Below are 144,179 nucleotides of genomic sequence, written 5' to 3'. Positions count from 1 at the left end.
GAAACTGCTTCCTGCTGTTTGGTTACTCTATATCTACAGGATGCAAGAACAGGATGGCACCAGGAAAAAAAAAAACAAACAGCAACCTTCATCACCACTATCTTCTCCTAAGAGTGACAACCTGCAACACCCTGACTATAAGCAAGCTGTAGGAACGTAAAAAGGTAGTGTGGGCAAGGGATGAGGCTGTTTTCAAGAAAGAAAACCTTGAGCTGTTCCTATAAATGAGCTGGGGGAAGACTATAGATGCTTGCAAAAATAAGTCCCTTGAGCGTTATGATCTGAAGAAATTAAAGTGAGAGCTGAATATTTCACAGAAGGAATTAACTGATTTCAAAGACTTCCTGGAAAACAAATCTCATTCCATGATGGCGTTGCTTACTGGAAAGCAACAGCAACCACCCAGCCATGCAAAAAAAGCTAAGTTGCATTACTCACTGTTGGAAACAGCAAGACAGACCAGCAGGATGGCCTATGTTCTGTGGAAGAACTTCTCCAAAAAAAGAAAAGTCAAAAAAAATTTTGGCCAGCTTGAAACTTGCTAGCCATTCTCAGCTAACTGGATAGGCAGCTACACCAACCAGAAAATACCAGTTGTTCAGCATTTCTCTGCCCCATGTGTAATGCACAGATTCCCAGAGGGTCAAGAACAGACCTGTGCCATGGCAGAAGAGCCCAATTCCTTAAATGCAGTTCTTTTTCTATAAGTTGCCTTGCAAGATTATTTCAGGCAATTCAATACTACAGTTCAAATGAATGGTTTTGGAGGCAGACAAAATAGGAGAGGTTCTTTTTTGAAACCTCCTGCTCTTTGTTAGTGCTGCAAAACATCTTGCCAGAAGAGAGGACTGTTCCCCAGGTCCTTTCAAAGGCATCTGTCCAAGGCGGGAGAGGGAAAGAGGAGGCTCTCTCCAAACTGGCAGGGGACAAACAAGCTTTTACCCTGGGTAGATTCAGATTCAGTACAGATACTAAAGATTAACTGGCAGCAGACCAATTCATTGCTGCATATAGGGCTTGGATTTGCAGATGAAGAGAGACCATAACACTTAAAGAAAATATTTTGCCATGAAGCATATTTGCATTGGAACTATGAATTGAAAGCAGCCAGTACTGAAGAAGATGAAAGCGAATCATTGGAAGAAAATAACTATGGAAACATTAATATCCTTTTGTGAAAAGCAATAAAAGTGAGCACCCTATGAAATGGGCTACGAAAGGATCTTTCAATGTGCTTCTGTAGCAAGATTTTCTGAAGTGCGAGGAAGCTTTGCACTTGCCTTCCCAAAGTCTGTATTTCTTCATATAATCTGAGTTCACTATCAGAAAAAAGCCTCAGCTGCTCTTCAATCATCTATGCACCTACTATGTTTTCTTTCCTTACTCATCATGGTCTTTTTCTTCCCGTTTACTTAATACACAGGAAATTGTGCTAAATAATCCCTGTCGCTTGAAACTGGCTTATTGTTGCAAGACAACTACCATTCTGTACTTCTAAAACAGACTAATTTCTTTGGTTCTCCCTGTGTGTTTATTTAAGTGAAACTTTTAAAGTCTTGTAGTGAATTATGATAAACACACAGACATCTAAGTACAATACTTTAATTCTTGGTGGGATTTTGTTAGCAGATTAAAGCCTCCTGTTCTTAGAGGATTGCATGAAATCCTCCCACCATCACCAAATAATCACTGAGCAGGATTTTTGGTCTCCAGCTTCTACCTTGAAGAAAAGCAGGTACTTCATGATCATGGTAGCCACTGCAAAAAGAGCTCCAACAAGCAGAAGGAGCAAAGGAGCCAAAACTGCCTTGTTATTATCTAAGACTCACAGAAAAACAAAATGGCTGTTAAACGAGAAGGTTGGAGAAGGAAGGAATGAACCATTAGCCTAGTTTTCCTGAACACTGAATAACTACTGTTAGCACTCTGAAAAAGAAGGTCTTCAGTACCTGTAAAGTGCTTGCCCGGTTATCTGCTCAAAAAGGACTGGCACTGCAGCAGCCAATCTGGATGCAATTCTCTCTTTCAGTTTATTGCTCAAATAGAAATCTCAAAGTAGGCAAACTGGTGGTGATGCCAACTCTCTCCTGCAACCACAGCCATCCCCTTACTTCATGTGACTGTCCCCCCGTCTCCCTCTCTGAGGCTTTCCTCTGGAGAAGAGCTGAGATGTGTCTGATCAAGCCCCAGGGAGACACAGCCCATTCCCCTAAAAGACCCCCAAGAGAGGGTTTTCCCAGGGATGTGAGCCATGCCTGTGAAAGCACATGAACTTCACTATCTAGACCTACAGATGTTGGAGCACCTGTGGGTCTTTGTTACTTACACAACAAAATCTATAGCTGGGAAGTCTCCTGAACTTAATATGGGTCTGGCATGTTTTGCAGTTGGTTTGTTTCTGGTCATCCATTTTGCAGCCACCAAGTGGTATTCGGTCCCCTGCAGGCAGCTGCTCAGTTGCTACATTAGGCTGTTGCTCTACAAACAGATGTCCAGTGAGAGGAGATGGGAATAAAAACATGCCAGAAAGTCACCTTCCCTCCTGTCTTTCCATTCTCCTCCAGAGGCACAGCAGAAGCACATAAAGCAGAGCAGGGCTGACCAGTGAGCACAGCAATGTCCGCAGTGTTACACCAGCTCAAGGTTTAGCAGTACTCAGAGCTCTGCAAAGCATTAGACAATCAGTACCCTGAAAGCCTGCCTAAGTAGACAGCAGAAAATAAGTATTATTATTTTCATTGCAGTGACGGTAAATGGAGCCTCAGAGAGTGTAAATGACCAGCCCATGGACAGATAAGTGGTATCTTGAAAAGCTCGCACATAAATCCAAACCATCGGCTTATGAGTCTAACACCTTAATAACAAGGCTATTCTTCTTCAGTTCTTTCAAGAGTTTGTCCCTGAGAGCTGGTGTAGAAGAACTGTAAACATTTTCTTCCATTTTTCCAGAGTGTCCCTCACTGTTCCAATCTGCTGCAGAGAGGCTACAGTCAACAGACTATCATAAGGGCTTGCAGATACGTATTTCAATGTAAACTTAAAGAAAGATCCAGGCTTTCCAGATGATGAGAAAACAGAAGTTTCAACTGTCCAAATATCAGTGACTAGAACACTAAGTCATCTTAGGTAGAACACAGCTATGTCAACAGTCAGGACAGAGCAACATAATTAAGAAAATGGTGCACTGCATGGTCATCCAACCATGACCTGGAGCTCTGAGCTGAAGAGCAAGAACTCCGCTTATCACAAATTTTACTCAACTTAATCTTTTAACTGGCTACACAGTGGTTTTGTATGGATCTTTTCTATGTTGTATCTATATAAATATATTTGCATACCTAAAGCTTTTCTCCCCAATTTGTAGATGTTTAAGATCAAAAAGCTGAAAATGTAGTCAAACCATTTCACTGTAAGTACTTATCAAAAGTAAATAAATCAGAAGGATCATGGAGATGCATTTGGCAACAAGTAGGAGGAAATCATGCAGAATTTTGCTTGAAAGAGTGTAATCATACTGAAGAGCAAGTTCAGACTAGTTTGGAGATACAGTAACAAGGAGCCCACGTTCACCTTGATTTATGCTGAACAAGAAGGCAGTGAGTGATTTCTCATTTTTAGTGAAAGTGCCAAGTTTCCTACCCTAACTGATCACAGCAGAAATTTCACAGCGCAACTACTTAATGCAGAGACACAGAGACAAGAATGCTACAGGGGCGTCCAGACATCACGTAACCCCCCGTGTTCTGAGGGCTCATTCTGCCCTGACTGCGGTGGAAGAGGCCAGACTGGAGAGGGACAGTGGTTCAAAGTGGTTTGAACCACAGCTACAAATGATAGAGAGTAATAACGCTAACGCATGGCTACAATCCTCTGCCTACGCGGTCCTCTCGGGGAGGAAGAAGAGGGGACGGTGCAGGAGACATCCGAGTAGCGTGCGGAGGGGTTTCTCACCGCCCTGAACGCAGCCCCGCGCTCGCAGGCTGCAGGTGTCATCTCTGTCAAAATTCCCCTTCCCTCCGTTCCTCTCCTTTCACTATTTCATTACTATTGATCCGGTAAGGCCTGGAGACAGAGCAGGTAAGGAAGAGGAGTGTCCTGGGCTGATTGCCAGCCGGTGGCAGGCTTCATCTCTGATCCTGGTGGTCCCTCTAGAGGTAAAAAAAGCAATGCTGTTTCCAAATCTATTTATTCCTAGACATCCCTGCCGAGCTGGCAAACTAGAATAGGAGCGCGAGTTCTGAGACACTAGCACGTATCCAAGCAGGTCTCAGGCTGAGCTTCGTCTACTACAAATTACAGGGTTGTAGTACACATCCAGTTGCACCAACTTAACATACCCATCAGCTGAGCATAGGCTCCGGTGCTACACTCAGCTCTGCCTCATTTCCAGCTCCTTAAACCCCAAGGCCGAAGACTTCAATATGCAAAGTAAGAATGCTTATACTTGACAGGTTTCTCTTTCTTTTTTTTCCATACATTTTCATCCCTTTCTCCCCCAGTATTCATGTCTTCCTTTTCAGGCACTGAAGGGAAAACTAAAAACACTTAAATGAGGATGGTTACATGAATAAACAAAACTGGATGTTATTAATGTTGATTGATTTTTATTTTTTTTTATATCATCCAACTTAAGTTTAATTACACCCAGGAAAGATATCCAACTGCTACTAATGAAAAAAAATATATACATACATATATATATGGAACATTGGATCTTCTGCTTCTTTCTCACAGTGATTACGTATTGATCACAACAAGCTCCTCAAGAGGAGATAGCAACAAAAGCTCTTTGTCTGATTGCTCTGCTGCTAATTGGCACCATTTCACAGTACGCATACCCAATTTCACACACACATACACACACAAATACGTATGCCTTCTGCTCTGCAGACATGCACAGTCAAGGGAGCTCTAAGCCACCGGCTTGTCACTTACTGTGTCGTGGTTTAACCCCAGCCAGAAGCTAAGCACTATGCAGCCACTCACTCACTTCCCCTGGTGGGATGGGGGTGAGAATCAGAAGAGTAAAAGTGAGAAAACTCATGGGTGGAGATAAAGACAGTCTAATAGGGAAAGCAAAAGCCGTACATGCAAGCAAAGCAAAACAACAAATTCATTCAGTACTTCCCATGGGCAGGCAGGTGTTCAGCCATCTCCAGGACAGCAGGGCTCCATCGTGCGTAACAGTTACTTGGGAAGACAAACACCATCACTCCAAATGTCTGCTCCTTCCTCCTTCTTCAAGCTTTATATTGCTGAGCATGGTGTCATATGGTCTGGAATATCCCTCTGGTCAGTTGGGGTCAGCTGTCCCCGCTGTGTCCCCTCCCAACTCCTTGTGCCCCCCAGCCTCCTCGCTGGTGGGGTGGGGTGAGGAGCAGAAAAGCCCTTGGCTCTGGGTAAGCACTGCTCAGCAGTAACTGAAACATCCCTGTGTTACCAACACCGTTTCCAGCACAGATCCAAAACATAGCCCCATACCCAGCTACTATGAAGAAAATTAACTCTGCCCCAGCCAAAACCAGCACATACTGTTACCAGTTGAACTGTGTGGTTCAAATCAGCAGGGCACCCAGGGAAGTTGCAAAGGATTTTGCCATTGTGTTTCAGGGGAACTGAGCTGGATCCATGGGGAAGAGCACAGAAAAAAATGTACACGTACAAACCTGGAAGGCAGAGCTGACACAAGCCTGAGAGCAGTGCCTTGCATTGTGCTTCCTGCGGCTGTGGCAGTCCACGTGGGAGTGCAGCTACTTAGTCACAGGCTGCATCACTCTAAACCTGAATCATTGGTATCAGCACTGGTTTCTCACCACGGCCCTTCACTAGATCCCAGTCAATCTAGGCAACACAGGAGACTTTCCAGAATAAGTGTGCTGGAGCCAACAGAGGTTTACAGTGATACCAGCCTTCTCAAGCGAAGACATGATTCATTACCTAGCAAAATCAAATATTTGTGCACATAGCTTAAGTGTTAAAAATAAGCCTCTTTATCTACCCTGCCAGCTTTCCCTGGGTTAGTATGGTGGCTGCCTGCACTTTGCCTGGAATGCAGATACAAGTTTTCTGTGGCAGCCCCACGGCCTTGGGTCTGACAATGGGCTCACCCACCTCCAGAGGAGTCTCCCTGACCCGTGACCATTAAAAGCTTTAATGTGACCAAGATGTTAGTCTCCAGAGCATCCCACAACCTCTCCACTTACATGCTGGCAGTTCTTACACAGTCATTCCTGCCAGACTAGACATGATTCAGTGATCCTCATCCAGCCTATTCAATTATTTGGGGAGAGGCCAAACCACTGAGACCAAGAGTCAGCAATTTTTAATTTAGTAGGTATCTGAGTCACACACTATTTTCAAAACAACAGCAACAAAAAAGAACTGAAATTTCTAAGTGCTAATACTGAATATGGTACCAGTTCTCCCTGGTCTCAGGCAGCTGCCTCAACTTTCCACCTTGGTTTAATTTATCTAGCAGTTGAAGATGATAATTTGTCAATAAGGAAAAAAGATGTCTTTAAAATGCTTGGAGATGAAAACTGCTCTGGGTATTCTGGCTAGTATTGGATATAAGAATAATAGCAATGAACATATATTCTTGCCTTCCTTCAATTTGCTTTGAAGAATCCCAAACAAACAAGACCTCAAAATAATCCTGACAACTTGTAGAAGGTATGTTCAGTAAAGTATTCCTGGCTTCCACAGATTAAAAGATGCACACAGGATACAATTTCAACACATGCGAAGGAGTATCAAGATTACAGATGGCTAATGCATCTACTAGATAAATTTAAAAAAAACAGAAAATTCCCCAGCATCCTTTAGCTGAAGTGACTAATCACAACGGCACGCTCAAGATGTCCATGAATGTCAGGAAGGTTCTGTAGCTAGAATGACACAAGATTCAAGAATCTACACATTCACTCATATATGAAGATGATCCTGAATCTAAGGCACTGTAATGCATTCTCAGAGTTGAAATTGCTTTCAATTTGGGAATACTTAATCTATTCCATTTCTTTGAAAATAGTACTGTGTATATTGTAACCCTGTTTCATGTGATGTACTTCAAAATACTTTGCACACAAGCAAACCTGATAGGCTTCCTCAAGCAACTGCCCCATTATGTTTTTGTCCACAGCACATAGAAGGTACCTGGCTTTTCTTTTACACTGGGGCAAGCAGTTTCAAATCACATTGTATTGTCAAGAGCCTACACAGACTGTTATTGCAAATTACTTATTATCTGTCATAACTTTCTACTCAGCAACTCCAAGCTGAGCCTTGGATCTTAAATGCCTAAGAAGCATACAAAATTTTGTCTTCAATTTGTGGGCATGTGGCAGTCAACATGAAATTGCTGTGAAGCAAAACCTGCCTGCTTTTGCTGCTCTCCCCTTATTCTCATTACAAAATTACTCTAAGACTGAGTGACTTTCGTTTCTGAATGTAACATCTTCATTTATTTGAAACTATTACATGCACATGTTCATTTACCCAGATATTTTTACTAACAATAATCAATGCATTCTTTTAACATATGTGAACATGGCTAGACTTTGAGATAGAATATAATTCTAGATATACACCTCAAAAGGTTCTGTTAGTAGGAATAAACCTGTAGCAGTGGGTAAAGAGAGTTAGGAAGAGGGCTTGGGGTTTGTTTGTTGTTTTTAATTAATTGTTTCCTTCTTCTGTTTAAACCAAGACATCCTGTGAATGCTACTGAAAAAGCATCGTCAGTAGATACTACTACTGGAGAATTAGAAGGCAAGTAGCAGTACTAGATATGACAGCTCTATAAACAGAAACATTATCAGGAAAAGGGCCATGGCAAGTTAAGCAAATTTCAGCCCAGTGTCTCCATCATTCTCAGCCAGGGTTTCACAAGCAGAAATCACAACAGTTCTCACAGCAGGCCATATCTATGCTCTTCCTAAATACTGGTCCTCAAAGTAGCCAGGAGCATGGCGTCCTCCTAAATCCATCTGCTTCATATTGCAAAAAGCCTGCAGGCAGTTAGTGTGACGGTGTTTGGGAACATACCGAGAATGTAAGATGCACTAAAGTCATGCTAAGCCATAAGCCACACTGAGTCAAGCAGCATCCTTTGGGCTTCCAAAGAGCTTCTATTCCGACGTCAAGTGGGGCAGGCTCAGTGACTGTTCAGGCAATTAGTATAGTCTCTAGACCCTCCACATAGCATGTATACATAACCATTCAGTCTTCTGCTTCTGAAGGAATTTATTTTCCTCAATCACATCATTAATATCCCAGGTAAATAGGTTCTGTGAGATAGAGTGCTACTCACTCAGATCACAGCTATTCCTACAGCTGGAAACAGGAATGGTACCAGAACTGTTTCTGGTGCACGTGGCACTGAAAGTAATAAATTATTCAGTAATTCAGTACAGATTTTGACAACTTAAAACCAATAATTTCTCAGTATCAAAACTCCAACTGACTTCAGTGGGAACAGAACCAAACTGTTGTGGTAACTAGCATCAGATTTAAAAGCCTGGATTATGGGGAGCCCTCAATTAAAACTTGGTGACGATATGCTTATGATATGTTTAAATTATGTTAATACAGCCTTTGAATGTTTTATTAATTCCACAGAACAACCTGGCTGTTTCCCAAGCGGGTTGGAAGCAGGTCAAAGTTAAGCAATGCTTCCAGGGCGGGCCCCTGACAGACATGGGTAATTACCCCAGAATCTTACTCCTGACAACTCTTTCTAAATGACTTGAAAAATAAGCTACATTACACCACATTTTCCAAATTGACATTTTCTCTCCGTATCAGGCTCGTAGTTAAGTAGTTTAGGTGTTCATGAGAAAATCCTTGTTGGAATTATGCCATTTATTCCTCTATTTCAGGAAGAAGATAAAAATAGGAAGGCAGGACAAATGCTGTGTTCTTCTGCAATACTGCTCAGCTCATTTAGCTGCTCCTCATGATGCAGTTAAATAAAACAGCAATGATTCCATGACACTATAATCTCGATACACTTATACAGTTTTATCTTGCAAATAATCCAAATTTGAAGAGTTGAAAACAGATGCATGCCCTGTCACATATATATGCATGTGTATATATACACATATAACTTCCCCTACATCCATGTATCCACTTTCCCTGCTTCATGATCCATGGAGTATTACAGATCCATGGAGATTTCTCTGATATGTTGCTGGCTTGCTCCCTCATTTTCTCTGCCTGAAGTATGTCTTAAGTGAAAAGTACATTGCTATTATTAAATTTTACATCATGACTGAAGTTTCATGGGAAACGCAAAATTCCAGTCAAAGGGGATGGGGACAGTGAAATAATGTTTCTCCTGTCATGAGAAGGATGTTGTAGCTATACTGGAGAGCTCTGCCAATTCACTTTGTGATCTACAACCTCAGAATATTTCACTGCTTTCCCTCATTTAACTGCAGACCATTAATCAGCCAAAAATGTATATTTCAGCTCTGGGAGGTACTCACAAAACACAAGAGAAAGGCCATGAAATAATATTCAGTATGATCTAATCTGAACTTAGAAGTAAAAAAGAGTAAATTGTTTCATTATTTCTCCTGTGTTTTTACTCTGAATTCAGTCAATCTGTATTACAGCTCCACAAAGTTGAGCAAGAAGGATGTCACTCAATCTTTTTAAGATAATTTCAGCTTTCAGTCTCTTCCACTGATGGTAAAAAAAAAAAAAAAAAAAAAAAAAAAAGAAAGCCTTCATTGTCTTTTTGTTTCCAGTAACTACATTAACGGTTACTCCATCTTATGTACTCTTTAAGACAAAGCCTGCCACCTGATCTCATGTTACTCATTTGATTTCAATTGAAGCATCTAGACAAGTTAGATTTGCAGGATTATTTGCATCGAGTGATTGCATGGCATGACTGTCACTCGGTTACTTGGGCCACAGCTAACTTGCTCACAGAACAAGGAAGTGAAACTCAGAAACACAGAGGACACAAACCGTCTTACCCATAGGTAAGACCAGGCTTCCATAGGCACTAGTACCAGATGTATGTGCTGTTGGATCAACGAGCAGTAGAAATTGATCTGTACCAGATCCATGCAGAACATATTTTGATGTGATTAAAATAGTAAGAGTATAAACTACAGAGCTTATACTGGCTTTATAATTTTATGTGAGCTTTATGTTGGCTGTCAGAGGACAGGTGATTCCTGTTCTTGTATAAAGTACCTGCAGCACTAAGAGACAATTGTTGATATAACCAGCACAAGCATAACCCAATTAAATGTTTTAAACAAAGCTGAACTATCAAAGAAACTTTATGCCAGATCAAAGCTTTGGGTCATGCAGCAACACATTTTTAAGCCACTTGTAGGAGTCCCAAAGTTGAACTTAATATTTTGTTAAACCACAAGCCAAATTGCTTCCAGCATCAGTGGCTCTGTGTCTGCAGCATTATACCTCTGATTTTCATAAGAAAATTAATAATTTAAATGTAAGTAAAATGTGGTGTGGTTTTGTTGGGTTTTTTTTAGATCATCACCATGGAAATGCTTATCTGAAATCTTTAATAAACATGGTCAGGCAGTAAAACCTAACTGTTGGAAAAAAGTCAGTCTAATCTGACTTTTTTTTTTTCTCCATATTTAGCCCCTGTGGTCTAACACACATGTTGATCTAGCAATGAAAACCTGATGTTGTTTGAAAAGCCAACTTTTCTATGGTGACCCCAACCAAACATATCAGTGTTTGAGCACTGGTCTGAACATTAGTCTCTGAGGACTTATCAGTTCATGGTGACTCCTATTAATCACCTGCTTCTGCTCTTCAACTCCATCCCACTGTATGCCCCCCTCCCTGATCAATCACCTGCAGACCATAGTCACCCCAACATTACTAAGATGCATTTCCCTTCACCTTCTGCAGTCTAGAGCTCTTGCTCCTCTCCAGTGCCACATAGACACAAAAAAAGTCTTGAGCATGTAAACACACAGACGCATGCAACAGGTTAACGTTAAATGGGACTGTTTATGTTCATAAAACTTTTAAAAGAGGATCAGAACTCAGTTCAATTTAATTCTTGTGGTTATTTATAAAAAACAACCAGGAACCAACGATAACACCACTTAGCTTTTATAGCTAAGTAACACAGTAAATTGCAAACTGCAGATGATAAACTCAAAAGAATTCTACAAGCATTTTCAATCAAAGAATAAATTACAAAATGTAACAAACTTCCACAAAACAAACACCCAGCAGGATCAATCAAATTATTTCTTACAAGCAATACCTACCCTAATCACAGTCACATACTAAGCAAAGCAATGACTCAAGCACAAAGACTTACTTTTGCCATCTGTTTTGAAATTGTTGGACCACCACTTAAGAAAAACACAAGCTGGCATTTCTTAAGACTTAGGCTATTAGTGAGAGGAGAAACATGAAGTGCTAGTTTGTTTTCTTGCCAAAGACCATCTTGTACAAATTTAAAATATGGTAATGTATGAGTGTTTCACAGATACTGTTTATTTACCATATTGATATTTCTAATTTCAGACCGAGATTTATATTGTTTTTTCATATGCACAGTTTCTTACCCAAAACGCTAAGCAAACATGACTCCATTTTCCCAACAGCTCAAAAGAGATGGTTCTTACACATTATCCTCAAGGTAATCCCAAATGGGACAGGAAAACAAACATAGGACTTTATTAGAAATTGTGCACATGATCACAGCAACACAATGTGGAAAGCCACTAAATAGAGCCCTGTCTCAGGTGCATGCTGACACTTGAGAGCACTTTTTCTCCAAGTCTGAGGTTGGTTAAGGTGCAGAATGAGCAATGTCTCACCAGTTCCTCTTGTCTCTTACAGAGGGATGGTGATGTAGATTGCCCTTTTCTTCCTAGAGCAGAACCTATCTTCATACTGTCTCTTTTCTTGTTGTTAGAGAAACAGCCAGTGCTGGTTAATTTAGACAAAAAAAATACTTACCACTGAACCCTTCCTCCCATGAGGCGCTAACTACCTGTTTAGGACTCAGCTTTTATGCAAGTCTGCATATGTGTTCATCAAACAGTCCAAAACAGAGACCTTAACACGAAATGGGGCTCACTGTTTCAGATGGGAGTACCACTGGCAATGAGCTGTGAAACCAAATAGTTTGTGTTCATTTTACTCTTCCATCCGGATATCCTTTCAACTGGATTGTTCATTTAACACACTTTTTAAACCAGTCATCACAGTGCTTTTAATGATATCCAAATGGAAGTATGTTTCTGTGTTTTTAATAATGAAGTGACTGTAATGAGTCACAATGCAATGAATGAAAATAAAGAGTACTGACTCATGTCTATTAAAACATGTCTCAACTAGATACGTTGTGACTAGATAATTATGCACTGAATAGCATAAGAAGGTATTAGGAAACAGAAGTGAAGGGTCTGTCCATGAGGCTTGAGAAAGGTACATCCATACACTAACCAGATATGATATAGTTAATCAGCTCCTTCAACATATGACCACGTGCCTGGCAGTAAAATGTGTCCCGAACATAAAAATCTCAAATTCTTTCCGCATAGTGAGACACAAAGATTACATTAGGAGCCCCTGCGCTCTATCAGACGTGGAATCGGCCACATCCGTCAGACACTGTTGCAGAACCAGGTTGCAGATCTCATTGTGATCTATGATGAGATTAGGATACAATATTCCTACATACTGCAACACCAGACCACAAGCTCATCACTACCGACACAACCGAACAAGGTGCAGCACTTCTAAATTACGGACCAAGGAGCACAGTACTTGAAACAACTCCTAAACCCTGGAGGGTTTGGCAGGATTTACCCCAGCCCCAAGTCTGCTGAAATTTATCATTCTTCACTTCTATATTTTTGCCTTGTGGACACAGAGTAAACCATGCAGCGACCCTCGCAAACATCCTGGAAGAGAGTGCAACATAGACCAGCCCGTGCTACAGGGAAGCTGAGGTCTCCCGCAGTAGCAAGGTGAACATGAGCCAACAGTACGCCCTGGCACTGAAGAAGGCGAACAGCATCTGGCCTGCATTAACAGGACCATAGCAAGTAAATCAAAAGAAGTGATTATTACCCTCTACTTAGCACTCATTGGACCACATCTAGAATACTGCATCCAGCGTTGGGACCCCCTCCCAGTACAACAAAGACATTGAGTAACTGGAGCAAACTCATCAGCTGGCCACCAAGATGACTGGGGACTGCAGCACTTGCCCTTTGAAGAGAGAGTCTGAGTGATCTGGGCTTGTTCAGCCCAGAGACAGCTTCAGAAGGACCTAATAGCACCCTTCCCTTACCTAAAAGGAAGTACAGTGCTCTACACATCCCTGCCTTACCCCTGTGCATGTAAATCAGAACAGGTTCGAAACAAGCTCAGTAAGTCCTCCGAACAAACAGAGGATAGGAATAGTTACTTTCAGTAGTAGCAGTTGGATTTTCATTAGCAAAAACTGGAAGTATGAAGTCTTCCACTTGCACCTGGCTACAGAGCTGAAAACCTACTAGTCAAGTACTCCAGCAAGCATCGCAAATACCAAGTCTGCCTGTGGATGTGAGCCCACAGCTGCATGCAGCTGTCCTCCTTGGCAACCACTAGCAGACAAAAGCATCAACTTTGTGGTACTTTGCCTGGGCTGGCTCCTAATTTGGCAGCCCTGGCTATTATATTTAAAAAAAAAAAAAAAGAAAGAAAAGAAAAATCTTCTTTGTTGGACCTTAAGTTTGAAATGAAAAGGAACAGGCCACTTTGCCCCACTTAGATTCTGTGGACAAAACTAAAATCAGAACATGTTTGAGAGGAACAACAACGTATCACAAACTACTCTATGCCTCCATCCCTGAGCTAACTACACGACAAATAACCTTTCCTAAATTCCAGTCAAATGAGCTGAAGCCTTCCAAGCAGGAAGTATATATGCTTTAGATGCAAAATTCCTCCAGTCTTTTCAGTTACTGACAAAGTTATTTCCTAAACTGAGAGTGGGACGTACAGAAAAGAAGAACCTCTCAGTACAAATTATATCCACCAACACTCTTCCACTTACATGACCATTTCCTTCATCCAATACTTTATCAAAAACATATACATTTATCCTAATGCCACATAAAATATTCATGGGCACACATTTTTATTATATCTTCCCAGAGGATGGGAAAACACTTAAAGCCAAGTTGTTTACTAAAATGCTTTGTGAAAAGCATGTATCGTTCAGGCCAGAGCATTCTCAGATGCTTTCTCTCTTAATAGCCATATTAACAACTAAAGTCAACAGTTCCAAAGGATATTTACCAGCTAAGTTCAAATCTAATAATCACATTTTAGTAGCTCTTCTGGAAATCCAAATCCCCAGACAACTTTGAAAATCTTACCCACAGAGTACCTTTAACATTCAATACAGGCATTTACAAATACAACCCTGGAGTACTTTCAGTAGGAGACCATCCTCACTAATGCTTATAAAGTGTTAGGACTCTTTTTTTACCAACATGCCACATTTCATCTGCCACCATGCTGCAAAAGAGGTCTGTGAGCGGTTACAGTCCTGTCTTTAGAGTGATTCATTCCCTTTAATTAAATGCCTTTGAAATATTACTGCTACAAATGTCATCAGATGAGCCTTTGTTTGAAAATGAGATCAACAAGTACAGTAACAAAAGCAGAGCTAACTTTCTCAACCCTTAGAAACACAGGAACTAAGTTTGAACTTTTTTTTTTTTTTCCAAATAATGCTCGGTTCTACAAAACTAAGATTCTTTTACATTATAACTCCAAAAATGCAGTCCTTCAAAAATGCCTTTTACAGAATTACTGTCTCTTTATTCAGCTGAGAACAACCAAGGAGCATCAAAACAAAAGCAAGAACCAATAAACAAAACAACATTTAACATGGTAATTGAGCTGTTATTTAAACATTTCTCTCAGTGCAATGTCACCCCAGAATTCAGTTTCTGTCCTGGACCCTGCTTATGTAGCTGGAGTGACTGATTCATCTAATTCTGCCAGTCAAGACAAATCCGAACTTCAAAGATGTATCTTATGACAATAGGCACAGAAGTAAAACAATGTGTCAGTCTTCAGGAACTGTTGTACTCTGTGGTCAACACACCATTAACACTAACACAATATACCAGAAACTGTATAGGAGGAGGAAAACGTTTCTAATGTAGAGAGATGGTGGTTCTCAAGATCAGAGTATTTGCTGTACTTGGCAATTACCTACAAGTTCTTCATTTGTATTTTAAAAGCCACATGTCTTTTTTCACAGGCCAAGAAGAACCACCAAAATATTAGGGGAGAAAAAAGCAGCTTAAACATATAAATACATGCATCAACTCCTGAGATACAGATCTAGCCTCCCAGTAACTACAAAGAGAAGTCAGCTCACCCACCATGCCTGAAACTGTGTTAGGACTATAACCTGTGAATTACAGGTCCATAAATTGTAAGACTTCAGCAGCATCCTTTTTAGAAGGTTCCACAAAAATGTTACAAGCATTTTAGTCCAGATTTCACAGGTTACATTCCAGCCTGTTTTGGATGTAGTTCAGGGTCATAATTTTTCTTGGGGAGTTCCAAGAATAACGGTGTTTCTTGCTACCTGGCACCTTCTCAAAGCACAGACAGCAGCTCTCACAGCCAATCTCATTTCCCCCTTGAGACACATGTATTTGCCTAGGTGATTCATGGTCATTCACAGAAATGGGTCATACCCATTTCAAAATGGTTTCATAACATTTAGTTCTGCTTTCTTTCTCTCAGGTTCTGTATACTACACATAAGTGGAAAACTTCGCACTTCCAGTTTCTTGCTAATGCAAACCTAACTACTGCCACTGAAAGCAATCTTTATTATCTTCTGCTTATTCTGAGGACTTACCAAGCTTGTTTTGATTCTGTCCTGACTTTCACACGGGGAATACCTAAAGCACTATACACAGCCTTGACCATCAAAAGTAGATAAAATCTGCACTGGTTTAAAAAAAAAAATACCACTGGTTATTACTTTTAGGACTGATCATAAAACATGCAAAGAAGCTGTATTAACCTATTCTCATTACAGTTGTGCCACTCCCACTACCATTTAAATCCCTAAACCGTGATCTTGCAAACTCGACTCTGAAAGCAACCAGCCTCAGTTTGGAGCCTCCAAGACTGTTCTCAATTCTTCCAGTCAGGGCTAAGATGTTAGCTGAGATGTATGCTTCCTGCAGAGAACAACGTGGCTGTACAGAAGTGCTTCATCTTTTTCAATAGGATGATTTTCTGGATGTCTCCAAGATCAGAAAAATGCATGCCAGGAGCAATCATGCCCTTGGGCAGGATGATGAGGCTCTTTCCAAACCTATCTTTTGATTGCATGAAAAGCAGATACACATGTAACTGTTCACAAGATCAACAACTCAATTAAAATAGGTTGTAATGGGTGCAAAGCAACTTGGGAAAAGGCAAACAAAGAAGCATTACAGGGATCTGAAACAGGCAGTGCCACAGCTAGGACATCTTTGTGGTGTGGAAGCAACTATGACATCATTGTTTTTTCTCGGTTATTACATATAAATGAAACAGCTCTCAGAGTATATAGCTTTATCGGGATGATGTTTCCTATCCAAGTCAAACACATCTGAGAAATAAGCCAGCAAGTATCTACCCACTCAACCCCCCACCCCCCACTTAACAGTTCAGCAACAGACTAATCCACGTGGTGGTTAAAAAAAGCTCTAGGGGAGGCAGCAACGCTAATAGTAACTTCTCCCAATACGTGAAAGTAGAAACATCACTTTCCTGTTTGGGCCCATTGTAACAAGTTTTTAGCATGTTGGTGTTTATTAGCTTTCTCCTCTTCAAGCAGGCAACACATTTTTGAAGGCCATAAAGGTGTTGTGAATTACAATGTCACTATTGGGTATCTGCTTTTGAGTCTGATCTTACCCTTGAAATAAAAAATTTGGTATTACCTTTCTTCAAGAATAAATAATTTTAAAACAGTGTATCTCCAACTATCAAAATTAGCTTGAGCATGCACTTGCCTATAGAACAATGTATAGAAATGAGACAAAAGGCCGTCATCAGAACAACAAAATGCTGCTTTGTCAATAGACCCTAGATCTCGATCTCAATAAAGTATTTTCTCAATTACATATGCGTGCACAAAAAATACTACCATTTTTCCAGTTGTTTTTTTCTTCAGAAAACTACGTAGCATTATATAAAGAAATCTGTCATAAATGAGATCTGCCCAAGAAACATGTCCTCAAAAACAAGGGCTTCCATCTATGAGCACACCTCAGATGAAACGGACCACTGCAGTCCATAAGACTACGCATTACAGTTAGACATGCATGTTTAGAGGCACAGGCTTTTACAGCCATGGCTACAGAGTCATTAAACTGGTTATGTCGAGAAGCTGGTTTCCATTTTAATTAAAAAAAAAAAAATCATGTCTGAACATGGGTAGGAATGAAAAAATTAAATATACTCCCTCGACATAAATTGCACCCAAAGCATGTCTTCTTCATCGCTTTGCATTGCTTGTTGTACTAGGTTTTACATTCTCATTAGTTAGTTGTTTGGAGATTCAAAGATGTAAACCACTATAAAGCACCAAGTATTATTTTGTAAGTTCTCTGTAGCAGGGTATTACCAACAAGTGGAAAAGCATCTAGAAAAAGGCCTTCTGAATACAAAACAGGTGCACAGCACCTACTGCTAAACCAGAAGCACAAGTGGGAGCTCCTTTCAGTAATCCTCTGTCGGGATGCAGAGGCCCCTGCACCCAGGTGAGCAGCACAGGCTACTCGAAAGGAGGATGCATGCTATTCCAAACCTTCTCCCTGGAATTTAACTAGCAGCGAACAAGAGCTCCCCCACAAAACAAATCAAATACTTGAGCCTCGTAGCTTTTGTAGCCCAAAAGGTGTATGTCCTGCAGAGCCGAAGGGAAAACGTGTCCGAAGTGGAGGAGAGCCAAACCACACAGCTCCTGACACAACCACTCCGCCTGTTAAAAACCTCGCGCACGGCTGAGCCAAAAAGCGAAAGAGCCGGGGGGGGGGGAGGGAGAAGAGGAAAAAAAAGAAAGGGAAAAGGCGCAATCAGACGCTCAGGAGGGTAAGCGCCACCACGCCCTGGCCGGGGAGAGCCCCGTTAACCCGGCTCTCCCGAGACACCCGGCGGGAAGGCCCCACGGCCCCCGCAGCCCCCGGTAAGGGCTGCACCACGCCCGGGGTCCCCGCGAAAGGCCGAGGCTGAGGCGCCGAGGCTGAGGCCGGGACCCCGCTTCCAGCGGCGCTTCCGCGCGAGGCGGCGCCCGCCCCCGCCCCCTCCCCCTCCCGCCGCAGCGGCGCTCCGCCCCCTCCTCCGCCCCGGGCCTTTATCGGGGCGGCTACGGCAGCTCCGCGGGCCCAAAGCCCGAAGCCCAAAGCTCAGCGGCGTGCCCCGAGAGCGCCGCGCCCTGATTGGCGCCCGGCGGGCGGGCCGCGCTGTAAGGCGGCCGGCGATTGGCGGGCGGGGGGCCGCGTGCGGGCGCTGCCTGGCTTTGTACACACGCCGGCCCCGCTCGGCCCTTTAACAATGGGCGAGGCGGGCGGCGCCGCGTGATGGCGGGGGAGCCCTCGGGACGCCGCGCCGCGCTCAGGTGCCCCGGGCCAGGCCCCGCCGCGGCCGCCAGCCGCGCCGCTGCGTAGGGTGAGTGGCGGCTTGGGAGGGGGGAGCGCCGCCGGCCCTCGTCGGGGCGCGATCGCCCTCCCCCCCGGGGGCCGCGGCCGCCGGGCTCCTCCGCGCTCCCCGCTCGCCCGGCCGCGTCCCCCGCGGCGGGAGGGGGCGGCTTAACGAGCCTCACTTGTGCCCCGCATGGCGGCCAGCTGGGCCGGGGGGCCGGGGGGGGCCCCGCGGCGCGGGCGGCAGCTGATCGCGTTTAACCGGGGGCGAGCGAGGAGGGGGCGACGGTGGCGCTGCCCGTCCCGTCCCGCCCCGCCCGCGCTCAGCCAGCGCCGCTTCCTCCCCTCTGCCCAGGCCCCGGCTGCCGCGCCGCGCCGCCCCGCCGATGGAGCTGGAGGCGCAGTGGTGGACAGGACAGCTGGCTGCCGACATCCACCAAGCGCTTCGCTACAAGGTAGCCCGGCGGGTCGGTCTGCGGGGGGGGGGGGGCGGCGGGAAGCCCCGGGGGGAGGATGACGGAGGGAGGGAGGGAGGGGGGGTGGGGAGGCCGCTGCCGGCCCCGCGCCGCGGGGGGGAGCGGAGGGCTGGCGGCCCCGGCGCCTTTGTGAGGGCTCCCGCAGCCGGAGCCGGCCGGCCGCAGGGGGAGGCGGCGCGGCGGCTTGAAGCGGGCTGGAAAGCGCCTGGGAGGCGGCCGCCGCCGCTGGGCGGGCTCGGCCCGGCGGGGTGTCGGTGGAGCGCGGCTTTCCGAACCTCGGAAGGCTCGGTGTCTTCCCCTCACTCGGTCACTGCTCGGGCTGCTTGTCCTCGGTCTTGACAGTTTGTCTGGGTGAGCAGACCGCTCTCTCTCCGCGCTTTAGGAAGGCAAAGGGGTCACGGTGCGCTTGGTTCTTCTCTGGGTGTCTGTGTGCGCGCAAGCGGGTCCAGGTTTAAACTCTGCAGAAAGCATTGCGATGCTGTTGTCGCAGAGAAAACCAGCCCCCAAACCACCCAGCCAAACGCTAGGTGCAGAAAGAATAGTAGAGGGTCTAGGCAATGCTGCTTTGAAGTTGCTTTGACTAAGTCGAAGTTGCTCTTTGGGGCCGCGTTCATAATAAAGTAATCGGAATAAATCAGTTTACAGTGACTGAACCTACTAAAAATGTACTTTTGCTGCCTGATAGTGCTTGATGAGTGGATTACCTTTCTTGAAGGTGTGATCGCTAAAGTAACTTCTTTTTTTGGCACGGGCAGGGGGGAAACACAAGAGAAGGAGAGGATAATTTATTTACTACCAAAGTTACCATTACTAAGTTAGTGTTGTGAAAGATGAATTCTAAAGCTTAGGAGGTCGGGTAGGGGGGGGTTGTTGGTTTGTTTGCATTTCTTTTTCCACTTCAGTAGCATGTTTCAGAACTTTCAGTTGACCCTAAAACTTTGAAAGTTTTGGGAAACTCCATTCCAACTTGATGTTATCGTACTCAAAATCCTACTTACACACAGTAAGAAGCTGCACAATCTAACTTCTAAATTTATCCATGACAACAGAAGACAGCACTGCTGTTCTGCTGTGTACAAGAGGAGGTACTAGCTACTAGGCAGGAGCCTGGGGAGCGTTCTTTCTACTAGTCCAAATTTTGTATTCAAAACAGATCATGCCACAGATTTTTCTCATCTGTGGTGTTGGTAGGGCTTTTGTTTTGTGGGGTCCGTCCCCGTCCCGTCCCCCCCGCCAAATCTTGAGACTGCGTGAGGTTTATGTATGCGTAACTAAATGCCTGAGAGCACACTGTAATCAGTGTCAGTGCAACATCAATCAGATCAGATTAAGTCAGGGTTTAAACATATGCATGCAGCAAATGTTGACACAACGCACACCCCATTCCCCTTCCTAAGGTTGCTACCTTCAGCTGGCTGTTAGCACCCTTCTGAAGGCACCTGCCAGAGATCTTGGCACCACTGGAACATGCAAACACTTCAGTACAAAGTCTGATTGCTCAGATTGAGCTGTAGCAGGAGGGAGTTGAGTTAAGCTATTGGACTTTGCATTGAAGCAGCTGAGGAGTACTCACACACTCTTGCTGTTTCCCTGCTGGGAGGTACAGACTTTGCAGTAGAGGTAATACAACAGAAATGGTAAAAGCTAGCTAAAGTCACTCTAGCCGATTGCCCAATTGAAGGATGTTAAATTTTAAATTATTATACTAACGTTGTGCAGAACCAAATTATTTCTTAGTTTTTCTGTAATACAACAAATAGATTTTGTTCAGTGAAAAGGGATGCTGAAATGATGGGAACAGAAGGAAGAGGGGAGAAATCCTTCAAAAATTCCAAGATAAATTTGAGAGTATCAGCTATAGTAATCTGATACCAATTCAAACTAAATGATGGTTTTAATAAAATTACATGCTGCTGTCCATCTAGGAGCTGAAGCTGCCCTCCTACAAAGGCCAATCTCCCCAGTTACATCTGAGAAGATACTTTGCAGATCTGATTGCCATTGTGAGCAATCGGTTCAGACTCTGTCCTGCTGCACGACATCTAGCTGTGTATCTGTTGGACCTCTTTATGGATCGTTATGACATATCTATACAGCAGCTGCATGTGGTTGCTCTTTCCTGTTTACTTTTAGCAAGTAAGTATGTAGCACCAAACTTTAACTAGAGCAATATAGGTTCTACTGCCAAATACAAGGCGTGTCTTGATGGGATATAGCAGATAGGGGAAACAAAGAGGTTATAAAAGACAGGCAGATTAGTGTGTATCAGTTTGGCCCAGTTGGTAGAGCCTTTCTTTAGACTCTTGTTTTGACTTCTGTTGGCACCTGATGGAACTGAGGGGAGAAAAAACAAACTGCAATTAAAAACTAATGTTTATGCTGGGAAACAAATTATTCTAAAGTGAACTTTCAGAGCTGTATTGTAGGAATAGAAAGACTGTCTTTCTGAGGACATCTCAAAATAGGTACATCCAGTGCTGGAAATGAGAAATTTGCATACCTCTGATAAAGGAAGAAATGAAATAAACCATATGTAGAGTGCACTGCACCCTGCTGATGGTGCTGTGCGGTTCTGCAATACTTCAGATTTCATAAATTGCAATGTACTTCAAGCAAACTGAGGCTAACATAAATCCTGTATCATCACGTACGAAATGTAATGCTGGTAAAACACATCGGTGAAGGCACAGCAGTCTGAAGACAGGAGTAATTACAAACGCTCATTATGAACAGTGCTGCTTATGTTGACCTTGGCTAGATTCTTGTGGTGTGTATCCATCTTTCGATATTTGTGGACCCCTTTTAGATGTCCCCAAAGAAATATGGATGTAGTTTGCTGGGATACCTGCTGGCACTTGTTCTTAAACCAAAAGATTTAGAGAAACAGGTCAGTTTCTGTGGATCTGTTTCTCTGAATCTATTTTCATTTTCTCAAATAAGGTATATCACATTGTAGCTCTAGGTCCTCTTCTCAAGAAAACCAGAGCGCTGAGGTTTTGGCTATTTTTGGTATACTGCTTCCTTTCATTGAATCCCCTGTCTCCACCAATACAGCTATTCAGCAGAACAGTTAAACAAGAAAAGGGTTATTTCAGGTTCTTCTGGGGGTAAATTTTGACTGGCTGCCACCAGCCAGCAGTCTTCTCTTGGCAAAGGATGAGGTGCTGAGTATGAAAACCTTGCCTCAGAAACCAGTGTAATCCATTTAGGAAAATGGATTGGCTTTGAACTAATGCCAGATTTTCAAATTAAATTAATGTTCTGAAGAGAATTATAATTTTTTTAGTTGTTTTTTTTTTTTTTTTAAATCACCTCTGCTATCTTTCCTTACAAGCTGCAAGTAGAGCTCCGAAAGCCTGGTGTACTTGCTCTTGTGAGAAGCAGTGTATGAATTGGTTCAGAAAGCACAAACCAAAATGCTATTTTAAACTTTTGCCCTGTGTGGCTTAAACAAGCAGTTTAATCAGTGGCGTAATAAGTTGAACAAGTCACACTGTGATATATCTGATAAGGTTATAGCAGCAATAAGAGGAAATTATGTGACTCCTGAAGCTTTTATTTCTGTAACGACTAGAGTATGGGAAACAAAAACTAACAGACTGGGAGTGGTGTTGGATTAAGTCCTGCATGAGTACCTCCACTGTTGGAAAAAAAGGCAAATGTTCAGTACTGCAAAACTCTCTAAAAGTGTGCATTTACAACATATTGTGTAGCACTGACTAGAGAGTGTAAGATGGAAAGAATTTGCAATGAAATTGAAATAGCACAACCATATGGCAAACTATGGAAATGTGACACTTGTTTCTCTTATTAATGGGTTTTCTACATACACAATCTTTTTTCAGGCTAAAAACACAGGCCAGACAAGTTGAAGTCCAAGGAAAGCTGAAGCTACTAGCAGCATTAAAAGTTGAAGCAGTATATACGGCAGTGTGTGTTTTCAGATGCACAATGTTGAAATCCACTTGTTTGAACTGCTGTGGCAGCTTACCAGCTATCAAATCTAAAACCGTACCTACCGTAACAGGCATTAAAAGCAGCCATGTTGGCTAGAGCTCTAGCTATAGTCTACAGAGTTTTAGAAACAAAAAGGGTGTGTGGGGGCAAGAGGGTGATTAAAGCCAAATGCTGTGGTGTTTTGTATGCCAAGTCACATCACAGTGGTATTTCAATGATGATGGGGAGACATTATACAATAATCTGGTGACAAAAACTTGCATATACAGGACCAGTGATGTCCTAATACAGCTTCTGCTCTTGGTAACCAGCTTCTCTGTGCCCGGGCAGGAAAACCAAAAGGAAACATGGCACTGCACAATATCCTACACGGTGTTTGACATTATCTGCTGAAATTTAGCCCTTTATAGTACATACCCCTTTTTGTCTCTGATGGTATCTTCCATTTGAGCTTTGCATCTGCAGGAAAGTCTCGAGCTTGTTTGACATAGTAGAATTGAAATATGACCAACACAAACATTAGATACAATCTGTTTTATAGTTCACTTGTGCTGAACCTTTTTTTCCCTCCTCTTTCTGTTCACCTGAAGGTAAATTTGAAGAAAAGGAAGACAGTGTTCCCAAACTTGAACAGTTGAACAGCTTGGGTTGTATGACTAACATGAATTTGGTACTAACAAAACAGAATTTGCTTCATATGGAATTGTTGTTGCTAGAAACATTTCAGTGGAATTTGTGCCTCCCAACTGCTGCTCATTTCATCGACTATTATCTTTCTATTGCTGTCCATGAGACTGATCTTCATGATGGCTGGCCAATGGTTTGCTTAGAGAAGACTAAGTTATATATGGCAAAATATGCTGATTACTTTCTGGAAGTATCACTGCAAGGTGAGTCACATATTTCAGGTAATGAGTACTTTGTTGTCTTGACAGACAATGTCCAACTGAAATGAATCTTTTTCTTATTTCTTCTTTCTAGATCATGCATTTTTAAATTATGCCCCTTCTTTAGTTGCTACTGCATGTGTAGCTTCATCAAGGATTATCTTGCGTCTCTCACCAACATGGCCTACCCGACTGCATCATCTTACTGCATACTCCTGGGATTTCCTAGCACCATGTATTGAGCGACTACTAATGTAAGTTAGCAGCAGCAGCTTTTTTTAAAGCCCATTTCTGCATCTGTTGGTATGCTTAATTGCTGTTAGCAGTGAAAGTAAATTTCTTTTTGAATTTCCATTTTTCTATTCTAAAAATACCTAGGTATTAGGTAATGTTAGGTAGTAACTGTTTTGTTCATTCCAAAAAAAAGAAAGCATTATCAGATGTAACCTCTTTCCTGTTCCTTCAACAAACAAACCTCAGCCTTGCGTTTCTACTGAACATCTTCTGGTTAAATAGCTTATTCCCAATCTCTGTAGTCAGCTTAGAGAGCAAGAGATAGTGAAGAGTATCAAAGGCATAGGAGCTCCTACTTACTCTGAAGACTGTATGCCTTGGAAGTTCAAGGGATGCTCCAAACAGATTATGGATCAAACATGCAGACTGTTTGAGTGGCCAACTTTGGGGGGAAGGAAATAACCAGGAGGTTGTATCTGTTTTTGCTGTATCCATTTTTGCACTACAGTGGAGAGATACAGCTGACACGAGATAAAAATGCCAACAAATGCCACGTGAACCTCTACTGCCATGGGATGTTACACAAGCAGTTCTTTTATTCTGAACCTTAAGATCAAAACCTATGCCCACCTTAACCTCTTTCCTCCTACAGAAGTTTGCTCTTGCCCAGATCTAACTGCAGTTGTGCTGTGCAGAAGCACGGAAACAGCTGTATCTGGAAGAATGACATCTTGACATCTTCCTTATAAGTGTGACATTATTACCCCTGATGGCCTCTCTTGGCTTCACTAACGTGTGTAATGAAAGGAGTAGTACCTAAAGCATGCAAATGCTGTTGCAAAAGTGTTTTCACTATTGCTTTGGAAAACTGGTGGGGGCGGGACACATGACACGAAGCCTTTCAGTCATCTTTGCAGTGCACCATAAAAAGTTAGCAATCTTTGAAGAAAAACTGGTGAGGGCTTGAACCCCAACTGTCTTAAAGAGATCTGCCCTGTATAGGCAGTACCAAAAAACTTGGATGATTTTTAGCCCTGACTGAAGTGTGTAGGTGGCACCTGCTTAACCTCAGCATATGAGCAAGAAAAAGAGTATGTCTAAATACATTTCAGACAGGTGTAAATCAAAGGGAATTCAGGTGAGCTAAAGTCTCTAATTTAAGTAGTGGGTAGGATAGAAAAAAGGTGAGATGAAAAAAAAAAAAATGCATTTCCACTCCCCAGAACAGGGTCCAATATCAATATACATATGATCTTCAAGTACTGTAATGTAGATCTTTAAATCCCCTCTGATATCATGTCTTTAAAAACCCTATACTCTGTTACCCAATTTAAATGAGGTAGCAGCAGCAAGTAAGTTTAAATTTCAGGTTCTGGTAATCTGGCACTTTATTGCAGTATACTAGCAGACTTTATTGCACTGGTAATTTTAGATACTGCTGTATTATTTGTATTGTACTTGGCTTTTATCTGCATTTGGTATTGCTATGCAATGAAGTGAAATGTTGAAAAGAAACAGTATCCTAAAGAAACAAATTTTAAAACCTTAGATGATTTTAAAAGGTAGGCTAAAACTCTTTTTTTTTTTTTTTTTTAAAAAAAAAGCTTTGGAAGCTTTCAGGTAATTGCACCAATTTTTAGAGTGCTCTTAAAAGTTAACCCAAAAGTTTAAATTATTTCAACATCTATTTTCATGTACTCTATATCTTCATGTACTCTGTCTATCTTGTTTTTAGTGCGCATGATAATGATGTGAAGGAAGCAAACAAGCAAAAAGGACAACATACTCAGTCTGCCCAGCATACTGTATTTCAGACCCCAGCTCCAACTCCCCAGCAGGCTAATGCTCAACAGCACATACCACAGTATCTCCAAGCCCATCAATCTTCATTACAGTATCACCATCAGACATCACAGCAGCAAAACTGTCAACAGATATTATCATCTAATCATACAGCATCTTACCCACCTCAGACTTGCCCTGCTGCCTTACAGTCTAGTGTTCAGGCTCGAGGCCATGTACAGACTGGTGCTGCAATGTCACTAGCTGTTCCGCTAGAAGTGAAGCCATGTGTAAGTGTCTCCTACAACCGGAGTTACCAAGTGAATGGACGATATTCCTGTATTACTCCCTGCTTTGAGAGGTGATAAGTACAAAATCGTTTTGTGCTTGCTTGTTTGGGGTGGGAAGTTGTGTTGAGGGGATTTGTTTTGTTTTTTTGTTAAACCTCAAATAAGTTTGAGGGCAACAAACTGAATAAAGAAAGTGTCTTTCCAGAAAAAAGCAACTGGATTGGCAACCAGTACCATAGCTCAAATACAGACTGCAAAAAATAAGCACACAGAACACCCTTTAAAAAGAATGTGTATACCTGGGGGGTAATAGGTTCTTAATCTGGTACTCAGAATACTTTGTGCTTCTAACGCACATCTTTGAAATACTAGTCGAAAGAAAAATAGCTGTGGACTAACTACAGACTTACCTTTCAATGAAGGAGATATGCAGTATTATTTTGAAGACATTTATGTCATACCACCATACAGTATTAACACTTATTTTAAATTTACTGAAACTTAAGAATCCATTGAATGCCAGACTTCTCCAGATACATGGGGACCACAGGAAGAAACAAATCGCAGCTGGCTAACTCCATACTCTTGCCCCTTTTTCAGCACTTGTGTTGGATATTTGCTTTAGGCTAAGGCATTTGAGTTAACTGGTATTTTGGCTAGTTTCTATGTTTTGTACCTCACAGGATAGACACTATGTTTTTACTTCTTTTCTCCTTCCTATCTTTTTTTATGTTTAAAGTAACTCTTTCATACTAACTCAGGGAAATTTCTACTCATTACTCTGTGCTGCTGGTTTGTACACTTAATTGGGTATAACTTGAGGGAGGAAGGTAGAAAAGGAAGAGACTATAGCAAGTGGAGTGGCTTTTCTTCAGGGCATCCATATGCAGAGTACCAAAGGGATATGCTGGTGTTCACAGAATGTAGATGTGAACTACTGCCCAGCACTGTGGTATGCAGTAACTGAGGAAAAGAGAAAGTTTCAGCTTTCAGAACTTGTACTGTACCAGAACTACTACAGTGGCTGCGATTCCTCTGTGTACACACACGAACACACATATATTAAACAACAGAAAGCATCCTCCAGTTGTACTGACAGTATCACTCATACAAAAAGTACAGTTAAATGCTTACAGAAATCCAGTTCTGTCAGGCTTATAGTGGAGGGAAATTCTCAGGTAATAGTGGGGCAACTTTTTCTTCTACTGTTTGGGTATTCCAGAAGAAAATGCAGAGATTTACTCTTCTAAATGGGTGGATCAAAAATATATTGCAGAGTGAACTGCTTTATCACAATTAAGGTGCTAATTACATAACTTTATGGAATTACACTATCTCCTGTGGAGTGGATAATCTGAGGGTAGAAAGTTTCACTCATCCAGCTCTTGGATGAAAATGGTGGTAGAGATATTAAGGGAGGTTGTTTGTGTTGTTTTTTTTTTTAATACAATATACCTGACTTTCTCCTGTGGTAGAATATGGGAGGAAGAGGTATGGATGACAGGATTCTTACTACTTTAAAATATCTCTATAGTATGTGAGCTTAAGGCTTTTTTTGTTTATTTGTTCTTTTGCCACCTTCTCCTGTCTTAGTGGCAGCACTTAAAATTGTATACCATCTAATGACGCTGAAGTATTGTGAATCTTACAGAGACTGTTTTGAAAGCAGGGGCAATTAAGATATAGTATCAATATTAAGGTGAAGGCTTTATCATAGGAGAGGGGACCTTACCATAATATTCAGAATGGAGGGAGGACAGCTGTGCTCATTCTTTTTGGGGCTGAATGATAACGTGCTACAAAAACCTATTTATTGTTGAGGAGAAGAAATCCTGTTTCTCTTGTTTTGGTTTTTCTTCATAAATCCCAAATTTTTTTTGTGGGCTTTTGTAGCATACATGTGCAAGTCAAGAGGGGTAGGAGCATAAATGAAAGAGACAACCCTCTCTGCTTTATGCTAGAGAATTGGGCATAATGCAGTCAACTCTTAAGTGCAAGTTCGTTTGTTGTGGGGTTTTTTTTCCTCTCCTCTCTTTATCTCTTAATGAATATTTCCCCATGTCTGAGAGCCGTGTTAAGTAGAGACTTTCCACCTCATAAGATGCCATGCTTTTTATTCAGCATTGTTACTCATTTAGGAGGGAAGTGGACTTCTTTCTGCTGGTTTCATTTTGTTGCAATGCTCTATCCAAGTCCTCAGTGCTCTAACTACCTCTGATGCTATGAATGTACAGTCTTGTAATAGACCATGACTTGAAATAACAGCAGATGCCTGTAGCATTTTTTTCTGTAAAATCTTTAAATCAGCTAACTTGTCATCTTTATTTGTGACACAGCAGTATAGGCTCTTCTTTTTTGGGGTATTAGTAAATTTATCCAATAGGCGTTTGATATATAAAAATTTAACTAATACTTAACACTGGAATTATAATGGGCGGGGGGCTTATTCAGTTAGTTAATACTGCAAATTTACATTTAATAGGGTATTTTTTTTCACAATTTTAAGACATTAGATCAACTGTAAAAAGATCCACTACATGCTGTTTGTTTTTAATTTATTACTTAGTCTGAGTTTTTTCTGACACTACAGCTGCATAATGACTACAGAGAAAATGTACACTGAACAGTTTCAATATATTATTTAAAAGGGCTTTACCAGTGTACATTAAAAATACACTGTTCTTACTATTAGAACCAAAATGTGTTTTTTATGGCATAAATGAGAATGGTGCTCCTAAATGCAAAATGTCCAAACCAATGGAATCTTTGTGAGTGCTATGCATTCAACTTATTTTTAAAAATAAAACTAGTTTTGCGTAAGAAGGCTCCAGTGTGTATTATGCTTGGGGGTGGGGTGTTAAATATGTAAACTGACCCTAATCTGTCTTACATTGTCCCTGTGTATGGGCTGAAGATGTAAGGACTTTCTTCTTTCTCCCCACCCTTTCTGTGACACTATAATAAGCTTCAGGAACACTCTGACTTTACAATTAAAGAAAAAAAAAAAAAAGGAAGGAAATCATGCAGGAAGGTGCTTTAAAACTAATTGCACCCACAGCAAATGCTGAACATTGTACACTTCAACAATGTATCTAGTGCACAGCTGTAACAAAGAAATCAAGAACAAAAGAACTGTAGTAGTTCAAGAGCAGGGGTTGAATTCATTGTGTTCTCATTTAGAAAAGCAATACTGGTCATCTCATACTTACAATACTACAGCTCATTTAGGAGAAGATGTGGCAATAGCCTTTTGTCAAGAGGTTATTTACAATAGCTGTGAAGGCTCAATTATGCCAAAGGCAGCAAAAAAATCATGTGATGCATCCTAGCAGAAATATTTTTGGATGCTTACAATTTCTGATGACTGCTCCTTACTAAAGAAATTCTAGTTCTTCCTAATAATGTGCACATTTTACATTTGTAACAAGGCTAGATGATTATGGCTAAAGCTTCAAAAATTAAGTAGGTTACATAGAATTTAATTCCTCTGAAGTTAGAAAATGAAATTTTGATGTCTCTGTTAGCTTGCACCCATCCATTTAGGAATAAACCCTTCTAGAGGGCCTAGAGACAAGAGCAAGCTCTACTCTGTCCCACTAAGGAACAAGGGCAGTGCTCCAGGATGATGGTGGCATGCATATTACATGGATACTTTGATCTGGAAAGTTTTGTCCTCACCCTTAGGGCAGGAAAAGTCAAGTCTGTCTAGACTGTCTCCTTGAAATCTCAAATTTTTTTTACTGTAATTACAAAATAAGAACTACTGATGATCTTTAGGAGTCTCATAACAACTACAAGGACTGCCAGCTACTTTTCAATATTTCAGTAAGAAGTCTCGATTTCAGATTTTAAATTGCAAGACTGAAGCTTTCTGTGTTTGTACATAACAAGAAAAGCTTTATCTCTGCTTCCCATGACCCAGGTTCACTATCTACATTAAATGTGAGGATATTTATATTCTTCCAGCATTGCAAATTTAGCTTAAAAGATGAAATTTCAAGTTAACATTTCAATGACTGGCCCATCACCAGAAGATTTTTTGCAACTCTAATAGTGCTAAGAGACTTTTATTCCTGTGACCATTCAGTATGTAGAGCTAATAAATTATTAAAGGAGGATGCTACATTACTTTTTGGCTTATATATTCTTGAGTAGCTAAGGCCGTATCTGACTGAACAGAAGTGCCCAGTTAGTCTTATTTTATTACAAGGGTGTCAACAGCAATTTTTTAAAACACCAAGTAGCACTAACAAAATATACAGTTACTTTTAGTCCCCATAACAATGATATTTTAGATATTATGGCACAAGCACGTACATTTGTGAAGTTTACATTATACATTTTGCTCTTTCCCTGTAAAGTTATAGAAATTTATTACATAACATTTAATAAACAAGACATGCATTCTGACAAAGAAAAGCATTTGCTACTAAAGACTCAAAAACCCCCCACCTTATAACTGAATACTTAAAGGTAACTATATAGAAGGTAGCTCCAGGTTTTAAAAATTCTCAGTGCATCCAAGGGCTGTGGGCTTCTGCTGCCAGTCCTACCAAGAAAAGAAGGGAGACTTAATGAAGGCTTACAGGTGTTACAACTGTAAACCTGAGATTTAGTATACAATGTTCATATTCATCAGCACAAGTCAGTTAAATTATTATACCTATTAGCTGGGATATGCATGCTTAAACTGTTTAGTAATACAACTTGCTTTTCTCTGAACATTTGAATTTACTGTCCTGAAAGAGCCAGATAAAAGACCACTTCCATAGAAAAACCTATTAAAGCTCTCAAAGTATGCTTTTTCCATCCTCTATGCATCATTTAAACGACCACTCTAAGGCTATATATTCTGTAGGAATTTTTTCACACTAATCAGTTGTTAATACCAGGAGATTTACAGCCATTAGAATACCAATTTATAGTTTATTCCACAGATAACATATAGTTAGAATCTTCCTATAACATTAACACACTGGCTTATTTCTTGTGGTACTAAAAAGATGTGTCTCGGTCTTGCTACATTTTGCAACCAAAAGCTTCACTTCCTACTTTTCATTCCTTAGCTACATGATTGTTGTAAGGACCCTTCCAACTGAAATATTCTAGTCTCTTATCTTATTCCATGAGAGATAAGTAACAGTAACTTTGTTTTCAAACATAATTTAACTAAAGGATACTTACTCATGATTGATCAGAGAAACTAAGGAGACCCACAAAAAGAAAATATTATTTGGATATGAATGAAAATACACACCAAGAAAAAATTATTTGCTGGGAATTTCTGAAAAATGAGTGCCAGTTTGATATACAGCTTCAATTACTAACTGCAAATGCATGCATGGCATCTGGATAAGGTATGAGATAGCTGGGGGGGGGGGGGGGGTAGTATTACAGCTGTAACTGCAACTTGGAAGGATTAAGAGAAAGAAAAATTGTGTCTTTATCAATAACCACTCTGCAGTTAAGACCTTCTACTATATAAAAGAAGCTTTACTATATGTGCAATGCTTGTAGTTTAAATGAAGTTTTAAAATTACATTTTATGGACTCAATCGTTTACCTGGTAACCAAGCTCTTACTTGGCAAGAATTCTTTTCTCCTTAAACACCTTTTTCTATGCATCTTCAGGTATCTAGGTATCTTTATCATATTTAAGAAAACAAAGATAGAGATGTAAAGCGTTACTTAGAAATTTTCAGAAAATGAAAACAATTAAATAGAAGTTACTGAAAACTATTGTATGTGTATGGGCACATTGGCACAGATACGCTATGGATGTTCCAATACTCGAGCCCATCAGACTGGGTACTTTTAAGACTTACCCTCCTTTCAGTTTGACCTACAGATTTATTAATGGGAATTCACAGCAGAAAAGAAGGGCAGATTCACAATCTGCCTGTTTCAGCACAACGTTGTGAAAGATTTTGCAAAATGGTGTTCTGCTTTACCCTTTTCTACAGAGGTCAACTATATGCACATTTACATTCCAACCACCTATCAGCTATGTTACATAGAGAAGAGTTTTCTAGTTGTTTTTTGTTTTTAAAACACTGACAACAGTAATGTTTTGCCAAGCTCTGCAGTACATTTAGATGCATAGATTTTGCAGGAGGGTAAATGGCACTCCAGATGGCATCACTGCAGAGCTCCAGAGATGGAGAAATTCTTCTGAAATGCCACCAAGACTGAGTTTCCAGGGAAAGTGCCTGTATTTTGGAGAGCAGTTCTATGCTTCTGGCCTTGCATCATATCTCAGTGTTTGTATCTTATCTTAGTGCTTGTCCACTGTGGCGCAATAAGGACAATCTCCAAGGATTTGGATATTCCATACTCTTCTAGCAGAGATTATGAATACCTAGAAGGCTATCTTCATTGACAGATGGAGTGGCTGTGTAGCCATGCATCCAAAAGACTGTTGAATGACAGATGTGAAAATAGGATAAGATCCTACTGGAGAACAGGTTCTTTACTAGTAGAAAAGTTCCTATCGGCCTTCTATACCCAGGTTCAGATTATGTGCTCTAAAGGGATCCTCCCTCAATACAGAGATGGTTCTAAGCCTGTTTTGAAAATTACTTGTAAAGTCTCCTAAGACTTAGGAGAACGAGTTGATAAAAAGTTAGCAAGCATGCAGCACTACACCTGGGAGATACCACAAAGGCTAAGATACATCAAGAACTTTTCCTACTTCCTCAATCAACTAGACTGTGAAAACACAAAAGTAGCTTGGAAGCACTTCCATCACCACTTTCTCTTGGAGAATGCTGCCCGTTTTGTTTGTTTCCATAAGCCATTCCCTGTTTATATTTATGTTAGTACATGCACTGTTTTATATTTCACAGGAAACCATTCTATCTCCCTGCTGATTTAACTCCACATTCTTACATTCTCCCTGTTGACAAAGCAGTTAACATTCGGGGGAGGATAAAAATGTATCGAACTGCTTGTAACATATCATACAGCCCCATTAAGAGATTCCAAAAGAATTTTTCCAGAGTTAGTACAAATGCCATTTTTTCTCCTGTATCACCACAAAACAGGTATCAGCATTGATGTACTCTTCCAGCAGAAAAGAAAGTTAAAAGGCTATTTAGCTTTCTTACATATTTGCAGTAAGACTATAAAACATAGATTTAAAGCAGCACTTTCTTCTGCAACCTTTTACAAATTGTTCTCTTTCCTTTGAAAAAGGTGCAGGACAACTCTGAATAGATCAAAGTCTTTCATATGTCAAAAGAATAATGCTGTCTTATAAATACTGTATGTTGAAAAAATGGGATTAAATGCATCAACTTTCATTAGTATTTAATTTTACCTCGCATACCATTGCAGTGACTGCACTGACAAACTGAAAAAATTGCTATTGCTTAAAGAAGAATCTAGTAGGAGCAAACAGCAGAGAGGTGCAAAATAATAGGACAGATGGGCTAAAATTGGTGTTCTTATTCATCTCTCCATTATTTAAAAAACACCAAAACAAACACAAGGAACATTTAGTGGAACTGAAAGGCAATGTATTTAAATACAAAATTAACTACAACGAATTATCACAGCTTTCAATGAGGGCAAGAGCTTAGCAGGATTTTCAAGAGATTAAGCATTTACGTAGCTAATGAAATCATTCAGGATTTAAGCCAAATACTAATGGAGCTAAGGAAGAAATATCTGTTAATGCAAGTTAGTCAATAAGTATCTATGACAGGATTTCTTGCACCTTCCACTTAGTGGATGTGACTAAATGTAGAAAGCAGAGGACCTTCCTAGACTTGATACAGTAAAGCAGTTACTTTTCAATAAAATTCTATGGTATAATAGATGTATATTTGATTCTGCTAAGCATTTCATATGCTGTATGCTTTTCTTAGGCACAGAAGTAAAAATGTGGAAACATTTATTGCATTGAAGATTTGCTTCTAAAACAGACATTCCCAAAAGCACCCATGCTTTTTTCCCAAATACACAGAAAACATTTACACAAGAGTACTGCATGTTGTTCTTACTTCCTACAGCCAAACTGATGGAATACTATATGCAAAAGTATAAGGAATAAACTGTTTACCAGAAATTCTGTCCCCTCTCTGTAATACTGTTTCTCTCCTAGATACAAAAACTTTGTGTGTTTTTAAGAGAATTCCTTTCTTCCTCTGCCCCACACTTCCTCTAGAGGTCTTTGAGGAAACAGTTGCCAGGGTTTGCATAATTCAGCTTGAAAACTCTCCTGGAACTGATTATTATATGCTTATTTCCATACACAGGTTTGACTATCACAGGAAATCATATAGTCTGTATTTAGCTAGCAATTAAAGATTTTACTTTTTTCCTCTCTGTAAATCAAATAATTATTCTGCAAGGATTTAAATGAACTTAAAGCAGATTGTTTCAGTAATCTCCCACCTCATTTACATTATTTATGATGCAATTTTTACTTCTGATGTCTTCTAAATATTATTTCATCCAGTGTGTTTGATCCATAAAGTATTAAAGATACAAGTCAAGAAAAAAGGAACTACAAAAATTAAAATATATGTAAATTGAGTATGCATGTAATAAATAGTAGTGAATGAATGACAATCGTCATTATTTAAAACACATCTATAGGAATTATGATAAAAATTACACTCTACTGGATTACCTTCCATAGCCACTAACCAGCAAGTTATCAATTACAGTGTTAAATTGTGAGTCAAAGACTAATTTCACAAATTCTGGGGTTTTTTTACTGGATGCTAAAAAATAAACTCATACTTACTTAAGATAAACATCCAATTGCTCTTGTGGCAGATTCAGCACCTTTAATACAGTTCATTACTAAAACTCTTCTTCCTTCACTGTTAAAACCACAAGTTATTATTTCTTCTGTTTGGAAATTATGTTTTACATTTCTTTTAAAAATACATGCTCTTTGAAGAACTGTTTATTTTTAGTATCCCTTAAATTAGAAGATACAAATTACTTTGATTTGTAACTTCAAAGACTGACTACAGAGGAAAATCATGTAGGTAAATAATATTGTGTGCTCCAAGGCATTAATCCATCCTATTTTGCAATTCTTAATGAATAAACATACCTACTAAACTGATATTCAATTTAAATCATTTTCAACTATTTTCAGTGGATGATAGTTGAGGTTTGATTGTTGCAACAAGAGTTAAAAATTGTATTATGATTACAATTCTGTCCATCACACACTTCTGTAGGAAATAAATGTCTTATTCAAGGTGTATCCAAGTAAAACTTGTGGTATAGTCACATGAAATGCACTACAATTATGTATTTTTGCTCACAGGCCTGTATTACAAAAAAAAAATCACTTTAATACAGTATAAGACATGGTATTTAAGGTATTAAATCCATTTAATTCAAGGAAATACTGGTTTATCTCTTCCTCAAAGGATTCTACTCACTAAGTTCTGGAAAAGGACACCAACCTTGAAGAGAAGTAGTGGACTTCTCCCAGGAGGATACATCCTGTGACAAATTCTCTGGGGAAATAGTCTTTTGCTAGTCTTCTAGTCTCAGAGAATTGGAAGAGAAATCTTGGAATGATGCACTTAAACATTAAAATCTAAGGAACTAAAATGACATTGCCTTAATAGTGTTAGGTTTATGGTTGGATTCAATCTTAAGGGTCTTTTCCAACCTACATGATTCTATGATTCTGTTCTTTGATGTCAAGACCTCCAGTATTCTGCAATTCACTTTCCATGGACCTATTCAAATTTAAAAAGGTAATTTAAACAAGAAGAATCTGTAAAATAGCCAATTAAAAATTTTATTGCAAACACAGCTATATTCTAAATACCCCTTAATTCACTCTCTTCTCCCAAACTTCCTACTGTGTATGTTCTCATGATAGGTATCAGTATTGGCTGAATGCGGAGTCTGGAGCTTGAATAGAATAATCTAAATATTGTGACAACTTTCTATTCTTCTCTAAACTCTTTGTGTTGCTCAGACAAACTTCATTTCAGGCCTTCTTGCTCTCCTCATCATGAAGGAAATGAGCCCCTACCTTTCATTGTAGTCACAGATCAGACAAAAGTAACATTTCCTTAAAAGGTTTTGGGAAAAGGCTATTTTGGAATCACGGTAGCAAAGCAGGGGGCTGTCTTCACATCAGCTCTAAGACATACAGACACACAAATAGTACTCACAAACAATAATACCCATTGCAGTTGTTGTTATAGTATGTACTACTGGACACCATAGAACATCATCACTCTGAAAATTTAAAAATCTTATCACCTTGCTTTTATAACAACAAAACCTCCTATGGAGTTTTGTGAATACCATGGGAATATTTTATATTACCTTAAATTGCTCCAGAGGAGCTGAGAACAGAATTGTAATTAATCCAAGCCACTTGTTCTCACGAGCGGCCATTGCAACTCTTATGACACGTCCTATTAAAATGCAAAGATGATATAATTGAGAACACAAAGCTAAAACTATTTGTTGGCAGACTGAACAAGTAACAACTAACAGTGCTGCAGATGTAGATACCAGAACTGGTTCCTCATATGCTAGCTTGGATCTAGGTGGTTTTATTAGCTCATGATGCAGCATAGTGTTGATGCAGTACATCATTGCCAAAGCCCATGGAAATCAGTTACATCATTTTCATATAGCATTGTGCTTTGAACTAATAAGCACTGCTAGATGGAAGGCAGTGCTGTGCAGATCAAAGACTCAAGAGTCCTAAGCTCAGAGTTCACCTTTTCAAACTGATACAAAAATGGCCTCTAGGAAAAAAAACCCACAGAACAGCAAAATAACTATTCCAAATTATAGCTGCAGTATCCTAGAGGAACTCCTGTACCAGATTAAGGGTTCTCAGAGTGTTGTGAACACTTTCTCCTTTCACCAGCTCTCAATCTTCCCTGAGCATCACAGAAAGAGAAGCTGCCTAATTTGCATCAAAGTATCTGAAAAGTTCCCTCTGATGGCAGATTTTGAACTAACTGAAGAACAGTAACATGGCAATATAGGAAAATGTTATCAAGACAGAAAACAATCAAGACAGAAGTCTTGACAAGGGGTCTGGAGCTCAAAGAAGAGAAAGAAGATCAAAAGTTTAAAGGCAAGAGATGTCAGGTTCTGGTTACACAGGTAAAGCAACACCTTTCTTCCTTATACTAGTGCTTTTCTGCCACCTACTGATACCTTTCAGCTCCCTCTTCTACCTGGCAGTTTACTTAAGATATTCAATAGATGAGTAGGCAACTCGGCTAACTGCTTCTTCTGGCATCTGCGCATGCAATTATACATTTCTTTGAAATTCCTAGAATTTTAAAAATCTACAGCTCTTCATGTAAGCATCCAATGAATAGCCCTGTGCACAGCTGTCACTGATAGGGCAGCACATATGTAGATATATAAGCTTACAAGAAAGGTCTAAAATAATTTTATAATGGCTATAATAACTGGAAGTAGTTACTCAGGAAATGATTTTTCCAAAGGCCACCATGCTACAACGGGTTTGAGAATGGAAATAGCAGATACCTCATTATCCATATATTTTATGTCAGTTGTTTACACCTCATTATCAGTATTTGTGTCAGTTGTTTATACTAGTCATTATCATAGGTTTTAATTCCATTTAAGTTCACTGAATGACTTGGGAATCCAGACAATTTTTTTCTGGCCCTAAGGGCAACAATAAAGAAAAACCATAAACACTAGCAAGAAACTCTACAGATAATCTCCATAAAAATGGACCTCACAAGCTAGTAACTCCCAGAATACACCCATCCTCTGCATGAAAAGAGTTTAAGAACCAAGAATTTCATTGCTCATCTTGGCATAAAGACAGAGTGCTATGAAAATATTTATTAAAAAAAAGTACCCCTAATTTATTAATTTAATGAATGGGAAAGCTTCAGAAAGAGTTGCAAGAAAAATTTACAAGAAAACTTGCATTCTAAACACAGACTGAAGAAAGTCAGTTTAACATTGTAAATACAGAGAGTGTTACCAACAGCCTATCAGTGTCTGCACAAGAACATATCTAGTATGGGGTCCTAAACGAGCAGATATGGGCATACCAAAGAACAATTTCAGGAAGTTGAATCTTGATAAATTTAAACTGTATGTACATGACAGAAATAAAACATTGTGAGTAATTAATTGTTAGGCCAACTCTTCTAGGGGCGTGATGGATATTCCATCATGATATCCAATTCTTAAAATGACTAACTGAAGAGGAGCTATAAGACTTTTAATGAAGGGAAAGACAGAAGTTGGTATCAGTTGGCTTGTTGAAGAAAGTCAACCCAGAATTTCAACAGCAAAAGTATTTCAGAGAATGTCAGGTTTCTTGGGAAATTTCTAACTGTAGCTGAAAAATTCAACACTTTAGAGAACACAGAATTTTTCCAAACCAGAAACATTTTAAGGGAATAATGTCCATTATTCTTTAGTGCTATTGCCTTTGCTGACTCTTGCTCTGCCTCAGAGCTTCATCTCTCATGATAAATTATGGCAACTCAGCATAAGGGCTCACAATGTTTCATGGTATATACAGTCCTGTACATAAGGAATGTATGAGAAGTCTTCCAGTCTACAAAAATCCACATACTAGATGCAGTATCTAATCAAAATGTTAGTTTTCAACTACATTTTAAAGTTTTTTTCATCAGAGCTTCACTTTGAGGACAAGTTGACAGAAAGTTTCTTTTGTTCAAAATATCATAGTACCTAGTCCTAATACCTATGAGTAAAATTTTGCAAGCTACAATAAATTTCATTGGATTTGGATCACATACTTTGTACTGTTAACTAATACATGTAATATGCTTCTAATTACAATTAATCCAAATGTGTTAAAAGTAGGAAATAAAGGAGGTAGCATACATAGATATAAATCAGCACTTAAGATGATAATGAACTAAATTCTCTGCTACATAAACATATAAGGGAACACAAAAGCTGGATTCAGAAAATATTAAGAAAGTCAGAGATTAAAGTTCATACAATTTGTCACATATAGATTAAAAGAAAGACTTTATCTGAAATACTAAATTCCTGAAATACTGCATGTAACATCTCCCTATAAATAGGAAGTACTTAAAAATAGCAGAAGTTTAACTACCTAAACTTGTAAATTGCAACAGCTGGAAGCATTTACAGTTTTTAATATCTTCTTCAGTAACAATGTTAAATTCTTCTTGCAACTTTTCAAGACAAAAGTATTTTGGAATGGTTTGTTCCTTAGATTCTGCATAGTGTGAGAGAATGCAAGGGCAAGGCTGGAGGATTTTACAAACTGTCTTGATTTCAAAATAACTTTTTTTTTTTAATTAACCTTCACAGTCTTTGCACAAATTTCATCAAGACTTCTGATAGTACATCTTTCTGACTAGCACTAACGGCATAAGCATATGCTAAGTCTGTGGCTTATCTGAGCAGAAACTATTTATCAGGCCAAATTGCAATGTCTTTTGGTTGTAAACAAATCCATACTTTTTTTACTGGAGTGAATTTTTCAACTGTCCTTTTCGAATGAGTAGTACTGTAAATTAAAGATGTTTCTTGCAAAATAATTTCACTTAATTTTTATCTTTTCACTGGATTATCAGATACCTACTATCCCCATTAGTTACTAGATACACCAGATGTACAGAGCACAAGTAGATGAACCATACAGGATATGCAGTGTAAATCCAACATACGGCCCGCACATCAGAATTACAGCCTGTATTCTCTCGAGTTAATCTGCATACATGCAATAAACCTAATGCATCCAGAACATCTCAGAGTTACTGAGCATGCACAAGGTATCTGTGCAACAAGAGATACAGCTTTCTCAGCTTGGTTTTATTATTCTGGTACAAGACCTAATCTCAGGCAACAGTTCTGCACTGGGTTTTTGAATAACTATGGTAAACTAAGTTTGTTTCCATGCTTTGCTTTTATCTATTAAACTTTTTAAAAACACAATTAGCCTTAACTCAGTCCCTGTTATTTGTAATCTTGAAGCCAAGAAACTTGCATGAAAAATATTAATAGTATCTAAAAGTACCCCATCTCCTAACACAGTACGGACAATATATATTTTCTTCTAGTAAACATGTAAAAAATGTGCTATCAAAATCTGCTAAACATTACCAAAATCAATTCCATCATATAGGAATACCATCATACTTGAATACTCAGGATACCTGGGATCAAGCTCAACTGCTTTGACTCATTCAGTAAGTTTATGAGTTACTGAGCCACCCAATTCCAGTAGCTATTTCGGCATTTATATTTCCTGGCACATAAAAATAAAACAATCTAGCATTAATTGCAGAACATTTAAAGGAACAAATGTTTATTGCATCAGAAATTTCTTATAATGTATACAAATTTTAGAACACATTTCCAATTCTGACAGATTAATCAGGTTATCTGCTTTAATATTACAGCTATTAAAAAAAACCCAAACCAACCAGGAAGCACTAAGAAACCCTAAACCATCATACAAACATTTCCCACAGTTCTGAACATCTGAAATCCTAACAGATGAGAATCCCGATAAACCTTAAAAATATACAGTTCATTACCACCTGCATCAAGCAGAATTTATCAGCTGAGAAACAGGTGCTACAGGAAAGCACTTCCTTCATCAGCTGCCCATGATAAAGCATGCATGAGTTTGCCTGGCATCAAAGGATGTAGTTTCTCTTTTTCCTTTAGAACGGTAGGTACATCTAAGTCAGAATTTGTTGACAGAAGAAAAAAAGCCATTCAATAAAATTGGGCATGTATATATCTTTTTTAATTATTTGAAGGTCACCCTCTTTCCCCTCCAAGTGAAGCAAAACTTCCACTTAATTTTAATTGACCATAGCAACTACATGGCTTTCAAACAAAATTTACACTTAGCTACCTCACAGGCACAGCACCTCACCTGCATTTTAACATCTGAACAGCTGATAAGCATGTGCTTAAGTATTTTCCAGAAGGAGGATGCTTTCTTGAATTTAGAGTTAATGGAGGGGGAAAACTCAATCCTCTCAAACCTCCAGAAAACATACAATTCAGAAACAGATACTTAACAAGAACAGGTAGATGTCAGTATTGGCAGCCTGTCAGATCAGAGTTCAGAGAGGATTATTTTTGCAGGAGGGAAAAGACATACCCCTTGGTGTCTCCTTTCAGGATAAAGAGAGTGGTGTTCAGAACCCAACCCAGACTTCATCTGCTTCTTTTAAGCTATTACTGTAACAAAACTTAATACAGAAATGGTACAGTCATGGACTTGGGCACTTCTACTACAAAGCTTGTTACTTTCACTTCAAATAATTTTCTTAAAAACTTTAAGAAAAAAATTAGCAATCTCCACAATCCTTACAGGTCTCCATAAGAAACCCTAGGAGGAAAAAGCAGAGCCTTAACAACCACAGACTACTACAGAACTCCATGAGGCAAGGGAAGTGACTTGGACTGAAATCTGTTATAAAAATCTTGAAACAACTTCTCATATAAAAACATTGTGCTGCAGAAAATCCCCAGGTCATTAAGTCCAATACCTTATTATCATAAGCAAGTATGTCATATGAACCCTTTCATCAAATTGCTCTGAAACCTTAGTCTGACAAAGTTTAAAGCTCGCAAGTCATGTCTGTGAACTTAAACATATTTATGGACATTTGTTCTTACACCAATGCTGTCTTTTAATTTAAATCAGTCTTTCCTTTTCTGGGTTTGTCTTCTTAAATAGAGTGACTACAGAAGAGCTCCACTTAGAGTGACTGCAGAAGAGCTACATATCTGTTCCCATCACATGTCTAGAAGCATGTGCTTCAATAAGCAATGGTAAAGATGGGAACAGAAAGTTGAAGCCACCTCAACCTTCTCTGTAAATCCCTCTGACCATAATTGCTCCCAGATCTTAGTTTCTGCTCAGAAGAGTTGTCCTCACAACCAGCAATACCCAGCATTCTGGTGCACCAGTTCTGTTCTGTGCTCATCCTTCTTGAACACAGGCAACTGGAATTGTACACGTTATTCTAGAAGTGTTCTCAAATGGATTCTCTGTTTTATAATGGAGAGAAAAGAGGAAACAGGAAGGAAAAAAAAATACTTATCTACCCCTGTTACAATTAAGAAACTCAGAGGAGAAAAATCCTTTATGGCCTGAACAAGAGAAACCACAAAGTGTCTGTGATTCTGATAGACTGAGGAATTTCCAAGCAAAATCCTTACACTAATACATATTAGTGGTCTAACAATCTAACTGTTCCTATCACGGGGCTGGATAATATTTAATATTCCTTTGTATTTGGTTCAGAAGTTTATAAGAAGTAAATCAAAGAAGGCTACATACACCTTAGAAATTAATCCATCACATCTTTCCAGACTACAAAGCAATCAAAAACTGAAGTGATTTGTAGGAATTCAGGCAAGTTAACTTAACTTAATGCCATTGGATACTTACAAAAGTGTAGCCCTATTAACTTGGGCTTCAGCATGATCTCTAAAGGATGAAGTCATCTAGTAAATACTAAGGGGGATAACATTCATGGAATTCTATACTGAAAGGATACTGCCTTCAGTACTGGGGCTATGAAGTTCAAAATTAGCTTAATAGGCCCACCTAAGCTGCAGATCATATCTTTAAATTACAACACAAGAAAACACAATGAATTTGCACAACATGCATGTTAGTAACTGAATACTTCCAATGTCTCAATTTGCAAGTTTAACTTGCAGATCACAGCTAAGCTCTTCCTGTTTCAATACATCTTGGCTTTTAACATCATTATGAGTAAGGGCTAAGAATTTTGGCCCACCTTGTCTGGTGACAATTTTCATAGCATCTGGGCACTTCACAACCTTACGTGTAATTATTCCAGTAATACCTCATAAGTAATGAAGTACCACTAAGCCATTTGAGTACAAAAGAGCAGAAAGATGTACCAGTTACAGCATTAGCCAGTTTTACCCTGGCATTACAGTTATTTGACCTCTAAATTATTTTCAAAGTCACTGTCCAGAACACAGTTATATTTTGTAGATATACCCCACCCATTTTTTAAGCATTAATAACTTTTTAGTGGCTGCAAATGCACATTTGCATAACTGAGTCATGAAAAGATCTGCACTGTTATGTATGAGTGCTATTATCTGGCAGCAGATTTTTCTCAGCAATGATTTTAGATCACTTTCAGATGACTTTGGAAAAAAATACTGAAATTTCAGATTATTGAAAGATATTCAGGCTTATTATTGATTTCACTAAGAGTGATTCTGTGTGGTAACAATTCATTCATTTAGTGACAGTTATCTTAAGGTCTAATTTTTATCCAAAACTTGATACATTTAATGTATGATTACGGATACTGTACATAATTTTTACCGAACTATTATCTGGTAGTAACACATTACTATTCTTAAAATATATTTAATTAAATTTATCAACCAGGTTTGTAACTGAAGTGATATTTTAAGTAAGATTTGTATCAGTTGAACTAATCACACTACTGGCATTCAGTTATTTATCGAATCTCTTATGTTTTCAATTCTTGAGGACTGATGTCAGCCTCCCTACAAGCAATAGTATCTCTCTGAACCTTAAAGAGAGTTACAACAGGATAATACATGGCACAGATACAGAGAAAGTAAATTAGATAACTGTATCTTAAGATTCAGATCAATTTGATACCCAAATGCTGAATATCTGATGAATATCAGTTATCACTTTAAAATTTAACTGTAAGGAAGACACTGATGTTCTAGAGACTGGCTTTCCATTTTAAAATATTTTTATAAAATACTTGTAGCTTCTGAACTTTGTTTCTTCTCCTCAGTTCACACCTTTTGTTGTAGATAACAAAGTGCAGAACAAACTAAGTAGTACAGGAATGCTTTGCCATTTCTTTTTGCCCACAAATTTCTGTATAATTGCAGAATCAGAATCACGTAAACCACACACTTTAGGATGGCTCTGGAATGGATCCAACATTCCTTTTGCTATTCATTCATAATCTGATGGACAAATTAACCCCTTCTATAAGACAAGTTATTAGTTGAAACTAACTTACACAGGTAATTACTTCCTTTTCATTACACAACAACATGATAGGGTACACTGACTGCAAAAAACACCAAAAGTGGCATTTTCCTAAATTACTTGTTAATCTTTATGATTTATAAAGATTCTCCAGTCTGTAACATGATAACAATAAAGTACACATTAACTCAAGAGTAAGTGCTGCTCTAAAGGATCTTGGACTACCCAAGAACCCTTACATTAGATGATTACTTTGTATACTACCACAACTTAATTCCAAAGGAAGTAAAGATGCAGAAAAATGGGCAAGGTAAATTGTAGTAGTCCTCTTTACCAAAGCAGAAAGAACAAGGCATAAATCCTGAACTGTGGACTTCATTTCTAGTTATTCTATGCTCAAGCACATGGTTTATAATCCACAGGAGCTAGAGGAAGTGAGAGAAAGATATTTAGTCAGGAAACAGAAACAAATAGCTGCAGGATGGATGAAGAGTGTCTGAGCAGCAGGGAAGAAAGTCAGCCAGAAGACTGAATTTATAAGTAGGCCTAACCTAGAAGCCAAGAAATAAAGAAGTCAGAAAAGTTTTTAAAAGCTTTTCTGAACCACTGTTTATTACCGGTCCAAGCTTTCAAGTAGGATACTTGGCAAGTATCTGTATGTAGCTTGACCCGGTTAAAAAAAAAAAAAGCACAGTTGCTGTAGGGGGCACTGTAATCCTTGATTTGCTCTATAAGTGGAGGAATTGTGAAGACAAGATTGTATGTGAACATGCACTTAAGAGAAACTAAAACAGGGTCACAGTGCAGCTACAGCAGGACCAGGACATCTACTTGTCCTACTAAGTTCCACAAACATACTTCAACTACTGACATAATACAAGTGAGTAACCATTCATATATTTTTTTCATAATATATTTGATACACCTAAATACATACAAGTTTCCTTACTGATCTCAGTAAAGTAAATATATATCCTAAGGAAAACTTGTTCTTCCAGATGTTAGAGTGGTATCATTAAGTATACAGCAAGGTATAGAAATGTCACTCTAAATGCACATCATGTATGCTAGATCAGATTTTCCAGTTAATAGCACTGCCATTTTGTGTCTTATGACACAGCATAAGGAACAGAGTAGCTCAAAAAAAAAATTAATAAAAATGGGTCAGACTACAGGTCTATTAGGCTTTATTCAGTCTCCAATAAAGACAATAAAATACATCTGCAGAACAAGTAAATGATACTTTAAGTACTCTTTCAGCATTAGGTAGTCTGTATTTCATGTACCTGTTAAAATTTAGTACCTTTATGTGCAACAGTTCATAACAGATTTCTTCCATTAGTTTATCCAGTACCCTTTTGAACTTGTATAAATTTTTAGACCTAACAATATTCTGGAATATGGTCTTCTACTCTGGGAAGGACTCTCTCCTTCTGTTTGGTACAAACTTGTCCCTGACAGTTCATCTAGCAATGCCTGTCTAACCTTTCTGTTTGAAGAAAAAGGGAACAGTTCTGCACATTCATCTTCTGCATTCAATTAATGTTTTTATAGACATTCACCATGTTCCTTCCCCTTCTGAACCATCTCCATTCCAGGTCAGCATATGCTGGCACATTCAACTGCAATTCCTTATATAAGAACATAACTTTAAATTCATCTCAGTATTCTTCTTTTTTGTTTTTCAGCAAAGTTTTCCATCTTTGAGATGGGGGCAGAACCACAATACTATTCAAAAAGATGGGGCAGTCTAGGTTTATTAAGTGGCATAACAATATTCTCTTCTATTCCCTATTCCATTCCTAGTAATTCATAGCACTCACTTCTTCTCTGACCACCACTGAGCACTGATCTGATGTCATCACGTCTAATGTAACTGTAAAGTTTCAAAACTTGAGAGACTTTTACTAGGTCATAAGCTACCACTGTGCACAAGGAGCCAGAATTATTGTTTCCTCTATGCCATCTACCATTTTCTTCCTTAGTCATGCAAATCTGCAATTGTCAAGTTTGTTTTTTGACTTTTATCACTTTGCATAGCTTAGGACCGTAAACAAACTTTGCTTCATGTTCTTATTCACCTTCTCACCAGATACTGCAATATTCCCTAGCTCACACTCTCCAGCTGTAATAGCAGTGATAGGAACCTAGCTTCTTGCTTTTTTCTGAGTTCCAAATGCATCTGAGGGGAAAAAGTTCCAAACAAAAGAAACATTTCTAGTCAGTATATATATCAACTACTTTTACTAGAAGTGATACATCTGTACTCCAAGTAATATAAAACATGCACCTGAAACTACAAAAATTTGAACAAGTGGTAACACTTCACAGAAGACCATTTGCAAACACATTGTTTCTGATCTCAGTCATAAGCATCTATAGATGCTCACGCAAACAATTGTTTGAATAAATGTATACTGTACAATGAATTTGCATTTCACAGATTCGTGCTTTGAGTGATATTTCTGAGATACATACTTGAAAGAGGCTGCTTCCATGCTAGAATACTTATCTACAAACTCACATGATTATCTGTTGTATAGCTGTGTATGTTTGAATTGTACCATTTTATCAGTTAAGAATTTACTTTTTTGGGTGCATGAGTATTTTCTCCAGTTTCATACTGAGCAAACTATCAGCATCCAACAATAAAACAAATAATCCATTACACTACAAGGTACAACATCCAAGCAAAATGGTCAGACAACTGTGGGTGCTGTTACTCCCCCTTTCCCTCTTTCTTTACTGTGGGAAAAAGTTATACTATACTGCACGTACAGTAAATACTTGTAAAATGAGAGTTATACTGAGAATGTCACACAAAGTTTAGCAATTTCATATAGGATTATTTATTTTAAATTAAGTGAAGAAAATCTGCAACCTTGTATAAGTTCTCAGTGTATTTAGCTGTAAGTATTTATAAAAAAATCAGACTGAAAACATACATACAGTCTTAAAAGAAAAATTAAAGTTGAAAGTAATATATTCTAGATGTGGTAAGCTTGATTATTTTCAAAGTTATACTATCTTATTTGCCATTTGTAGTCATCTACAGTCCTTCTGCTTACTCTGCTTGTTTCCAAATTTTCTCCTACTTTTTGTAGCACTCTGTTTTAATAACCTGGAATAAAAAAATCCTACAAAGTAACTGACAAGAAGGTTCTACAGAACTCTTAACTAACTGAAAGTACATTACACAATCCAAGTAAAGCCTAATTTTTTTTTAATTGCAGTTTTAACTTATATCTGAAGGTTTAGTATACATTGGGTCTGGTTTTGTTAGACCATTCACTTTGAAAAATGACTTTAATTTAAGACATTTTAAGACAACTGAGCACAAATGCCATAAAAATTTGTCAAAAAAATAATCTAGAAGTATGTTTAAATGCAGTCACAGTAGGGGCTGGATAGTAGCGCAACTGCATCTTTATTGGTTTTAAACTGCCAAAAGACAGAAGCCTAACTATGACAGCATGGAACTCAGTGCAGTGGAAGATGTTCTCTGTTCCTCCTGCTCAGACTTCAGTTTGGCAGACCTTGTCTGATAAATAACTCTAAGAAAAGGGAAGGAACATCTCCTCCTCACCACATTCCCACAAAATTCAATGCAACACCAGAAAGTATCAGAAAAATTACCTCTGCCAAGTTTTGACTTACAAATTCAAACTATTTAAAGCTTAAACTTTCCTTTACAAAACAGTGAGTCCTCCTCTGTTTAACAACTTAACAACCCTGTCCAACATGACATCAATTATTCTCTACTATGGCACTACTACTTACAAAATGCTCCATCTGCAGGAGAAATAGACAACTGCAGGGATGATCAGTTGGTTTCAAACACTAGCCATAAAGCATTCTTGCCCTTCTTTATTATAATCTGCTATAATCTAAACAAGGAGATACCATTTAAAGTGGCTAAATTAACATATGATTTTCATGCATCTGAAAGAACCATTCACTTGAAAGAAAGCAAGATTGATATCACCGAAACACCTCTCCAGTTTAAATTCTATAGTGTAACTTCAGATTTGAATGATAAATTCGCAATTAACAACTTCCAAATGTTTAACAAGCATTGCCTGTTAATTAGCAAGGCCAATATAAATCAAATATCTCCAACACAGTTTTGAAATTCAGGTTTGACAAGACTTAAAATACTTTTTATACAAGCTAGTGTTGAACTATCACGGATACTCAGATTACACTTTTCAAATAATTTCATGCTGAAGCAAGACTAAAGCAGCAGAACAACACACATCCTCAAATCTATTATATTCACAGAACTGATGCTAGGTGAATTGAGATAAGAAAACACAGATGTATCTCAATTTTTTTAATTTAACCCAGTATTTTGTTCTGTGCTTTGACACTGAAGATACCCGAAGTGTAAATAAATACTTCCCCCCACACACCTGAAGTTTCTTCCTATTCCCTCTGGTCAATGTTGTAGCTCAAGAATTCTTGAAACACAGGGTACAGAAATAAATAAGTCTGTCTGCAACAGTTGCACATGTGACATACATACCACTTCAAAGTGGCACGCCTGTGCAGCTCATAATCCTGCTTGTATGAAGGTACAAACTTAAACCAAACAGTAAGTATCTCCACATGGGCCACTTCTGTTCATGGAATCACAGAATGTCTCAAGGGAAGGGACCCATAAGGATCAGAATCCAACTCCCTGCTCCTCACAGGACTACCTAAAACTAAACCATATGACTAAAAGAGTCATGTTCATCATGCTTCATGGCAGCTTCCTTCTGTACATGGTAATAGAGCTTGTGTCCACCTTCTATTTTCCAGCCACTGTACTGACACTGTTCAGGTAGGTGGAAAGTTGAGGCTGAGGTGATGGGGATGGGAAAGACACCAGCATGGGTTTCTCATTTAAGGAAATGAAAGTATTTACAGAGGTTTGGAAGAATCCCTCCTCAGAAATAAGGCCTCATATACCATCTGGAGCTAGTATTACTGCTGATGAGTGAATATGAGGAAATTAAATTCAGAAACCTCTACCTTAAATCATGGGAATTGCCACCAAGTTCAATGGGACTATTCAATGTAAGCATGTAAAAATAAAAATTAACAGACTTCTAGCTGACTGCTTAAGTTTTGCTGCACAATAGCAGGAAATATGTAAATAAGTATTTTTATTGTACTACCTTCCTGTAGGTTCTAATTTACAAGTTCTATTTGTGGTCTACCAACATACTCAATGTCTTCAGTAAACTATGAAAAACAAATCAGGCAAAACATTCAATGCTTTAAAATAAAGTGTAAATCCCATATAATTTTTTCTTCTATGTTAACTGTTTGACCAACTGCTGTCACATTTTTATTAGGGAATATAAATATTAATAAACTAAAATGTCAAATGTTTCCGATATTTGAGATTTACCATATATTGTTAACTTCCAGATGGATTATTTTCTGATACAAAAAATCGGGAGTGTGAATTAGCTATGGGCTAGTTCCTAGCATACAACTGACAACTGAAGACATTTTTAGTGAAGTCCCGACCATGCAATTTGCTCCCTCTGGTGGTTACAGCTTAAATCTGTGTTTCAGAGCAGATTGCAAAGGGGGAAGGTGTTTCTGAATGGAGACCAGCACTTTATAGAATGAAAATAAGGACTTTTTTTTGATCTGCATTGTTTCTGACTTATTCTTATATTCGTAAAAAAATACCAGGCTTCTTAGTTCACAATCACAATACAGGAAGAGATATTAATAACCAGTAAAATGCTGTAAAGAACCTATCACTTTCAAATCAGTATTTAACATTAATCAGGAATATTACCTAGTATCACACTGTACCATTAAAAAGAGAACACAGCTACTGTTCAGACAGCTGTTTTAAATTTGTCCCAAATGTCAAAGTTACCTTTTAGAAGATAATTGGTTTACAGCACAGCTCAGCTGTGAGTACTTGAGCTTCCTTCAATCTAACAATATAATCAAGCTGCATACAAACATCCCTCTAAGACACACATATTTCTTTGAAAAAACCCAAGTCAAATCACTCGATGCAGGTTTTCCCTTCTCAAAAGGGACTCTGCTCTCATCAGCTACACAGATGCAAATACACACTTCTTACATTCAAAAACAAAGTAAGAGCTATTACAGATTTATACCAGCATTGCTATTAACCGAGTTTCATATTTTGTACTTTTCAATTTTCATTTACATCCCAAAGACTCTTCTGTGACTAAAAATAATAAAGACTCCACAACTTCAAAGAATGATTCAATTAAAAACGTAAGTGCTCACCTGCTGTTTAATAACTATACAGGAGATCAAAAAAGTGGTCATACTAAAAGAAATAGGCAAAATAAAATGAACTGGTATGAATTCATCAGTTTCTATTGAAAGCCAAAAGGAATAATCCAATACAAAAAAGCATCAGAAGCAGCATATGAAAAGTATATTTGTAAGCTTCATAAACGAGGCATCTCAAAACTGCTCTATGATAGCACTTAGTCTAGGACAAGAGTGAAGAAAGTCTTCGAGGAAGTAAGATACAACAGAGCAAAGAAGAACAAACTCAAAATATTTGCTTAAAATATTTTATGTACATGATCCATGTTAAATGATACAGTTTCAAGTAGATGTCAAAACATATAAATAAACAAATTATGAGGACCAACATTACAACAGCTCTTTCACTGTAAATCATGGTTTAAGTTTTCAAAACACGCTTTGAGTACTGACAACCATTCTGGCTGTTGCCCACTGATGACAACTCAGAGTAGTGTGTAGGAGTACACAGGAAAAGCTAAGCAAACCAAACAGCACCACACAATGAAATTTCAGGGACACTAAAAAGAAAAATAAATTAGCATAAGCAAGTAATATGATTACCTGGTTTTTTAAATCTCCATTACTTGACTGAGAAGATGGTCTATTTTGAAACATCTAATGAGAAAAGAATTTGACATTAGCTCTAGCTGTGAAGGAGATACTCTATTTAATCCATGCTGCTATGATATCTGACACTACACTGAAGTGACAGTGAAGAAAAGCACAAGCTTTAGGAATGCCCCATAACTTCAAAGTACATTTAGTGCTACTACCTACCAGAAAACTGCATCTAAATAGGGTTGAGTGATAAGGAGAACCTCACCTGAACTTAGAGAGCTTTTGTGACCTACAGATGAAAAGGCTTACTGCACAGACTAACACCTTTTTTTTTTTTTTTTTTTCAAACAAATACAGAAAAATACAAAATCTCAAAGAAAACTGTACAGGCAACAGAATGGTAAATTCTGACAGAACTAAGGCAATGCATATTCTTCAAGCCACATACACTCATATAAGGTACTTTTTGGTAACAAAGCTGCACTATGCAAGAAATGTACCTCATACTTACAGAAGGTATCCTGAGAAAGTAGCCACTGTAAAAAATTCACTAGAAGTTGGGGGGGGGGGGGGGGGGAGGGAGAATCAAACTGCAGATAAAATTCCATGTAAATGTGGAGCAAAAAGAGCAGGTATAATCTTTGGTTGTAGAAACAGTAACAATTTAAGAGTGCAGAGGAATTGCACATCTATATAGTACTGACCAAACCAACACTAATACAACTTAGGGTCCATATTTTAAAACACGACAGAGGAAAACAAGAAACAATGTAGTAAAAAGCTGCAAAATAATTATTAAAAGGCTGGAAAAGTTTCTTACAGAGAGATTTGAGAAATGTAATAAATTATGTAGTATTCAAATCATATTTCAATCTTCTTAAGCACACTAAAGAACCTACCATGTCCACAATGACTACTCTTGTAAAGAAAGAGAAATAAGGCCAAGAAACTGAATACAAACTATAAGTAAAATACTTTCGTGATTAAATATGGGTATAAATTAAGAGGAGGAAGTGGATTCTCCACCTCCAGAGAGATGAAAATACAGCAGAAAGCTTGCTTGTATTGTAACTTTTAATATAGATTTAAATCAATTCAATTGAGCAACCTAAGATATAAAGGGACTGATGCTGAAAAATAACACGCTTTCCCACACACACACTATGAAACAAACATAAAAATAATGCAACAACAGAATTGAGCAACCATTTCTTCAGGTTCAGACAGTAATCAAAGCTATTCAAAGTTTAGACTAAAAATATTCTTGTTATTGTCTAAAATAATGCCATTTTACAAATTTACAAACAAAAAAGTGTTACTGTAATCCAAATATGACTCAAATTCAAAAGAAACAGAAAATTTAGCATTAACAATTGAAGAAAGCTTGTTTAAAACAAAAATCCAATGACCTTCACTTTGAAGAAAATGTTATTTTGAAAGGGTCCAAAAGTATTTTCTTACAAAATACAAATTTTTAAAACTTCAGGTCCTTAGAGGATAGTTCTAACAGTAATAAATACACTTTGTTGAGAAAATAGCAATACTATTGTTTTAGTAAATTAGGCTTAAAGCCAATTTTATAAGACCATTAATAGATTTTCTTCTCTAGATGTGTTAAAACCGTGTAACTACTAGAGAAGAGCATCACTGGTTATTTGTACTATTCATGTAACTGCTGTTATTCATACTGACATATAATAAGGCATTCCAAAACTACATACAGGAATCGCAGCATCTTAATTACCTGAGAAATTACAATGATGAAGTATTTTTGCCTTTCAATACAGTGACATTCGGTTATACTCTATTAAAGTGTAACATTAACAAAGCCACTTTTTTTTTAAAACTCTGTCCTTTAAAGGTTGGATTTTTTTCTCCCAAGATTATTTCTTCTTTCTGGCTAATTAAAAATAGTGTTGTAGAGATGGATTGTATGCTTACGGTTTATAGAATACACATCACTAGAACAGGACTGCAATAAAGTTGGTAATAAATTGCTATAATACACAAGGTAACAGCTCAGAAGTCCCTGAAATCAATCCTACTGACATCCTACTTAAACTGTGGAGCTGAGAAGTTCTGATGACCATCTGCCTTTCCTTGTTTGCACTACCTGGCTAAATGACTGCTAATTACCTGTTTGCCTGCTGTACTCGCTCTAACCTGATGGGGCAACCTCTGGAAGTATGCTGTGCAAAATATTCAGAAGAGACAGAAATGAGAAAACAGGTATTTTCTTTGTTAAAAATTAGATACCAGACCAAATATGTCAAGCCTTCTTAATCTAGGGCTATAAAGATTATTTTACTTAAACCTTACTATAGGTTCTAAAACTTCTTCCTCTGATGTTGTCTTTGTAACTTATTAGGCAATGACGTGATTACCTTCGCTACATCATACCTTGCTTAGAAGGACCTTACTGACAATCATGTTTTCTAGCAAAATAAAGAGGACACTAAACAACTGATATAAGTTATCATTTAAAGTATTAGGTTTCAGAAAGAATACTTCATAGTTAAGCATAAGAAAGTCAAATTCAACTATTCTTCAAAGATGAAGAATTTCAAGAATGAGAATTTCAAGAATTTATGGCCCTCTCTTAACAAGAGCACCTCATGATTCCACAAAATTCTTCTAAACAGTTGAGAGTTACACTGTGGTCTTTGGCTTTCCCTCAAATTAAAATATTTTAGGACTACAGGTTTTACATTTTCTTTCTTGAAGACACAGGAATTTTTTTTGTCCATTTCTCAAAGTGAAAAAGACAGCATAGCACTATCATTGCATGAACTCATGAAACATTGACGGCTATGTTATACTTAATGGCTAAACTATGAGTAGCTTTCACAACACTCACTCAAAAACCTGAAGAAAACCCAAGACAATCTGCATTTTACTATTCTCAGACTGCAGATAAGTTTCATACTCAGAAATAGAAACAAAAAAACTTAGGAAAACCTCTTGTACTCCTACTGATTAGATTTCACAACAATAAACTTTTCAACAATTGTGTTGTGGTAAGCATGCAAATCAACAGTTACTTCCAAGAAACAAATGCTCTACAGAACCCAACAACTATCCAACTTATTAAAAGATAGAATGACAGTTTAATTTTCTAAAAAAACACTACTTTACTCTTAGCAGATACGAATTCAATAACCTCTTCAGTACATTTCTTTTTCCAGTGCAGTTACAACACAAATGTCTTCATAGAAGCAGTTCAAGCCATTTTCCTACATCGCACTTTTCTCTAAAAGCAGTGAAGGCACGCTATGGCCCACTCCACTCTATACTGAATGCTTCAGGGTTCTTGTAAGCCAAATGCTACAATATCACAAAATAGTAGTGCAGAAAGCCAAGTGATGAAATACTGCACAATAGCTGTCCCCATTCTCTCAAAATAAACTGCACAGGCGTGTTCAGACAGCTCTTAAGCAAAGAGAATGAAAATGAACATGACTGCTCTCACAGAAAATTTAGGGTATAGTTACTTGGTTAAGCTAATAACACCTCACTGAATGCATGATCAGGTACTGAAGAACCGTTTTCCTGCACATATCAAGTGGATTTAGTTAAGACTAGAGGTTCTACATGGAACTATGTCACAATCTTTCAGTTTCAAACTGAGTTTTGGGGGCACCTGGGGAGCTGTTGCTTTTTGGTTTAAAAAAAAATGAAGCTATTTCTGTTCTTACACATTTTAAAAAGATTACAAACCCTCTTTCTAATCTGAACTCTCAGCTCTAAAGCACTAACTAGACACCTTCTGTGCTCATTCCACTCATTTAGTGAGATCAGTTGTGAAACATTTCTTACACAAATGTGGAAAAAAAGGCAGAAAGTGAAGATTGCTGGCAAAACAGAACACTTCTGGAACTCACACATTTGCTGTGTATTTTTCTAGTTCTTACTTTACAGTAGCACGAACAAAAATATGAACTTATGGAACTCACACATTTGCTGTGTATTTTTCTAGTTCTTACTTTACAGTAGCGTGAACAAAAATATGAAATCTGGCATTTTTAGAAGTATTTCATCTGAAGACTTTTCATTTGTTTCCGATCAGGATCCATGTGTTTTAAGTATCAGCATTTAAAACCAAGCAAGTTGTAGCACGTATAATGGAAAAAAGAGCACTGCTTCAGAGCACATTCAATTCAGCAGAGTGAACAAAAAGTTATCTAAACATTGCTTTAAAGTGTACAATAAAGGAGTGAAAGTGAAAGAAGCAATAAGGCACTAATGTATATTCAGGAGTTATAGTTGGGGTTTTTTTCTCCAGTACATTAACTGAAGGAAAACCAAACACAAAAAAATGCTGAAATCTGTAATATTCTAGTCTTAGAAATGTTAAAAGCTTACTGTCTTGGCAAATGGAAATAAAGTTGTCCTGTTTCTCCAATCCCAGCACAATAATTTCAAACTAAATTACAGCTCTGTAATTAGTAAACAGGCTTATCACTTATGTGGTAAAGAACATCTATTCTGAAATTTAACACTGACAACTTCTGTCTCATATAGAGAATGGGAAACACACAAAGGCTGTTATTTCACAGCATTTGCACATTAATACACTAGAAGTTATCAACTACTTTATTTTTTTTAAATGACAAACACTTGAAGGAATTTCAGAAACGACTTAAACGTCAGCCTGAAAATTAAAATTAAAGTTTAATACCACAAACTGCACATTAAAATAAGTGATCCAGGACTGGGTCACCGATTACCTCTCCTTCACCCCACCACCTGCCTTCCGTTCTAAAAAGAGGAGGCCATGCCCTCTCACCTATCCACATTTCGAACAGCAAAACGCAAACAGCATACTGCTGCAAGCCAGAGGCAGCAGACATGGCACAGGAGAACAATCTGCAGACAGACTCAGTCAAAAAAAAAAAACAAAAACAAAAAACAAACCAACAAAGAAAACACAGTGAGAAAGAGTCCAAAGTGGCCCCGAGCGCAGGAGCTGGCATCTCTTCCGAGAGGAAAGGCGTGAACGGAGCCGTAGTGCATCTGTCGATGCAAGACGAAGCCAGTATACCCTTCCCGACCCGCCCGCTCCGTGCGCTTCGCCCTCACAGACCCCTTCAAGTCTCCACAGCCCCGCTGAGCTTCGGCCACGGCTCGCTCAGCAGCTCGACCGGGCCGCCGAGCCCGAATTCCAGGGCTGCACCTGAGACGAAACCTCCAGCCGAGAAAAAAAAACAACCAACCATACCCGCCTCTCTTCACCCACCCAGCACGGAGCCGAAGGACCCCTCACCAGCCGCCGCAACAGCCGCGCCCCCGCCACCGAAACCGCAAACGCTCCTCCACCCGAAACGGCGCCTGACACAACTTCGCGCCACCAGCCGCCGCGCATGCGCCCCAGCCCCTCCCTACGCCCTGCCAGGCACGCATGCGCCCCGGGGCTTGCCCCTTCACCCACGGGCTTGCCGCGCACGCGCACGGGCACACACACCCCCCCCCCCCCCCCCCCCACGTCCTATTGGCCGGCAGCTCGTCGCACCCTTAGGAGAGGCTCCCCCGGTTCACCGGCCGCCGGCCGCCGCGCACGCGCTCTCGGCGCCCCCCGGCCCGGCTCCAGTGGAGCAGGCGCATTTCCCCCTGTCCCAGCAAGCTGGCCGGCGGCCGCGCAGGCGCAGTTGAGACCCTTTCGGGAACGTTCTGTCTCGCAACAACCTTCCTCTGCAAGGGAAATCCTGTCAGGGTACGGGCCGCCCGCAGCCCCGGTCTTCCCCGCCCTGCCGGCGCCCGGGCCCTTCCCTGTTACCGACTCCTGCTGCGGCCCGCGCCCTTCTCCGCACAGCCCACCCCACCCCCTCCTCCGACAGCCGACTGCCCGGCCCCCCGCAGTCGGACCGCGACCTTCCCTGCTCCCCCCCCGCTCCCCCCCCCCTTCCCGCCCCGGTCTCTCTTTTTTTTTTTTTTTTTTTTCGTTTTTCCTCCCCCGAGCTCAGCCGCCGCCCGCTAAGAGAGCGCTCCGAGCCGGCCTCGGGGCCGGTCGTGCCCGCGGCTACCTGCGTTCGCGGGGACATGCGGCTTTGAGGAGGGAGCCTCACGTCAGCCTCAAGCGTCTTCTCTGGAGCGGCGGACATGGGCCCCCCGCGGAGGGGGGGAGCTCCCCTCGCCCCACTCCTCCCTGCCCTGGTCCCACTGAGATCGGCGGGCGCTGACGGTGCCCAGGATCTAGCGGGATCGGACCCGTCTAGGTTAGAGTGGGGCAGGTGATGGTTCTTCCCTTGCTGAGGTGCCGGCATCGCCTCTTGCAGCTGCCTGGAGTGTCTTCTCGTTGAGACCAGAGTTCTAGCTGTGGGAGCACCAGGGCAGAACTGACTGCTCCGAGCCACAGGAGAGGGACGGAAGGGGCTGCCAGGAAGACCTTCATCCCTGCAGCGCTGCTGCTAGAGTTAGAGAGAAACGTGCTGCCTCTCCTCTCTGTTTCTTTTGATCTCCTGGAGAGGAGAGGTGAGTTGTTGTCTTTCCCTTTTGTACTGTAGCACTGGAGAAAATAGGCTAGCTTGCAAGCTGCAGAACTTGTTCAGGATGGCTTCAAGCCCCAGCCGACTGCTTGGTTTATTTTGAGAGTCAGCCCTGTGAAAAGGCCCGCTGATGGAGAAAGAGATTAGCACCGTGTTAACTGCGCGGTTCTCTCTCCTTTGCTGCAGTGCCCACTTTCACCGCTGTCTCCTGCTCTGCCTGCTCCTGCTTTCAGCATGGTAAAGAAGAATACTATCCCCGATGGGTAAGTATCCCTCACACTAAGCAAGAGGCAGGAGCGGGCACAGTCCTGCCCACAGAGAAGGGGCGCTGACTGCCCCAGGCGCTTTCTTTGCCACAAGCATCTTCACCACCTACAGCCAGGTAAGGTAGGTATCTTCTCCAAGACAGGAACAACCCAGCCCTTCATCCCCCAGGTGAGTATAATGCTCCAACCTGTCTGTGAACACTTCTTCATCAGCCAAACACAGTCCCTTCTTCCTAACCTTATCCCCAGGTGAATACTTACTGGGGAATGGGAGAGTAGTCCATCCTTCTGACTGCTCAGATGTTTGCTACCAGGAGTGGAAGAAGAGCTAATAAGATGGGAGCAGGTGGTTGCATGCATGTGATCAAGGAGTATTTTCATGGATTCAGGTCCAGAAACATCCTGCATTTTTGTTTTTAACAACAGGACAACAAAAAAATTTTATCTGCAAAGATAATAATTTAAAAAAACAGATGCACTATCCAGGCTTTCCAATGACTTGATTGGGAGTGCACGTGGGGACCTTAAAACAGACACAGTTCTATTCTCCAGCTGTACTGGAGGGGGAAAAAAAAAAGGAAGTCCAAGTGTAAAAGTTTAACCCACGTGTTACTGCTGACATCAGTATAAACTTATTGGTTTGGAGGGTGTGCTGAGATATAAAGGCACACTGTAATGGGACAATAACTTACAGTTTGTACATTATTTGAGGAAAGGTTGGCATTATCCTGGTCTCACAGGAAGTGTTAAGTAAGTTTATTAAGAACATTCTTAGGAGGAACAATAAAATACAAAAAGCATGATTCCCTGCAAAATATGTTGGCCTAAAAGCAATAAATAGAAACAAAATGTGAACAAAATTTTTAAAATAACCTCAAGAAATGCTGACGTTTCTTTCATAGCTGACAAACTCAGGGATTAAAATCAGAATAAAATTTAAGAAAAGCTACTTAAGCATGTCTTTCTCTGAAAGTTTCTATGACATTTCAGTTAAAAGTTGGACAAAATTGAGCTAAAGTGGGTTAGGTTTGCAAGCAGTAATGCAGAAAGCTTGGAGTAACAACCCTCCGTGTTTTCTCCATACTTGGAAATTATAACTAAAACTTTGAGAACTGGGTGCTCATTTCTCTGTTCTTTTTCCCCCTTGCATTTGAACTGGAGCAGCTTTCAGGTTACATGCATTTCTTCTCTTAAGTATGGAGAAGCAGTGGACTGTACTTTTGGCTTCTATGATTGGAAACTAATACCTGTGTATCTTTGAAGGAGAGAAACATCTGCTGTGGAGTAATTGGATATAAAGTTAGTGTTATGATCTGACAAAGTTTAGAAACTGAAGTGCTTTCAGCTTCACATACTTTTTGATGCTATTAACAAATTGGGCAAGATACCCACAGTATTAGGGGTTTGACAGTAAAGGAGTTTAAGGAACTGTCAGTGTCCCAATCTCATGCAGCTGTATATTGACAATCCTTGTGTTAGCACAGCCTGTTGTAATTCTTCGCTGTGAATTAGTTTAGTACACCAGGAAAAAATAGCAGTGAACCCTGGAAGAGGACTTAAGGAAAACTAATTTTAACCTAGATGATCCTGCATGTACAGTTTACTGGCTGCAGAAATAGTTGTTGGCAGAAGTGAGATTGTAGTACACTGTAGTGTAAGGACCAGTCCAGATGGTAGCATACTAAGGAAGTACAACCTAAATCATATCACAGTATTGTAATAGCAATAAATCTAACAGTAACTGTTCTGTTTTTAATGATATTGCAAGAGAAACACTGGTAGACAAAAAAAAAAAGAAAGTCACACTACATACAGACATTTCTAAGATTGTCTTTCTGTTACTGCCTCAATTCTTTATAGAGTTCTTAACACTTTTAATCCAAATTCCATTATGCTAATTAAAGCAATACAATAAATTTGAGGTTTCGATTAAGTTATAAGTAGCTAGGAATAGTGCAACTAAACAAGAAACAAGAATTTTTTTTTTACCTCATCAGCTAATTACTATCACCTTTTACAATAGTGTGTCTGCAGCATAATTAAAGTTCCCGTTATGTAAGGATTGTGCTATAGCACTGCACAACCTTGCTAGATATCAACACTTTGAGTGTACCCGGCACCTAAAGTAATATTAAAGTGGTATAAATTGCCAGTGTTGCCGCTGGCTCTGCACTGCTGGACTTGTACCTTATTCTTCTTGGCCCACTCATGTTCTTGCGTCCCTGTCACTCAGCCCTAGCCTGGAATGTTTGATCTGATGCTGTTTGCACCATCTTCTCCAGCAGTGAGAGGAGGAGGTGGACTGAAAGTAATAAGACTTCTTGTATTCCTTCATAGTGAAAGCATTTCCCCCTTTTCCCACTAATGTCTTGGAGCAGAGCTAAGGTTTACAGTATCCATTGTAGTCTCAATCCTAGAAAGTAGTGCTGGAGAAGTGATGCTGTAACAAAGTGAGACATCAGTATAAAAAGGGGATTCAGGTGACCCCTTCCACTGCCATTTCCACCACAGAGTCAAGTTCTGGTTCTTCACAGTGTCTGAAATAGTATTGTCCTTCAGTAGTTGTATACTATGATGTTTTAGTGGAGAACCAGCCAGTAGAAGGAGTTCAAGTTACATAACAGTCATAAAATACTATGATGTTTTTACAGATTTATACATGTTTGTGATTCAGCATCCAAAATCCTACTATGGGTATAATTTCATAAACTTAGATTCTGTTCTGAAAAGCACCTGCAGAAATGTCACCTTCTTGCATGTTTCCCTTAAATGGTATAAAAAAAAATACCAGGAGTGGGATCTTTTTAGTATAAGGACAAAGCTGAATTATTTCTGCCTATGCACTATAAACATACTTGTTTAACTGAATTGTTTCCAGGCATACTTAAAAGCATCAGCATTTTCATTTAGGCAGGAATGTTAAAGACTATGGCATAACTGGTTGTGCCTGTTCAAGGGTGGATGGGAGAGAAGGGTTACCATAAGGTGAGAGTTTATTTGTAAAGTAAAAGTGCTTCAGACCATCAGGCATAGAACATTTGCATTTAAAAACGTGGGATGTAGAGAAATTACTTCTTATAATACCTGAGTAATGATAACATTGCTATAAGAGTTGAAGGCTCACATCTAGTGTTAAAATACACCACAAGTACAAAGCTATGCAATTACTTACTGACATGGTAAGGAAACTTCTTTCCCATGCTTTACATCCACACTATTTTTTTACAAGCGATGACTTATTTGTGTCCCACTTACAGGGGTTGAAGAAAAGCAAAGTGAAAAGTCTATTTAGTAACAGATGATTAAGACCTATATTCCCTCCCTTCCATTTTTGACCTGTTCAGTATGTGTTCCGTCTTGACAGCATGTCATGGTCTTTTTACAGCTATCTTTGCTTCAGCAGGATAGTATTGAATCTGGTGTCTTTAGAGGTATGGAAGCCACTCAGAAAATAAAGCTGTGTCTATATCATGCAGAATCAGTAGCCAAAAAAAGAAGAGGTTCCAAGTAGTATTTTCTAAGTGATCTTGCTACAGTTGACAGAACTTCAGACTTGAGTTTCTCTTCAGTTAGAATAATTACCCTTTTTAAGTGTTTTGGAATTCACTTTTCCAGAAGTTCTAAATGTGTAACTGCTTCATAATAATTGATGCTCCTGAGGGGCTCCAAAACTTGAAAGCTTTGAATTGTTAAGCATAGCTTCAGATATTGCTCGCTGAACTTACTTCTCCACCCACTGCAGCTTTTGATTAATGTATACCTATTTACAGTGGTTTACTAACACTGATTTTTAACTATTAGATGAAAATCATTCTGAATTGATGACTTGAGTTCCATACTAATTCTTTTACTCTAGAATACTGGAACACATTATTGCTGAACTTAATGTTACACATGTGGAAATGTAAGATAAGAGAGCTTGCTTACTTTTATATTTAAGGTATAAAATACCATAATTACTCTGTAGAGGTATTACAGTATAGAGGTGTTTTTTTGGGTTTTTGTTGTTTTTTTTTAGCGTATACTATTGTAAGCATCAGTTTCATAGGCAATCTAAAGGGGATTTAGGCTTCAGAAAGACCAACAAGTTCTAACTGTTTGCCATAAACAACTTGTATCTGTTGACAGTTTGCTGTGCTCTATATTTTTATATAACTCTGTCACTGAGATCTGACAAACTAAAGACATGAAACTTTCAAATAATTTCTAAATCAGTAGTTCTATCATATTGTACCTATGAATTATACAGTAGCTCTCTTGTCTAGCTTGCCATTAAAAATGTACATGAAACAAACTATTTTTCTTTAAAAATATCACAGAGGAAAATAAGTAGTAAGGTATCCATCTGTTTAAATGATCGAGTATGAATTAATTACATACAGCTGCATATTTTATCTGCTTCAGTTAAAACTTCCAGTAGAGCCAGGTGTGGAACACAGTTCTATCATATTTTAGTTTTAACATTTCTGTTAAGGGTATATAGTAGTTATAATTTCCAGTATAATTTTCAAAGTTTTAGAACTGACTCATAGTAAGATTTACTTAAAACAACCACAAATTATGCTCATATCAACTGAATAAAGTTTTCTTTACTAGATTTCAAAATTGTGTTGAATAATTACATATATGACTGATAGTTACAATCTGTGCTGTGTTTTGCAGTTCATTGATATGTAGTTTTGTATGTTTAAAAACTTACATAAACATCTTCACTATCACTTTTTTTTTGGTTTTTAATAGCAAGATTTATGCAAAATATAGCGTTATAATGTTCTTTGCTTGGATTATTATTTTGGCGTTCAACATGCCTTTGAGCTTAACTAAAGAGGCTGCAGAATGAATACTAAATTTTGCCTTACTCAAATTTGCTGTAAGCTTGTCTTCCATCATGGGCATTTCTATAATGTCTTCTGTTATCCCACTTGAAGCTGGACACTGCAATGCAGGCCCTGTTGGTGATCCACAGTTGAGTGGTCTTGGAGCTGATTGTTTTTTAAAAGTGTTTTTCTAAGTTTTTGTTGCTGTTTATTTTTTTATTCTGTCCTTGAACAGAGGCCATTTCACTGGTTGCTGCTGTTACAAAGCATATTGCTGCTAGATTCTTGGGTTAATCTAGATCACATATCTTGCAAACTTTTACTAAGATGCATGAAGCTAGTTTCTCTTCTGTTTTATTAAATATCTCTGAAATTTTTAGTTTAAAGACAAAGACAATAAAATATGCTTGCTTTTTATTTAAATTAAAATGGATGAGCAGGGTAATGTATTGTCATGTAAACTAGACTTAAAAACCTCTAACAGATTAGCTAACTAGAGTCTGTAGTATCAGTAATAATTTTATTTGTTTATTTAACTGGAAGCCATTCAAGCATCACAGAAATTTCAGAGGGAAAGTAGGATGATTTTTTTTAGTTTGATTTTAACACTTTTTCTCAACCAAGACGTGATTCTTTTGTTTAGAATGGCAGGCAAAATTCTGCCTGTGTTTCAAGATAATTGATGGGAGTTGGGGAGTGATGAAGACAAAACATGATGGGAAGTGAGAACTGTGAAAGCTAACAGTTAAATAATTGGTTAATTTACATGTTTTGTTGACTTTCAGGTCTTGATCTGCATGTAGTCCACGGACTGTTTACCTGTTTGAAAACTTAGAAAAATAAAGCTGTAATTGAAAATGTATCATGTGTGCGCAATATGTCACTTTTTGTTTAAGTGCTGTTCTCTCTTAATTACTTTTCTGTGTGAACATGCAAATTCTGGGGGTTTGTGGCTTTGGATAGTTTAGAGTTCAGAAAAATTTTAATTACTATATTGGGCCCATAAAAGCCTGTCATATCTATTTTGATGCAAACTTTAAGAGTTTGATTTGCAGTTCTTTTTACACAGTTCTTGAAATTCTGAAGGATTTTGTGAAAGAACCAGAAATCTCGCAGATTTTAAGATGATAGTTTGCTTTAATGTATGCTGACCTAGATTGTCTGAAATTTGACAACCATTGTGTTTTGCACAGGAGTTCTCAGACTTCAGTTTCTTCCTGGATATGTCGTCTTTTGACTATTATTTGTGTTGGGAAGCTGCAGTGTTTCTCTGAATTTACATGATTGCATTTTAGATTCTTACCACAACATCTTTCTAATGTGAATGCCATCAGTTCCATGGCCAGAGCTATCACCTCTGTGATGCAAATGCCTAGATTTATTTCTAGGCATAGAAATAAATTTCATGTCTGTGTCTCAGTAAGATACCGCTGCCTCTTTCAGGATGTTCTTCCTGCCATCTTTTCAGCTACTTCATGTCCAGCTTGTTTTTCACTCAAGCCTCTATTACCATTTAGTCATTGATACAGGAATGATGATGGTGCCAAGTCTTGTGATAACACCTTTGACTCCTGGCTTTCTTCCTTCCACTTACGTTCAAGCAGGATACAAATCATGTTTCACAATTCTCATTCATGCTTGTTAAAATGCTTATTTATGTCTTTGCTCCTGTAACTCCTGTTTATGTGACCACCTGCAGCTCACTTTTCTTTGGTCATTTCTGCCTTTATCTAGACTTCTTCTGTAAGAGTTTTACTTTCTCTAGTCTCCATCACCTATAATTCCCAACTATATTCCTTTGTCAACAACAGAACAAATGTGAATTTATTTCCTTAGCCAATCTTTGCTTAATTTCAGTCTGCTGTTTTTAATTTGAGATAATTTTTAGTTCTGCAGCAGTATGCTGAAATTTCCTTTTTAAATACCATTTTAAAGATAACATGGAACACATACCCTTTATATTTTTTGATGAAGAGTGCCTTCTGCTCATTTTCGACCATAGAGCTGTCAGCAGCTTTTGAGTTTCTTGCTGGTTTTGCAGATTTTTTTTCTGGGAGGATTTAAATGGCTTTAAATACAGGAGAATAAAACCCCGTTTATTAATGTCTGACAACAAACTGTGTAATCCTGGTACATTGTTCTGTCAATCCCTTAATCTGAAAAAAGTTCAGAATTTTTTACAAAGCCTTTTTTACGTTGCTAATTAAAGAAAATAAGATTTTTAAGCCTTTTTTTCATAATTTCTTATTGGCTCCTAATTGCTTGTATTTATGATAATCATGGTAGATTTCCACTCATAGTTTTCCAAGAGAAAGCAGGTTAATTTCCAATTTATCACATTTTTTAAATTGTCTTACTATGTAAGGTAATTGGTCTTTCGTGGTTGGGATTTTTTACTTCTGCCTTCCTTCAGAATGTTTCTAAGCATGTATATGTGAATATGGCTGGCTGTCAGATTAAATCCAGCTTTTGTAAAGCGTTCTGTACATTTTATTGGTGGAGGTAACATCCGAGAGTAATTGAACTAGGTTGAAAGAAAAAATACTGTGTTCTTTTTTGTTTTATCTCTGACTGCATTTGCTGCACTAGTTTCTATATCTCTAGGTACAGCCCATTTTCTAATTCTATTTGGAAGTCTAAGAGCAAAAGCAGGAAGAGTATTTCCTTGTTTTAAATAAAGACATGTAATTTCCAGAGTTACTAAAATTAGCAAGAGGCAGGAGGTGTTATTAAACCTGACTTTGTCATTAATCTTAACTGTAGTTCCATTAAATATACCTCTAAATAAGATTCACAGCATTTAGTGCCTTTCTAAGATGAAGTGAATGAGATAAAATTAAACTATGCACAGGGTGGATTTCACAGTTTTCCTGTAGATTTTGTTTAACTGTTTTTTAACTGAGCACTTCTTGCAACTAAGATATTTCATTAAGGTGTGGGGTTTGTTAGTTTCAGTATTATTTTCAGTCCATTTACACCGTGATCTTTATTGCTTCATATACAATTTATCCATCTTAAACTAGAATAAATGGAATGTAGTCTCAGATTTTTGTTTTCATATTTTACAACTAGTGTACAACTACCAGACTCCAAAGTTTACGAACTTGAAAATTCACTTAGGAAGACTTCTAAAGTTAGAACACTTTTCTTCTATAATACACAATATGTAATTTTTTGAGCAATGCTTTTCAAACTCTGGTGATTGAGAACGTACTCTTTTTTTCCCCTGCATGCAACTATCCTAAGCTGAGGGAATATATGAAGTAGGAAACTGTTTCTTCCCTCATTGCAATTATGAGGTACAAAGTTCCTGCAATAATTTTGAATTTAGTAAAAGGTTTTACTGCAAACACCGCTCGGTGATTTAATATCTAGCTTGCCCTTATACATTCTGACTTTGTATGTCTTGTATGTGACAGCTGTTTGCAGCAGCCTTCATAATGATGAGTTACTGCTACCCCTTTGTTATTTCATTTATCCATTAAACTAAGCATCTGTATGTCTACATTGTGAGCCTCAGTCTCTTCTTTAGCTCATGATGAAGACGAAAAAGATAAAGTTAGCGCTAAAGAGATTGATGTAGTAGATTGTTACATGATTTTTTAGTTATCAATTATGTTTCAGTCACCATGCTGTAAGTGTTTCCTTTGTTACTTCCAAGCATCTATGAATGGTAATGTTGTTATTTATATACTATGACAAGGGTATTTTGGATACATTGAGAGTTTTACCAGCCAACATCTAGATTGTTATGGTCCCATATGGGAATTGTGAAAAATGTAAAATACTCAGTGGTTAGAATATTTTAAAATGGAATATTCAGTTTATTTCATAAATGACGTGATTTTATGGAAATCAGCAATCTAGAAGCTGTTGGATGCTCCCCTTAAAGGGAGACATTATCTTAAATATTAATTCAGAAAATTGTGAGTGAATGGACACCAGTGTTAAAGAATCTTATGAAAATGTTTTGTATTTTAATAGTTGAGGTATTAGCTGAAAATGCAAAAAGGCTATGTAGATTTCAAGTCATCCAGCTGCATCTTCTGAGGTTGTAGAGGCAATTTGTCCTCATATGAGGAGAAGACATAAAAGGCCTAAATTTAGGAAGTTACCTCTTTGAAGGTAAAATTGATCTGCTGATTAACTTGTTTTCCTCTTCAGATAAAGCTTTTCATACTTTAAAAAAAAAATGAAATCTCTGAAATGTGATGCATCAAGAGGTTTTTTTCAGTACAATGTAGAATTTGTGAATACCAGTTCTTTGTGGTTTTGGAATTACTAGTATTTTGAGTGTTGTAACAAATCTTCATGTTAGTAGGTGACTTTTGCAAAGTTTTGGTGTGATGGGATATTCTCGGTATTTTTCAAAGTACCAAGAGAAAGTGCAATCAAGAGTGTTTCTTTGGAAAAAAAGCATATTACAAAGTAAATACATTTGCAAAATCTAGAAGCTTTGAATTTTTAATGAAAGTAAACTTTGCATTTCATTGTCAATTAAATGATTGATGTGAGCATACGATAACTTTTTTAAGGGTATTTTTTTCAACCACATTGAAAAATTTCCACCAACTATAATATTTTACCTGTTGAACCTTACCCATCTGCTTTGCTTTGTATTGGTGCTACTTGTTTGTAAATGCTATCCTGTGATTTTGAGGGGAGACATTTTTTGGAAGTTGAAGAAGGAAGGAAAAAGACTGTTTTCAAATGTCCTGATGATACCTTGAAACCACATCATGGAATAATTGCAGAGTTGGGGACATAATTCTACTGTATGATAACAACAGTCATGCACGTTACCTCTAAGAAGTATTTTCTTTGTGGTGGTGCTCTATGGAGAATAAAGATTCATTTTATTATGGCTCCTGACTTCAGACTTACAAACAATAAAAGTGTCTTTGTTTAAGCTGTGTAGTGTGCTAAATAAGATTCTGCCCTGATCAGTGCTGTAGCAATATTCTGTTGATATTCTTCCAGCATCCTTTAGGCAACTCCCTGTTTCTTTTATCCCAAAATAATGCTGCTCTATTAATTTTATTCAAATATATAATAACAAATTTTTATAGTTATTCTAAAAAGATCTTAGTTTCTTGGTGAAACAGGCAGGTTACTAATGGAAGATGGATTTTTAAAAAGATTTTACTTGTATATCAGGATTTAATTGGTCATTTTTTCAAACTCATGCATATCAGTTACAAATGCTTGCTTATGTGGTGAAGGAATTTTAGTAACTTGGATCCTGCTGTTTGGAAATCTAAATCTTAATATATTATGCTAGTAGCTGCATGGCCCATCATAGAAAAAAAGGTAACTATCATATATTTTTGCTTGGAGAAGTTTGAAATAACTGTTACATGCAAGGTATGTGAAATGTGGCACCGGATTTGCCAGATATTTGGAAGGTATTTCACATATTTTGTAATAAATTTTATTATAATTTCAAAGGAGCATAATTTGTATATGTTTTGTATTACCAAGGTTTTAATCCTAAGAGTAAATAATATATTAATTTTTTTTTTAAGTTTTATGTGAGGCTGCAGGTGTCTTCTGTTGAATCATATAATTTGAAAATATTTAAAAATAAATATTTGTTTCATTACAGATGGCGGAGTTTGACACCAGTTGGACAGCCTATACCAGGAACTAGATTTATTGCATTCAAAGTACCTTTAAAAGGGGTATGTATAAAAAGTAACTACAGATTAGCTCAGTTAGATACAGTGCAAAAGTAATGAAGAATAGCATGAATATTCATGCAAACTTCAGGAAAGTTCTATGAAAAAATAATTTTTTCAGATTTAGCTCTTCCAGTCATCTAGTAGTGGCTTTTGTACATAACATGCTATGTTTTTTCTCTTTCTTTTAAAGTTTTTATTTGGTGTTACTCTTTTTATTTATCTTTTAAAAATCATAAAATCTCTAATCAGTCAGCGCAATTCATTTGATCACTATTAAGTGGCCAAATTCATTTGGCTTTTCATGTCTGTTGTAAGAAAATCATACGGAAGGGGTTATGATATGAATAGCAATCTAGGCAACGTAAGCCAAAATACAATTTTACAAAAATCAAGCACCCATTAAATGATACCAGCCACTGCAGTACTTTTGAAATTACAGATTCACATTACCAATTTCGTAAGCAAAAAGCTTCAGTGATCTGGAGGAATGCAGTATGTTTAAAAAAGAAGTCTTCATAGATTTCTTTTATTAATGTGTTAGTACTTCCTTTAGATTCTTACTAATATGGTGTGCCTTTTTAATCTATTAAATACACTGAAATCTTTTAATTCTTTGTGACAATAACTGTGGAGGCTGTCTTTTTCGGACTGTTCAGTTCTTTGGTGGATTGAGGCACAGAGCAAATTTGCCCTTCTGTATAGATTAACACAAAGGCTGTATAAATTAACTCTGACAAGTCTTTGCTTCAGATACACAGGAAATAAAAGTTTCTAAGCTCTTTTAAAGTTCAGTGGCTGGACATATCCGTAGCAGTTAAGAGTAAATATTCCATCTAAGCTGTTGTTTACAGATTGCACTCTAGTATTCATATACAAAAAATTTGGTTCTTTGGGTATACTAGTGCCCATTATGTTTTCAGTCACCATTCAGTTCGCTTTTATCAGCAATGACTGAAGTGGAACACTTCCAGGGTTTGCTTCCTGCAGCTGCTTTTACAGATGTGCTGTAATGGTTTGATTCCTTTGACACCAAGGATCTCTTACTTGACATTGGTCATGTTCTCCATGGTACTGATGGATGGTACAATAGTCATGTGTCTTTCTACCAAGACCGCCAGTGGACAGATCTAGCAGTAAATATAAAATTCAGTAGATTTATAATTAGTTTCTTTGCTATTGGGGTATTTGAGAGAGGATTTTTTGCATCAGCTTCTGTAATTCCACTTGATCCAGCACCAATTTTTTGCATAGATACGCTATTCTAGGCAGGATTTGTTCAGCGCATGTATTTCCAGTCCCTGTCACTCCAGATTTCAGAGGAAGATACTTTGTTGCTAAATTTACTCTTTCCCTGTAGCTTCTGTGATAGTCTGGAAGGAGCCCCCTCCCGGAGGTTATAAAAAGGGCAGACATTCTTAGAGAACATTTATAGCAATATATTGCAATTAGGCACTTGATGTGTGTTGTTCACTTCCAGTCCTACTGATCTCACTGCGGCATAGATCCCTGTTCTGTGAAGCTGTCTTTGAACTTGGCCAGATATGAAGTCTGGTACTCAAGAAAGCAAAATCTGTAACATTTCTGTCCCTTCAGTTTGTTCAGTGTCAACTATGCAAGATAGAGAAATGACAAGTCTGCCAGAGAATGTGTGCTTGAAGCTCATGAAGTTTGTGGCAGAATACACATAAAATGCATAACTGGCTGAACTGTGATGTCTTTGGAAAGATGGTGGAGGTTGGTAGATCTGTCCAGAAATGCTGAAGACCTGATTGGTCATAGTCTGTCAGAAGTCCTGTTAATAAATTGGTGGAATAGACTTCTTAAATATGCAGCAGTTTCCTTCTTTGCTACCGATTAGGAAATTGATGATTGGTGATTTCACCCCAAGGGAGAAAATGTATTTTCAGTGTTTCAAGACTCAAGGCTTATTGTTTTAGCAGAAGGTGTGCTGCTAGTAAAGGCTTTCTTAATCATGGATTTACTTCAAAGGATTTTCTGTCCTTCCTCTCCATTGTAACGCTAACAGTAACACTGTAGTATAGTAAGGGCTTGGCAAGTTCTTGCCCGTGCCATTAGAAGGGTTTTAGAATTGACATAGATTTCTCACATTCTCAAAGCCCAATTAAACACCTAAACTACTGAATACTCAGCAGTTTTTCAGAAAATTCCAAATAGTCTTTCAAAACATAGTCTTCCATAACACATTTAACTGTTCACTCAGTCAAGCAATATGCTTAGAGATACCTTATTTTTGTAAAGTTTGGGTGACTTCACATAGTAAAAGGAAAAATTCTTTAACATTCTACCACAGAACTTTTGCAGATTCACCGTTGTCACATCAAAGTTAGTAAGTTCAGTTTCAGATTTTACTAAAAGTTACTGCTGAATAGCAGTGAGATAACTGACTCGTGTTGATTTTGTTTGAACCTCAGCAACCTCCGGTGTTTTTTTCAACAGTGCACCAGTATCTGAAATACACAGGGCTGAATATTTCTATATGCTTTCTACCCAACTCTTTTGAGCTCATGCTTCCTAATCACATACCAGCTTTGCTAGGACTGTCCTGCTGTTTATTCTTCATTTGGTTTCCTGTCTCTGTTTCCAGACACAAGATGAGTGCTTGCTAGTATCTTAGATTATAATCCATACAGTCAAAAGAAGGAATGGTTAGTTACCCTATAGCATCTGTGGTTCCAAGGGGTATGTGGTCTGTGGCTGCCTTCCTTTCCATTAATTCTGAGTCCAGTCTGAATTCTTGTTGACAAAGGCACTGAGAGGTGGTTGAGGCTGCTGCATCTTTTGCCGCTGTCTTTACTGGTTGTGGCTGAGACTGTGTCAAAAGGCTTTCACAGTGGACAAGAACACTGTTCAGGGAAAATCCAGTCTTGTGTATATGAGGCATTTTCATACCTAGAGTGAAGAACACATTTTAAAAAAACACAGCTACAAAAGGGTGAGTAAACATTTTTCCCACTGTTTCTGTCAAATGAAATCAATTATTCATTACCCACCAACATGCAGCTTTTTTAGTCACCATATTTTAGTCTCATGTAATATTTCCCAGTGCTAAATGACATGCAAGTCCACTCTGCCAAGAGATGGAGCAGGGATAAAAATGTCTGCACAACATTTGTGAGGAGAAAGTTAAAACCTTTAAGAAGAAATTAACTCTTGTATCACATTTTTAATGTTTTATTTGAAATGCACTGTTAATTTTTTGATTACTGTGCAGGATGAACTATGTTTGGGGGAAAGTGGATTGGGGTGGCTTGCTTTTTGCTGATGTTTACTTACTTAAAAATCAGTATATACAATGCTGCATTTTGCAGGATTTTCATGTCTGTCAAATTAGTGCTTATTTTAATAATGTTAACATTGTACAAGTGGAAATTCTCACACTTTTCTTGCATTTTCATCTGAATAGGAACACACAACAAATTCTTGCTTTCTTTTTATTTGGTTCCTTTTATCAATATAATAAATGGATATGGTTCTGATACTGTAAACATTCCCTTTTTGAATACTGATGTTTCCTAGTCCTAATTAAAACAGCTGAATATTACAAATGCCTTTTTGTTAGAACTTAAAAAGAAGATCTTTCTTTTCCATTTTCATTGTAGGCAATTAACCAGAGGCTTACCCCAACCCAGAAATTTACACCAAAAGACCTGATTGCTGCAATGAAAGCCCTAAATGTGGAGCTTGGATTAATTATTGATTTAACATATACCACACGATACTATGAAGTTAAGGTAATATAAGCATAATAACAAAATAAAATAGTTACTGCAACCTTTGTTTTACAGTATTTACAGATTTGCTTACCTTGAATTGGGATAGACAAGTGAGCCACCTAGACTTATTTTGTGTCTCTGATAGAAACTAAATGTTTTATCACAGAGGAAGTAACTCCTCCTCCCAGCTGGTTCTATTTGTGGCTTATTTGTATTGTGGTGACTCAGAGTAGTGGGTAAAAACTTCAGTGCCAGAGTGCAGACAAGATGCAGAAGACTTACAGCCTGTGTCCTGAAGATGTTCTCATTTATTCCTAGGGTCCTTTTTTTACTGATCTTCAGTGGAATCCACTAAGAAAGTGTACATTTTAAAACTACTTCATCAATTTCAAAATTTTTACCAGCATGGTCCAAACAATTGTGACTAATCAGCCTCCTGTTGAAAAGGAGAATAAATAGCAATGTTATAACTGAATGCTAATCTTTGAATTTACATGGGCTGTGTAAGCTTTAGCGGGGTGAATGTATGAGTACATATATGATTGTGGGTGGGAGGGACAAATATTGCTAATAATTGTAAAATGGGTTAGAATGGAATTACAAGAATCTGCTCTCTAGTTAATGTGCTTTCTTATTAGCAGAGATAAGTTGAAATTTCTTTGAGATCAGGTCTTTAAAGTAGAAATGTAAATGGTAGTTTCTGAGAGTGTATCTCTATAGAATTGTGTCAAGATTGTTTTCAGTTTCTACTCAAAGATTTGAACTACTGTTTTACATTGGCATTATGTTAGATACTGCTTAAGGTTTTTCATTGATGCAAGACTTCAATAATTTTTACCATTTTTGTCTTTCTTCTTGTTGCTAGGATTTACCTAAAAGCGTGCAGTACAAGAAACTGTATACTGTTGGACTTGAAGTCCCCGATAATGCTACTATCCTGCAGTTCAAAAAATGGGTCAGAAAATTCCTGTGGGAAAATGCGGGAAATGGTAAATATCAGCATCTTATGCTGTAAAAATTGAAAAATTTTATTTCAGCGCTAACTGTATCATTTGTTAATTTAAATAGATATTTTTGACACCAGGGATCTCAGTGCTTTCCGTAGCACTTTCCACTTTATTATTATCATGATAAGATACATTATGTGAATCAATACATATATTTTCATATTCAAAACATGTATTTTAAAAAAATGAATAGTAACTTAAATGCCCTTCCTAATAGTATTGTATTTGCATTATGTGTCAAAGTAACTTCAACAAGACTTTCATCTGTCCGACCCAAATTGTCTACCATCAGCTTAGTATTGTAGCTGCCAGCCCTTTATGGATGTTCTAAATAGCACAGCATTTCTCTGATGTCACTAGGCACTGATACATGTGAGCAGCTTAAGTCTGTTTAGTGTGGCGTGGCAGTTTTTTGATTTACAAGTCCATTATTGCCCTCACATCCTAGCAATTCCTAAAAATCATATTACAGACACAGTGTCAATGTTTCAACAGTGTGGCTCTGCTGCTGTTTTAGTGTTTATGCAATAGTACAGTTCTTGCTGAGATGGTATAAGGTACTTTTTGCGGAAATAAATTTGCGTGTATTTTGCCACAGACTGTTTGCAGCTTTTGCCTTCTCACTTTTTTTGCTAGTGATTCTTAGTAGGCAGTTTGTCTTTAACTGTTTCTCTATCCAATATTGGAGGACCATTCTTTCAAGCTTTTTCGTGCTACTTGCTGTGGTTACTTTGGCATTTTCTGTGAGAAAGTAGAGATATTAACTGCCCAAGTGCCTACAGTTTTTGCTGTAGAGCATAACCATGGTTTTGCTGTGGATGGTCAGCTCTGTTTTGTGAAAGAGCTCTGGCCTAAATCTCAGGTATGAGAGCCTGATTTAGAAGTGCTGGGAAAATTAAAAGGTATAAGAAGAAGCCTTTGTCCTTGCTTGGGAATTTAGTGTGTAAATTCTGCCCTTGCTCTGTTTTGGCTTAGGGAAATTATTTGGAGATTATTAGTTTTCTTCTGGTTTTGATGTAGTGATTTTTGGTGTGACAAAGAATATAGTCTGTATTTTAATGTAATTATTTCTGATTCTCAGAATTGAGAGAATCAATTCCTAATTTGTTACTGGATGAAGACCTGCACTTTCAGCTAGTAAGACCATTTTGGCAGGGCTTATGTAACTTCAGAGTCGGGAGAACTTTAATTTTTATGTTAACTTACTCATTATAACTCGCCCTCTGTTTTAGATTACCCCTAAAATTTCTCAGGATTCTTCTTAGAAATAATTTTTGAAAAGTTGGGGGTCTTTTAGTGTCTGAATTGTTAGGACACCAACTTGTAATAAACTTATACGGCAATGCAACTGTCCTGTTCTGTGACAAAGTTGTATTTTATCTCATTCAAAAATTATTCAAAGTCCCATTTCAAAGACTGTCTGTCAGTAATTTGTCTCTGCCACAACTTTGTTCTTCTGATGATTAAAATTTCTCTTTTAAAATCTAGCCTAAAACTCTCAATCACTTAATATACATTTATTCTTATGCCAACTTTGCCCTTAAGTACGGTTGTTCTCCATCCCTGTTGTTATATTCAGTATCTCAGATTTGGTTTTACAGATTAAATAAAAAAAGCTTCCTAGGTCCCTTCTCAAAAACTTATTTTGTGACCATCATAGTAGCCCGTTCTGTACATACTTCAATTTGATTATTTTTTTTTCACTGAATATGGGTAAGTAGAATTGTATGGGATAGCCTGGATGAGGTTTTATCAGTGCCTTGCATGACCATATTAGTGTTTCCCTATTTCTGTTGGAAGTACCTCATTTGAAACACCCTAGTAATAGTAAGTTATTCTGCTTTTTTAGCCTTTAGCTGATTAGTATAACCTTTCCAAAAAAGACATGATTCCTCTAGAGATTACTGGTGCTTCTTTTCTCCATGTATTTCATACTCCTAGACAATAGGTGCATTATGTGTATTTTCTCCTTTTTATAAGTTTTACGAGAATCTGAAAGTTCCTCAATTTTACATTTGCTTGTTTAGATTTACTTTCAAAACCATATTTTATTCTTTTTATCCTGTTACTGCAGTAACAGTAACAGGAAAGCCAGCCACTTTCCCCGTCATCACTCCTCTTTCTTTTTTCCTATATTCTGCAGAGCTAATCTCAGTCTTCACAGGTTTGGAAGTAGTGAGCTAACTGCTGCTAGAGATCCAGCATGAAAAGGACAAAGTCTGTTCTTTTACAGGCATGACAGTATAATTTTGTAAATAGCAAACATTATTTATCATTATTTTGCTAGAAAACTACAGCTTTTTTTTTTCTTGTCTTTGCACTTATTTATTAGTAATTTCAGTTTCTGAACTATTAAAGACTGTGTTTTTCTTTTTGATAGAGAAACTCATTGGCGTTCACTGTACTAATGGAATTAATAGAACTGGCTACCTTATATGTAGGTAAGAGTTGTATAAAAAACAGCAATCATTGTTCTCAAAAGAGAGTGTCTTTATATTAATCTGTCATCCCTTTGGGACAATAATATAATCGTATTTTTCTTTAGATATCTTATAGACGTTGAAGGCTGGGATCCAGAGGCAGCAATCCAAGGTATGTATATAGTTTGAACTAAGGCACATGTTGGGCTGTAATTCACAATTACTACAATTGTATTCACAAATACTACAATTCTATTTTAGTATCTTTAGAGTTATTTCATGTGCTGGCTTCCATAGAAGACTTTATTTGGCTTCATTCTATTCCAGGCAAGACTTGAGCATTAGAAAATTGACAGCATAGTAGGAGTATGCTTCAGCTGCCTAAAATATTTTTTTTTCCTTTTGCTTTGAAGGATTTTCAGTCATAGGTTGCTACTGCTAGGAGTTTCAGTTGTTTAAAAAAAATAATGCTGCAATGATGCCAGCTTGCTGAAGTATTTAATATCAAGTTAGAATTGTTTCAAATTCAGCATCTCATGGTGAACAGAAACTTGCCTTTCACATTTTTGTGGCTCAGTTTGAGCACATTTCATTAGACTTGTATCTTTTTTTTCTTTAGCTTTTGGTGATGCTAGGGGTCATCGCATGGATGGTCTTGTATATCTCACAGATCTCAGAACACAACCAATGAGAAGGTAAACAAAGCTTTTAGTTGTATGCTTAAGATTTTCCAGTATGTCTGCTGGTATTTTTAAAAGTTCACTTCTAGTCATAAGCCAAAGTTAACCCCCTCTTAAACGTTTAATATACAACTACATATATATTTTAAGACTTCTGATACAAATAACATGAAATGCAGTGTACTTCTGTCTTCTCTTGAATTTATATTGTTCAAAAGTTTTTTTAATCTGACAAATACTATTAAACATTGGTGTGATTTTATCATACTGTGACAAGTGTATTGAGTCTGTTTTCTCTCATTTTAAGCCGAAAGAAGCTCCTGCAAACAAGCTTTATAAGCTCTATGATCTGCCTGCTGTTGTTGGCATGGTAGAAGCAGATATTTTTTTAAAAAATGGTAGAACAGTTTTGGGAATGAAGTATGGGGAAGGGGAAGATTACTCTCAACTCTTCCATTCATAGTAGTTGTATCCCTGGTGTGTAAGAATTTAATGCTTATCATACTCACCTAAGAATAGCTAACCTTTACAACTTCCTAAATTATTTGTGCTAATAATATCTTGTAGCAGTAAATTGATTTAAAATTAATACCTGACTGATTTTCATCTTTTTAGTTTAATTTAATGCCCTTTGTTTTACTGCTATTGTTGTTTTGTAGTCTGTGCGTGATTAAGTTAGTCCCATGTCAAATTTTTTTAATAGGTATGGTGCTTATCTCACATCATTTAGGATGTTGTTCCAAGTTTATGAAGTTTAGGTATTCTCTTTGCTTTCCCTGCAGCCCTTCCCCAAATACATTTACAAGATTAAAATTTGCTAAGTTATGAATGTTTGTAAATTTAACTTAACATACACAAATTTCTATCATTCTGAACTAAAAAATTTTATGTGGGTTTTTTTCTCTTTCAATAGTATGTTTTAAAAAAGAAAGCTTATGTGAGGTGTTTTTATTCTTCTTAGTAACCTTGGAATGGATGTATGGGATTCAGATGAAGATATTATTCCCCCACCACATGCAATGGAAGGACCTGTAGAGCGGTTCCCAAATGAAGATTTTCAGGGGTAATACGCTGAAACATGGAATTAAAAGCCAAAAAAAACACACGGGGGAAAGATAATTGTTTATTATTGAAAATACTATAGATACTCTAATTTAAAAAAGATTTTATGAATATAGCCTACTCATGCAAAATATATTTACAGAATTTGATGAAACAGTGAAAAGATAAGGCAAGGAAAGGGAATGTGTGCTATTAGAAGTCCGTAAGTAATCAGTTGACTTGGTAAAGTTTAGAGTTTTACTTTGCCTGTCCTTCTTTATTATTCTAAAGTAATCTGTAATTATTTTTAATTAATTTGGAATCACTGGGTTTGCCCATTTAACAAGTGCTAGAGAATTACAATTGAATGTTTGCCACAGCTTCTACTATGACATTGAAAGTTTTATAGTCTTACAGTTTGGATTCTTGGTAGCTTTGATACCTATATATATATATGCAACATCTTTCATATCAATTCTTGGTTAAAAAAACTTGTTTTCATTAATGACTTGTAGCACTTATCAGTATGATGTTCTTTTTAAGATAAAAACTTCTTTACAGGTCTGGGAAAAGATTAAGAATTTATGATGACCACTCTCACAATGATTTGCAAGGACAGATACAGTTGAGAGATTTTGATTTCATCAGTAAGGGACCTGGACAAAGACGAAGACCATTTCATGACCATCAGACTCAGGACGATTTAAGAGCACCAATGCAGATGAGAAATTGGGACTACAATAGGGGACCAGGACAGAGGCGAAGACCCTTTCCTGATCACCAGTTTTATGATGATTATCAAGAAGACATGCAGCTGAAGGACCTAGACTTCAGTAACAAGGGACCTGGACAAAGGTTGAGACCTTTTCGTGGACACCAGTTTCATGATGATTTACAGGCAGAGAGACAATCGAGGGACACTGAATTTAACAGAGGCCGTGGACAAAGGCAGAGATCTTTTCCTGACCATTCATCTCATAATGATTTGCAGGAAGACAGGCAGTCAAAAGATTTTGATTTTGGTAGCAGGGGCCGTGGCCAGAGACGAAGACCGTTCCATGACCACCAATCTCATGATGAATTCCAGACTCAGATGCAGTTGAAAGACTTAGATTGTGTCAACAAAGGTCCTGGCCAAAGACTAAGATCTTTCCATGACTATCAGTCACACAATGACTTACAGCCACAGATGCAGTTGGAAGATTTTGAATTTGTTAATAGGGGTCGTGGGCAGAGGTTGAGACCTTTCAATGATCACCAGCCTCGTAATGACTTACAAACAGAGATGCAACTAAAAGATTATGATAATATGGGTCCTGGACAGAGGCGCAGACCTTTTCATGACCATCAGCCTTATGATGACTTACAGGAACAGACTCAGTTAAAAGATTTTGATTATGTTAGTAAAGGGCATGGGCAAAGGCCAAGACCTTTTCATGATCATCCAGGGCACAATGACTTGCCACGTGAATGGTGTTCAGACAGGTAAAGCATCCTTGAGCTGTAAGACCAGAAGTAGAGAATAGAAGTGTAAATCTCAGTATTTTAAAATTAAATTTCAAATTAATTATTTTTTTAAAATAAATTAATTTGAAATCAATGAATCATCCTTTTAAAATCACATATAAGTGATCGGTTAATTAACTGGTTTTATTTTGACTTACGGAATGGTTTGATGTAAGTTGGAGTGTTGCAGCTTTGAAAGCCAATGTTTCCTAAATTAGAAGGTTGTGCTTCTTTAAAGCTTATGTTTTTCCTTTACCATTTTAGAGTCAGCTTGAAGCAAAACCCTTTGTTCCACTTTGTTTTGTATAGAAACTTATATTTAAAAAGCAATCCTTAAGACAGAAGAGGATATGAAATTTTATTTATGCCCTTGGCCAAATGGAGATAAACAGTAATGCTACAAGGAAGTTTGACTTGCATTTGTTTATTCCACAAATTAATAATTTGTTAGAAATCCCTGTGCTTCTGAACTTGCATCATATTCTCCAAAACACAAATATCACTTATTAGTAAACCTGTTGGATTCTGACATAGTATTTCAAAAGATTTTTAATATTTCAGAACGTATTTCAGATATTTGTTGGGCTAGTAAAGTTCCATTTAATTTCTTCCATTGTACAGCTGAAACAGGATTTCATTACAATGAAGGATATCATTTTGAGGTGTTAAATTAATACAATTAAGACAGTTTTTATTAAAATTGTAAGTACATTTTAATTAAAAGCAAAAATATTTTTATTTCATTTGATAAATGCATATTTTTCAAAAGCTTACAACCATTGGTACTCTTCTTAACGTGCAATTCTTTCGGTTATTTGCAGAAGTCAATCCTTTTCTTCCCATGAAAATGTACCAGAACATAATTTCTCCTCATCTCCTTCACTTCACAGAGATTATGGGTCTGATAATGATGACTTTAACAGAAGTTATAGGTAAATATCAGATTTCATATATTGTTTTCTGACTTAGGTTTATACTGTTATTCCCCCAGTTTCCCAGCTAAAAAATACAAATTAACTGCACAGTGTAAAAATTTATGTTAATTTTTTTGCTTAAATCCAGTTTAAACCGTTGAATCTGAACACTGAGTAAATAATGTGACTAATTTGTGGTCCATCTATATTGAGTGTGATTATGAAATGGTCTGAGAATCCCTGACATAAGTCATTGACATGACAAGCACAGTTCAAGCTAATGTACTACAAAATATGAAAAGCTATTGTTAGTAAGCAAAAAAGCAAAATATGGATGCTGTATTTAATGCTTAATTGCTGTCTACAACAAGCTAATGAGTTTTACTGTGAGGGATGGTCAGCCACTGAAACAGATTGCCCAGAGCAGCTGTGACATCCCCATCCTTTGAGATACCCAGAACTCAGCTGGACATGGCCCCTGCACAAACTCATCTAATTAGACCTACTTTGAGCAGGTGGCCCTAGGTACTTCTAGAGATTCTTTCCAGTCTAAATTAATCTATGGCTCAGTGAGGGAGAAGATTTTAAAATTATGAAGATTGTTCTGAATTGGCTTTATACACCACTTTATTTTACAAAGTAAGGAAGGTACTTAAGAGTAAAGAGAATCCAAACCAAAAAGTATATATATCGCATATGCATTTTTAGATCCTTCCATATATATTTTGTAGGAGAGTGATTCTTCTATTGCAGAAGAATTAATAATTAAAATATTTGGAGCTATAAATCTGAAGTCTGTTCAGACTATGTACTAGAGAGCTACTATTACATATTATTCACAGAAGTGAAAACATGGGCTTAGGAGCAAAAATGGTCTCTAGGTAAAGAAACCCTTGGTAAACGTGGAATTTTAATTAGAAACAGCACTTGAAAAACAACATCTTCTAGTAGAATTACTTACTATAAAGAGCTGTAATTTTAATCACTAGAATTGAAAAACTAATATAAACAAGTTCACAACATCCAGTAGAGAGGATTTTAATTTTAGGGCGTAAAAACAAGAATGAGGGTCTGAATTTTCTTTCAAGGTTACAGAAGTTTAATTTCTAACGGTGACCACCAACAATAAATCAACTGTTTTATTTCTAAGGGTTTCACTGTTCATATTTGTTCTTCTTACAGTAATCGACCAAATTGTCCTGAAGACAATAGGAGAATGCATCCCTCAGATGAATTTAATAGAGGAAAAAACAGATTTGCACCATATTCTTCACGAACAATGCATCCATCTTCATCTGTACACCAAGAAGATAGTTCAATAGACTATGAACGAAAACCTTTTCAAGGTGAAACTACCAGAGAGATGGAAAAAAGCAAAAGATTACCGGTTCTAACAGTTGATTACAATTATGGTCTGCCATTAGATTATGGACCTGAAGAGGAAGAGAGAACACATTATGATTTACCTCCAAGAGACCGCTACAACTGGAACTGAATAAAAAGGACAATGTTTGCTCAGCTTAGACTTAACTTTTACCATTTTACTTTGTATGAGGACCATTTTTTTTTTTTAACAAATTAGGAAAATGCAAATTTCAGTAGTAAAGAACTGGTCTCTATTGTAAGATTAGCTTCTACTGATGTTTGGTTCTTTAAATTTATTAGGATGTATTTGTTAAGTGTAGTTGGAGACAAGGTCTCAGTACACATGGAATTAAAGTAGTCCTTCCCTTAGTGAAATTGGAACCCTGTACTTTAAAACAAACAACTTTCTGAGTGATTGTAGTTGTGTCTTTTGTTTTACATTTCTTTAAAATGTATGTAATTTCCGGATGCAAAAGTCATAATAAAATACTGCACTATCAGGTAGACTAGCATTGAGATTATAGAAAAAATACTATGAAATTAATGAAGCAAAGTTATATCCAATTCATCCTTTAATTTGAAAATACCAGTTTGAATTATTGCTAACAATCTCTGCAGCATTGCAGTTTAATTCCAGGGTTTCTGTACTATCAACTGAACTAACCTAGTTGCACTCTTTTTTCATAGCAGAATTTTTTCCAGGTTGCTAAGAATGTGGAAGCAAATGGAATTTGAATACTCTAAATGTCAAACTTGCTTTTCAGTAATCTGAATATCCCATCCTGATTGTATATTTTTTCCTGATCCCATAAGTAATATGTTTCCAAATAGCCCAGTGTAAGTAAATTTCAGAATTTTCTCAGCAGCACATCCAAATGAGGTAGCTCATATATCATCAGCTTGCCTGTCTCAACTGGCCAAGATCACAGGTGCTTATATACTTATACCTCCTTGTTTGTCAGTCAAACCTGTCTTACCCTGCAGTTCTATTTTTTACTAGTTTCTTTTTACAGCACAGCAAAGTAATGTAATCAGAATAGAAGAATAACCTCTTCAGGTAAGTTACTTTTAAGAGTCGTGTATTGAACGGTGTCCTCTGAACTGCCACTTCAGTGGGTCTCGAGAAGGTGATGCAACAAACAGTAACTAAATTCATGCCAGGAGTACAGTAGCACCAAAAGCTCCTACTGTGGATAAAGAAATCTTAGTTCATAGGATGGAAAGCAGTATTAATGTAATACTTATGTAAATTTTAAAAATTACATTTTTCATTATTATTACATTTTCATAAATTAATATTCTTAAAAGGCATCACAGTAAATAAGGATAAAGCTAGACTATGATATTAAAACAAATAATTAAAATGAATGCTAGATACTTTAAGTCATGCAGTTAAGAAACTGCCTCAAAAGCAGCATAGCTGTAAAGAAAGAGGGTGTAGGTATATACTAGAAAACTGCAAAAAAACCCTGTGTTCATAGGCAGAACCCACAGAGCTTTTTTGCCTTTTAGCAGCAGCATAAACCCCAGATTTTCTGAATTCATGGTTCCATGACTACTAAATAAGGACTAGATTTGAAAAGTGTGGAACATCTGGCTACTCCTCTCGTTTTGTAACTTGCAGAAGGTTCCCAAAATAAAAGGATTCTGTGGATATAAATTCAGACTGCAAATGCTTCATTGCCTTTGCAACTGGTAGAACAACTTTGGCTTTGTTCATTGTACAAAGTAAATAGTTTTCTCATTTTCACAGCAGCTAGCCAGTTGTATTTGCCATTACATCTCTGATAGTGAGCCTCATTCATGTGGTCTCAGGTTGTGGAACTGAGCACTAAATGTTAAGAAAAGGCATTTCCTTCACTTGTCTTTTTAAGTGAGGGGTAAGCTGAGACTTTTTATCTAGCCATCTTTATTTTGGAGGCCAGGAGGATCTGCAACATGGGCTACTATATTGCCAGATTCTTTATAAAAACAACAACAAAAAAACCCTGGTATTCTCCAGCAGGAAGCTAAGAATTAGGGACTGGTATTACAAGCATTTGGGGTGTTTTTTTTATACTATATATACAGTATTCATAAAGTGAATAAAGAGCAAACATTTGCCCTTCATATTTTGGTTTTGGGGTTTGAATTATGTTTTTTAGGATAGAAGTGACCCTACAGTCAGTCCTTCGTTACTTTGGACTGGGGGTACTAGGACTCCCTGGAGAGCTGAAAAGCTCGTGCACTGGAAAGCTCAGGGCAAAGAGAAATGTGGCATAAGGAGTTAGGATCAGCACTAGCTGTTACCATTCCTTGGTCAGTTCTTGCAGAACCCTTTGAGGGTTTAGATACAAACAGTCAGATGGTATAATTCCTGTTATCTGACTAAATAAACATCACTTTTGTAACTATGTTGCTTTTTTTTCTCAAGCATAATTAATAGACATGGTATTTCCACAAATGGCCTTGAGATGACTATATGAAAATAGCCAAACTTCTGTTTGTATTTTTGGGGGTTTTGTTTGGGGGGTTTTTTTAGAATGTAGGATAAGGCTTTCCACCCTATTGTTCCTAATGGAATTAGGCAGAGCTAAGCCCACATAATACCTCACAAACTGTTACTGACATTTATCTCAAATGCCCCAGCTGAGTCATCACTGCATATTCGCATCTGTAGTATTCAATTACTAATTGATCCACATGGTGGAGAATGAAATTAAATGAAATAAAATGCTTCTTGTTTTTTAACTGAATATTGTATTACAGTGGCACTCAAAAAAAAAAAAAAATCACACAAAAATACCCCAACACTTTTTCTCTTATTTATTTCACAGTTCTACGAAAATGTCATAAAATCTTGCTGGCCTCTTTTGTGTATGTTCTCAGCAAACCTAGAAATACCTGTTGTTCTACCACAGAGCAATAAAAAGCAAGACTTGGATGGACAGTGTTGGTTTCCCACCGCCCTGAGTGTGAAATCTTGAAGAAAAACACAAGGATACAGAAAATCCAGGGGTAGCACAAAAGTATTTGAAGGAGTTGTAAGGGTTTTAATACATGTAACTATTGAACTCTGAACTCACAGTAAACTTTTTTTGTTACTGCCCTGAAGTCATGATTTAATTGGAGGCCTGATTTTTATCAAGTGGTGAAGACATGGGGCCAGCTCGCCTTGAGGTATGATCATACTGAGTTAGGAAATGTTCAGGTGGTTCCTGGGAAGTGCTGGGAGAAAGTTCAGATGAGCTCTATGCAGAAGGCTGACTCCCAAGAAGGACTTGGGAAAAACAGAGGTCAGCTCCAGCAGAAAACTAGAACACAGGGATACAACTAAACTCATACGTAGAAATCTGCCCCACATGTACAGCTAATTTAGTTTTGTGTGTGAAGAATAAAGAGTTATCTTAAAAGGGGCTAGAGATGTTTGCATGTGAGTATTTTTCTCTCATCTGGGGCCAAAGGTAAATGACCTACAAGGAGCCTCAAGTACAATTGGGATCCTTTCCTGTTTATTTGCATCTAAAGTAACTGCTAGCAAGCTGCAGGCTTTTTTTTCGTGTGCAGGAGTGATCAGTGATGTGTTACAATTCAAATTTTGGGTGCATTACTACTACAAGTGTGCTAGGACCAGCAGTTGAATGACCTGAGCACGAGCTTCTGAAAATCAGTTCCTTCTTAAGATGTCTTGCGTTGAGGCATCCAGAAATGCAGACCCCCAAAGATCATTTGTGGTTTAGAATCTGCTCCGTGCTGGGGAAAGAAGGAATGTATTCCCCGACTGGGGTTCAGCAAGGGGATGTGAATCCCTGGCCACTGTGAACAGCAGTTTATTTAAAATGTGTGTGCAAACAAAAAGCAATAGTTTCCATGCTGTTATCAACCACTAGTGTTTGCTTCCTCTCCAGGCTGACTCCTACGTGCTCCAGTTGTCAGCAAACCGTGCTTTGCTGGTTCCAGTGGACAGCAATTACCAAACCTATAGTTCCCTTTCTTCTTCTTGTGGGGAGTCAGAAAAAACAGATGACAAAAAGGAACCAGGTGAGGAGGCAACTTGGTTCTCCTTCCTTCTGACATGAGAAGACAATGGGGGGTGGGGGAGTACAGGTAAAAAAAATATTTTAAAAGAGAAAAAGTAAGGAGGAGGGAAAATAAAAATTAAAATGTCAACAGGAGAGAGTTATCAGTGTGAGGGAAAAAATGTGCAAAAGATGCATGTGTGAAAAGCTGGTGAAAGATCACTGGGTATAAAAAGAGGACACATGCTGGAGGAGGAGTTCCTGGCAATTTCTTATCTGGGTCTTCTAAGCCGTGCCTGTGGCTCTGTGTGAGCACCATGCTGATGTAAATAACAGTTATCAAAAAAATACAGGAGCACTCAGACCTCTAATCCCGCAATAAAGTCATGTGGGAGCTTAAAACTAATTAAGGCCTCTTTTTAAGCTTTAAATCTAGTCTACGTGTAGTATAATATCCTGAAGATATTCCCTCCAAAATCCAACGAGAATTTCAGACAAGTAAGAAACTACTCCACAAATCTGTTTCATACATTGAAAACAAGCTAGGTTTTTACTGGTTATCAGGAATCCCATCATTTGTGGAATCTGAGAATCACATCCATTTTTTTTATTACAAATACATACCTGTCTTACTGCACGCTTCCAGGACAGTATCAAAACACACTATAATGTTGCTATTACTGTACCCATCACACAAAACTTACGGTTATGAATTAAAGTGTAAAAACCAAATCTGAAGTAACTGCCTCTGTAAGAAGTACAACAAGCAAGTCAATGCAGAGTCATACTGAAAGCAGGAGACATTTTCTCCTTTATGAGGAACATGCAGGACTGAATGTACCACAAAGGAAGGTGAAAGAGCCCCCAAGACAGATAAACTTAAAAGTTGACACAGATGAGGATGATCCTCGTGCAGTTCTTCAGGGCTCCTCTCCTAACAGATAGTAGTTTTCACTTCTCTCTGTTATACTACCAAGTATAGCAAGTTATATTACCAAGCAGAAGTCTATACAGCAAAATTAACCCTTTAAAGAGAAGATAAGAGAGTACAAGCTATTGTTGATATGTTAATCACATCTCAATCCATCGTTGGGATGCACATAGTCAATAGAAGAAAGAAAGTATAAACTGGTATTGCAAAGGGAATGCTACAGCTGATTCATTGTTGTCTGTATAATGAGCACATTGCACACCCCAAATGAAAAATGGGACCACCATATCCTGGTATCTGCATCATGTTGGAGCTATTTAATAGCAATTCCGGTGAATGGTAAATTCTGATTTTAAAAAGTTACACACCAGAAATCTTTAGTAGGCCTAAAATATATTCTGAGAAACAGTGTTTACAAATTAAAATAAAAGAAAAACATTGTTTTCTATCATTTAATATAGTAGTTATAATAAAATAGAGAGCGAGCAAAGGATATGTTCACCAGACTTGTTTTTAAATCTAATTTAAACTCATTAACTGTAGCAGAACTTGTGATGATGGCCACAGATTAGCTTTCTTTTCTATCTTTGAAAAGCAACAGCTTTTGGAAAGAGCTGGACTAGATGTGAAACCTCTGGCCCTGTTTATTCAGCATTATAGTGTGTTTCTGAATCCTTATGTCCCTGATGACAGAGGTGCTTTTCTATTTATGCTCTTTGTATTCAGTTTGTGCACACTGGAATTATATGCTCTTTTTTTTTTTTTTTTTTTTTTTTTTACTGCACAGGCTAATATCCCTCTTGCCTTAGCTCATGAAAAAAGAACAATCTGACTACTGAAATTAAATAAAGAAAAAAAACTTAAGAGCCACACAAGCTTAAATAATAGAAGAACTTAATAAAAGGTCTCTGCTTGTTTCTCTCATGTTATTTTCATGTTGTGTTTTTCCACAGGTCTATGTAGAAAGACCTACTGATTTACAGGAAAAGTTTGACCTCATTATTTCCACTTCTCTTTGTCTCTAACTGTGGCTCATTTTCACCTGTTACCTTGATCCAAAGAAGCCCACTTAGATACCTGACAGGAGCTTTACTCCCCTTCATTTTTCTTTCTGGATATGAAATACCGAATTTATTTTTCATATATGTATGTATATCTATGTGCATTTTAAACAAATATATAAATTTTTCTATATAAATGGAGATCTGTGCTCTCCTAAATGTCAGTGAGAGATCAGGTATAAAGATGCAATTGTCCATGTGAGTTACTATTGTTAATCTCCTAATACTTCAGAGTTCATAAGTGAGATTTAGTCAATGCACATGTACTTTAGTCACTTACTTGACACAGAAAGTGGTGTAGTTACCAATAACACCCTGCAGAGAGAGGTGAAAAGAGGGCAAATGTTAATGTAAACATAAGAGTTTGCTTGGAAAAAAAGAACAACTGTATGAAATGGATAGATTATACCATTTCCTAAAAAACATGCCCCAGGAACAATAAACTACCCAAACTATAAAATATTTATTTAAATCAGAGGCACAGATAACAGCTAGACAAAACTAAGAAACTTCCAGTTTTTATACATAAAGCGTGTCCAAAGAATATCAGTAATTTAAGTCTTCATCCTTTATAAAATAGGGTGGAAAGTAGAACTGAGTTAGAAAATGAGAAGTTTGAGATCGTGAAACTAAATGCTAGAGAAATTACAGACCATGGTTAACAAAAACAAGGTTGTTGTACAACCTTGTACAACAAGGTTGATTAGTTGTACAGGATATCTGTTTATAATGGAAATGGGCAAGGAGCACTGCTTCCGAACAAGTCCATGCAATCTCATGAGATAAAATCCCTGGGAACAGAAGATCACAAAAGAGAATCACAAGTTTTCTCTCTATATTTGTCATATCAGGAGCCTCTCATTCAGGAAAATTGTCATGAAAGTACAATGTTAAATATGATCAGAGGTAATGAAATCTAATGAGCTAATTATATAGCTCTGGTGACATTTGGAACCTTTTAGATGTTGGTGATTTTCACTAACTGGTTATTATTACAATCCTGTTTGATGTTGAGAAACTGGAGCCCAGCAAACTTTTTTTCACAAATGTTTCTAATCAGTGTTGTGGGTGGCAGTGCCTTAGCCCTGATTTGTCTCTCAGAATACAGCATTTCATTGCTATCTCTGAGGTGCTTTTTGTACTACGAAAGCTATCAGTCAGCACCCAGCCTCCAGCCACCATCACTTATGGTGAAGAACTTAAAAGGAAGACCATGTACAAGTTGCAATTTTTTAAGGAGACTTTCAAGAAGGTTACGCAGCTAGTCAAAAATTTCCTTGGAGTAAAAATGAGACAATTAAAAGCATGAGAGTTGGCATGGAAACTAGTGAAGCTTGGATGATTAAAAATAAATACGCCTTTAAATAAAAAATAAGCAGAATAGCATTAAAAAGTATTAATTAGCAAGAAACAAGAGATTATTAAAAAAAAAAAAATCCTTAAGCAGTCAGAAATCTGATTTCAGTGACACCAGTAAAAAGGGGCCTAACCTACAGAGATAAAATGTAAAATAAAAACTAGGAAGATTAAATAATACTTGAAAAAGAAACACTTAAATATATAAAAGTAAATAAGATTTTTAAAGTACATTAGAAATAGCCTACAAGGTAACTGGTTAGTTTGCAGACCTCAGAACAGAAAGCATCAGTAAAAAATACACATTGCAAAGAACCTGCACAATTTACCTGCATGAGGTCATAATACATAAATTTATCTCAGAGCAATTTTTCCCTGAATAATCAAAATAATGATAGTGATTAAGACACCAGCAGAGAAGATGTCTGAGCACACTGCTAAGCAGGGACAAGCTTCTAAGACTCATTTCTCTTCAGACAAGATTTCCAAGGGAATTTAGAAATCTAATAATACAGCCAATAACATATGTGCAAACTATTATGAAAATAATCTTCTTTACCAGACTAGGAGGTATCAAATGTTATACCTACAGCTACAGAGAGGCTGGTGTGATCCTAAGCAATACAAATCTACAAACCTTCAGGACACAAAAAACTAACTGGAAAAATAAAACTTCAAGACTAGAACATGTAGAAGATCACGGTATGTCAGGTCTAATCAGGAAGGATTCCACCAGGAAAACTGTGCCTCTGTCATCTACTATTTGCACAGCTGTAGCACTTGCAGACTGCACCATTTTTTCCCTAGGCTCTGCAGACATACATAGCAAATAAGAAAGCTGCAGTCGCTATGAGTCTGAGGCTAAGCAATAAAAGTTCACAGGTGGACACAGTTGGCAGGAAGAGGAAAACAAAAATAACTGAGATCAGTGCAGGAAGTGATGATCATAACATACCAACTGACTGGAAATTATTATCTAATTTAGGAAAAGGTTTGAGAGAGTATACTGGCACACAGCAGATTTGCACGGGGGATTCTTTCAATATATGCAAAAAGAAAATGCATGGCTACTCCTTGAAAAATGGGTCAAAAGAAAACGGGTGTGCAAAAAGGATTGGTATGACTTATGGAGCAGGTGAACAGATGCACGGACAAAGAAGAATCGGTTTTCAAAGGGTGTAAGAAAAGGAATGAGCAGAAGATACAGGTGAATAGTTAAGTAACGGCGTGCTTTACATAAACATCGCATCAAAATACAAAAACACATGGTGTGAAACTTGAATGAATTGTGGTTTAGTCCAGAATGCCTACTATAGGTAAATAACATATCATTCTTTCTGTCTTTTGCAGTTTGTTTTGCTTGGACTGCAGTTTATCACCATTTCAGCAAGTACTCAGTGCATAAGACCCACGACCAATATTTTCCCTGCACTTATTTTTATCAGGTAGGATAACCCCTATGGAGCTGCTCAACAAATTTTATTGCATGTTTGATGTGCCCTCTGCCTTGACTGCTATTAAAACAATGCACAAAATGTTTTTAGGGAAGCTTAGAGGAAATAGGGTGTTAGAATTGGAAATAGCACCTGAGGGTCATTTCAATAACGCCTACAGCAGGACAGGATGAACGCTGATTCCTGCCTAAACAACTGCAGAAGTATTGTCAGGGGTGTTTGCTATACATCCGTGTCAACAGCATTGAACATGCAAAAAAAATATATCCACTCACCCTCAGCCTGCTCCTTGCTGCTCCCTACCACAACTCCCTGCCGTTCCTCCCCATCACGGGGCTAAACAGCAGGCACCCCACCATGTGAAAACATGTACACGCATGGGACAGGAGTAAACATGTGCCTCGGACCATGGTGGGTCAGGGACCTGGGCAGATGCACCTGCAACACACGGTGGCAGAAAGGAAGGTGTGCGTAATTTTGGAGTACTTCAGTAAGAGGCTCTTGGCTTCCAACTACACCCACTGTATTTTTTTGTGGATTCTGCTACAGGAGGCATATTGAGCTATCTAAAGGTAGTTACTACATCAGAGCCATGACAGGGAAAAGGTCATTGAGTGTGGCACTGTGACAAAAACTGTCTCTACCACTGAAAATTAAGTAAGTCAGTGGTTTGCTCTGGCCACATTGTGCGGCGCAGCGGCCTTGGGCTGACTCATATCGCTCGGTGTTTGGTTGCCACTGTAACGCCAGCTCCAACAGGAGAGGGAACAGACAGGAAGAGGCAAACCTTTCTAGAGGACTCAAGTATAGGCTGGGCCTGCACAGGTAAGGGTAGATTGAGGTATTACGTACCGGTGTCTTGTTTACAGGCCTGTAAAAAGACAGCGAACGTGCAAATGGCATTAGTGTGTCCATTTGGGATATGCACGTGTTAGCGAGGAATGAACAAGCGAACCTGTACCTGAAGAGTGAACTACTGCAGGGAAAGGGAAACCAGTAGAAAGGCTGGGGCAAGCAGAAATAAATTCCTGTAGAAAGGTTTGGTGTGAAACACGCACAATGGGCCTTAGAAAAAACTTTACCATACAGTATTATGCAAATTCATGTATTTATGGAAGTTTATGCATCACTTACAGGAAAGAAAAGTCTGTGGCTCTTTTTTCAACTGATCACATGAGAGGTTACATACGTCAGCTACACTTACGTCCCTGTCTGGGATCGTTAATTTAAATGGTTAGTCGAAGGCCGACTTCTTAATCTGCGTTTCGCTGGATCCGATCGAAGCCGACGGCATGCGCTTGGAAAGCTTGGCCTCATTCCCCAACAGCGAGGGGGCCCTGCGGCCAGCCGCCCAGGGTACGCGCAGGGCGGAAGGGACCGCCGCCTGCCAGCCTGGCGAACTTTTAAGCCCCGTTCTGCCCTACAGGCCGCCCGCAGCCCAGCCGGGCCGGGAGGACGGGCGGGCTGCCCCACTGAAGAAGGAAGCGGAAAGAAACGCGGTCGGTGACCGGGCCGCGCCGCGGGGAGCGGCGGCTCAGATGCCCCCTTGCTGCCTTGGGGGTGGGGGGCTGGTGCCGGTTAATAAACCCTTGCGAGTAACCGAAGTGACCCGCGGTGAGGCCACCGCCGGCCCCGAGCGCCCGTCTCCCCATGGAAGGGGGGTGGGCCGAGGCAGCGGCGCAGCGAGGAGGACTGAGAACGGGAACTACCGCCCGCTCGGCCAGGCCGAACCCGGCCCCCGCCGGCGCCGGGACTGCCTCCCCGGGCTGGGGGCGCGGCGCTAAGCGCGCTGCACGCCGGGAGCCGTAGTCTCCGCCGGCCGAGCGTCCGCGCCGCAGCACCGGGCGTAAGCCGAGGGGCAGCGCTCCTCGGCGAGTGGGGAGGGCGGCGTGAGCTCGCCGAGTTCCCCGCCGCCCTCTCCCGCCACGCTGGCGGGGGAGAAGGGCTAGCGCCCGGTAGACTGGCAAGGAGACGCGTTTACTTCGCGTTCTGGTGCCTCTCTACTCCCCTCAGGGTGCGGGACTGGGGCGCTCTCCTTTGAGCCCCCCCCCCCAACGCGTGCAGATTGGTACGTCCCGGAGGCCGGCGCCCCCCCCCGCAGCCGGCTCGGCAGGCTCCATGGCCGGTCCTGCTCAGTCCGGGAGCTGCGTGCGCCCGCCCTCCTTGCTCTTAGAAGCGCTCTCTCTATTGGCTGCGACCGGGCGGTCTTGCCAATCAGGAAGCGGCTATCATGGAGGAAGGGAATAAATACAAGATGGCTGCTCATATAAAACCAGGCATTGGGCTTCGCCCTGGCGATGGGGGAATAGAAGCTTTAGGTCGCGCTTCGAGGGCTGTGCACCGCTCCCGCCCGCGCCGCTGCTGCCCCGCCGGGGGGAGCGAAACTCTGACCGCTGCCGGCCACAGCCGCGCTCAGCCGCTCCCCGCGGATCACCGGCGGGGCCGGGGCCGAGGCCGGGTGCGGCGCCCGAGAGGCCCGAGCTAGGCCCTGCGCCCTCCTCCCTGGGAGAGCGGCGCCGGCCCCCCCCCGGCCTGCTGTCCCGCCGCTCGCCTCCCGCGAGGCCCAGCTCCGGGCGGCCATGGCCGTCTCCAGGTCGGTAGGAGCTGGGAAGGGTGGGGGAAGGAGGGCCGGCGGCGGCGGCCCCGAGTCCCCGGCCCACCGTGTGGCCTGGCTTCGGGGGGTACGGGGGTGAAGGGGGTGCCCGGTTTCCGCCTCCTCTCGCCTGGGGAGGCCTCGCCGGGGCCCTCCAGCGCTCCTCGGCGGCGTGGGCCGCCTCGGTGGGGTTTGGGGGTGGCTGCGTGCTCCGGCGCCTGGGTTTGCTTCCTGGCCTGGGGTAACTCCCGTGCCCGGCGCACAGGGAAGCCCCCTCCCTTCCTCAGGCCGCAGGGACTCTGCCTGGGGCGTCCTCCTGAATTCGACACCTTCGTTTCGTTGGCCAGTCCTTCCTCGGGTTAAACTGCTAGGGAATAGGGCATAGCGATACCGAGTCTCAAAAACTGGTAGGAAACCGTTTTGCCTTTCAGAGCCCTTAGTTGTAAAGTAACCGAAATAAAACAGGCTTCCGTGGAGAAAAGTGACTAGCGTGTTCTGGCTCTGCCTCAAGATGTTGGGTAGTATCTGCTTACACACATGTGCGCTGGGGTGTGCCAGCGTTTAAAGTATTCAAAGATACAGAGGTATGTCTTAATAGAGCTGTTTTATAAAAAACGCTGAGCACAAATTCTTGCCATCTTTTTTTGTGTGAAATGGGCATGTTAAGCTTCCTAACAGGATAGTTGGAAGGAAACTGTAAATCCAAATTAACCTTGTGATAGATTAACTTCAAGTCACGTGTTGGTAGTCTCTGTACTTCTGAAGTGCTATAATAAAAGTAAATGCTGTTTCTGAAGCTGTGTATGAGTAAGTTTACAGCTCTATGTAGAAAAGTAAAAGTGTGCACATTTATAATGGAAATCCATTATTAATCAAAATTCATACCAGCAATATATTTTTTAAGACTTTTAGTAGTAAGTCTTCTAGTTTGAGCTTTGTAGTTTCTACAGGCTATCCCTTTATCTTACTCTACTCTTTTTTTTTTAATCAACTTGTTATATATCAGGTGGGGTGGTTTTTTCCAAAGCTGTCCATAAGAATCTGGAAGTAGTAAGGTTTGCATAGTAGTAACAAGACTACTATGTACATGGAAATACTACTGTAAGCCATCATGTTAAATAGAATAATATTCTAATTACATTAGGTCTGGGGCAGTCTGCTTAAATAACTGTGCTAACGTACATGTGAGATGGGGGCTAACTGGAATATCAAGATACAGCTTTTCAGCTGTATGCTAAGGTTGTGTCTACTGTAAAGATTGGTTTCAAATTCAGTTACCAGTGTTTCTGTATTTCTGTAAAACCACATGGCTTTATTGAAAAGCAGTAGTGCTCTATGCAAAGATTTAGTTAACACCTGTTTGGTATGGTAACTGACAGGAAAAAAATTCTGGTTTGGATAAGGATCATTCTGTGTTTCAGTGTGGAGCACTGAAAAAGTTGGTGTGTTGATAATGTCACGTGTGATACATTGCTTCAGAGTACAGTTTTAAGATCAAAAAGTTACACAAGCTGAATATAAGGTATAGAACTTTAATAAAGGTGCTGTAATACTTGTAAGTTGGTATAGAATTTTTTCAATTCCACATGTGTGTTAGGTAAAATAATTACACAGTTTAGATTGCTGCAACATCTTGGTTACTCCTGGCAAACTCCAATGTTTCTATAATTGTAGGAAGTGATACTGTGTAAATTTGGCCTTATGAATGTTTTTTAATAGATATAGCAAAACCTATCCATACCGCTTTGAAGTTACACAGCAGCTCTTGATAAATGAACCTATTGGTTGCTGGACCATAGGAACACTGATGACATAATGTCAGTGCTGCTTTTGTAAATAAAAGAAATCTTGTCTTCATCTTTTACTTTAGAACATTGAATTTCTAAGGTCCTTTCCTTTCAGACATATTACAAATAATTGTTTTGTACACTTATATACTACATGTTTCTCTAAAGGTTGTACTTCCAGCTTCTGTACCAGTTCCATTTAATTGTAGAGATATGCACTTTTCCTCTAGGTAGCTAGTTACATTTTATATTTTTGAAGGACCAATATTCACTGTTGAATTATTCTAACTATACAGGCGTGGAGAGTGAGGGAGAAGTTGATTCAAATGAATCTTTCAACAAGGGCTGTAGTCTTTGCTGAGTGCATACCAAACACTGATAGTAACAAAAAACTTCATTAGGGCTAGTTCTGTATTGGAATCATATTTAAAAAAATAATATTTTTGGAGGTGGGGCGAGTGGTATTTTCACATTCTCAAAACAGTGGTTGTTCTCCTGGTAAAGCTTAGTTTCTGCTGTTAGGCCAACTGAAAACCTTTCTCAAAACCCTACTTTGTTCAGGAAGATCTAAACAAATACAGAGAATGCTTTGAAATATTTCAAACTTAGATTGAGAATTTGCAGCTTTGCTTTTAATAAGGTTGTCTTAAAAATAATTGTCACTTACTTGTAATTTGTGGACAAAAGAGATTCTGATATGTTATTCTGCATTATACGTATACATGCTTGTTTTACTAGATTCTGCTGTTACACAGACTGAAGACCTGCTTTTATATAACACTTCTGTGATGATACACTAGAAAACAGACCTTAAAGCAGAACAGTAGATACTTCATACCAAAAGATGTTGCAGAGTAGTTGCTTTGTATACGCTCATCTCTTTGGTAGTTTTATGCTGAAAAGACTAACTAATAAACACCATCCTCCAAAAGTATGTATAGGTGGGTGGGAATGTTGATGTTCTTTCTGTGAATGCGCAAGCAAATTTGATAGGCTTTATCTCCTGTCTCTGGTCTTAAAAGTGTATAGGAAGTAGTATAATGTTTGCATAGCTAATAATGAAAAAAAAGTCTTGATAGTGGAACTGAGAAGGAAAAAAGGAAGTGAAAAGTTTTGCTTCAGCTTCATTCCTACAAAGTGTATGATCCGAGTGAATAAATACAATGGCTCGCTAGTGATCTTTTGAGATAGTTTAGATGAAAAAGTAATGCTGCCAATTTATGGAAAGTGACAAGGCTCATAGGTTACTCAGGATGATTGAGTTTCAGTAGATGATGAAGTATTGATAGTCCCTTTCAATATCTAGTAAAACATTTTTCCAGTTTCTTTTAATGTGTTCAAAGGCATGTCATGTATCATTATTCCAACACCAAGGCTGTTAATGGTATTCTTGTAGTTTTGAGGGCCCTCAAAGTATGAAGAACAAATATGCTTTTAAAGTGTTATGAAATGTATGAAGCTGGTATGATGCATTAAGAATAAATTATTTTCGTAGGTATAATCTTCAAGTTCACCCTGAAATACCTTAATGACAATCTCTTCAGTGTATTTTCAAGACACTTCCTTAAGGAACAAAAACTTGCTTGCTCTTGCAAGCCATTCTTGATTAGGTCCCTGTAAGTTTAGTACTAGTTTCTAGAGTTTTCAATGGTTTTCATTTACTTGGATTTGTATATAACTGGTAATATGTAGATTAGGAACCTAGTTTTTATTTTAAAATGTCAGAAGGTTATGAGACTAAAGCTCCTGGAAAATAAGTGTTGCTCTTGGCTTTGAAGTGTAGGGCTGTGACATCCCAAGAACAAATGGCTGCGCTGGCTGGCAACACTACTTGCGTAACATTTCACGTTTAATACTGCATCATTGGGAGGTTGAAATTCTCACCATTGGGAGGTTGAAGTTCTCACGAGGTAACAAAATTATCCGGAATATCTTTTATGGGTCTTATGTACCTTTTAGAAATGTTCTCCTGGGGTTATCACAAACTTCCTAAAGAACTAATCTGGCTTCTAGCTTCTTTGGAAGCTGTTGCTTCATGGCTGCTCTTGCATGAAAAGCAAGAATTAAACTGAACAAGAAGTATGTTTTCACTACTAAAGACATATCCTGTACCATAAGAATAGGTAGGCACTTTAGAACCAATGTGATTACAGGAGTTCTGACTCAAAAGGAGGGAAAAATAGTGTAACTCTTCTCTTGTTGATAGAGATTAGCTCCAAGACCAGAACAGTGGACTGCCTTTCCTGTTGCTGTTTGTGGGAGGCAGTGTTGACACAGTCATGGGGAGGGGAGAAGCAGAAGTAGCATGTGCACTACTGCCCAAATGAGATAGAGCTGTAAAATTTCTCAGACACCTAACAGACTGAAATGAAAGTTGAAAGTCAGAATTGCATTCTGATAAGAATTCTAACCTGCTTCAGCAGCTAAAACTTGAATTCTCACCAAGGTGTTCCCTATATAACTTGATAATGTTTCTTGTATTAGTATGTCTTTACAGCTGTTTTAATTGCCTGTTTCTCTATTTTTGTAATGTAATTGGTCATACGTTTTTGGGCTGTATTGTTGGATGTAGATACATATGTAATAGTTTACAAATAAGGCTTGTGCAGCCTAATGCTATGGATCATATATATTGCATGAAATATATATTCAGTATGGAATTAATTATACTAATTTTAGCATTCGGTTGGCTTCCATATGCAGTGTATAATACTGTGACCAGTGTGGTCACGGAGATCTTGTTTCATTCCAGGTGTCCCTTCCACTGCTCTGTAGGAAACAATAAGATTTCTCTATTGTCCACAGCCCCACCTTCATAACTATTTACTCCACAGTCTCCACCTATGAGAAGTAAAATCACAATCCATTCTTAGCGTATCATAACACTTTTGTTCTGAATTCAGTTTAGTGATTTTTCTCTTGCTTGCTGATTGTATATTGGAAAGTTGTTTACTTGATTATTTAACAGTTTATGTGTGCTTTAGTAGGGGCTTGAGTTTTTTGAGCTGTGAAGCTGACCAAGCTGATATTTGACCAAATGATGAAACACCACCAAAGGATTATCAGGTCAACAAGAAAATCTAAGGCATCTCCATTAGAACTTAGGTTGAATTTCACAGTGAGTGTCAACCTTTGTTATGTCTAAATTTTAATTTAGTGATGTTTTCTAGGTTTCTGGGCTATTTCTGTACTAAGAAATAGTGGCTGGGAGGAAGCTACCAGTGTTGAAATGCAATTTAAACCGTAAACTCCTAAGAGTATTCCCTTGCCTTCTGATGGGTGCTAGCTAGCAGTTTTCTAAAGAGCTCCAGGCAGAGGTTGACATTAGAGTGTTCCAGGGACTATGCCACTAATGTTTTTTGTACAGTCACACAATTTAATGGGTTGGGGGATATGTTAGGAGAGTTATGAGTTGTTCTGTACCAGTTGGCCTTTACTGTCAGAGGCTGCTTCCTGGCCAGTTAAACATACTGGTGCACACAGAGATGTAGAGTCCAAACAGATCACTTCATTGGCAGCAGTGATCAGTTGCAGCAGTGATCAGTTCACTGTCCCATTCAAGCCTCAACTCATTGAAATCAACAAATTGGGAGTTTCCCCATCTGAAGTCTTGTGGGGACCCAATCCAGTCAGAATGCTTACACTGGGGTGATCAGGATCTTTAGACAATTCAGCTGCATATGTCTTTTTTTTGGAAACATTTTGGAGGTCCTGTTGGTAACCTCTGTATCTTGACCTGGTCATTAACTATCCTGCTTCTAGCTCTCTCATGTCTCTGTAGCTGAAGGGCTTTCTAATCTACATCATCCCGTTTCCACAGGAGTGCCATAAGGTTCACTTTAAATATTATGATAACTGTCCCTTCAAATGGAGATCAGCCCTCTGTTCGGAGACATACCTTTAGGCAGCAAAGAACTGAAGATGAGTATGAAGAACAGAACAGGTCATTTGTTGCAACATTTGCCTACTGTGCCTGGGTACAGTCATGTCTAACTTAGTTTAATGCTGAATATGCAAAACTGATTGGAAAGCAGTGACTAGAACGTGGAATCACCATGCTACCTGGAGAGTGCTGCTGGGTTAGTTGTTGTGGCTCTTTTGAAAGTAGTTGCTATGTTTGTCCTTTGTAATTTTTTTATTTGTAGTCTTTGCTGTGATAATGTTTAGTGACTGGGGGTCAATAATCATTTTTATGTACTTTTATTCACAACCCTCCCTTTAGTTAACTAAGCCTGTATGCATAATTATTCTGCATAAGTGTTGATTAGACGGATGATGTTCCCCCTTATGACGGCCAACCTTGCTATTCTGATTAATAGTAATGCAAATTAAATTGTTTACTGTTAGAATTCTTCTTGCCTCCATTCTTTCTCTAAGTATTAATTTAGTAATTTTTTTAGGATTGTTATATAAAATTGTTTGAGTGGTAGTAGTCTAGTGGTGGAAGAGTCTGGTCCAACTTGGGATGGCTGTTCCAGTTGATATCCTGATCACAGACCTACTGATTATTCTTGAGTATCTCTCAGGTGGTTCTATTCTGAAAGTAAGAATTCAAGCTTTAGTCTTTTCAAAACTAGTGTGCTTTGAAATGCTCTGGGTTTGACTTGGAATATTTATGTGGGGAGGATTCACTTGCCTAATCTAGGTCTCTGATGCCAGTTTAGATGGTATAATGCGTCCTTGCCACTTCAGAACGACAAGGATCGCCTGCATCCTGTGTCATGTCTGCTGACCCCATGTGGATGACACATTCTGAAGTGTCTCAATGGTACTAGATGCCTGTTCTTAAGCACCTGAATTGATGTCTTTGTGTCAGAAACATTTCTAATGAACTCTGTGTCAGTGTAAAAGCTTGTGATATTTCTTAGAGGAAAAAAAATTGTATGTAATGCTGTTCATAAGAACTCTGAATTGCTGGTCCCAAGTTCTGTCTTGGTGATAAACTTCAGCAGGGATTAGAAAATCTCATTTATCAACTGAGAAGAAAAAGGTATCTACCTCTTTGAACAAGTTAGTGCTTTGTAATGAGCTCATGTGGCATGAATTCACATAGAAGTGGTGTATGGTTGCTTTCCTATCTATGAGATGTAGTTGACTCGGGATCAGAAGATGACAGTCAGGATTATCTAAATTGCTTATGAGTTAAAAGTGAAGGACTTTGTTTTTAAGCTCTGATTACAGCAGTTAATGTGCAAGAGAAGTAGTTTTAGAGATATATTTCATTTTTAGCATTTGTTGGTATTTAGATTTTTCAAAACAGTCCATAAATCTCTTTGGTTTTATTTTTTAAATTTTTCTTCCCTTAAGTACTCCATGTATTTCTCTTGTTTGCTTATGTCTTCCATACGCTTAGAACAACTTTTCTGACAGCCTGTGTTGAACTCTTTCATAAAATAATTATTTTTATCTACATCTACATTATAGGGCATTTCACTCTACACACTGATTCGGAGTTCTGTTTTAAATTCGTGAATGATGTGAGCCACACAGAGCTGTGCTTATAGCAGGCTAGCATGAGGCAGAGAACCACATGCCCTTAGGAAATTCTTTGTTCACTTTGGCTTTAAGAACTAATTTAGAGACTGTTAGTTTGTTCTCAGAATGAAAACCCTGTAAGACTTAGGAAATTTCTTTCCAAACTGCAAGTCCTCAAAATTAATTTAGAATTTTTAGTATTTTTTCATTTTTAATGAAACTAAGAATGAAAACTTTAATTAAAAAAAAAAGCAATGCTGATCAGTGGCAACTTTCTCAGTGCTACCCTTACAACTAGAGCAGGAGAATTCAGGTTCTGCCATACTCTTCTGTAGCAACAACCAAAACTTACGACTCTTAATACCTCCAAATAGTAACTGTTTGGGAACTGTATGTCAGGGAAGTCTGGGGCAGGGAAAGAAAGAATGGTTAGCATGACCAGTACTGTTAGTCAGATGTTGTTACCTGTATTTGCTAATCCTGTTTCCATTTATTTTGCTTGGCTTGAATGTTGAAACCTTCCTATAGTGATGTGAGACAATAGAAAGATTTTTTTGTTGTTGTTTTATTTTGTGTTGTATCCAAGTTAAGCATATTACAATTTAAAATCACAAATTACAAACCAAGCATACTGCAGGGTAATAAAACCCCAACAAACAACTGTGTTTTGTAGGTAATACAGCTTCAGCAAGTTGTAGGGTTTAGGAAAGAAGATATTTGTTGTAACCAAGATTGGAATTAAACTTAATTTTTTTTTGAGGGTAGGCAGTCATAGTGGTTTCCTCCTTTTTTGACACATGAAGAGTTCTAGCTGAGGAAGTGGTTTAAGTTGCACATTCTGCTCGACTTTGGAGATGAAAAAAAAGATACTTTGATAGTTAAAGGAGTGGGTGGTGCTAAATGGCAAACTGCTTGAGTATGGAACACTGAAGTTTCATAAAGAGATGAAGAATGAAAGGGGTGAGTTTAAGAATGAGAGAACAAACAAGTTGGAGCAAGCTGTGGTTGCTCTGCAAGCTAGCATATTTTTTACTGAATAATACTGAGTGCTGCAAATCAGGTTGGGTTATTACTGTCAATTGTACTAAGGAAAAAATACTGGTGAATAACTATTTGGTATGTTCCTCCTGACTAGTCCACTATCAGTGATTTGGAGGAGTTAGATCTGTAAAGCTTTTGCTTTCCTCCTTGACTGTCTAATCACACAAAACTGCTGATTTAGGTATGTTTGGTTTTTCATTTTTATGTAACTTTAAAACAATTTACCAACTACTAATCACAGCAATTGAAACTCCAGTTTTATCTACAGAAATTGAAATGGGCTCACCTATTTTAGTAGTAAGACAATTATTTCAAAGCTGGCAAGTATCAGAAGTGTCTAAAATACTAGAATGATTTTAAATACTTTCAGTTAGAATTTCTCTTTAATGGATATTTAATCTAGTACCTCCAGTTGTGAGAGCATTTGGGTTTTGGAACTGTATTTCTGTGACATTACTGCCTTGGCTCTGTAGCACTGCTGTTTCTAGTGTGTTGTGACACATAAGATATTTTCAGGAGTAAGCGTAGTGTAAGTGTGTCAGAAAATACAAAATCCAGTGATGTTGGAAAGGGCGGGGGGGTGTTTTTTAAATGATTGAACTAATGTTAAAGGCAGTTTTGGTGAAATGTAATTGGTAGCAACAGACTAACAGGCAAAACACTTGTTCTTTCCTGTATTTACTTAAACCTAGGGTACATGTTTATGAGGAAGTGGAGTTGTTCAGGGTACCTGTATCCTTATTTTGTTAGGCTGATCTAGCTGAGCTTCACTGCTGTGTAAATTCCAGCTTCATATTGTTGCAATATTTGGAGGAGTATTTTTATGATTAAGGCTATAAGGGACAATTCTGATTGCTCTATGTGGACACATTCTAGACTCGCATTCTGTAATTACCTCGTACTGCCCAATAACTAACGGATAAACTAGGCACCCTGTAAAGAGAGTTCTGTCCCACTTATATATAGTGGAAGGGATATTGAACATTTGTTACTTCCATCATTGATTTGACTATCTAGGTAGTCTCTATTTTTATGTGCCTTTTTTATATGATCACTTTCTCATTGAGCAACTCTAAACAAGAAGTAAGCTAGCTATTCTGAAAATATGTGATCGGGGTCTCTTTCACTAAATACAGAGTTACTATGAAAACAGATCTTCTGGTTAAATTGTTGTATTTCCTGGGAAGGCCAGAGGTATTGGATTATTTGAAATACTACAATAGGTTTGGCCTTATATATTTCAGGTAGTAGGGGGAAAATATGTGAAAAGTAAAAAATTGTGATAACCTGGAAAAGAAGAGTTTGATATTATAGATCACAGGCTATGTCTTCAAAAGAAATTATAATGCACAATACGAGCAGTTGAGCCCTTTGCTTTCTCTATTCAGACTTTGATGAAGATAATTTATAACTTAACAGTATTTATTTTTCAAGATTGAAAATGTTCTCTCACAGAACAAAAGGAACAATTTAATTTTTTATTGTAACTGCAGACTTTTTTAAACTTTTTAACAATTTCTCTTTTTTGCTTACAAAATTATGTGCTTTTAGAACGACTATGCTTACTATTAGAAAAAAGTACATTTGTCACTCTCAGTTAATAGTCTTCAGGCAAACATTTCTTCCGTTTGCATTAGATAAACTGAAAAATGTGGGAAAATATTAATAGAAATGGGCAGCTGAACTATGAATAGCATAACATTTTTGGTTTTTGTCAATCATATTTAGGCTTGATCGTCTCTTTATTTTACTGGACACCGGTACAACACCAGTAACAAGAAAAGCAGCTGCACAGCAACTTGGGGAAGTAGTGAAATTGCATCCTCATGAACTGAATAATCTCTTATCTAAAGTAAGCATTTTTCTTTCAGTACTTTAATGGTGAGAATAAAACTAGTTTAAAGGGGCATGAGTTCCGTGAGAAGAAGAAAAAGCATAGTAGTCTTGTGTTCTCCAGAAATTGGAGACTCAAGAAAATTAGGAGACTACTTCCATTAAGCCTGCTGTTTTGTCAGCCTGTGGAATGGTTACGTAAGTGAGGTTTCACTTTGCATTCAGTATTGATATTCAATGTTTGCTCTAAGTTCAGATTTTCTTCTATAAAGAGAAGGTCTACTGCCTTATAAAAATTTCTGCTCCTGCCTTTAAAGATTGTTACTTGTGAGATACAGCATGAAAAATATAGGAGGTTGCTTGTCTTTAAAAGGGATGAAAAATGGAAAGATATTTCCATTAGTTTGAGACTTCAATCTGGCCAAGTCTAGTAAAACCACCAAAAATAGTCTGTATCTGACAGCTGGAGATGGCTGAGTGACCTCAATTCTGTTCTTATTGAACAGGTGCCCTCACCACAATTGATGGTATCAACAGAGTGGCCAAGCAATCATGAATATCAAACCACTTTCAGAGAAAGAAATAGTTTTTCCAGATTTGAGACACAGTAGTAAATTAGTTCAGAAGAGCATATGTTGCTTCAAGTGACCTGTGTTGTCCCTCTTCTTGAGCTAAATGACTTCAGAATTTTAAGGTCTATTAATCTCTTTTGAACACTTCCTTTTAGAAAGCAAAAAAAAAAAGTCTTAAGCCTTGTTCAGTACCTGGAGGAAATCAAGGTTGAATTTGACTGATGGGGCTAAATACATCTTATAAATTCTTAATGTCTGGCTACAGCAAGAGTTCTGCTAAGCAGTGAGCAATATGGAGAAGGCTGCTTGCATTTCTTTGTTTTCTTGTCCTTTGTTTTTGTTGTTTTGAATGTTGTCTTAATCCATAGTGTTAAAAGTAAGTGTGTTTTAATAGAGCATAACAGCTGGTGGATTTTCTGAAAGTACATTTATGCAAATATTTATTTATTAATCTCTCCTTAAAGGTGTTAGTGTATTTAAGAAGTACGAATTGGGATACTCGTATTGCAGCTGGGCAGGCTGTTGAAGCAATAGTGAAAAATGTACCTGAGTGGAATCCAACTCCAAGATCAAAACAAGGTGCTGCTTAAATGAATTATGTAGAATTCATTGTTTGATGCAAACTGTCATATGAGGCTTTTCAAGGCAAATGTGTTATCCTGTTTTTTGTAAGCATAGACTTTTTTATATGCATGGACTGTAGTAAACCTCTCTGGCTTTAGATGTTCATACTCAATTACAATGATGTACCTGACCTTTGTTTCTTCTAAGATTCCTGTGCTTGTGCTCTGTACCCTCATAAAGCTTTTATAAATAAAAGGAATAATAACAAGTAAAATGGCAAAACTTTTAACCAATCAACTTTGTAATGATATTTTGCAGACACTCTTTTCTTCTCTGTTCCCTTGCTCAAAGCACCTTTCTGAGGGAGGTGAAATGGCAGCTTGCTGAAGTCTGTTTTGTTTGTAGTCACTTTGCTTCTGAAATTGTCATGTTAAGGATGTTAGTTACTTTTATTGTCAAATTACAGACCTATTGTCAGTGATTTTGTCTAAACCTGTTGGCACTCTCTATGGTCACAACCTTATGTGGCATAGGTTCTGGAAATTCACTGTTTTTTTAAAAAGAAAAAAAAAAAAACCAACAAAAATGAAACACCACCAAAACAACAAGAAGAAAGCTCCTATCTGTTTTGAGGTGATCTCATATTTGTTTCATTCAGTGCCTTCTGTTGCTATAGAATTTGACAAGCAAGTTCTGCATTTACCTTATCCACTGCCTTTATGATTTTTGTAAACCATCATATTTGCTCTCTTCCAGCAATTTTTCTCCAGATTGAAGAGCTGCAGTCTCTTCAGTCTTTCCTCACAAGACAGCTGCTTTTTCTTTTAGATAACTTTTTGTCCTTCTCTGTGCTTTTTCTTACTCATGTACTCCTTGAGATGCACAGAACTGCACACAATGTACCTCCATCTCTCTTGAGTACTGATATTTATACATGGTGGCAAAATGATGCACTCTGTCTTGTTCTCAGTGCCCTTTCTGACGATGGCCAGTACTTCGCTATTTTGGCTGTCACTGCCCAATAAGCTGGTGAATACAGAAAACTGTCAGAAGTGCCTCCAAGATCTTTGTTGTATGTTAACTGCCAGTTCTCAATTTGGTGTTGTGTAGGCATGGTTTAGGTTCTTCATTTTGCACCGTATCTGCCTCTTTGCCCATTAGTCTGTTCTGAGAGACCTTCTTGGATTCCTTAGTGCCATTGTGACTTTTGGTTACCCAAAAGAGCTGTATCATCTACATGCTTGGAGAAGAGTGTGTAGTGAAATCTCCTTCCTATTGCTGAAGACTGATAGAATTGATCCCTGAAGGATCCCTGATCGGTGATCCCTGAAGGACTCCAAAGCTAACTTTTATGTCTTTAACCAGCTTTCACTGTGCAAAAGGATGTTTTCTCCAATTCTGTGGTAACCTAGTTCCTTCAATTTTTTATATGAAACCTTGCCAAAAACTTTTGAATATATTATGTCCACTGGATCCTCTCTATCCACTTGTTGGGGCTCTTTAAAGACATTGATAATCAGGTTAATGAGAGGGTTACTAAGTTTTTACTTAATAACCTTATTTATAGACTCTACTCTCTTACCAAGGATAGAAGTTAATTTCACCAGTCTAGTTCCAAGAATTACTTACAGCACTCCTTTTGTACATGGAAATTGGGCAACCTGTCAGTCTTTGAGTACAGCAGCTGTTTTGAATGATGGGTTACATGTGTTGTCCAGTTCTTGCATATCTGCCTATCAGATATGAAATTGAAAAGGTAATTATGGGTGTTTGAGAAAAAGGTACCATTTAACAGGGCTAACTGGCTATGCAGACATTTGTTTCTTTAATTTAAAATGTTTGATGTAGTAGTCAAATACACATTTTACAGTAGTCTGGTTGCATTTAGGTTCTTAGGCTTGCTATAAATCACTTTTCTTTTTGTATATGTGTAATGAAATGTTAACTTTTTCTTCAGGTCTGAAGAAATGTGGGTGGTGTTTATAGTGTTCTGTGTGCACTTAGATTTGTTCTACTGTAAATGAACAAGCTTTCATAAATATGTGTGAGTGACATGGAACACACCAAACTAAATGCTGTATTTCTTGTAGGCAGCAGTTGTATTTATACTGCTGGTTGCAATTCAGGATGCGAGCATGCTGGATCATGTAGGAATATGGCCAGTCTTTTTGAATGCTAAGCTGCACATGACTAGGAGCAACAAAACAAACTAATCTTGAGGGGAGGGGATAGTTTGGAAGTGAATTCATAACCAAGAAATAAGACATCTTGTGAGGAACAAATCTCTTCTATATCAGTATTGAACTGCACTGTACCTGCCACTGGATTTGAGAAGAGCCGATAACTAGTCTTCAGCAGTCTTTGGTAGCTGACTTTCTCCCATACCTGTTAAGACCACTCTCCAGTGTCCATACCAGGGATGCTTGACTGTTAGTGATATGATGTAGTGTTGGCATGATAATTGTTTGAACTATTTGTGAGCCATATGCAGTTCAAACTGCAAGTTGGCCATATGTGTGCAGAGAAGACCTAGTGGTATGTCAATGTCCAGGATTTTAAAAAGCTAAATTTATCAAGGGAAAAACATTAAAATTCTTTTCTAATCAGAAAGTGTGACAAGTGAGCTTTTTCAGTCTGTCTATGAAACAGAGCCTTTACGCTTTGAATCAAAATGCTGTATGTCTGATGATTCATTTGGAGGAAAGAAATAATTTCTTCCTCTTTCTCTTGCTTAATCTTCTGTTAGAACTTTGAATGAGAATTTCATCACATTGTCCTTATTATTTTCAATGTCCTGTCTAGAACCAGGCTCAGAAAGTCCTATGGAAGACTCACCTTCAACAGATCGGTTGCGTTTTGACAGATTTGATATATGTCGGTTGTTAAAACATGGTGCATCTCTTCTTGGATCTGCTGGTGCAGAATTTGAAGTCCAAGATGATAAATCAGGTATATCTTTATATTTTACTTGCAGACAAGAAAACTTAACTGATTTGAAAAAGCAGTATTATGAGTCTAGTTGTCCATGGTTTCTCAGAATGGTAGGAAATAATGGAATAAAATATCCCCCAACATAACTGGTTTGTATTATCTTTCTTAATTTTTTAGGGGGTGTATATTGTTTTGGTTTTTTCTTTTATCAGAATTAGTATGTGTATGGGGGGAAGAGCAGAGTGGAAACCAGAAGTGGGAGCAGAAAAAGCAATATTAAAGGCTTCTGTAGAATTTCTGTAGACTCTTTTTAAGAGGTGCAGGAACTACCACCACTTGTTCTTCATTAAAACAGTTACCAAATATAGCAGTAGGATGTGGCTTATTTAAAAGCTTGAAGGTTTCAAGTATAGTAAGATTACATGAAAAATACTGGCATAAAACTGTCAAAGTTGGAAGGTAAATATCAGTGCCTGTGTGATGTCTTTTGTTTGAAATTACTTGTCTGATACCTTTCTGCAACTTTTTAACTGAGAGTTGATTTACATCAGTGTAATGGTGTCATGGTTTAATGCCAGCCAGCAGCTAAGCACCATGCAGAAAAAGGTAAAACTCGTGGGTTGAGATAAGAACAGTTTAATAGAACAGAAAGGGAGAAACTAAGAATAATAATAATAAAATGGCAATAATAATAAAAGGATTGGAATATACAAAACAAGTGATGCACAATGCAATTGCTCACCACTTGCTGACCAATGGCCAGTTCCTGAGCAGCGATTTCCCCCCCCCCCCCCCCCATGGCAGCTCCCCCCCCAGTTTAATGTACTGGGCATGATATCACATGGTGTGGAATACCCCTTTGGCCAGTTTGGGTCAGCTGTCCTGGCTGTGTCCCCTCCCAACTTCTTGTGCCCCTCCAGCCTTCTTGCTGGTTGGGCACAAGAAGCTGAAAAAATCCTTGACTTAGTCTAAACACTACTTAGCAACAACTGAAAACATCGGTGTGTTATCAGCATTCTTCTTGTACTGAATTGAAGATGTAACGCTATACCAGCTACTAGGAAGAAAATTAACTCTATCCCAGCTGAAACCAGGACAAATAGCATTGAATTACTTCAAGATTTGTTTTTTTGCTATTACTGTACTTTCCTGCTCTAATTCCAGTCCATCTTCCAGTTTCAGCACCAGATGAAATGATGCTATAGATAAGAATATGCTCTGACTGCATAGCCCTGATTGACTTGTTCCCTGTGTGTGATGCGGTCTGTGCAGTGTACACAGAAGTTCGCTAGCTCAGCAAGGAACAGAACATATGGCTCCTTACACTTCAGCAGCATCCTGTCTGTTAAGCCTTGCTGCTATTTTGTCTGCCATCTTTTATGCTAGGTTAATAAGGTGTTGTACAAGTTTCATCTCTTTTTAAATGCTACCTGTTCAGAAATCGCATAGATGGAATAGGACACTTCAGTTCATAGAAGTCTGATATTTATACCAGTGTAGTATGATTGCATGTAAATAATTTTATGATTGAAAATAAATAAAGTAATAAAAAAGAAAATTAAACTAAAAATAGCTTTAGTTGCTGCTTTTTTAACTGGTGGGAAAATGTACAAAGGCTGCTTTCTCTTCTGCATTTTGTAGCAGCTTTCCTTTTCAAATAAGTAGCCAATGTGAATGGAGGTAAAGCAAGTTAAATAATCTTTGGAATTACCAGTCTTTGACACTTTTTCCTAAAATGAACTTGTGAAAGGGATAATATTTTCTACAGAATAGAAGTTGTTTGTATTTTTTTGCTTGTTGGTTAAATGCAATTTAAAAAGAAAAGGTTTATTGGTATAGATATGATTAACTAATTACTGCTCAACCTGGTGTATACTCCAAAATTCTGCCAATATTGGTCACCTACTTACAAGTTTATGTGCAGATATTTGACAAAAAAACCCCCAGTCTCCTGACTTGTTTCCATACCGCACATGTAAAAAGAGTGAAGTCTGACAGCCCTACAAGCTACAAGTTTTGGTTTACTTGGAGGGTTTATTCTACTCAGGAACCAAAATCTTCTATTTTTTATGTAAATGGGGGTGCTCCCAAAGTCTAGGTGTTCAGTAATTGAAGTGTTGGAGCTTCACAGTGTTTTTGAGGTAGCTTCTATTAACTTCTTAAATGAGCCTTGCTTGACCTATGAAGCTTGAGGATAAGATTAACAGACTCCAGCACCCTAGGAAAATGACGCTTATGCTTCAGTCTACATTGCTGTCAGGAGTTAGTTTGGTTAGAAGGAAAGGAGACACCTGGGTCTAATGCATTTTACAAGGAAGAATATTTTTCAAGAAAACAGGTTCAGAGTCAGCCTAGCTCAATATAGGATATTGGATTGAATATAATTTGATGGATTTTGTTGGTGGTTGTTAATTCTTAGGTCTGTGTTTTCCAACAGAAGATAAAGTTTAGGAGAAAAAGAAACCTTTAAAGAAAAAAAGAAACAAAACCCACCAGACTGCCAAAATCAACAGATCCCACAAGGATGCATGTGCTCAATAAAAAAAGCACTAGTTCTTGAATCAGTTGCTGGATTTATTTTTTAATGTGCTAATGTGCTCCTTTCAAAGTGTACTTTCCTAAAAATTCGGGGAAAACTTGTTTTATTACTTCTGTAGACCATGTAGTTTAGTTTTGTGAATTTAATGAATAATGAGCTATTTTCTGCTTAAAAATTGATCACAGTTTAAGTACTAGTATAGCTCCAGCAGCAGCAAAAGTCTTCCTAGGAATCAGTGTGATTTGGTTTAAAAGATTGTATTGATGTATTAGCCAAGTACAACTTAATTCTGTAACTCCTGGCCTTCTTGTGTTGTTTCATTGAGCAAATCTTCAATAATACATCTGGTTGGAAATCTGACACATGTTCCCTTTTTTAAAAACTTTTTTTAAGGTGAAATTGATCCTAAAGAGAGGATAGCACGACAGAGGAAACTGTTACAAAAGAAACTTGGCTTAGATATGGGTGCTGCAATTGGGATGAATACTGAAGATCTGTTCAATGATGAAGATCTGGACTATTCTCCTTCTTCAGTTTCACTAGTAAACAAACAACCTGTAGGTAAAACCTCGGGCTGTTTGACTGCAAGGAATAATACAGTGGGTTTGCTTTATTTGTGCTTCTGCAGTTATAATACTTATATTTTGAGTCTGATCAATGTCTAATATGGTATGCTTTGGCTTCCTGAATTCTTATGCCCCATAGTTGCATATTAGTATTATTTGATGTCAAACTGCTGCTCTGAGTTTGAAACGATGGAGGGTTGGGGAAGTTGAGAGCAATGTGAGTTTGAGGATTTTTTGGGACCTTCATTGTAAGAGCTGACAATGAATGACTTCTCTTTCAGACTCTTCAGGCTGCTGAGTTAATTGACTCAGAATTTCGAGCTGGTATGAGCAGTAGACAAAAGAATAAAGCCAAAAGAATGGCTAAGCTATTTGCAAAGCAAAGATCCAGAGATGCAGTGGAAGCTAATGAGAAGAGGTATAATAGTGAACTGGTTTGCTTTTATGTCAGTTAAGCTGGGATTGTGATTTGATTTATGTGTTGAAAAACTTTCTACAGTCTTTGCATCTTAGTCTTTTATGTGCTAATTGTGCTGATGATAAAATGCTTGCATGCCGTACTTATTCCCAGTAGAGCTTTGTTAAGGACCTAGCTTCAGAGGGATCTTGAAGTAATGGGATGCCACAGTTAAAATTTGTGGTTTGTTCCTGTTATTAAATACAGCTTGAGAATAGTTCATGAAAATGGGGGATTTAAGAAGATAAGCATTAACTACAAATTTCAGATATAACTTTCTGATGCATGCTGTGTTCCTCACTGTATCCTCACTGTAGTTTATAGTGATATATTGTATCTACTGTGTTTATAACAAGCAGTAAACAAAATTCTTCCTTCAATTTTAATTAAGAATGTATTTCTTCCGAAGGGTTGAAAAGGATTGCCAATTTGGGACAGCATTCTACTGTCTCCTCACTGAACTTTTTACACAAACTTAACTATTTTGCATATTTCACAGTGTTAAGCCTCTTTGTTTTGTATTCTTGTCACACTTTATCTGAAAACTTCAGTTGTAGAAGTAATTACTTCCCCTAAAGCATACTTTCAGTTCATAAACTTATACTTGTTCTTTCTCAGCAACGATAGCACTGATGGGGAACCAGAAGAAAAGAGAAGAAAAGTTGCAAATGTTGTCATCAACCAGCCTGCCACAGACTCAAAAACATTGGTAGAAAATGCTCCAGAAGAGGTATGATGTATTGTTCTGCTGTTAGCAGGAGTGATCATCCAGTTTCTTAGAGTAATGTAAACCAAAACTCCTTTATGCTCCCAAATTCTTTAGTTATTTTAGCATTAAGAGAAGTGGAGTAAAGAATGCTGTTGCCAGCTTACTTTTATATGTAGTGAAGCAAATGAGCTTCAAACTGTATATAGCATTGAGGAAAAAACCACATGTAATCCATCAGTAGCAGTTTGACCCAAATGAACCTGAGTATGTGGATTGCAGGTGTCAGACTTGGTTATTAAACTGTAAAACTGTGCTAAACAGATGATAGGATTACACTGGGCCATAAATAATTTGATCTAAATATTCATGTACACTTTATTTAATCTTTCCCTTACTTTAATTAGGCTTAATTTAGGATTAAGTTCTATCATTAGTAGTTGAAGAGTTAAACAATTACCTTAGTCTTAGAAAAACTTGCATTTGTTTCAATAGACTGAAAAGCTGAAAAATTTTAAGAAATGCTTTACCAGAATACAGATGGTACATAGACATTTATTTGAAGAGACTTTATCTTGATTAGTCTGTATTCTGCAAAAAGATTTTTCCAGACATAGGTTAGTAATTAAATTCTTATTTGCAAAACAACGATTGGAAAATGAATTTGAGAGATTAATGATAACTGCAAGCTGAATAGCTGCTGGTTGCTAGCCTTTCAAATGCTTTGTGTTTGTGATGGTGTGAACTTAATATTAGTATCATAATTTCCTTTCCACAGCCATGTCAGTTTCCTTGTGGAAATTTTGGGATTAGTGGATATGCTTCTTGTTTTCAAAAACATGGAATGTGTTTTGAAAAGGGTGGTGTTTATTACTGGTCAAATTGACCCAATTTGATTATGTAGTGTAACTTCAAATTGAAACTTACCTATTATGTTGTTTAAAGGCAAAGTTCATAAATTTAAAGAATCACTGGGGAGTATAAGAAACTCTGCTTAATTTTCTGCATTAGTGTGGTTCCTAGAGGGAGGCTGAATTCCAGAACAGCAAAATTAATTACCATAGAGAAGAGGTTACCCTACTAACAGACAAACTTTATAAGCTTTTTAAAAGATCCAGTGCCAATCAGCAAAGTTTCTAAAGTGTGGAAAAAAGCTGGTTGTTTTTTTTAATTCTGTCCAGTGACAAATCAAAATACTTAAGCTTTTGGAGGTCTTTGTTATTTTCACCTAAGTGGAATACAATATAAAAAGTGTTCACCTGATCTCTTTTAATCTTGTACTTAATTTTTTATGAATTTAGGCAAATGAATGGCCTCTGGAAAGCTTTTGTGAAGAGGTGTGCAATGATCTCTTTAACCCTTCTTGGGAGGTAAGATGTATATCCAGTATCTAAGGTGTAACTATAGATTTAAAGAAAGGCTTCAACAGAAGCACAAAAAATTTATGTGTAGGTCTTAAGAACATTTTGCTAGATATCAAAAATTACATGAATCATAAAAACGGATTACATAGCCAAGTCAAATCTGCTTTTAGAGAGCAAGTGTTTTTTAAGAATTGTTTAAAGGGGAAATGAAAACAGATGTGTAATGTATACTCAAGTGGAGAGTGGGAAAGGTATGGAAAGCAGTGATAAGTGAGAATTCTGGAAGTATTGAAATACAAGCAAAACAAAAGCACATGAATTGATGGTCAAAAAGACTAAGCAATTAAAACAGGCTTGGATTCATCAAGAGTTTGAGGAATATCATGTGAGTCTTGCTGACAACAGTGGCATGTTTGTCTAATGCTAAGCTAGTAGAAAAGGAGGGGGAAAGATCCTTTGGTAATAGGGGGTAGGCTACAAATCATTAGTTGTTCTCTTTATAAAAATGAACTTTTAACTTTTTTCAGAATGATAGTAAATACCAACTAGAAAAACTATATTTTTTTATTGCCTAGACAACTTTTCAAGATTCAAACCCTGTTCTGCTCCTGCTTTTATTTAGTCCTTATACTGTTTTCCACAAACTTTGATATCAATTCTAAGCAAAAATATGAAGTAGCTGACAATGGTCTTCCTTCCTTGAGCAGAACATGGAAATAACTGTTGTCAACTAACTTATAAAAATGTTGATCTTTTGAAAGAGTAAATGTTAACACCAACTGTAACATACTTAGGTATATCTGTAGCACAGTTTCAGTAATAGCAATTTGGCTCTGCCCATACTGACCTCAAACTTGGAAACACAGAGATAGATCATATGTAACTAGCACAATTATTTTAGGCCCAGAAAAAGGATAATATTTGTGTGGCACATCACTGCATCTGAGCTAATAAGCCTCACCTTATTTGAAAGCAGGCTGTTTGCATTTGAAGCCAAAGTTGACTTGTCTCCTGGAATGCAGACATTCTCATAGCTTTCTCAGTACATTTGATATAGGGCGCATGCATCTTAATTCAGGAAGTCGATCAATACAGAATCATTATTACAGTATGTTCTGGATGACAAACAGGTTAAACTACCTCAACGTACATGTTTATAAAATGGTCCTCTGGCATATTCTTGCAAAGGCAGCCTGGATGACTAGTTCAGACTGCTTGCCTAGCTTTTAGGCAGCTGAAATCGGGCAAGATGAATCCTACTACTGCTGTTTCCTTTATACGTTTGTCTGTCTTGCTGTTTTGTGTTTGCAGAAGCTGAGAAGTTAACTAGCGAAGTCTTCCTCTTTTGGCTTGTAAAAACTAGCTCATAAGCAGCCTTGGACCAAATAGACAAATGATTGGTGTATTGTGAACAATTAAGATTCTAAGACTAGGTGCTCTGGCTGATTTTTATTGGCTTGCTTATAGATTTTATCAACAACCATTGAGCTGTACATATGGGCACATGTATGCTTGCGTTTCATCTAAGATACTCTGATTAAGGGAGAACCTACCAACTACTTGGTTCTAGTTGTTACTATCATGAAATGAAATACAATCTTTTTTTCTGCTAGCAACAAGCATGTGTATAAAATGCCCTTTAAAAAAAGAAAAGGAGAAAGTTCTGCTCTAACCTATGTAAAGACCTCTTAATGAAAACCTGTTTCAGAACTTTGCTTTTGCAACTTCCTGTGTATCTATTGAGTGGGCTTTTCTTGTTTAGCCAATTACTAGTTCAGTTACATATCAAAAATATGAGGAACAGGTGTGCCTGTAGCATATCTTTCTACTGGTATTCTGTCATTTCCAAAACTCTTCCTAGTGTGTTCAGCTGTTCATGTTTGGGAACATAAAGTGGCTATAAATTGCTTTCCCATATCACTTGTTCACTTTTTTTTTAATATTTACCCAAGCAAGGCAGATTTGTAAGCTATGCAGGACAGTAATTCTCAGAAATTTGTTTTGCAGACCCCAAAGTATTCAGTGGGAATCCAAACTCTGTTTAAAAAATAATAGTTTCAATAAAAATAATAGAAATACATAATGTAAAGAGAAATATAAAGTGTTGAAGAAATACAAGAGTACTGCTTTTCTTTAGCTTATAAACTTACTAAAAACAGTAATATCTTCTAGTTGCTCTTTCTTTGAAAACTAGTGTCTTACAGAGAGGTAAAACTAAATGAAAACTGTCTTTGGCTACATTACTGCAAATATGGTAACAATATCTTCTGTGTTAGAAAATAGAAACAGTTCTTAATTACTTCTGTCCATAAGCTGGCAAATACTTAAAAAAAAACCAGGTTGGTTTCAGGCAGATAAGTATTTAAGTATATGATTTGATCTAATAAAATACTACCCTTTCCCACAAGTCTTAAGTACCAGTAACTTTGCAGCACTTGAAACATCTCTATTAAGAATAAAAAAGTATTGTTTCAGTTATGCAGTGATATTTTTATGTTCTGTTCCTAAACATTTAAAAATTTACTTTTTATTTCACTTTTCTAGGTTCGACATGGTGCAGGTACTGGACTGAGAGAGATACTTAAAGCTCATGGTAAAAGTGGTGGTAAAATGGGAGATAGCTCTTTGGAGGAGGTACGTTTTCAGTCATGTAGACTTAACATGTTACTTAAATGAAGTTTAGAAAACAGACTTCTATGCAGGAGGTGTGTCATCTGGAGGAATATAAACCATGAGATGTGTCTGATCAAAATGATTTGGATGAAATCACTGTATAAGCTGATGAAAAGTTTACATTCTTTTTAAAAGGGCTGTGCAGAAAACAATACTACTGTATAAGTAGCCATTAATATGTAGACTGAGTGTAAAGTTACTAAACACTAGCTTCCATACTAGAAAATACTGTTTTCAGGTCATGGTAAGGCTGTGCTGAAACAGAATTGACAAGTTAATTATGTAACTTTAGTGAATTGTCTCAGACCATATGATTCTAGTCACTTAAATAGTAAGGTGACCCTATTGATCAGCTTGCTTTGTTATTATGAGAAAAAGTATTTAAAGAGTCTATCTAAAAGGAAAACACTTTTTTTAAATATCCCACAGTAGTAGCTTGTTTACTAATAGCAAATCTCATCCAGATTCATACTGACTTCCCTGCTGTAAAAGTAGCTGGGAGAGCTTGTGGTTTAGAGTGTTGAATAATGAGGAGATACACTTATCAAATGTAAATCAAACTACTTCAGCGTATTTTGTGTATAGGGAAAGCCAAAGCTGCTATCTCTTCTTGCTTCCATATGGAGTAGTATTTGTTCCATGGAGATTGTGGGGTAGTATTAACACACGCTGCAATAATAAGATACTTTAAACAGTTTCTTAACTATTTATGGAAAGAGTATGCGTAGTCCGTGCTAGCTTCAAAGGCTTCTGTGCATGCTATAGGCATTCTTTCACATGTATGGGAATATCAAATCCATAATATGATGGAAGTTTTATTCATTAAAATGATAGTTTTCAAGGGAAGTGGTGATCTAGTAGGCAAATAGTGGAGATGAGACAGATGATGTCTGAGCAGTTGCTTTTATGGGGCTTCTGCTCTGGGATTCAGCTACTGAGCTATTGGGTCTCTAATAAACAGAAGCCAGAGCTTCAAGACAAGCTTGGTCGAAATTGTATTGTTAAACCTGGAGGAGATGTGGTTGAAAAGGAAGTTCCTTTCACTGGGTCTCCCACAGTGAAGTACTGCTTCATAGTGCATGTTTATTTGTAAATATTCTTCAAACATGATTAATCAACTTTCTGGTTTTGGTTTGTGTGGTGGGGTTTTTGTAGTGGGGGAGGGGGCTCCAGGGGTGGCTCCTGGGAGAAGCTGCTAGAAGCTTGCCTGGCTCCAAGTTGGACCTGCCTCTGGCCAAGGCCAAGCCCATCAGTGATGGTGGTAGTGCCTCTGGGAGAACAGATTTAAGAAGGGAAACCTGCAGCAGACAGGGGAGTGGAATGTGAGAGAAACCCCTCTGCAGACACCAAGCTCAGTGAAGGAGGGGGAGGAGGCACCATGGCCGCTGCAGCCCATGGTGAGACGGCAGGCTGTCCCCCTGCAGCCCGTGGAGGTGAACGGTGGAGAAGATGGCCACCTGCAGCCTTTGGAGGACCTCATGCCAGAGAAGCTGGTTGTGCCTAAAGATGGCCGTGACTCCATGGGAAAGCCTGTGCTGGACCAGTCTGTGCCTGAAGGACTGGAGCCCATGAAAAGGACCCACACTGGAGCAGTTCGTGAAGAACTGCAGCCCGTGGGAAGGACCCACGTTGGAGAAGTTAGTGGAGGACCGTCTCCCATGGGAGGGACCCCACGATGGAGCAGGGGACGAGTGAGGAGTCCTGCCCCTGAGGAGGAAGGAGTGGCAGAGACAATGTGTGATGAATTGACCCGAACCCCCATTCCCCATCCCCCTGTGCCACTGGAGGGGGGAAGGCAGAGAAAATTGGGAGTGGAGTTGAGCCTGGGAAGAAGGGAGAGGTGTGGGGAAGCTGTTACAAAATCTAGTTTTACTTCCTATTATCCTGTTTTGATTTCATTGGAAGTAACTTAAATTGATTTTGGTTCTTTCCCCAAGTTGAGTCTGTTCTTTGCTTGTGGTGATAATTGGTGACTGATCCCTCCCCATCCTTGTGTCAGCCCATTAGCTTTTGCTTAAATTTCCTCCTCCCCATCCCACTGGGAGGGGAGGAGTGAGCAAGCAGCCTCATGGTGCTTTGTTGTCAGCTGGGCTTAAACCGTGACACTTGCCTAGGACATGTTGACATTAGTCAGTATAGATTATCTGAATGACCTTACCTTTATGTGCTGTGTAGGGATAAAATTATTTGTGTACCTTACAAGGTGCTCTCTAGCCTTTTGATAAAGGTACTATGTGTTTTTTTTTAAAAAATAAATTATGATGTTTGTAATAAGCTAGGTGAGCGGAATTAGTGCTGGCTATTTTACCTTGACTATCTGTGCAAGATGACTATATTCACTCAATTTAAACATGTTGTCATATCTCATAAATTTTAGCTAAAGCAAGCATATCAGAAATCATTTATGAATAAATATAGTCAAGGTGTTCAATTTGTCTCTTTTTACAGATGATTCAGCAGCATCAGGAGTGGCTAGAAGACTTGGTTATTAGACTTCTTTGTGTGTTTGCATTAGACAGATTTGGAGACTTTGTTTCAGATGAAGTAAGTTGTCTCTGAGTGAACAGGTAGATCAGCTATGCTTTGTACCATGCTACTGCATAGACCTGTTATAACTGCTCACAGATACGCATTACAAACTAATTGATACATAAATTTCACCTTGTTGTATAGCAGTTTTGGTCATCTGACTCTAAGCATATGGGTTTCTTCTGTATGAAATTTGACTTAGAACCTGTTCTATCATTTATCCTAGGTGGTAGCACCAGTACGTGAGACTTGTGCTCAGACTTTGGGAGTAGTATTGAAACATATGAATGAGACTGGAGTTCATAAAACTGTGGATGTTCTCCTGAAGCTGCTTACACAGGAACAGTGGGAAGTGAGACATGGTGGTCTTCTAGGAATAAAGTATGCTTTGGCAGTACGTCAGGTAATAACCCTCATGACAAATAGAGCTTTGGAACAAAAAGCTCTGCTAAAAGTAGAAGGTGTGGCTGAACAGTACATAGGTATGATAAAGCAAGCGTGGGTTATAAGATGTGACTGCATTTTTATATTGTCTGCAGAAATCTGCAAGTGTATAGCAAACTTGTACTGTTGTAACTTGGTAAGTTACTTGCACAAAACATTATAAATGGAGGCTATGCTTGCCTGGTTTTGATGATACTTTAATGTGTGAGGTTAACAAGAGCTGAGTGCTGGAAGAGGTTTAGTCTATTCATGGTACTATTCTACAAACACTGAGCTTTGTTTACACCAAAACTGAGCTGAGTTACAGCTCATTCAAATTTATAACTTAGGTTTTACTTCATGAATGGTAACTTACAATATTTAGATTATAGTCTTGGACCTGTAGCTTCTGTTTTATATAGCAAACAGGTTTATCCAGACACTTAGAGTAATCTTAGTTGTTGGGGCATTATATGCTTTTTAAGTTTAAAATGCATTTGATCTTTTTTGGCAGGACATGATCAACACTTTACTGCCTAAAGTGTTGCCTGCAATAATTGAAGGTCTCCAGGATCTAGATGATGATGTCAGAGCTGTTGCTGCAGCATCATTAGTACCAGTAGTGGAAAGCCTGGTTCAACTTCAATCTCAGAAGGTGACTGAATTGTTTTCCATCAATTCTGATTGAAAAGTTCACTTTTGGTCTGAGTGAAGAAAATAATGCTTAGAGACAGCACTTGGATTTTCCTTTTTTCCTTTTTTTGTTACAATAACCTCTTCTGCTTATTTGTGTAGGTGCCTTTTATTCTTAATACCTTGTGGGATGCGCTTCTGGAGTTGGATGACTTGACAGCTTCCACAAACAGTATCATGATCCTTCTTTCTTCCCTTCTGACTTATCCTCAGGTCCGCAAATGCAGGTAACTTTTTAATTAGTATTGCTTCAGTATTGCAGGTTTGACTGTCCAGTTATTTTCAAATTGGAATAATCAAAGTTACTTTCAAATCATATGCCAAGGAGATGTTTAATTTAAATCACTATTTTAATTTTACTCTTCCTTTTCCTTAAAGTGAAGGTTAGGACAGTGCTTCTATTTTCATTACATTAGTAAAAGGCAACAAAATACTTAAAAGGTACTAGATGTTGTTTGTATGTGACTTTTTTGTCCCCTCTCTCTGCATTCATCTTGGGCAAATATTAAAATAGTAAAGGCTATCAGCTACACTCATATATGGTGGTCCTGGCCACAGACTCCTTGTTTGTCTGCTCCTTGTTGACAAACTCCAAATAAGAGAGCAAAATATGTACATTAAAACATGTGCATGTGTCTGTGGAACTTTGCTATTGGAACAGTTCTAAAGAAAGTTACAATCTTGCAAATGCACATCAATAGTACAATCAGTAATTCTGTGACTGAAGACAATGCCTAGTTCCTCTGTTTGGGACTCTGTCAAATTAAAGGAATTGCGTGTTAGTATGTTAACATTTTTCGTAATATACATAGTAAACTCACAGCATCTGCACTCAAGGTAGACGCTTTCTACGTCGTACCTTTCTCATCCTATATGATTGTCACTGCTGAAGCTGGTTTTTGCCCAAATCCAAAATGAAGAATAAAGTTTTTTCACTAATGCCATCTTTAATTCAGCATGTACTACTTGCATCAGTTGATGTGCAAGTTCATGCACAAAAGATCCAAGTTTGTTTTTAATTATTTCTAAACTCATAAATGCCTAATAATAAATTCAAAACATAACTAAAAAACCCCCTTTTTTCTAAATAGTTGAACAAAGCCCAAAATATAATGCAGGAAACAACATGGTAAAAATATGTGCTTGAATAGATTAGTTCTTTATACCAGTAAGAAAAAACAGTATTTTCCTGAAAAAAGTTACTGATTTGAACTATTTTAAATGTTTAAGCTGTAGTAACTTGATCTTTCATTTAAAATCACCAAGCATATGCAATAATACTTTTCTTTTTTAAAAAGCTTTCTTTTGGATAAAACTGTAACTGAGGATAAGCAAAATTAACTTAGCTCTGTGTGTCTGTTTTTTTCCCCCGTCACTGCCTCTACATCTTCCCTTCATGTACTAGTATTCAGCAATCACTCACAGTTTTGGTCCCACGTGTGTGGCCGTTCTTGCATCATACAATATCTTCTGTGCGAAAAGCAGCACTGGAAACATTATTCACACTGCTGTCTACGCAAGACCAGGTAAGAATTAAAGTTATTAGTGTTTTACGGGGATACACATTGGAATCTGCTTGATCATACAATATCCTTGTTTCAGAGCTCTTCAACATGGCTGACTCCAATTCTGCAAGACATGTTGAGGCACATATTTCAATTTTGTATCTTAGAAAGCAACCAAGAAATTCTGGATCTTATTCACAAGGTATTTGCATGACTCATGACCTAGATACATAGTGTTTGCATACCCTATTCTTTTGTATCCTCTGCACTTTTGTGCAGATAAAGAATAGTGTGTTTGTGTTAATTATTTTGTAGTTAGTCTATGTGATCCTTTACTATAGAGTGAAGAACAGGATGGTTTCTACAGTTTATCAGCATGTATGTGATCTTACATAGACCACATAGAAATTTGTGATTTCCACTATGGTTCTTTCCCAAGGTATGGCTGGAACTGTTAAACAAGGCGTCTGTACAGTATGTGGTTGCAGCTGCTTGTCCGTGGATGGGAGCCTGGCTCTGCTTAATGATGCAGCCATCTCATTTGCCCATTGACTTAAACATGTTGCTAGAAGTAAAAACCAGATCAAAAGTAAGTGAAATGTGACCTCACTAACTGTTCTGGGGAGAGTAGGAAACTGATCAGCTGTATATAAAGACATGTTCTAAAGGTGCTAAAGGGGAGTGATGGTGCCTTTCTGCAACTCCAAATGTAGCCTATCTCACAAACCTCAAGTCTGTAGAGCATAATAGTTCTTGTCAGGTTTTCCATGAGAGTTCAAAGTTCTGTCACATAGCACACTCCCTGTGAATGCTTTATAGTTTTTATTTACATGGTTCCACAACCATCATGGTTCTAAAACCATCTGTTTGCAGGACGGTGTTAAGTCTAAAAGCATTATGTTATTTCTGAAAATGTGCTGAAAAAGCTTTTCTTTTTCCTCTGTGTGGGCTCAGTTTATCAGCTATATGTTGAGTATTAGTTTTAATATTATAGTGAAGGAACCATATCATACATTTAATAGGACTATAGAATACTATTAGTGGAGAGGTGATTTACAATGATTAACTACTTTACAAAGTCTGTTTATCCAAGAAACATTCTCGCGTAGTCCAACTTCTGCAGGATATGATGGGTATTGGAAATGTTATGGAATATGAATTCATCTTTTTTTATTACAAACACATTTACTTTCAACCTATCCCAACTTTATTCCATAGGAAAAGGCAGGTGCTAAACTGCGTCAAGGTCAAACCCAGAATAAGGAAGTGATTCAGGAATATATTGCTGGAGCAGACAGCATTGCAGAAGATCCAGCAACCAGGGATTATGTTGTCATGCGAGCTCGGATGATGGCAGCAAAGTCAGTTTACTGGAAATCTGAACAAATACTTTAAAGCAATTTATCTTTTTCATTATATAGTGTTTTTGTCAATCTAATTATTTAGACTTTTTTGGCATTTTGATTTTGAATTGCTAATTGCAGAGTAATTAACACTGAAATGACTGTTCTTTCTCCTTTTGTCAGGTTGCTGGGAGCACTTTGTTGCTGCATTTGTGACCCAGGTGTAAATACTGTTACTCAAGAAATAAAGCCAGCTGAATCATTAGCTCAGCTATTGCTCTTCCACTTGAATTCTAAATCTGCCTTGCAGAGGATTAGTGTTGCATTAGTAATCTGTGAGTGGGCAGCCTTGCAAAAGGTAGGATGTTTCTGTAGCAAAAATAAATTTTACTTACTATCTTAATCCACAGCTTGTCTGCTACTTAGCTTGAAATAAAATTTCAGTTGATAAGCTAAAATGGTATTTATACATCTAAATACTAAAATCTTGATTGTTAGACAATGGAGGAATATGTTACTTGGTAGCTAAATGCCAACTGTCAGAACTATGAATCAGTAAATATGTTCACATTTATTCTACAAATACGTCTAGTCTCAAGACGCATGTTATCTAAGGTCAGTGATTCCTTTTAACATGACTGTTTTCCCTGTGTTCGCTATCACTTCTGTTCTAGTGGCAGACTGAAGATTTTGTTTATAATCTTTAATAATACAGGTTACAAATGTTAATGGTGCCTCTGGAAACTGGATTTTTGTAGCTAGATTGCTCTGTTTAGTGCCCAAAACCAAACAAAAGATTGTGATTACTCAAATACAAATCATGTCTTTTCCTGTTATAGGAGTGTAGAACTGTGGCCATTTGTGTGCAACCTCGTTTACTTGGGGTTCTTTCTGAACATCTCTATTATGATGAAATTGCTGTTCCTTTTACACGAATGCAGAATGAATGTAAACAACTCATCTCCTTGTTAGCTGATGCACACATTGACATTGGAAACAGAGTAAACTGCAGTGTATTTACAATAGATCAAGCTAATGAGCTGGTAAGTAGAGGCATGCCTGCCGTTCAAATCTATTCTTGTCTTGAAATATATCTTCAGCAGAATTATTACACAGACAATAACTTTCAGAAATAATGTGGTGACTTTATGCATCCTTTGACATGAGATATGTAATAGATACCACTTCCCTGTGGTGTTTACAGACTATGCCAAACATTGAGTAGAATGCAAGGTACATACTGAACAGGAGAAAAAATTGAGTGTTCTGATTCCAGGTGTAGATTCACTGTTGAAATCTACACAGAAGAAAACAAAGCAGGCAGGAACCTGCCACTCTCAAAAGACTAGTAAATAAACTGTAGATTCTAGACCTTCTCTGCCTGACCCCCCAATCATGTGTTTTAAAAGTGGGTTTTTTCTTTTCCTGGCTGCTCAATTGTTTTGTCTTTTTCAGTCAGAAAACATCAGTGTTAGATGTGCTAACAGAAAGTAGCTCTTGACATGAAAAGCTCTGTAAGCAAAAATAGAGCAGAAATAGTGTGGCCAGCAGGACTAGGGAACTAATCGTCCGCCCGTACTTGGCACTGGCGAGGCTGTACCTTGAGTACTGTGTTCAGGTTTGGGCCACTCACTACAAGAAAGACATTGAGGTGCTGGAGCATGTCCAAAGAAGAGCAACAAAGCTGGTGAAGGGTCTAGAGCACAAGTCTTATGAGGAGAAGCTGATGGAACTGGGGTTGTTTAGCCTGGAGAAAAGAAGACTCAGGGAAGGCCTCGATCGCTCTCTACAACTACCTGAACAGAGGTTGTAGTGAGGTGGGTGTTGGTATCTTCTCCTAAGTAACAAGCGATAGGATAAGAGGAAACGGACTCAAGTTGTGCCAGGGGAGGTTTAGATTGGATATTAGGAAAATTTCTTCACTGAAAGGGTTGTCAAGCATTGGAACAGGCTGCCCAGGGAAGTGGTGGAGTCACCATCCCTGGAGGTATTTAAAAAGATGTATGGATGTGGTACTTAAGGACATGGTTTAGTGGTGGACTTGACAGTACTAGGTTAAAAGTTGGACTTGATGATCTTAAGGGTCTTTTCCAACCTAAATGATTCTATGATTTCTGTGTTGGGACAACAAACTAAAAGGTTATTCTTTTAACCCCAGACTGGCCTCGTAAGCAGAGAAAAAGATGAGTATGGACAGATGAGGTAGGATGTAAATGAAGAGCTTGTGGACTTGAGAGCCTGCAAAATAAAAGGGGACTGAGGTTGGAAGGGTTGTGTAGATTTGGGGGTTGAAGGAAAGGTGATGGATGTGGTGCAGCTTGGGATGGGGGAGCAGTGGGATTAGGAACCTGGATGTTTCGTGTGAGCAACTGGGATGCTGAGGATAAGGGGAAGAATAAGAGAAGGTTTAAGTTTGTGTGATTGTCATGGTTTAACCCCAGCTGGCAACTAAGCACCACACAGCTGCTTGCTCACTCCCCCTCGGTGGGATGGGAGAGAGAATCAGAAGGGTAAAAGTGAGAAAAGTTGTGGGTTGAGATAAAGGTGGTTTAATAGGTAAAGCAAAAGCTGTGCATGCAAGCAAAGCAAAACAAGGAATTTATTCACCACTTCCCATGGGCAGGCAGGTGTTCAGCCATCTGCAGGAAAGCAGGGCTCCATTGTCTGTAATGGTTATGTGGGAAGACAAATACCGTAATTCCAAATGTCTGCCCCTTCCTCCTTCAAGATTTATATTGCTGAGCATAATGTCATATGGTCTGGAATATCCCTCTGGTCAGTTGGGGTCAGCTGTCCCAGCTGTGTCCCCTCCCAACTAATTGTGCACCCCCAATCTCCTCACTGGTGGGGTAAGAAGCAGAAAAGACCTCGACTCTGTGTAATCCCTGCTCAACAGTAACAAAAACCATCCCTGAATTTACAACAGTTTCCAGCACGAATCCAAAACACAGCCCCGTAATAGCTAATATGAAGAAAATTAACTCTGCCCCAGCCAAACCCAGCACAATGATTATGGCCATGATGACTGTAGTATGATGGATCTTAAAATTCTCAGAGGGTAGTATTTATGTAGTAATATGCAGTAGCTTAACTTGGAAATCTCAACATATCTTTAAAGTTATAGATGATAGTGTATATGGGCTTTTGGCACCCAGTCTGATTATAGCTATTATCTAAAATGAATAAATTCCCAAGGTAAAGCCAAACAGAATCATGTGAGCTCATAGTCTGTGAAGTACAGGAGTTTTCATATATCTCAACATTTTACTCTTCAGTCTAGTAACAGGACTGCTTGACCAATGCATGTTTTTCCAGAAGACTTCCATTCTGGATTAGAAGACTCATTCCACAACTATTTGCTATTTTCTATGGCTGTCTTCTGCACCCTTTTCAACTCTTCAAGTTTCCTTGAAATACAGACACCAAACCTACTCTGCATTGTAGTATGGGGTCTTTGTACATCAGATGGAAAAACCCTGTGCTCCTTCTTGCTATTCTTATTTCTTGCATCCTTTGGTCATTCCACTCATCAAGGTCATGTGAAATAGAACTTGAGGTATCTACAGAATGAAGCAGTACAAGTCTGATACTTGAAAGACTTGACCTGAACATTTAAAAGTAAAAGGCAAAAATGACAAAAAGCCCCCCTCAGACTAACCTTCTCAACAGCTGTCATCTTTCCTGTACTTAAGAGCCTAACTGTCCTATCATTTCCATGTTCCACATTGCTTTTAATCTGTTTCCTGTGAAAGATTTAAGCAACAGTAGTCAGCCAGTTGTGACTGGCGGAGGATATGCCAGTTCTCCAACTACTGTGTTGTGCTGATTTTTTTCCTTAGATTTTCATCCTAGTCTTTTTCCTCAAAAGAAAATAAGCTTAGAAACAACTTCTTCATGCATGGGACCTTGCACATCCTTTCTGGCCTCTTGTATTCATAACATTCTCCTTTGCTTATCTGTCACGTGCTTATGTATTACCAGAATTTGTGGATATGTATGGCAGATACAGGACAGTTGAAATTTGGAGGAGTATGTAAACTCCTCTTTGGGAGTCTAGACTTGAAATGTTCATAATATGCCTGATTTAGCTATTTAGCTGCAGTTCAAGATTCCAGCAATTACATTTTGGAGTATTTCCTACTATTTGCTGGAAAAATTGAGATGATAATACTCATACAATAGAATAATTGATGGTGAAGTGACTCATGTTCTACCATGAAAACCATAGTTTTCAGAGGATATCCCATTTTACAGTAAATGAAACAGGTTTGTAACTCTTCTTTTTTATTAGGTTACTTCTGTTTTCAACGAAGTTACATCATCCTTTACTTTGAGTCCTAAAATTCTACAACAGTTGGACAGTAAACGACAACAAGTCCAAATGACTGTTACAGAAACAAATCAAGAATGGCAAGTGTTGCATCTGCGAGTCCATACATTTACTGCATGTGCAGTTGTGAACTTGCAGCAACTTCCAGAAAAACTAAATCCTGTTATAAAACCCTTAATGGAAGCTATCAAAAAGGAGGAGAATACACTAGTACAAAACTATGTGGCTTCATCTATAGCAAAGTTGCTTCAGCAGTGTACAACAAGGTCTCCTTGTCCCAACTCAAAGATTATAAAAAATCTCTGCAACTCCCTCTGTGTGGATCCACATCTTACCCCACTAGCAGCATGTCCTGCACAGCCTCAGAGTAGCCATGAAAACTCAAAAGGTATGACATCTAAGACTGCCAAGATTCTTAAAATGTCTGTGCTTGTCTCTGAACAGTTAAAATGAGTACTTGAGTAAGTCTTGTTTTCAGTGTTTCTAAATGCCAGCAACTGAGCCTTTGTTGATTAGTAATTATTTAATTTAGGTATCTTAAACTACACACTGTGTGCAACTAATGATGTGTAGAGTTTTCAGAAAATGTACGTATAAAAGACCTTAGTTCCAATTTTCAGTTATTTACTGTTACTCAGCGATTATCCACTTATCACGTTTCATTTACATACCTTATGAAGCTTTTAATTGAAATTAAGTATGGAAATAAGAGTAGCCTGTTAGAAAAAAGTCTGGCTTGTGTTATGTTCCATAGGCTAATAGTAAGATTAAAAAAAGATGAGGACAGTGTTGGAAATGAACAAATAATCCTGTGCATGCTATGGTCATGGATTTTTTTAAAATGACTGTACCTTGCTAAAAATGTATGGATCGAATAAATAACACAAATTAAGAACTTAATACTCTGCAAGATTCTAATCTGCTTTTAAGGTTTGACTGTTTTATATTTTACTTTTTCTTAATTAATGTGTCCTCCTTCATCTTTGAGTAGAATAACATTCATATCTGATTAAAAATTAAGCTGATTAGCACAAATAGAAACATCAACAAATCCAAAGATACTGATGGCATCTGCTGTTGTATCATGATAGAAGTCTTGAACTGTTTGTAAAGGACACAATGTAAGTTTGTTTAAACTTTAGAACATAATGTGTTGCTTTATATAAAAAAAAACTTGTGCAAACTTTCTATATTTGACTGAAGTTTTGTTACCTGTGTTTCTTGATGAATAACAATTTACGTGGCAGTTTGCGCATTTAGATTTTTCATGCCACGTCTGTAATGTGCTCTTAACAGAGTAACTCTATACTTAAATTTTTCCATCCTTGAGGATGATGACAGTTTTTTGGTTTTGTTTTTTTTATTTTAAAGCACACTGAAATCTGCAGATGACTTGTAGGTAGCCATCACTTCCTGTGTTTTAAACTGCAGCTTAAGTTGTTGTCACCTGTTCTCTTTTTTTCCTTCAGGGCCCAACTCTGATAAAGACGGGATGCATCATACAGTTACTAAGCACAGGGGAATAATTACATTGTACAGGCATCAGAAAGCTGCTTTTGCCATCACAAGTCGGCGAGGTCCTACTCCGAAAGCTCCAAAAGCCCCAATTGCAGATCTCCCCACTGGCAGTAGTGGAAGCATTCCTACTGAACTTGATGAGGTAAATTTCAAGGACTGGCATTTGCAACTTGCACATCCACCCCTCCCTTCCATTACTTTGAATTCTCTGGAGTTTATAGTATTATAATACAGATATCTGGGAACTTTTTGTGAGAGAACTGAGTTGATGTAAAATTTTGATGCAAGCAACGTATGTTCATTGATAGTGATGTTTTAAATCTTCAGTGTGTCATTAAGGAAACTAACTCCTGAAATATTTTACATTTTAGTACAGAATATGAATAACTCGATATAAATCTATGCAAATGGATTTCCATAAACTGTGCTGTGATTGTGTCCCATTACCCATGTTAGTGTTGGTCATCTTGATGCACAATGGAAGCTCTGAAGCATTAAAAACAGTATTTGAAATATGACTGGCTTTAGGATGTACATGTGACTTCCACACTTGAAACACTAGAATTTTTTGTTACTCTTTTATTCATATGAAACTTCAGTATGTTTTAAGATCCTAGTTAGGACTGTGATTCCTAAAGAGTGTTGTGGATTTTTGCTCTTAATTGTTAAAGTGATTTTTATCAATTCTACTTTCTGAAGAGGGTGGGAACAAGGGAAAGGGCTTAACAAATCAAGTATTGTTTTTTGGGAAGTTTTGCTAGCATGTTACTGTTCTTGGTGTCCCTATATTGGTGATATCCGAGGTTCTTGAACTGGAAACAGTTGGAAAGCCTCTTGCTGAAATGGTCCTGTGTCAGCAAAAGCCAAATCCCCAAATTCATAGGATTCAAATAATCTGCTATGAAATATTTTCAATTTTTTACCTGTATAAAGAAGGTAAATAACTTGCTGATGGCTTTTCTTCTTTGTAAATCTGTTGTAGGTAGCTATGAACACAATCAGAATTGAATGCCTATATAACAATGGGAGCCTCCCTGAAAATAACTTTTTTTTGTTAAATGTATCTGTCTTCACAACTTTGTTTAATTCTAGGCTCAGAAACCTTATGTTGTACAGAGAAGAGGAGCTGAATTTGCCTTATCTACTATAGCTAAACATTTTGGTGCTGAAATGGCAACGGGTTTGCCACATCTCTGGGATGCTATGGTTGGTTCATTAAGGAACAACATTCACATAAATAATTTTGGTAATTACACTTCTGATTTAAGATGGGGGGCTGGTAGGCTGGGGGCATTATGTCAGTCTTAACCTGGACACCTTTTCTGCTTTTTACAGACCGAAAGTCCTTACTAGAAAAAGGAGATGCTCCTGCCCAGGAGCTAGTAAATTCTTTGCAGGTTTTTGAAACAACAGCAGCTTCAATGGATACTCAGCTACATCCTCTGGTAATCATATTCCAAAGCAGCTTTTGTATGAAGCAATTCAGTCTGTTCATTGCTGCTGTTTTAAGTCCTTGTTTTGTAAGGTTTCTTTTTAGATGTTTTTCTAGTTTTGCTCAAATGGTGTGTTTATTCACTTGCTAGTCTGCCTGTTCTCCAAGTCCTGTATCCTAGTCTTGATAAATGGAAGACATAGCCTTCTGTCTTCAGCAGTTAAGCTGTTATGTTTTAAAGTTGTTTTTTCCCTGTGTCCTATAGGATGTTAAATTCTGTATTTGTTTATGCAGGTTGTAGAATAAACCACAAAAGTAAACACCTACATACAATTTAGCCTCGGCCTATCCTTTTCTGGATGAGATGCCCAAACAAGATTGTGTCTAAAGTTTGAGTTATGATAATAATTATGCTATTGTGTCACATTGAAGTTAGTGTCTCAATTCTGCTTTTTCTAATTCCAGATTTCCTAAACCTGGAGAACAGACTGCTAATATGATGCCTTCTCTTTGTTATTAAAGTACAGAAAAAAAATGTTGTTATGCCGCATTATGTGGCTGACTGAAATGGGTTGACTTCTAATAGACTGATATGTAGTTTGTGTGGCCAGAGTAGGGGGAAAAATGGTAGTAATAAAGACTGCACAGTTTACTGCCTGACTACTGTGTAACAGGCTTAAGGTTGTCAGAAGGGCTCCCTGTACAGGGAATGCAAAAATTATGGGAAACTTCAGTTTGCACCTAAGTAGACTGCATTTGATGGGGTTTTTTAATTATTTCTTTTTACCCACCATTCAATGTAAAAGACTTAACATTTTAGATGCAGCAGTAGGCTCTGAACTGGCTATTTCTACTGAGGAGAGAGATCCTGGAGTTAGGGTAGTTCTGTGAAAATACCATCTGAATGTAAAATACTGGTTTAAAAAAAAAAAACTTAAGAAAGGAACGGAACAAGGAATTTGTCATTATGCTTACATCTGAACACAATTTTCAGTTCTAGCCTATTTGCAGTACTATATTTCAGAATAAATGTAGTAGCATTGGAAGAGGTGGTGTAGAGGAGGGCAACAGGATGATAAAATACGTGAAAAGGCTCCCATGCAAGGAATAAGTAGGCCAGAACTTTTTCTGGAAAGGATATGATGGGAAAGGATGGGTATAAGGAATGGTTGTAAAATTCTGAGTAGATGGAGAGGATTCATATGGAACACATGGCATTGTTTATCTATTGTGATTTTGAGTGAATTTAGCATATGATGTATTTCATATGTGTATTTCATATGTTTATATACATACATATGGTATGTAGTTAATGTGTAGATTGGTTTTGAGGGTGATAATACTATATACAGGTCTCAAAAAAAAAAAATCATAGGAATTCAAAAAGGGTGGAATTGGTTCATCAAAGCTAATATTTAGGGACTTCCACACTAGGAAAAACCTGACCATCTGTTTAAGATATCTGACATAAATATGTTGTTTGTGCTTCCCCTTGGGAAGATGTGAGTTTCCTTCTGGGTGTCTGTCTTGTCACACAGAGTTAATAAGACTCCCAACATGGATGATTAATCTGCCTAAATGTAATGGGATGAATCTAGGACAAATTTGTTAGCTGGAAGGAATTCTTCAATCTATGTATCTGTATTTAAGTAATAATTCTTTTTCAGTGAAAAGTTCTGAGTACTTAGTACTGTATTTTTGCAGTGTGAAACACTTCCTTAATTATCAAGGGTTTCTTTAATTTTCATTTTGACTAAAACCCTGACGATTCTGTTACTCTGAATTTTAACTGTATATGGGTAGTAATACTTGTTCAAAGTTCAATTGTCTGTCTTCTGAAACAATTTTCAGTTCTAAACAATTAGATCTTGTGAAGGAGCCATTTCAAGCAGTCTTTGGGAGGCAACAATGGCTTAAAGACTGTTTACTTCAAAATAATTCAGTAATTTCTTTATGATTTATATTAACTTTTGCCCCCATCTTCTTCTGCTATTTAGTTAATACAGCATTTGCCTCATCTTTATATGTGCCTTCAACATCCCAGCACTGCGGTGAGACACATGGCTGCTCGTTGTGTAGGTGTTATGAGCAAAATAGCTACCATGGAAACAATGAATATCTTCCTAGAGAAAGTTCTGCCATGGTTGGGAGCAATAGATGACAACACCAAACAAGAAGGTGCAATTGAAGCACTTGCATGTATCCTTGCTTGAGTATTCAAAAATGCAGAAACTTCTCTGCAGTTGCATGATTTGGAGGAACAAAAACTGTTGCCTGAAAAAAAATGGGAGGAGGATTGAAATAAAACTTTAAGCTGTTTTCCTCCTGTAGACAAGAAATAGAAGAAACTTTCATTCCTATTGCCTTCATTTCATCTATCAAATTAAGTTTTGGTGGAGGTAATTCAGCTTCTCAAACCATGGAATTCACTGGGCTAAATTTAACTGGGTAGACCAGGCCTCCTCCCCCTCTGTTGCTTTGTTAGTAGAAATCTTGTTCATCTGAATGTAATGTGTTAATGACTTTTACCTCTTGAGTGTGAAATCTGCCAGGTATATATTCATGTTAGACAATCCTGAACTGGTAAAACTGATTTCCTTAATAACTGATTCAGGTGTAATGGAGCAGCTGGATGTTGGTATTGTTCCATACATCGTTCTTCTAGTGGTTCCAGTTCTGGGTAGAATGAGTGATCAGACAAACAGTGTACGCTTTATGGCTACTCAGTGCTTTGCAACACTGATTAGACTAATGCCTCTTGAGGTAAGCTCAAGTTGTAAGTATACTAAGTACGTGAACTGTGCTGTATCCACTTCTTCACCAGCCACAAAGTTCAAGCTTCTGGCTTGTTAAATGCTGAATAAGTAACTGTTTTTATAGATGTTGAGTTTGTAACAGGTAATTGAAGATGCATCCTTTATAATGTAAAATGAGTAAAACTGGACCCTCTGTTAATAATTTTCTAAATTAATGTTAAAGTAAAATTTCTCTTCATAAGAAACTCATTTCAACTGTGTACATGAAGTTAAAGTGTATATTCATTAATTGTGTATAATGCTGCTGTTGCTAGTTTTGGCTCAAAAGTGTTAGTTGTATGTGTTCTCTCCTATGTGTGGTGTTATGTATGTGGTCAAGAGAAATGCATAGAAAAGCAATACTGATTTCAAAGGAAAAAATGAAATAGCAGTAGTAGAAATAGTGTGGAGATAAGTACAGTTACTTATTCCTAGTTCTTAAAATCAAAAAGCCCCACCCTACAGCTTTGGACAAAATAATATGTGTTTTGTGATCCAGTAGTGTTTAATCAGTACAGATTTGCTTCAGTTTCTCATTCCTACTACAACTTGCATACCTCCGACACTTTCTAATATTGCACTTTAGGGACTACAAGGCTTCTCACCTATTTCCACCACCAGATGGTAATAGAAGACAGTTCAGAATTTGTTTGCATGTTTCTAATGGGGGAAAAAAAAGTTCATTTAATGGGTTTAGTATCTTTTATTATCTCATTTTTTTAATTTAGCATAATAGAACCTTAGGATCTGATAATTAGCAATCTGCCTTAAATGGAGCACTTCCTAGATGCTTGCACCGAAATGTTGAAAAAGTTGAAAGTGAGCAAAGTAGAAATTAATTCCTGGCACGCTGCTGTTCATTCCAAGGCCACTTACACCAGTGCCCTTCATATGCATCTAAATACAGTCCTATGGAATACATGTAGCTTAGATTTGCTTTTTAAAGCTATTTTAATAGAAATTAGTGAGCATCTCTTAAAACAAGACTACTTGTTTTATTAATTGCGTACATATGCATGATCAGTTCATGTTTCTTTTCTGTAGTAACTCAAGCACTCCCTTAAGGACTTCCCTTTCCAGTTAAGGAAGTTCAGTATCAGATATTGAACTATTAAATATGCAAACTTAAAAATATGCAAACTGGGAGTGAAGTAGCTTAATAATGAGAGAAAATACCAGTACTGTTGTGGGACAGTCTTTTGAATGCTAGCAATTTTAAATGTTAGGCTAAACAAGGAATTTAAATTGATAACTGTAGAGGGGGTTTGGAGTCACCTCAGTGGAAAGAGTAGAGGGGGTAGACTGATAGGGACTAGGGAAATAGTTGTTTCATGGGGAAATACTTTGTTAAGGAATACTTTCTGGAGATTGAAATAACCTTATTACCAAGTTTTCATAGACAAAGTTTCACACATGATTTGTTTGAAAAAACTTATGGAGTGGTGTTTTATGGATACAGTTTTACTTATTTAAATGGGAAGACTTTAGGGTAGTCTTGCAGACGTCTTATAAGACAAACCCTTACAGTTTTCATTAGTTATAGTGGTATTATTAAAACAAAAACTTTCTACTCTTTCAATTTCATGACCCTGAAGCATGACTTACAGTTCTGTAACAAAACAAAAAGTCTGTCTAGTCTTTTGTGTTTATTGCTGGCATTTATATGCTGCCTAAAATGCAAGACCTGAATTCAGCTGCTGGATGAGAAAGTGATAAAGGTCTGAATTAGCATGGAGTTTCTAATCTATATTTTTGTGTTGGTTTCCACCTGTGAGGAATTAGAAGCAATAGCAATAAATGAGTTGTGAGAACTTAGCTATGCTCAGTTTCCTGTATCTTTATTCTCAATTTCATTATTCTTTCAACCATAAAAACAAAAAATATGACTGGGAGAAGGATTGTAAGATAAATGGTTCAACTTAATCTGTCCTGTTTTATTGATAAGCAGTCATGCTGCAAGTTGACAATATACTTGAACCAAGTCAACTGGCATAGTATTCACATTTCAGATGTTCTTTTAAAAGGGAGGGTAGGAAGAGCAGTTTGAACAAGCTGGCAGTTGTCTGTGTGTATGTATGTACTTAAATATCTTATTGGAGCACTTCTAACATCTGAAATCTGGGTTAGTTTCCCCCCTTCCTTATTAACCACATACATGGTAGAATTATGTGATAGTTTTTCTTCTTAGCCTAAGTGATTAATAACTTGGGTTTTGAAGTAAAGGTAACTAAAGATGGATGTAGCCCAGAACACTGGGATGACAGATGTGATGATGGAAAATATTAGTGCTTCTTTTACTACTGTATATTATTGGCAAGCAAGAATGAACCTATTTGGTCCCTGGATAGTTTCTTTGGGCTTCCAGCCTAGTATGGGAATTACCTGGGAAGCCAAGGTCTGCTGCTGCAAACCTGGAGAGGTTTAGGTTTTTCTTTTTCCCAATGGTTTCTAACTGCTTGAATTCATCCTATGGATTTCAGTATCACTTTAGATCTAATTCTACTAACATCCATAGGTGTCCTGGTTTCAGCTGGGATAGTTAACTGTCTTCCTAGTAGCTGGTACAGTGCTAAGTTTTGAGTTCAGTATGCGAAGAATGCTGATAACGCTGATGTTTTCAGTTGTTGCTAAGTAGTGTTTAGACTATAGTCAAGGATTTTTCAGCTTCTCATGCCCAGCCAGCGAGTAAGCTGGAGGGGCACAAGAAGTTGTCACAGGACAGAGCCAGAGCAGCTGACCCAAACTGGCCAACTGTGTATTCCATACCATGGGATGTCACATCTAGTATAGGAACTGGGAATTGGGGGCAGGGAATCGCCGCTCGGGGACTAGCTGGGTCTCGGTGGGTGGTGAGCAATTGCACTGCACATCATTTGTACATTCCAATCCTTTTATTACTGCTGTTGTCATTTTATTAGTGTTATTATCATTATTAGTTTCTTTTCTGTTCTATTAAACCATTCTTATTTCAACCCACGAGTTTTACTTCTTTTCCCGATTTTCTCCCTCATCCCACTGGATGGGGGGGAGCGAGTGAGAGGCTGCGTGGTGCTTAGTTGCTGGCTGGGGTTAAACCACAACAATAGGAGAAGAATCCATCTAACTTTGGGTGGTAGATTGTGGCTAAGGAGAAATGGGTGTCAAAGGATTCTCTAGCCAGACAGATAGACTCTCTGGTTAGAGGTAGAATAGCTCAGTCTTCGTAAAATCTTAGAAGCATGACCAGGATTTCCCCTCTTCTGTGCAACTGTATCAAGCTTTTTCAGTGTCCTTTGGGGCAGAATTTGTCTTTTGCACCCTACAACCCTGGATGAGTTGATCTGCAAAGAATCAAACAAGTATAGCACTGATTTTGGACTTGCACAATTGAGAAGACTGCAGATCTTTGCCATCTGTTTATAAATGTCTAAGCTGGTATGAGATTTTATTTCTTATTGTCTGTGTGAGAACTAAGTACTGTAGCCCTTACATTACTGCTTTAAAAATATTATCTTAGGCTGGTATACCAGATCCACCAAACATGTCTGAAGAATTAATCCGAATGAAAGCTAAAGAACGTCACTTTCTGGAACAATTATTGGATGGAAAAAAACTGGAAAACTATAAAATTCCAGTACCAATCAAAGCAGAGCTCAGAAAATATCAGCAGGTAACAGCTTATATTCTTATTTGAAGAGAGCAATAGGTTCCAGTCTGATACAGTTTTATGGAAGGATAGGAGTTGTTTGGGTGCTGGATTTTTTTGCTTGTGGGTTTTTTCGGTTCTTTGTTTTTAGCTGTGTGGTGTGTATCTTGGTCTCTTGGGTAAGGAAGAACAAATTAAGTAATGCATGCCATTTGTACTGTTTTTCTTTTAATGGTGGGTTGCCCCCCACTTCTCTGGATCCTGCCATTTTTCTCATGGAATGGCCAATGGGCTGTTGTGTTTTGCTTAAGCTGACTTTGGCAGCCCACTACTGCAAAGCTAGGCCTTGTAGTACTGTTTGGCTGCTTATGTTTCTCCCTTTATTCCCGCCTGCTTTGAGTGAATGGGCTGTAGTGGATGTATTCATGGTAGGAAACAAGCTCATATTTTGGCAATAACGGATGATAGAACATACAGATGTTTGAACTGAAGCTTAACTAGTCAAAAGCCAGTTTTTCTTTTGAGGTACTCTTCTTATTTTCTGATTTCAGGATGGAGTGAACTGGCTGGCATTTCTCAATAAATACAAACTTCATGGAATTCTTTGTGATGACATGGGCTTAGGAAAAACTCTACAATCCATTTGCATTCTTGCAGGTGATCATTGCCTCAGGTAAGCTTAAACAAATAACATGTTATCTTAAAGGCTTTAATGATAGGTTTTATCTATGGTAATGATTCTGGACATAGTCCTGGACAACTGGCTGTAGGTGGCTCTGCTTGAGCAGGAGTGTTGGACTAGATGACCTCTAGAGGTCCCCTCCAACCTCAACTATTCTGTGAAAAACAATTTTTTCAAACTTGCTTTGATATTCTTAAAGGGCTCAGGAATATGCAAGAACAAAACTGGTGGACAGTGTTCCTCTTCCCTCCTTGGTGGTGTGCCCTCCTACACTCACAGGACACTGGGTGGATGAAGTGGGCAAATTTTGCTCAAAAGAATATCTTAATCCTTTGCACTATACAGGACCTCCTACTGAGAGAGCAAGGTAATGTATTTTGCATTAATAACTTGGGTAGAGTAAAATACCACACAGAATTTTGCAATTTGCTTTACTACTACTGAAGTATACTTCATGCCAGTTTATGGGCATGGTAAAACTTGTGATGGTATCTTTAAAGGCTGAAATAATACATGTAAAGAACACTTTAGTTATGATCTCATCTTTTCTTCTTAAGATTACAACACCAGGTGAAAAGACACAATCTCATAGTGGCTTCATATGATGTTGTAAGAAATGACATTGACTTCTTCAGGTAAGAATTGGTTTGTTTTCTGAGGTTTTTAATAGCTTAGAATTTTAAATGCTACTTAAGTCTATGTTCTTCTTTTCTAGAAATATTAAGTTTAATTACTGCATTCTTGATGAAGGCCATGTAATAAAAAATGGAAAAACAAAGCTGTCAAAAGCAGTAAAACAGCTGACTGCCAATTACAGGATAATTCTTTCTGGGACACCAATCCAGGTAACTGCTTTTTTGCTGAGAACTTGGTTGAGTAGTAGAAAGCAAGCAAAAGAGATCTATTTTGGAGTCTTTATGCTTTTTATCAGAGTTATCTTGTTCAAAGTATACATTGTAAGAAAAGCCTTTCATTGCTAAATGCTTGAAACTATATCTTTTTCCTTTCCTAGTATACCCATGTACAGGGGAAACGGGTGCAGGATCCATGGTACTAAGGGGGCTCAAAAGTTGGCAACAAGACTTTCTTTACCATGTGTTCTTTAAGTAGCAGACAGGGAAGGGGAGAGAGCATTTCCTTATGTCTCTAGTGAAATAGCAAGAAACTCAACTTGAACTCCAGATTTTAGGCTTTGTCCTAATGACTTGACTGTGGAGTATGTGTCTCATCCAGGACTAAGACCATTGGAGTCTCCTGGGTTTTGTTGTCCAAAAAAACTCAGGGTGTGGCTTAAGACATCAGGCACAGTAGAAAGTCCATTTGTATGTTAAAGTGCATGTACAGGTCTTCCTGTAACTTAGGTTGATGATAGATTGATGAAAGAGCCACCAAGTTCCAGGAGCTCAAAAGTATGTTGAAGTGTTTTATGTTTGTAGTGTTTTACAGGCAGTGTTAAATATGTATGGAAATGCTTCTGATAACTTGTAACAATTCATTACTCTTGAAAATAATTTAACAATTTTTTTTTTTATGCTCAGAACAACGTTTTAGAGTTGTGGTCGTTGTTTGACTTCCTTATGCCAGGATTTTTGGGTACTGAACGCCAATTTGCAGCTCGTTATGGCAAACCAATACTGGCAAGTAGAGATGCCCGAAGCTCCAGTCGAGAACAAGAGGCTGGTAAGGATCAAATGTTAAGTCTTGGTTTTCTTGTTTTCTTCCTTTAAATGAGAACTGCTAATGAAAAGAGAAAGTGTAGTCAGTTCCAACATAAGAGATTGGGGTGGGGGCTGAATGTTCTGGGGGAAAAAAAAATAAAATTTAAAGTACTGCTTCTGTTGCCTTCACTAGGCGTTCTTGCAATGGAAGCACTGCACCGCCAAGTGCTGCCGTTCCTACTAAGGAGAATGAAAGAGGATGTACTGCAAGATCTTCCACCCAAAATTATTCAAGATTATTATTGTATTCTCAGTCCTCTACAGGTATGCTTAAAAAGTGGCTGGAAGCTTAGTTTTTTCAGCACAGTTAAGACCACAGAGGAAACACTTCCATATTCCTGGGTCAATCTGATGTCAGCTCTGACATTGTCTGGGACGACAGGACTAAAAAGTTTTTCTAGTATGTGTTTAAAAACTAATTTCAGTCCAGTTGCAATGGACTTGTTTCTTTAGCTTAATTTCTGGCATTGTTCTACAAGAACAACTTCTAGGCATCTATGGATTTTTTTAAAGAGTACTTTCCAAGCTGAAAGAAAATAGATTGTGAGAGATGCCACTGTTAACGTTGATTTTGTGCTACATATAAAATAGCTTTCTTGATTTATGATAATTCAGAACTAAATTCTAAAAATGACTGTTCATCTTCTGTCTGGGAAGACATACTCATTCTCTTGTCTGGGGCCTGGTCTACAGGTTCAGCTTTATGAAGATTTTGCCAAGTCTCGTGCCAAATGTGATATTGATGAAACAGTTTCTTCAATTTCACTGAACGAAGAAACTGAAAAACCAAAGCTTAAAGCTACAGGTCATGTGTTTCAGGTATAGATTTCTTCAGTAATTTTTACTACCTAGTTCATTTATTTCTGGTAACTATTTTGGGGTTTAATAAAAAATGAAAATCAAAATGGTTAACTTGGATCATATAGCCACAAATGTATTAAGTGAAATACTGAGATTTTGGATCAGATTGCATGGAATGTGATGTATAGCTATTATGCTTAAATTATGGTTTTGTGTCTTAAGTCATATAAAACTGTCTTAATTTTTTAATGTGTTCAGTTCAACTGGTGTTCAGCTATTTTGTGGGTCTGGGATACTATCCTCAATTAAAAACTAGTTACCAAAAGTGCAAAACCTCACAACAAGAGGGAACTAATTTTGATCTCATCAGTTGTTACACTACAAAAGTAAGATTCTAAGCCATGGACAAAAAAGTTTCCTTACGGTTAGGTCTGAAATTATGAAGAATTTATGGAATTGCAGATTAAGTCTTAGCTACTTGGAAAAAATAATTCTCTGCACAGCTCCCAAATCCATCTACTATACTGTACACTCACATGAAGGTGGGGGAAATGGTAGTCTTTGCACTGTTCCTGGAACAGGAATCAAGGTCATTATGCACCTAACAGTTATTGGATACAGGCTGAAATACAGGCTTTCTTAATATAAATGTGCAGCTTCATTTTAATGAAAATACAAGCTAAAGTCCAAATTGTGGAATGTGGCTGAGTGGCCCCTATACTTACAATCAATTCTGTTCATCCTTTTTCTGTAACTATGTTGTTGCTAACCATTTCTTTGCACTTCATTTCCTAAATAAAGGCATTGCAATACTTACGGAAGCTGTGCAACCATCCAGCATTAGTGTTAACAACCCAACATCCAGAATATAAAAGAATTACAGAGCAACTTGCAGCTCATAATTCATCCCTTCGAGATATCCAACATGCACCTAAGCTGTCTGCTTTAAAACAAGTAAGTAGACTTGCATGTTGTGCCTTATATTTCCTATATGTGTCTCTACTGATGTTACAACTTAGCAAGTCTTGTTTATGAGTTCATCAATATGAAAACTGATCTTAAAACTCCTAGTTAAATAGCACATGAAATAGAGTACAAGGGGTTTTTTAGGCATATGTCCTATTTTTCCTGTTAATTCGGGGGGGGGGAGCACAAGCTTGCTTCAAGGTGATGATTACATAATTTTTGCTACCTTGTCCAAAACTTATTTTTTATTCTGTGTCTTACTCCTGTCTCTGTTGTTACAGAAAAACTTTTTTCCTATTTAATATACAGGAGACTATTAGCTTGATAAAGTTAGATTGCATTACATACTTAAATTCTACTGTAAGTAAAGCAAAATGAAGAAAATTACTATTCTGTCAACTCTTAAATTTTTCATACTTTGACAGGGAAGCCAAACTTTGCATTATGTCATTTAAGTGACTGTTCTTTACAGACTTCCTTCTGTAGTTTATTCTTTCTCTTATTTCTACTTTTGATAGTCTATCAATGTCAATATTTACCTGAGATCTACTGTCATTTTGATGATACACTTTAATGCTCTTTTACTTTAAGCTGCTGCTAGACTGTGGTTTGGGGAATGGTGGATCTTCAGAAAGTGGTACAGAAGCTGTTGTGGCCCAGCACAGAGTACTTATCTTCTGTCAACTTAAAAGCATGCTGGATATAGTGGAGCATGACCTTCTCAGACCTCAGTTACCTTCAGTTACTTACTTGCGACTAGATGGCAGCATACCTGCTGGTCAGAGGCATTCCATTGTTTCACGGTAAGCATATCCCTTCATAACCAATATAAGGCCAACTGTAATGAGCTATAGTATTTATTTGGTACAAAACTGTTCTTTTGTCTGCCTCGAAGTTGAGATTCATAAATTCATTATTTAAATGAAATTTACCATGCTTAACTTTTTTGTATGCAGGTTTAATAATGACCCATCTATAGATGTTCTTTTGCTCACCACTCACGTTGGTGGATTGGGACTTAACTTAACAGGGGCTGATACAGTAGTATTTGTGGAACATGACTGGAACCCAATGAGAGATCTGCAAGCCATGGATCGGGCACATCGCATTGGGCAGGTGAAAAACTCTTAATTACCCCTAAGTTTTTTCCCCTTGCTGAACTCCTTCAAATTTCGGTAAAGTTGTAGCACATAATGAAAGTGATGTCTGGGAGTTTGTACCATGCTTCCATTGATACTGCTTTCTTGCAAATATGCCAGATGTTGAAGTGTATACTTTCTTATCCTATCTTGAACTTGGTATGCCTTCTTGTCTGTGCTTCCTGAGCTGCTGAGGAGAGGCCAGGGAGAATTGCCCTTGAGTGGAGGAAGAGATGCAACTGAGACAAAGAACTGAAGAAAAGCCCCACGGTGTTGTCCTCCTCTGACACCTGGACAGGGAAAGAGTGAATGCTGTTAGTCTCCACCTACAGCTGTAAAAAGCAGTGAATTATTAACTTCCTGAGTACAGATGCAATTGCATGTGCCTCTACTCTGCTGGCATGCTCTCATTCTTTTCATCTAACATCAGTCAGACTTACTGAGTACAATCACTAAAGGGTAACTCCAAGCCAAACTGCTTTTAGACTGTCCATGTTGAATACTAAAAGGTTATGCTTTCTTGTATACCTAAGATGGTATTTTTTAGCTAAGTATGCTTTTTTCTTTCAGAAACGTGTTGTTAATGTGTATCGCCTGATAACCAGGGGAACTCTGGAGGAGAAGATCATGGGTCTTCAAAAGTTCAAAATGAATATTGCAAATACAGTGATCAGCCAAGAAAACACAAGCCTACAGAGCATGGGAACAGAACAGCTTCTTGATCTGTTCACTCTTGACAAGGTAAAGAACGATTTTTACAAATACCTACCAAAAATAGAGTAAGCTCAGGGAAAAACTTTGCTTTGAAATGTAAAATTTAATCAGATGAACACTTGGAAGTTGGAATGATGAATAGTACGCAGCTCTCTGAAAAAGAGGAGAAGGGGTGTTTTCCCAAAAGTATCATCAGATTTGGAAGAATTTAATAAATTCTGAAAACATTGTTCTGTATATTAATTGATCTATTTTCTTTTGAGAAGGATGGAAAAACTGAAAAAGCAGATACCTCTACCTCTTCTGGGAAAGCATCAATGAAATCAGTACTCGAAAACCTTGGAGAACTGTGGGATCAAGAACAGTATGACACTGAATACAGTCTTGAAAACTTTATGCATTCATTAAAGTAACCATCATATGTTCGTAATACAACTGCTGCTAGTTCACGTATTTTTCTGCTGATATTCAGCAAACTTCATATATAGTGAACCTTTAGCTTAATGTGTAAATAGACTTATTGAAAGAAGAATCTTCAAAAGACTGGCACTGAGTAGTGTCACCTGTTTCACTGGGGAGTTACTCTGTCTTAAACGTTTGCACTGTATAAAAACTTTAAACATTGTGAGGTGGTTTGAATTTTACTTGTTCTGAACGGCTGCAAACTCTTACTTGGTAGAAGAATAAAACAAAGCAAGTTTTTACATGTGTTAAGCAAGTGTTACTTCTGTTTGAAGTCAAGTCCACCATTATTTCTTTCTGTATCTATAATAGTTTTGTACAGTTGTTTCAGTGAGTACTTCAGGTTGTTCAGTGTATGTTTTTCTTTTAAACACAACTTGCTTTTAGGGTATATTAAAAAACAATTTTCAACTTAAACTTTCATTCAGATCATTTCAGGACTTGTATCACCAGAGGCAAAGCCTAGAAGCCTTGAAAGTATTGAATAATCAAAGGGCACTAGGTATGTGCACCCACCTTTGTATATTGAGTATAAATATATTATGCTCTTCAGTCTTTTGACACCATCTTGAGAGAACAGCTGACTTGAACTTTTTAATGTAATGAGCTATATTAAATACAGGTAATGGCCTATTTGAGGCCATGTTTGCATCCTGTTAGCAAGGGTGTACTTTTTTAATTTATCTATAAGGCTAGAATATAGCCACTTTGAGAGATGCATGTATTCAGTATGTTTCAATCCTATATATTTTTTGTAACTAAAAGAAGAAATTAAATATACAGACAGACATTTTCCAGAAGTAGATTTTACACTGTCTAGGATTCTAAAATCCATGCTAAAGTGACTGTTTACTAAACTGATGCATGATTTAAAGCTTCTTAAAGGAATAGGGAGGACTTTTTTCTTTAGGAGGAAATATACATAGAAATACCTACATTCAGTTTGAGGGAATTGAATAGTTGAAATTGTGTAACAAAGCTAGTAAAAGACTTTAATAGCAGTGAGTGAGAATAATATGGCTGTATGTTACACAGCTTTTTATAAAAGGGAGGCAGTAGTAAAAGTGTGTTTCTAGATGTGCATATGTACCAGTATATGCACTTTTTATAAATATTAAATTATAGATAACTTACAGCAGTTGTCTGAATACACAGAATATATGTATAAATATAAAACCTAAGGTTTGTAGCTTGCTGTGTGCTTAAGCATCAGAGCTTAAAAACCACCAGAGACCTCAACTATGTAAAATAAGATTGTTTTAAAACAATATATATAAATCAAGACTGTTCTGCAGCATTGGAGATGAATTAATGTCACATTTCAGTAGTTATGAACTGACATATTGTAACTAAATTAGCATTCCATGAAAATAAATAAAACTGGGAATATATAACTTGTATGTTGTGTATGTTCATGTTTAGGGTTTTTTTTCTGTAGAGAAGACTTTCACTGTAGCTGACTAGGTAAAAAACTAATGCATTTGGAAGTTACAGTTGGATTACTAGTGTTAAATTACTTCAGTTCTACCTTCATACATAGAATTTTTCTGTTGTGCTTTCAACTCATAATCCAAGCAGGGGGACAGACAAGATGGGGCTTGGTGTCTGTCTGCAGAGAAATTTAAAGTTCTGGAATACTGCGTACTTCAAGATAACTTGGTGCAGTAAACTGGTGATAGTGCCTAGAAATAACAAGATGTTTGAATAAAGAAACCTCTTATGCAGTGTTTTATGACTAAATATGTTTTTCTTTGAGTTTTATTAGTTGCAGTGGTAGGAGACTGGCTTGTGTTGGAGAAGAAATGCACAGCAAAGGACTGCTTTAAACCAGTCATCACATTGAGGTTGCTATGCAACCATAATACTCTTAGTGATGGCTCTCTTGGATATGACATCAAAAAGACTCCTGCACCTGGAAAATGGTGGGGGAGTGGAACCTAGAATAATTTTCCAGATTATTATACATACTGACTGGTCTTAAGTGTTCTGTGAATTAACACTTTCAAAACGGAAACGAGCAGGAACACTGCACTAAGTATATAAAAACCATTTTTAGTTACCTTAATATTTGACTAATAGCTTTTCTATGCCTTCTAAGCTGGCAGACCATTTACCGTGATCTGTCTTGTTAGTGCAGTGTTCTCGGTGCACAAACTGGATTCACTTACAGCAAAATTCAAGCAAGAAATATGCACTTGGAATGCCTCTAACTGCCTTTGACCTGTTTAATGGGTATTCAGCTGGATCAGACCAGGGTTTGGGCTGAAATAGAAAAGCTTTTTTATTTCTAGGCTCAAATAAAAACTTCAAAGATAGAGCAGGGATGTCAGGTTCTCAGTACCAAACATTTTGCTCTACAGCTCTGCCCCTACTGCAGTGTACTACTTGCTAACGAAGAGATAGCCCAACCTGTGAACTCACAGCATGTTCAGTCATTGCAGGCCCCAAAAACATGACCCATGAGTAGAACCATGCATGCCCAAAGCTTGATGCATTGTGTGTAACTTGCACTGAATTACTAGTCTATCTTAA

The 144,179-nt window shown here is 38.0% G+C and overlaps 3 protein-coding genes across 8 annotated transcripts; all 3 read left to right on the top strand.

Annotated features, from left to right (window-relative positions):
• The first annotated feature begins 18,599 nt into the window (after positions 1-18,599).
• CCNJ (cyclin J) lies at positions 18,600-29,135 on the top strand. 4 transcript variants are annotated; one of them, XM_049811116.1, is made up of 6 exons: positions 18,600-18,704; positions 19,032-19,131; positions 21,078-21,288; positions 23,700-23,999; positions 24,091-24,250; positions 25,966-29,135. In XM_049811116.1, exons 2-6 carry the CDS (start codon positions 19,063-19,065, stop codon positions 26,375-26,377), a joined length of 1,152 nt encoding a protein of 383 aa, XP_049667073.1. In that variant the 5' UTR covers positions 18,600-18,704; positions 19,032-19,062; the 3' UTR covers positions 26,378-29,135. The 4 variants fall into 4 exon arrangements, with proteins under 4 accessions (XP_049667073.1, XP_049667075.1, XP_049667074.1 ...); XM_049811118.1 differs by lacking the exon at positions 19,032-19,131 and having other exon boundaries at positions 18,625-18,704; positions 25,966-29,134; XM_049811115.1 differs by lacking the exon at positions 18,600-18,704 and having other exon boundaries at positions 18,980-19,131.
• A 27,553-nt stretch (positions 29,136-56,688) lies between these two features.
• On the top strand, positions 56,689-84,576 carry LOC126043141 (uncharacterized). The gene is made up of 12 exons (XM_049811114.1): positions 56,689-56,868; positions 57,827-57,903; positions 68,329-68,404; positions 72,025-72,156; positions 73,004-73,127; positions 75,526-75,586; positions 75,691-75,737; positions 76,185-76,260; positions 77,207-77,308; positions 77,848-78,771; positions 79,614-79,724; positions 80,889-84,576. The coding sequence occupies exons 2-12, from the start codon at positions 57,875-57,877 to the stop codon at positions 81,199-81,201; spliced, it is 1,995 nt and encodes a 664-aa protein (XP_049667071.1). The 5' UTR covers positions 56,689-56,868; positions 57,827-57,874; the 3' UTR covers positions 81,202-84,576.
• A 7,543-nt stretch (positions 84,577-92,119) lies between these two features.
• Positions 92,120-143,045, top strand: BTAF1 (B-TFIID TATA-box binding protein associated factor 1). Of its 3 annotated transcripts, none has more exons than XM_049811111.1 (38): positions 92,120-92,464; positions 102,496-102,619; positions 103,637-103,751; positions 106,539-106,685; positions 109,600-109,763; positions 110,054-110,190; positions 110,848-110,959; positions 112,237-112,305; positions 114,844-114,933; positions 117,421-117,516; positions 117,728-117,904; positions 118,439-118,579; positions 118,720-118,844; positions 120,023-120,143; positions 120,220-120,324; positions 120,562-120,711; positions 121,341-121,483; positions 121,649-121,823; positions 122,305-122,508; positions 125,757-126,183; positions 127,265-127,455; positions 128,406-128,559; positions 128,649-128,758; positions 130,743-130,944; positions 131,360-131,508; positions 135,037-135,189; positions 135,717-135,838; positions 136,047-136,214; positions 136,405-136,482; positions 136,563-136,692; positions 137,386-137,527; positions 137,699-137,829; positions 138,259-138,384; positions 139,168-139,320; positions 139,924-140,135; positions 140,289-140,448; positions 141,042-141,212; positions 141,452-143,045. In XM_049811111.1, the coding sequence occupies exons 1-38, from the start codon at positions 92,451-92,453 to the stop codon at positions 141,596-141,598; spliced, it is 5,535 nt and encodes a 1,844-aa protein (XP_049667068.1). In that variant the 5' UTR covers positions 92,120-92,450; the 3' UTR covers positions 141,599-143,045. The 3 variants fall into 3 exon arrangements, with proteins under 3 accessions (XP_049667068.1, XP_049667067.1, XP_049667069.1); XM_049811110.1 differs by having other exon boundaries at positions 109,600-109,805; XM_049811112.1 differs by lacking the exons at positions 92,120-92,464; positions 102,496-102,619; positions 103,637-103,751; ... (4 more) ...; positions 112,237-112,305; positions 114,844-114,933 and adding an exon at positions 116,151-116,812.
• Positions 143,046-144,179: the final 1,134 nt, after the last annotated feature.

The sequence above is a fragment of the Accipiter gentilis genome, chromosome 9 (genome assembly GCF_929443795.1).
Source record: "Accipiter gentilis chromosome 9, bAccGen1.1, whole genome shotgun sequence".
NCBI classification, from domain to species: Eukaryota; Metazoa; Chordata; class Aves; order Accipitriformes; family Accipitridae; genus Astur; species Astur gentilis.
The sequence above is the reverse complement of the archived record's forward strand: the minus strand, read 5'-3'. Positions and strand labels throughout refer to the sequence as shown.

Coding starts and splice junctions, on each gene's coding strand:
- BTAF1 (XM_049811110.1), top strand. Junction 121,824..122,304: donor AGTGGGCAGCCTTGCAAAAG/GTAGGATGTTTC, acceptor TTCCTGTTATAG/GAGTGTAGAACTGTGGCCAT. Junction 137,830..138,258: donor GTATTCTCAGTCCTCTACAG/GTATGCTTAAAA, acceptor CCTGGTCTACAG/GTTCAGCTTTATGAAGATTT.
- CCNJ (XM_049811116.1), top strand. CDS start 19,063: ATGGAGCTGGAGGCGCAGTGGTGGACAGGACAGCTGGCTGCCGACATC. Junction 21,289..23,699: donor TTCCTGTTTACTTTTAGCAA/GTAAGTATGTAG, acceptor GTTCACCTGAAG/GTAAATTTGAAGAAAAGGAA. Junction 24,251..25,965: donor TGTATTGAGCGACTACTAAT/GTAAGTTAGCAG, acceptor TCTTGTTTTTAG/TGCGCATGATAATGATGTGA.
- LOC126043141 (XM_049811114.1), top strand. CDS start 57,875: ATGGTAAAGAAGAATACTATCCCCGATGG. Junction 72,157..73,003: donor CACGATACTATGAAGTTAAG/GTAATATAAGCA, acceptor TCTTGTTGCTAG/GATTTACCTAAAAGCGTGCA. Junction 77,309..77,847: donor CCAAATGAAGATTTTCAGGG/GTAATACGCTGA, acceptor ACTTCTTTACAG/GTCTGGGAAAAGATTAAGAA.